Source organism: Mobula birostris, chromosome 11, assembly GCF_030028105.1.
Source record: "Mobula birostris isolate sMobBir1 chromosome 11, sMobBir1.hap1, whole genome shotgun sequence".
Classification (NCBI taxonomy): Eukaryota; Metazoa; Chordata; class Chondrichthyes; order Myliobatiformes; family Myliobatidae; genus Mobula; species Mobula birostris.
Genome location: NC_092380.1, coordinates 3547251 through 3691429, shown reverse-complemented (window position 1 = coordinate 3691429; position 144179 = coordinate 3547251). Strand labels below are relative to the sequence as shown.

The 144179-nt window shown below is 46.7% G+C and overlaps 2 protein-coding genes across 3 annotated transcripts in view; both read right to left on the bottom strand.

Moving 5' to 3' along the window:
* Positions 1-36236, bottom strand: part of tmprss6 (transmembrane serine protease 6) — a 92882-nt gene extending 56646 nt beyond the window's left edge. Inside the window, exons 1-4 of one of the 2 annotated variants that reach the window (XM_072271507.1) lie at positions 35859-36236; positions 21930-22044; positions 14096-14238; positions 4656-4723 (exon numbers count right to left, since the gene is read on the bottom strand). In XM_072271507.1, coding sequence (XP_072127608.1) covers positions 4656-4723; positions 14096-14238; positions 21930-22044; positions 35859-35942 — 410 coding nt within the window. In that variant the 5' untranslated portion in view covers positions 35943-36236. The remainder of the gene's footprint in view (positions 1-4655; positions 4724-14095; positions 14239-21929; positions 22045-35858) is intronic. The other variant, XM_072271506.1, reaches the window with a different exon arrangement.
* Positions 36237-53644: 17408 nt separating this feature from the next.
* LOC140204749 (interleukin-2 receptor subunit beta-like) lies at positions 53645-136026 on the bottom strand. The gene is made up of 10 exons (XM_072271505.1): positions 135946-136026; positions 99543-99734; positions 95266-95344; positions 94990-95110; positions 87582-87751; positions 77217-77362; positions 73240-73429; positions 71180-71273; positions 67028-67118; positions 53645-59310 (listed from the first exon to the last, which is right to left on the bottom strand). Exons 3-10 carry the CDS (start codon positions 95330-95332, stop codon positions 58498-58500), a joined length of 1692 nt encoding a protein of 563 aa, XP_072127606.1. The 5' UTR covers positions 95333-95344; positions 99543-99734; positions 135946-136026; the 3' UTR covers positions 53645-58497.
* Positions 136027-144179: the final 8153 nt, after the last annotated feature.

Genomic DNA, 144179 nt, shown 5'->3' with positions numbered 1-144179 from the left:
GCAAAGTACACTACCAACAGCACATGGCACAAATAGTATATATGATTACAATTTCAATAAACCATACACAAGTCCCCGAGTTGTCCTGGTCCAGATTATTCTCCCATTGGCGAACACTAGAGGGCCAGCCCCAATTTAGTACAGAATCGAGCTTAACGTGGATAGTGATATTAAAGATTAAAGGTTTCCTTTCCACATCCCATTGGCAATTCTCTGTCCATGACTGCAAGGAACCACAAATAATCGTAAACAGAAGAGATTCTGCAGATGCTGGAAATCCAGAGCACCAAACACAGAATGCCGGAGGAACACAGCAGGTCAGGCAGCGTCGACGTAAGTGAATAAACAGTCGATATTTTAGGCCGAGACCCTTCATCAGGAATGGAAAAGGAAGCGGGGGAGATGCCAGAATAAAAAGTTGGGGTTGGAGAAGGTGATGGGTGAAGCTAGGTGAGTGGGAAGGGTCCAGGGCTGGAGAAGAAGGAATCTAATAGGAGAGGAGAGTGGACCATGGGAGAAAGGGAAGAAGGAGGGGCACCAGGGGGAGGTGAAAAGCAGGAGAGAAGAGGTAAAAGGCCCAATCGGGGAATAGAAGAAGAGGGTAAAAAAAATTACCAGAAGGAGAAATCAATGTTCATGCCATCACCTTGGAAGCTACCTAGAGAGAATATGAGGTGTTGCTCCTCCACCCTGAGAGTGGCCTTATCGTGAGGCCACGGACTAACATGTCAGACCAGGAACAGTTGGGAATTAAAATGGTTGGCCAACAGGAATTCCTGCTCTTGGTGGAGGGAGCAGAAGTGCTCAACGACGGGGTCCCCCAATTTACACTGAGTCTCATCAACATAGAGGAGGTCACATTGGGAGCACCAGTCACAAAAGACGAGCCTAATAGATTAGCAGGTGAAGTGTTGCCTTACCTGGAAGGACTACTTGTGGCCTTGAACGGAGGTGAGGGAGGAGGTGAATGGGCAGGTGCAGCACTTAGGCTGCCTGCAGGGTAAGTGCCTGGAGGGAGATTAGTGGGGAAGGACGAAGGGAGAAGGGAACTGTGGAGGGAACAATCCTTGCAGAAACTGGGGTTGGGGGGTAGGGGAGAAAAAGATATGCTTGGTGGTAGGATCCCTTTGGAAATGGCAGACATTGTGGAGAATAACGTGTTGGATGTGGAGGCAAAATTGATGAAATTGACAAGCTCAGCATGGGTACAAGAAGCAGCTGTCAATGTGGCACAGGAAGAGTCGGGGAGCATTTCTATGGAAAGCTTGGAACATGGATTGTTCTACGTGGCCGAGGAAAAGGAAAGCATAGCTGGGGTCCATGCAGGTGCCTATGGCTACCCCTCGGGTCTGAAGAAAGGAGCTGAGGGTGAGGGCGAGGACCAGTCTGACAGATAGAGGAAGAAAGTAGTGGAGGGGAATAGTTGGGTCTTTTATTGACGAAGAAGTAGAGAGCTTTAAGGCCTTCTTCTTGGGTAATTAGAAGTGTATAGGAACTGATTCTTGAATCTCATATTCCGTCTTGGTAGCCTCCAACCTGAAAATCCACTTCTCCTTCCCTCCTTCTTCCCTCTTTTTCTATTCCCTCTTACCTCTTCTCCTCACCTGCCTATCCCCTCCCCCTGGGTCTACTCCTTCTTCCCTTTCTCCTATGGTCCACTCTCCTCTCCTATCAGTTTCCTTTTCCTTCCAGTCCTTTACCTGTCCCACCCACCTTTCTTCACCTATCATCTTCTAGGTAGCCACCCTCCCCTCTCCCCCCACCACCTTTTAATTATGGCATCTTCCTCCTTCCTTTCCAGTCCCAAAGAAGGGTCTCAGCCCGAAACGTCGACTGTTTATTCATTTTTATAGATGCTGCCTGACCTGCAGAGTTCCTCCAGCATCTTGCGTTTGTGCTGCTCTGGATTTCCAGCGTCTGCAGAATCTCCCGTGTTTATATTTGATGCATGTCACTGTATGCTTTGATGCGTATGTGACAAATAAAGCAAATCGCATCGAAATCTGGAAGGACACCATTAAGGACGCAGAAGAGATATACAAGGACGTTACTGAAACTGGAGGGTTTGAATAATAAGGAAAGGCTGAGTAGGCTGGGACCATTTTTCCCCAGGATGAGGGTGGGTGAGGGGTGACCCGATGGAGGTTTGTAAAATCAGGAGAAAGGCAAGGAGGAGCAGATTCGGGAGGAGGAGTAGGCAGGTAAGGGAGGCCAAGCCTAGAGGGCACAGGAACAGAAGGAAAGAAGCAGCACCACAACTCAAAGTCAAATGTATGCATCACCATATACCATCGTCAGATTCACTTTCCTCCAGGTACTTACAGGGAAATAAAGAAATACAATAGCATTTATTAAAAAAAACAATACATAAATAAAGACTGGCAAACAACCGATGTGAGAAAAATCTGTGCAAATAAAAATTAAATAATACTGAGAACAGGAATCGTGGAGTCCCTCGAAAGTGAGTGCATACGCTGTGGAATCAGTTCATTGTTGGGGTGAGTGAAGTTATCCACACTGGTTCAGGAGCCTGATGGTTGACGGGTAATAATTGTCCCTGAGCCTGGTGGTGTGGTACGCAAGGCATTTGTACCACCACCACCACCCCCCCCCCCACCGCCTAGTGAGAAGACAGCATGGTCTGGTTGGGGGGGGGGGGGAGTCTTTGATAATGGATGCTGCTTTCTTGTATTGAGGGATAGAGTTTAAGAGTCGCGAGGTAATGATGCAGCTCTATAAAACTCTGGTTAGGCCACACTTGGAGTACTGTGTCCAGTTCTGGTCGCCTCACTATAGGAAGGATGTGGAAGCTTTGGAAAGGGTACAGAGGAGATTTACCAGGATGCTGCCTGGTTTAGAGAGTATGCATTATGATCAGAGATTAAAGGAGCTAGGGCTTTACTCTTTGGAGAGAAGGAGGATGAGAGGAGACATGATAGAGGTGAACAAGATATTAAGAGGAATAGATAGAGTGGATAGCCAGCGCCTCTTCCCCAGGGCACCGCTGCTCAATACAAGAGGACATGGCTTTAAGGTAAGGGGTGGGAAGTTCAAGGGGGATATTAGAGGAAGGTTTTTTACTCAGAGAGTGGTTGGTGCGTGGAATGCACTGCCTGAGTCAGTGGTGGAGGCAGATACACTCGTGAAGTTTAAGAGACTACTAGACAGGTATATGGAGGAACTTAAGGTGGGGGCTTAATGGGAAGCAGGGTTTGAGGGTTGGCACAACATTGTGGGCCAAAGGGCCTGTACTGTGATGTACTATTCTATGTTCTATGTATGTAAATGTGGTGGGGAGGGCTTTGACTGTGATGGACTGGGCTGCCTCCACCACCCTCTGTAGAAGTGAAATCTCACCCAGTCCCTGTACAATTGTAGGAAGATACCCCCGTTGACATACTCCAACACCACTCTGTGACTCCTCTGCGGAATCCCAGCCTGAAAGCTGTGCAACTGACCTATCCCCTTTCCCGTGGGATATCCCTGACAACCAGACTGAGAGAGGTCCTGGGAGTTCACATCACAGATGACCTCACCTGGTCCCCCAAGAGTACCTCTTTGAATAAGAAGGCAGAGCAACGCCTCCGCTTCCTGAGGAGATTGAGACAAGTGAGGCTTCCCCCACTCTACCCACCTTGACTTAATTTTACAGGAGAGTCCTGACAAGCTGCCTCTCCATCTGGTATGGGGGCAGCTGAGCAACGGACTGGAAGTCCCTACAAAGGACTGAGAGAACAGCTGAGAGCATCATAGGGGTCTCCCTATCATCCATCGGGGAGGTTTATCAGGAGCGCTGGATACACAAGGGCCCTTAGTATTATCGAGGATCCCAACCATCCATCCAGCATCCTCTTTGACTTTCTACCCTCAGGCAGGAGACTCCGATGCATAAAGACAAGAATGGCCAGGATGGGAAACAGCTTCCTCCCTCAGGCCATTAGGCTTCTGAACTCCCTGCTGCATTGTACTTGAAGTCTCACTGGTTAATCTGTCATTACCCTACAATATCTAATTCATACACTTTATTTACTTCCTTATTTTCCTAAATTAATGCGTGTTATATGTGTGTTATGTGTACTGCTGTGCTCTACACCCCGGTCCGGAAAAACATTGTCTTGTTTGACAGTGAACATGTACAGTACATAGTTAAATGACAATAAACTTAAGTTAAGGTTGGATTTAGGGCCCACACCACCAGGTTCAGGAACAGTTATTACCCTTCAGCCATCAGGCTCCTGAACCAGTGTGGATAACTTCACTCACCTCAACTCTGAACTGATTCCACAACCTACAGACTTACTTTCGAGAAGTCTACAACTTTGATTCTCAATGTGATTATTTATCTGTTTGATGAGTTACTAATTTATTATATTTATATTTGCACAGTTTGTCTTCTTTTGGATCGTGTGCTTGTTAGTCTTTGTGTAGTTTTTCACTGATTCAATTGTATTTCTTTGCTTTGCCATGAATGCCCACATGAAAATGTATCTTACATTAGTAGATGGTGACATATACAGACTTTGATAATAAATTTACTTTGAACTTTGAGCTACTGAGCCACTCCGTTGAGTTGGGGGAGAAAGGGTGCTCTTTTGGTTCAAGGCAGGAACTCTCCCCCCACCCACTGGAAAGACAGAAAGACAGAGCATTCTCACCCAAAAGTGTAGACTACTGATTTATTGTAGTACGATCCAATGTCTGAAGACAACAATGCTTCCTTGATCTAAAGAAAAAAAAGATTTGCATTAATTTAACCAGCCTTTTTTATTACTGTGTGTTTCCATAAGAGGGGGCTGAATAATTGGGGGGGGATGCAGATATTGAAGGGTTGGAGAAGGAATGGAGGGGCATATTTTCCCTCATGGAGGAATTCAATTTGTGCTGCTATCCAAAAGGTCACAGAGTCATAGAAAAGTACAGCACAGAAACCAACCCTTCGCCCCATCTAGTCCATGCCGAACCATTTAAACTGCAATCGATCCGCACTATGTCCATCGCCCTCCGTATCCCTACCATCCATATACCTATCAGAACTTCTCTTAAACATTGAAACCAAGCTTGGATGCATCACCTGTGCCCGCAGCTCATTTCACACTCTCACAGCCCTCTGAGTGAAGAAGTTTCCCCTCATGTTCCCCTTAAACCTCTCACCTTTCACCCTTAACCTCGTTTTAGTCCCATCCAACCTCAGTGGAAAAAGCCTGCTTGCATTTACCCTATCTATATCTCACATAATTTTGTGTATCTCTATCAAATCTCCTCTGAAACTTCTATGTTCCAAGGGATGAAGTCCTAATCTATTCAATCTTCAATCATAAAATTCTGTTGCATTTTGTTTTATTTTCCTACAAGAGAATGAGTTGCAAGCTCAGGTCCTGTAGACCTGGCAACAGCCTTGTAAATTTTCTCTGTACTCTTTCAACCTTATTGACATCTTTCCTGTAGGTAGGTGACCAAAACTGCCCACAATACTTCAAATTAGACCTCATCAATGTCCTACACAACTTCAACATAACATCCCATCTCCTGTACTCAATACTTTGATTTATGAAGGCAATGAGCTAAAAAGCTTTCTTTACGACCGATCTACCTGTGATGTCACGTGAATTATGAATGTGTATTCCATGGTCCCTTTGTTCTGGCACACACCTCAGTGCCTTACCGTTCACTGTGCAAGACCTACCCTGTTTGATTGTACTCCCAGTGACCATGTGTGTTTCCTCTGGGTGCTCCAGTTTCCTCCCATAGTCCAGATGTATGGGCTTGGGTTACTAAGTTGTGGGCATGCCATGCTGGAGGATTAGAAGGACTACATACAAGTACAAGGAATTAGGTGTCTTTAGCTAATTAGTTTAGCGCAAGGTTGTTGACCGAAGGGGCTGTTCCTGTTCTACTGTATGTTCTATGTTTTACATTCCATGTTCTATTCATTGAGTTGGAGAGAATACATTTAGGCTGATTTAATATTGGAGAATGTATACAGTAAACAACCTGACATTCGTACTCTTCACAGACGTCCATGAAACAAGAAACCCTAGAGAATAAAGGATAGAACGTTGAAGGATTCTGAAGGAAGTAGCTGGAGAGATTGCAGCGGCATTAACGATGATCTTTCAAGAACCGATAGATTCTGGCATTGTACCGGGTGACTGGAAAATTGCAAGTGTTACTCCGCTATTTAAGAACGGTGGGAGGCAGCAGAAAGGAAACTATAGACCTGTTAGCCTGACATCAGTGGTTGGGATGTTGTTGGAATCACAGGAGCAACAGCAAAAGCATCATTAACCCCCCCCCCTCAACCACCCGTGCCAGCAGAAGCACTGAACCGCCACGTCCCTACCAAGCAAGTAACAGCACAGGCCCCCAGGGAGATTTTGATCCAGAGCATCAAAATGACAGCCCATAAACCAGCACTTTGGTATCTCAGACAGGTTCTCTCCGGGGGAGAGGGGGGAGAGAGCGGGGAAGGAGAGAGAGGAGGGGAAAGGAGGGGAGAGCGGGGGGGAGGAGGGGGGAGGAGGGGGGAGGAGGGGAGAGGAGGGGAGAGGAGGGGAGAGGAGGGGAGAGGAGGGGAGAGGGTTTGAGTATCTCAGAAACTACTGATTTCCTGGGAATTTCATGCACAACAGTCACTGGAGTCTACAGAGAATGGTGTGAGAAACAAAAAACATCCAGCGAGCAGCAGTTCTGAGGGCAAAGATGCCTCGTTCATGAGAGAGGTCAGAGGAGAATGGCCAAGCTGACAGGAAGGCAACAATAACTCAAAAAAAACCACACGTTACAACAGTGGTGTGCTAGAGTGTCTTGGAATGCACAACACGTCAAATCTTGAACTGGATGGGCTACAGCAGCAGAAAGACATGAACATATGCTCAGAGGCCACTTTGTTATGTGCAGGAGGTACGTGATAGAGTTGCCACAGTGTGTAGGCTAAAAGGAAATGTGGGCAAAGGGGTTGGTGCAATTGCTCAGAGTGCTGGAATGGACTTAATGGGAAGAATGCCATTCTGTTGTAAAGGGTTCAGAGGAAGTTCATGAGGATGATTCTGGGAATGAAAGGGTTATGGTATGAGGAGCTTTTGGTAGCACTGGGCATGTACCTGATGGAATTTAGAAGAACAAGGGGGGACCTCATTGAAATCTATAGAGTATTGAAAGACTTAGATAGAGCAGATGTGGAGAGGACGTTTCCTACAGTGGGAGAGCACAGCCTCAGAATTGAGGGACGTCCCTTTAGAACTGAGGCAATGAGGAATTTCTTTAGTCGGAGGGTGGTGAATCTGTGGAATTCATGGTCACAAATGAGGCCGAGTCATTGGGTTTATTTGAAGTGGAGTTTGATAGGTTCTCAATTGGTCAGGTTGTCAAATGTTACAGGGAGAAGGCAGGCGAATGGGGTGGAGTGGGATACTAAATCACGATGAAATGGCAGAGCAGACTCAATGGCTGACAAATGGCCTAATTCTGCTCCTATCTCTTATGGTTATGCAGATGTTATTTTTATCAAGAGGGAGGATCTCCCAGAGATAAGGAGGAATTTCTTTTGCCAGAGGGTGGTGAATCTGTGGAATTCATTGCCACAGACAGCTGTGGAGGCCAAGTCATTGAGTACATTTAAAACAGTGGTTGATAGATTCTTGATTAGTCAGGGCATCAAAGGTTACAGGGAGAAGGCAGGAGAATGGGGTTAAGAGGGAAAATGGATCAGCTATGAATGGTCTAATTGTGTTCCTATGTCTCATGGTCTTAAAAAAAAATGACAAAAATGTCTCAAGGTACTTTGCAGGTAGGCAGTAGAGACAAGTGACGGCAGATGCATGAATCTTAAGCAACAAATGATCTGCTGGAGGAACTCAGTGGGTCAAGTGGTGTCTGGAATTATTGACACTTCAGGTTAAAACTGGCCTCAGGACTGGGGTGGGTTGTCTGAGTGCTGAGGCGGGGTTTCGAACCAAAATGTCGACAGTTCCCTTCCCCCTGTGGATGCTGCTCTGGAAGATGTACGCCATGGTCGTGTGGCGGTTAGTGTGACGCTCTTTTACTGATTTAGCGACACAGCGTGCAGTCAGTCCTTCCGGCCGTACTGCCCCAGCAACCCCCGCCAAACCTGATTAACCCTAACCTATTCACGGGACAATGCACCTACCCAGTAGTCTTTGGCCTGTTGGAGGAACCTGGAGGAACTGGCAAAAATCCACACAGTCCATGGGGAGGACCTACAGGAACACCTTAGAGAACAGCGCTGGAATTGAACTCTGAACTCCGCAACGCCCCATGCCGTAATAGCATCGCGGTAACTGCTACACTACCGCGGCACTAATACAGCTTGGGGCGTCAGAATCTTGAGTTCATCCCAATGTTATCTGTGAGGAGTCTGTCCTTCCTCCCTGTGATGTGCATGGGTTTTCTCTGGGTCCTCGGTTTCATCCTAAATCTAAAGATTTACCAATTAGGAGGTCGTTGTAAATTGTCCTGTGATTAGGCCAAGGTTAAATCAAGGGTTGATGGGCGCTGCAGATTGAAATGCCATAATGCTGTGTTGTATCACTAAATAAGTAAATTGGTTGTTGTCGTAGATACTCAAATTCACTAGCCATGTTGGTACCTTTATAATGTCTCCAAAGGCAGGGGGCAAGAATTTAAGTTCAGCTACTTTTGCAAGGACACGCCATGTACACTCATGCTACTGTTGACTAGAAAGAACGACAATGAGTGATTAGGAATGGAGGTGGCCACTTTGTGAGACTGTCCTTGCAGCCACCATTTTGTGAACTGTTTGATGCACTGATTCTTGCTCTGGGATAAGTTAATCAGATCAATTGAGCAACCCACACGAAATGCTGGAGGAACTCAGCGGGTCAGACAGCATTCACGGATACAAATAAACAGTCGGCATTTTAGTCCAAGACTCTTCTTCAGGAATGCAGACACAAGGAGTTTCAGCTAATGACCTGCTAAACCTGAGACCATTCTCAGACAAGAATTATTATGTAAGGTGCAAGCTTGCAAGAGGGGCGATCTGTAATCTCATAGACTCAGTGTCCCGGTCACCTGGTTTGAACCAATCAGAGTTGAAAAGAACAAAGGTACGAGGGGAGGCTGGGGGCATAGGGCATAGGCCATAGAAGAATGCTGGTTGTAGCCCCGGACCAGAGCCAGTAAGAAGGTGACCCAGGTCGATCAAGTGACCTCAGGCTAATGAGAGGGAAATGCAATATTTGAATGATGCAAAGTGTTTTTTTTTTAAAATAAGGAACTTCGAATGCGAGGGAGCGACAACTCTCCAAAGACCAAACATTGTGGATGTGGAGGACCCCATGGACATTTGGAGGTTTGATCGGGACCATGAAGAATGCCTGGCCAGCGTAGACTCCTTTTCAGGTAACATCTTTTCTCTTCATTGATTGTTCGTAGGAGGTCAACGAGTCCTGGTGGGTGTGCACACAGTTACTTACATTGTGAACCCACGAGTCTTTTAGTTGAGACAATAAAGGGCCTCTCTGATTCCCTCTGGGCCTCTCTGATCATAGATACTAAGGGAATTGGAGACTAACAGAGTTAGATAGTTTTTTTTTATTTCAAAATATACTTTATTCAAAAATAAATATATACAATAAACCATTCAATAACTTTTCATCCTTTACATACGTTTCCATTATACTCAGTAAAATACCCGTGTTTATAGCCACCCACGTGGCACTCCAGTAGTTCAGCTTAGCATCTCATTGTTGAGGGGTATACTCCTCGCCCACCAACCCCTCCCACTCCCACGGGTGGAGAAACCTATACTGTGGTCCTTCCCCACCGGGCCCTTGCGGTGGCTGCACCAAGTTTCAGTGCGTCCCTCAGCACGTACTCCTGCAGCCGAGAGTGTGCCAGTCAGCAGCATTCTCCCACGGACATCTCCATGTGCTGGTAGATCATCAAGTTTCGGGCTGACCAAAGAGCGTCTTTCACCAAGTTGATGATCTGCCAGCAGCACCGGATGTTGGTCTCCATGTGCGTCCCCGGGAACAGCCCGTAGATCAGAGAGTCCTCTGTCACGCAGCTGCTGGGGATGAAACGTGACACTAGCCCGTCCATCCTCCTCCACACCCTCTTTGCGAACTGGCAGTGTGCAAAGAGGTGGATAGTTAGTTAGTTAGTTGGATACTAACAGAGTTGGAGTCCTGGGTAGGATGCGGGGTGCACACAGTTAGTTTGTGAACCCATGTGCTTTTTAGTTGAGATAGTGGAGGTATTTGACGAATAAACTCTTCTCAGGTTTCCAGCTGGTTACAGTTATTGATCATAACTGACGTTTTGATGACCAACTCTGCCATCTTTATCAGGCATGTCCAGTCTGGTGGTATTTATAGCCCGCAGTCCTTCCCTCCTGATTGGTTAGTCCTCATCCAATCATGTTCTTGCTGTTGCACCTTGTTTACATTCAAATTCCAGTTCTTACTTAGACTGGGACCTTTGTCTTTGTTAAAATTCTTTTCCTCTGGTTTGATTTCAATGACTTCCTTCACCAGGCAGTCCCAGCACCCCTTGGTGCTGCACAGTAATTTTGTGCCATCGAGGTCAACCCTATGGCCATTGTGAATACAACGTTCTGCTACCGCAGATTTCTCTGGGTAACCCAAAAAGATACACCTCCTGTGGTCCTTGATGCGAGTTTCCACAGTGTGTCCCATCTGACCGATATACACTGCTCTGAATTCACAGGGAATCTTGTAAATGCCAGCCATCCTGAGTCCCAGGTCATCTTTGACCTGCATAAGCTGTGATTTGAGCTTCCTTACGGATTTGTGGATGGTATTAATCTGGTATCGCTTAAGAAACCATGGAAATATAGGGAAGACAGGCAGTAGGGCTCCCCTCATTGTTAAGTTTCCTGTTTTTTCCATCAGCCTTTTCATGCGTAACAGTCTTATTTCCCCAGGAAGATTCTCCTGATCTGAAAAAGTTTTTGCATGGATAAGCAAAGTCGAAAGAGCTGCTCTGCATTGGGAGACATGACGGTGACTGATATTGTTGAGGTACAAGTCCGTGTGAGTGTGTTTCTGACTGACACCATGTCCGAGGCTACCATCCAGTTTCTGTTGTATTAGAATGTCCAGGAATGGGAGGCAACCATTCTTCTCCATCAGCGTCGTAAATCGAATGCTTGGATGTATGCTGTTCAGATGGTCGTGAACCGTTGAAGTGCCTGGAGTCCATGAGGCCACACTGCGAAGGTGTCTTCAACAGACATCCCACCTCTCCTGGAAGTTATGGGAGTCTCCCACATATTGATAGCGGCTCCCTGATGCTCACAAATTATATACCATATCCTGGAAATCGATTTTTTTGAGAGCGAGTGAGAGAGAGAGCAAGAGAGTGCCACAGCAGAGTGTTCCAAAAAAAGAAAATATAAAACGCACGTCACCCCAGACTACACTAAAGAGTACCCCTGCCTAATAGGGGTCAAAAATAATGACAGTGTTGCTCGCTGCACTGTTTGCAACAGTGACTTTTCTATTGCCCGTGGTGGGTTAAGACTGTTAAAGGCATGTTGAAGTGAGTTTAACAGGTGTCATTCATTCATTAGCATAGCTAACGTTATTTAAACTAGCTGGCTAGCTGCTCAGGAGCTACTCTATTGCAGACATCCCATCTGTCCCGGAAGTTCCGGGAGTCTCCCGCGAATTGATGGTGCTACCTCCCTGAAATGAGTTTTTGCAGGGTGGGATGCATCTGAAGCAGGATTTGGGGTGTAAGGGGAATGAACTCAGAACCCTCTCCACAAAGTCCTCCATGGAGAAATTATCAATAACGGGTGACAAGGGCGTTCCCCTGGCCTCTTGTTCATAGTAGTTCCCCTTACTGAGGAAGTTCATTGATGTAAGGATGTATTCAAAAAGGTCAGTGGTGGCCTTATGAAACCTTGACCGCAGGAGGACCAAGCTGTCCTTAATGGGAACTCTCATGAACAGGGACACCACGTTGAAACTGACCACTATGTCCTCTGGGTTCAGCTGGATGTTGGTGAATTGTTTTAATGAAGACAGTCGAATTCGTGATGTGATGCTCAGAGTCCCTAACAAAATCATTAAATACTTAGCAAGGTAGTAAGTTGGAGAATCTATTCCACTGACAAGGGGACTCGGGGGGGGGGGGTCCCTCCTTGTGTGTCTTAGGGAATCCATAAAGTCTTGGTGGTACTGGTGCCTGAGGCAGTCCAGCCTTGCATATGTCTGCTGGCAGTCCAGATTTCTCCAGTAAAGCGGAGGTCAACGTCAGAATCAAATCTGTGAGATCCTGCTGTAGAACTTCATAGGTGGGATCATCCAGAACCTGTTGGACTTTCCTGTGGAATTCCTCCGAGGACATCAAGAGCGTTGCATTTGCTTTGTCTGCTGGTAAAATCGTGATGGCTGGATTTCGCTGTAGTGCCTGGAAAGCCAGCTGCTCTCCTTTCATAAGGGTAATACAGATTCTCTCTGTGCCTCCCTGATCATTATTACTAAGGGGTACATCCATGTAATGCTACACGTACGAGTACACAGTCACACATCCCAAATGTGCTTAATGATTACTTAGTGAGGAATGGCCTAACCGCCTCTTTCCCTGTGCAAGGGAAGAGCGAAATGTGATTCCTCCTTGGTAATACTAAGGTAAAATGGCAGTCTGCAAGACAGAGTGGTGTTAGCTTAGAGTGGGACTGTTTTGAGAAAGTAAAAGCAGTACAAGACTACAGCCATGATAGTGGACAACACCTGGGGAGGGTGAGACCATGCTGCAGGTGCAGGTACCAAGTGCATGGGAAAGTACGAGTGTAAAGGGGCTTGAAGGGTAGAACAACGGGCAATTCCTTTGCATGAGGGAGGGAAGGAGGGTGATAGAAAAAGGGGAGAATCCTCTCTCAGGACTAGCGGTAGCACTAGGAGGTGGAGAAGATAGGGATAAGTATGTCGAGATGGTGAGAGTACGTTGGGGGGAGGGGGAGGGGAAGAGAGAGGGAGGGAGGGGAAGAGAGAGGGAAGGAGGGGAAGAGAGAGGGAGGGGAAGAGAGAGAGGGAGGGGAAGAGAGAGAGGGAGGGGAAGAGAGAGAGGGAGGGGAAGAGAGAGAGGGAGGGAGGGGGATAGAGAGGGGGGTGAGAGGGAGGAGGGGGTGAGAGGGAGGAGGGGGTGAGGCAGAGATGGTGAGGGGGAGGTGGTGAGAGGGGGAGGTGGTGAGAGGGGGGTGAGGGAGGGGGAGAGGGGGAGGGAGGGGTGAGAGGGGGTGAGGAAGGGGGCTAGAGGGAGGAAGGGGGTGAGAGGGGAGAGGGGTCTGTGGGAGAGAGGGGGTGTGAGGGAGAGAAGGGGGTGTGTGGGAGAGAGGGGGGTGTGAGGGAGAGAGGGGTGAGGGAGGGGGGAGAGAGGGGGGGGAGAGAGGGGGGAGGGAGAGAGGGGGGAGGGAGAGAGGGGGGAGGGAGAGAGGGGGGAGGGAGAGAGGGGGGAGGGAGAGAGGGGGGAGGGAGAGGGGGGAGGGAGAGGGGGGAGAGAGAGGGGGGAGAGAGAGGGGGGAGAGAGAGGGGGGGAGAGAGAGGGGGGGAGAGAGAGGGGGGAGAGAGAGGGGGGAGAGAGAGGGGGGAGAGAGGGGGAGGGAGAGGGGGAGGGAGAGGGGGGAGGGAGAGGGGGGAGGGAGAGGGGGGAGGGAGAGGGGGGAGGGAGGGGAGAGGCAGAGAGGGGGGAGGGAGACAGGGGGTGTGAGATAGAGCGTGGTAAAGAGAGTTATAGAGCAAGTGACAGAGAGGTAGAGCGAGTGACAGAGAGATGTAGAGAGGTAGAGAGATGTATGAAATGTTCCCTTCACCATTCTGCAGATCAGCTTATTCGGAGCTGCTGCTTCATAATCCATTTGTTTTCATTGTCGTACTGCATGCTCCAATAAGATTTCTTGTGGCTTAACATGTGTACCGTGACTCCTTTGTTTACAAATACATATGCAAGTGTCCCTTGCTGAACCAGGAAAGAACACGGAACAAACTTTACAGTATTTTCATTATACTCTGTGCCGACAACAGCACAGTGCCCTGTAAGGCAGAGAAGGTGATTTGTCCGACAGGAGGGGCTAGTTAATGCTCACCTGCTCATTGACATCCGCAGCTTTGCTTTCAAACTCTGGACTCTCGTTCTGCCCATATTCGCTGATGAATTCTTGATTGATCACGTGCAAACTTCCCACATAGTAGAGTCCGACCTTTTCACTGTTGTCTTTGGACTGGTTAGCTGAGGAGGAGATGAGAGAAATTTGGGTAGGCCGCTGTTGGACTGGGTCCATTGTCCCTGACCTGCTCAGGGCTGCCAATGATGTCAATGGACTTTGTCCCATGCCTGTCTCACTGACAAATGACAATAAATCTGATTCTGAATGTGGGGAGAAAGAAAAGGCGTCACAACCACAGACTCCGCTGTGGCATCTACGCAGCCGCACACGTGGACTGAGGAGCAGGTTTCGCAATTGCGTTCGTGAGCATGCACATTCCAGCTAAATACTGTCTCGTTATGCCATTTAACTCCCTTCTTTTCGTTCTAGTCTCGTCGAGACTTGACCAACAGCACAGCAACGTTTACGCTCCTCATCTTTGAAAGAAGACTACTGTTTTAACTGGTGCTCTCAAGGAGTGGTATCCGTTCAGTATTTAGTTATGGCTTCCGGCCACAGTGTTGGCGTTTTGAGAGTTTTAGTTAACGTGTTGAGTTCTGTTCATATGGGCTGTGCAAGCATTTAGTTGGGAATGTTTGCCTTCCCTGTTATGGGCACATGCATGAGGGGAGTTGAGGGGATGTTGGGTAAGAAAATAGCAGCCTTGTGTACTAAATGTGAACGGAGAAAGTAAATTTGTTAAAACCAAAAAAAATCGTCTGTTGTTTGAACATTAACAAATAGCCCCGTTGGCCTAGCGTTTATTGTTTTCATTTTCCTTTAAATTCTGCAAAGTTCTCATTAAGGCCAGTGAACTGTTGACCCACTCCAGCGTCAGTGTGTCTCTCTCTCTTCCTCTCCCTCCACTTGGGCCATATCTGAACAAAAGGGATTAGTGCAGGATTATTGTAAGTAGGTGTTTGAGAATTAGTCAGGACTCAGTGGCGGAAGGGCCTCTTTCCAAGATGTGTGAAACTCATTTAAGATTCCCCTGTGGCTGTACTCATAGAAACATTGGGTCCACAATATTTTGCTGACTGTTCAGCCAACTCTAAGATCAATCTAAACTCCGCCATGAACGGTCCCAAGCCTGGCTGCGGAAGGAGGCGGGTTGGGCATGGGGGCTGGCGACCCCACCCGCAGAAGTCTAGAGGTACGGAAACGCCAAAGACCTCATCCTTGGGAGACGGAGGACCTTCACCTAGATGGGCTTCACCTGGACTTGAAAGACTGGCCCAGGACAGACGACCCTGGCGAGCTGCCGTTGGTGGCCTATGCTCCAGTCGGAGTGATAGGCTGAAGAAGAAGTAGATCAATCTAATCCTTCCTTCCTGCATAGCCCTCCATTTTTCTGCCATCCATGAGTGTACCTCAGAGTTCCTTAATCGTTCCTAAAGTCCGTGCCTCTGCCACCACTCTAGACAGGGTGATCGACACACCTACCACTCTCTGTGTAAGAATTTACCTATGGCATTTCCCCCTCCTATACTTTCCTCTAATCACCTTAAAAATATGCTCCTGATGGTAGCCATTTCCTCCCTGGGAAGAAAGCATCTGGCTCGATCCGTTCCTCTTGTCGGAAGGTTTGTGAATGAAAAGTACGCTCAGTAATGCCTTTGCCTTCAGCGTCAGTGGTGCAGAGAGATTTCCCCTCGCCCTGAAGCCTCCTACGTCTCCATGGCCTACTGCCGATGGTCTTGCCCATCACACAGGGATCCTGCTTACCTTCTGCGGGATGTGGGAAGGTCTCTGGGGCTCACGGTTGCCGCGGCAACACAGCTCCAACCTGACGTTGGCAGGGCCTATTTCAGGCTCAGTGAATCACACCTGGCCCTCTGCTCCCCAAGGAGGCACAGAACCCTCAGCTGTGCAGCCTATCCCGGTAAACAAAGGCGTCAAAAACAAGTGCCCCAGCGCAAGCAGCAACGAGAACGTGGGTGACTGGCAGCTTAACACGAGAATATTTCCCGCGATCTTCACGCGACATGGAATGAATTCGCTTTACAGTTCAAGGGATTACCCTTCAGCTGGTGTCTGTACTCCGTAAAAACACAAGATATAGGCACAGAATTAGGACATTTGGCCCTTCAAATCTACTTCGCCATTTCATGATGGCTGATCTATTTCCCCCCTCCGCCCCAAATTCCTGCCTTCTTCCCATATCCTTTCACACCCTGACTCATCAAAAATCTATCAACCTCTGCCTTAAATATACCCAATGACATGGCCTCCACAGATTTCCACAACGAATTCTACAGATTCACCACTGTTTAGCTCAAGAAATTCCTCCTCATCTCCATTCTAAAAGGACGCCCCTTTATTCTGAGGCTGTGCTCTATGGTCTTAGACTCCTCCACATCCACTCTACTGAGGCTCTTCACAATTCGATAGGTTTCAATGAGGTCACCCCTCATTCTTCTCAATTCCAGTGAGTAAAGAGTTTGTATGATCTCCCCATGGATACATGGGTTTCATCCGCGTGCTCTGCTCTCCACCAACATTCTAAAGACATAGGGTTAGGGTTAGGCTGCACGGATGCTGCATTGGCGCTGACAGCATGGTGCCCCCTCCCCGTACATCCTCGGACTGTGTTGGTTGTTGATGCAAAACGATGCATCTTTCGCTGCATGCCTTGATGTACATTTGACAAGTAGAGCTAATATTTTAAAAATCGCTTCTCTTTTATCTGCTGGAGGAAGTCAGCAGATCGGGCAGCATCTGTGGGGAAGAGGGGCTGTCGGTGTTTGGTGACGAAAGCCTGCGTTTGGAACGAATCTTGCATCGCAGAACATACAGCGGGACAGCAAACTGCAGGTCCTTTGGCCCACTATGTTGAGACAACCTTCGAACCAAATTCAATCTAACCCTTCCCTACTCCACAGCCCTCGATTCTTCTAGCACCCACGAGCCTAATAAATACCCCTAATGTATCTACCACTACCACCACCCCTGGCAGTGTGTTCCACACACCCACCATCCTCTATGTAAAAAAATCTACCTCTAACATCCCCACTATACTTTCCTTCAATCAGCTTAAAATTATTCCCCATCGTATTATCTATTTCTGTCCTGGTCTCTGACTTGGCCTTTAATCATTGTGTACACCTCTATCGAGTTTCCTCTCATCCTCCGACTCTCCAAAGAGCAAAGCCCCAGCTCACTCAATCTAGCCTCATGCGACATGCTCTGTAGTCCAGGCAGCATCTTAGTGAATCCCCCCTACACCCTCTCTAAAGCTTCCACATCCTTCCTATAATAAGGTGACCAGGACTGAACACAATGTTCTAGGTGTGGTCTAACTAGTGATTTTCCACACTGAAACTTTGCTTCACAGTTTCTTGGAACATCTGTACATATGGCACAATGTTCTGAGATAAATTGAGACTTGAACGCAGGTACGCAGCATGACCTCTCAGCAAAGTGGCGGCCATTTTGTGTTGGCACTTGAGACCCCGCAACAGCAGGGCAACAGTGACCATCCATTGTGATGCTGCCTGAGGGATTAACGTCGGGAAGTCCACCTGCCGTGGCATTAACAAACTGTCCTCAGACCGGTTCCTGCACAGACTGAGATGAACTACTGACCCGTGGCTCAGTTACTGCTACTTTCCTTGCCTGCCCATTGCCTCAGAATCAAAATCGGTTTAATATCCCTGACATATGTTGTGAAATTTGTTAATTTAGCAGCAGCAGTACAATGAAATACATGATAAATAAACATAGAGAAAAAACTGAGTTACATTAAGTATATAAGTCTATTAAATAGTTAAAATAAGTAGTGCAAAAAAAAAAAAACAAATTAAAGAGTAGTGAGGTGGGTTCAAAGTCCATTTAGAAATCATTTGGCAGAGGGGAAGAAGCTGTTCCTGGATCACTGAGTGTGTGCCTTCAGGCTCCTCTCCTCCTTCCTGATGGTAACAGCGAGAAGAGGGCATGCCCTGGGTGCTGGGGGTCCTTAATAATGGACACCATTAGGTTCAGCCTTATTCCCTGAGCTGGCCTGTGCTATTTGCTGGTGGGACAAAGTTGCAGCCTTGCGTGTACCCCAGCCTCTTTGGAACGGTTGTACCCAACTCCCCTCCTGTGCAAGATCGTCCCTTCCTGCTCTGCCCGGACCTCTCTGTCTGTGGTTTCCTGTACTGTTGTAACAGGCTCGTGGAGCAACACTTCTGGCATCCATTTGCAAAGCAGTGACAACACCCAAGAGATAACGACAGTGGAGTACAGCACAGGAACAGGCCCTTCGGCCCACCATGTTTGTCCTAACCCTGATATCAATTTAAGCTGCACAAGATAGAAGGGTACAAGATGATAAGAGACATAAATCGAGTGGGTAGCTGGAGACCTTTTCTTGGGCGGCAATGGCTAATATGAGAGGGCATAATTTTAAGGTGATTGGAGGAAAGTATAGGAGGGATGTCAGAGGTAATTTTTTTTTTAAACAGAGAGTGGTTGGTGCATGGAACACACTACCAGGGTTCGGGTTTGGTGGTAGAGACAGACACATTAGGGACATTTAAGAAACTGATGTTGTGGTGTTCGCTGAGATTGGCAATTGGCTTGCAGACACCTCATCACCAGTCGAGGTGACATCTTCAGTGCGCAGTTGGTGGTGTTTCTCTTTGGGAGTGCTTGTGTTTATGTAGACCCCTGTTTGCTTGCCTCGCTCCTGATTGGCTACCCCTTCAGTTGACCTTTGAATTCTACTGGCTTGCGTTTCTTTGGCTCTTAGGGGTCCATAGATGGCGTCTATATCGATATGCTTGCTTACAGAGTTATCAGAAGAGAACCACACTTCTAAGAAGTCCTGTGCCTGCCTCGTGTTTGCCTGTGCCAGAATCTCCACAGTGTCCCAGTGTCCTTCCCGGTCTTCATGTACCCAGATCAGTGACAGTGGATGATGTCTCTGTACTGCCAGTTTGTGTTCCCGTAAACAGTCTGAGAGTTTATGTCCTGCCTGGCCTATGTAGCTCTAGATGCAGTCTCCACAGGTGATCCTGTACATCACATTGCTTGGATCAAATGCCTTAACCCGAACTACCAATACTTAATACCGTTTAAGAAATTCTTAGATAGGACACCTGGATGGAGGGCTGTGTAGGAGGGAAGGATTAGATTGATCCTGGAGTAGGTTAAACAGTCAGCACGACATTGTGGGCCGAAGGGCCTGTACTGTGCTGTAACGATCTATCTGCCTGCCAGCACGTGATCTAGTTCCCTCCATTCCCCACCTGTTCCTGTGTCTAAATTCCTCTTAACCCTGGTGTCCTATCTGCTTTCACCACTGCTGGCTCTGCATTCCAGCCACCTACTACCCTCGGTGTGAAAAGCTTAAACATTTAAATCCCCTTCTAAACTTTCTTCTTATTCCCTCAAAGAGGTGCCTCCAGTATTTGACATTTCTGTCTTGAGGAAATGACTGACTCTGTACATTCAATCGGACGGGCCTCTCAGCGGAGTAATTAATCCACTTGTCCAACCTCTCCTCATCTCCACCACGGACGGTGCCAAGCTGGGCAGTGAGAGGCGGAGCGCTGGGCACGGGGCTAGCAAGCCCACCCCGTACAAACACAGAGCTACGGAAAAGCCAACACCTCTCCAAGGCGCCAGCAGTCGCATAACCAGGACTGGCAATATGCACCAGCTGCTCATACGACCATCCACCACCTGCTCCCATGGTTTCATGTCACCCTGATCGGGGGCTGAAGAGGTTCTACAGCTTGTCTGAGGGTGATCTGCAGGCTAATGGAGGGAAAGAACACTTTACACCTCCTTTAGCAGAAATGCATCTCCACCCCACCACCCCAATGTTGACATATACTACTTGACAATACATTTACTTTGAACTTTCAACGATGTATACAAACTAATCTTATGTATATACGACCACGCTCAAACATTGCATTTTACAGGATTGCTTTAATATTTACAGTATTGTTTTTATTTTGCTCTTCATTGTGTTTTTTTATGCTTTCTGTATTCTGCATCGGATCCAGAGTAGATGCTCGTGTTTTGAAGAATGACGGGGAGCGATCTTGAATCTTGTACACACCACAGCTTCTATTCGCACTGCAGTTTAAGGTCCCTGTTCCCTGGGATTGTGCTTTTTAAAAGGCCAGAAGATGCAGGAGCAGAATTTGGCCATTTGGCCCATTGAGTCTGCTCTGCCATTCCATCATGACGGATTTATTAACCCTCTCAACCCCAGTCTCCTGCCTTCTCCCCGTATCCCTTCATGCCCTGACTAATCAAGAACCTATTAATCTCCGCATTAAATGTACCAGGTGACCTGGCCTCCATAGCCGCCTGTGGCAACAAATTCCACAGATTCACCACCATCAAAGGCTCTTCATCTGACAAGCCGTTCAGTCATGGAATCATTTTTGTGAACCTCCTTTGAACCCTCTCCAGCACATCCTTTCTAAGGTAAGGGGCCCAAAACTCCTTATAATACTCCAAGTGAGGCCTCACCAGTGCCTTATAAAACCTCAACATTATATCCTTGCTTTTGATCCAGTCCTCCTGAAATGAATGCCAACATTGCATTTGCCTTCCTCACCATCAACTCAACCTGCAAACTAATCTTCAGGGTGTTCCGCACAAGGAATCCCAAGTCCCTTTGCACCTCAGATTTTTGAATTTTCTCTCCATTGAGAAAATAATCCACACTTGTATCACTTAATGCCAGAGAGGAAAGTAATTGCCAGCAGGCGGAAGAATGTGGTTAAGCTAATCTACACGCATAGCACTGTTCTGGAGATGTGTGAATAAATCTAACGATGATGCGGAGAACAGTGAGATTCACAGGAAAATGTTGTTTCTTGCTTGGCATTGCTGCCTGCCGCACCTCCAACGTGGTTTCATGGACGCAGCATGTTCAGAGGAAGGGAGAGGAGAGATCCCGAGGATGCTGTTGGTGGTGGGTGAGGGGGTGGTTAGCTTGAGACCAACACGAGAGTCTCCTCATCCTGTCTGCACAAACCCAAATGTGCTGGCTGGAGTCAGGGCTTTGTGCCTTGGCTCTTGGGAGGGTCACCCATGCCAAACAGGTCAAAGGGTAGAGGCCAGACTAAGAGCGGTCCACAGGTCCTCCTGGTTCGGGGGTTCAGAATCAGCATCAGGTTTATTATCACTGGCATCTGCCTTGAAATTTGTTAACTTAGCAGCAGCAGTTCAATGCAATACATAATCTAGAATAATAATGATAATAATAAATAAATTACAGTGTACGTTTGGCTCAGAACTAACAACCCTGACTGGTCAAACAAAACTGTTACGGAAACAGCAATGAAGAATCCTTCTACATCTGAGTGTGACGGTATTGCTGAGTCTCCACCCGGGACTTGCATGACACGCTCTGCGTGTGCACGTGCGTACTACCCTTCCCTGTGTGCGCAGCAGCACGCGTGTGCGGTCCATCCCCGTGTCTACCTACTCCATGGGGTGTTAACGTACTTGAGCGCGAGTGTGCATGGCCAGTGGAAGTGTGTGCACGCCAGGGCTGGTTCGGGGGATTCTCTCTCTCACCACCATCACCAGGCGTTTATATCCCATTGCAGGGTGCCTGTGCAGGTGCTGGGGGAGAGGTGGGCTCGGGAAGTCTTGGGAGAACTGATAGACAGCATGGAACCACCAAATTACTCATTGAACATCTCCCCTCACAACAATTCCCAAGACATCTGTTGGCAGTTAGCAAGGTCAATTTGTACTGCAGACTGCGGCTAGATCACTTGCACAGGAAGTAGATCATTTGCACAGGAAGTAGGTCACTTACTCAGGAAGTACCAGGCAGCAACGGCAGCTCCGGCAACCATCAGTGCTCCCACCAGAACAGAAATAATCGCTATTATCCTGCAGTTCGCATGCGTAGACTTTGTGATAATTTCCCCCTAGAGGAAGATAGAATGCATTGTCATCCAGGTACTCAGGTATATACAATCTCCGGATGTGCAGTGACACATTCTGTGAAAAATGGACACCGGCTACACACCGACACCAGGTGGAGTCTGCAGGAAGGGTCATATTTGCTGCCCTGACCTGGTTGGTCTCCTGATGTGGTTAATTATACCTCTCACCCCCACCCCTCTGTTTGAGAGTAATTGTGGTATTAAGTGCCAGCGTGGGGGCCACATCCCGATCCTGAAATAAAAGCAAAGTAATACTTTACTTTGTTTTGTTACATTTCCTCCAACTGGTCTCACAGTCATGGTGAGGAGGGGTATCTCCGAGGCTGCGCTGGACAATCCAGGAATACAGTGAGGAACAACTCCTCCCAACCCTTCAAGCCTGGTTGTCAGAAACCCACTGATTTAACCCCAACCTAATCACAGGACAATTGACAATGGCCAATCAACCTACCAGCTGGTAGGTCTTCAGACTCTGGGAGGAAACCGGAGCACCCGGAGGAAACCCTTGTGCACACGGGAAGGAACGTACAAACTTTCTCATAGAGGATGTCAAAAGTGAACTCCAATATTAAATGACAACGATTTGGATGACAGAACTGATGGCTTTGTGGCCAAGTTTGCGAACGATCCATAGATAGGGTGGAGGGGTAGGTAGTGTTGAGGAATCAGGGAGTCAGCAGATTACAGAGATTAGGAGAATGGGCAAAGAAGTGGCAGATGGAATATAGTGTGGCGAAGTGTATGGCCATGCACTTTGGTAGAAGGAAAAAGACGTAGACTATTTTCTAAATGGGGAGAAAATTCAAAGATCAGAGCTGCAAAGGGATTTGAGAGTTCTTGTGCAGGATTCCTGAAAGGTTAACTTGCAGGTTGAGTCGGTGGTGAGGAAGGCAAATGCAATGTTCCCATTCATTTTGAGAGGACTAGAATACAAAAGCAAGGATGTCTGAATACTTGTGGAACACCACTCATCACCAGCATCCAAGCAGGAAAGGCTCCCTTTATTCCAAATCTTTGCCTCCTGCCAGTCAGACAATTTTCTATCCATATTTGTATCTTTCCCGTAATACGATGGGCTCTTATCTTGTTAGGCAGCCTCATGTGCAGGATCTTGTCAAAGCCTTTTGGAGGAATAGATTTTGGATGGAGTTGAGGAGAAACTGCTTTTCCCCAGAGAGTAGTGAAAGTGAACCCTGTGGAATTCTCTGCCCAGGGAAGCAGTCGAGGGTGCTTCAGACACAGGTAAGTAGATTTTTGCATAGCAGAGGTAGTCAGGGTTCTGGGGAAAACGCAGGTAGATGGTTCTGAGTCCACAGCCACATAAGCCATGATCTTCTTGAATAACGGAGCCTGCTTCTATTTCTTGTTCAAATGACCAGACATAAGAACAGCTTCTTCCCCACTCCTATCAGAAAACTGGATTGATCACCTTTCCCACTCCCTTTGTAATGGTGCTGCCACATTCCCTGACCCCAAATTTTATCCTCCTTCCCCTCCCCCACCTTTTTATTCTGGCGTCTTCCCCCCTTCCTTTCCAGTCCTCATGAAAGGTGTTGGCCCAAGATGTCAACTGTTTATTCATTTCTATAGATGCTGCCTGACCTGCTGATTTCCTCCAGAATATTGTGTGTGTTGTGTATTGCTCTGGATTTTCAGTATCTGTGGACTTTCTCGTGTTTATGTTCTACCTCTTCTGTAATTGCCACTCTAACATTTCATTTTGCACTACCCCAGACTGCGCTACGCCCAATGATCCTCCAAGTTCTTTTTACATGAAAGCTGCATGGGCAAACCATTGCTCTGAGCAGCAAATTCAGATGCAGCCTGAAAGCTGTGCAGCACTTGAAAAGTTTAAGTGTTAAGAAAATTCCATCTGCGAGGCAACAAAGGCTATGTGCACAGGGCATTTCAGTCACTGTCTGGCCACGCAGCTTATAGGGAACAGTGACGATAGTCTTTGTACCTCTGTGTTGTTTTGCAATCATTATTGTGTTTAATGTTGTATTTGTTATCACTAGTTAGAGTGTTTTGATCTGTGAGCTTCACTCAAGCATAGAATTGCACCCAAGTGTTTTATGACAATCTATTGACTTGTGATCGGCAATTAGAAAATTTTTGGGCCGATGGGGTTTGTCTGTCATGATGGCAACTCATCTAGAAGGAAAACTTCCATCTCCTTTCAGCTATACCCACTCATGGGGAAGGCTTCGGGAGTAAACCCAGAGGAAAAATCCAGAGCTGGAGTTCCTAAGGTAGTCCTGCACTGAGCTCAATGCTGACTGGCAACTCCTGGTGCCAAACTGTATCGGTCTCTACCGTTCATTTGGATTCATCAGCTGCATGGAGAGGGGTGGCCTGCTACATGTACAACAGCTTGCTCTCCATTTCATACTGCCCTGGCCTGCATTTTGACTTCAACAGCTAAGATGCAACATCCATGGTCAACCCCGTGACCAACAGGGGGGCCTTAATCAGGAATTTTAAATCTACATTTTCACCGGGCAAATCCGACATCAATTAGCCTAACGGAGGTGTTCATCGACCTTTTGGGAATGCACGTTCTCAAGCCATCCAGACAGCAGGGAGGACTGGAGCTTGCACTGTGCCAAGGAATGGCAAAATACAAGATCCAGTCTATGTGAGTGTGTGTTTGAAGACACCCAACATTTTAGGAATATTTTCTCCCATCAACCAGATTTCCAAATGGATAATGAACCCATAAACGTTACCTCACAGTCTTTTTTGCACTACTTATGGTATATTTCTGTATTGCACTGTAGTGCTGCTGTAAAATAACAGATCTCATGACACTGGGTTGGCACGGTAGTGTAGCAGTTGGCACAATGCTTTACAGTGGCAGTGACTTGGGTTGAACTCCCGCGGCTGCCTGTAAGGTGTTTGTGTGTTCTCCCCATGAACAGTGAGGTTTTTTTCTCCAGGTTTTCCGTTTTCCTCCCACAGTCTAAAGATGTAGCAGCTAGCAGGCTGACTGGTCACTATAAATTGTCCAGTGATTAGCTAGGATTTAATCGGTGGTTGCCGGGCGGCCTGGCTCAAAGGGCCGGAAGAGCCTATTCTACACTGTGTCTCAATAAATAAATCTGTCTGCCTAGGTACCATATCCAATGCGGACTTTGGTGACCATGGTTTTCCATATAGATCTATCCTTCGTTCTTTGGATGACCTCCATTTCCTCGATGGGTAACCACCTGGCTAGGCTTTTGATGTACATAAGCCAAGATCTTCCTTTAGTCTTGCTCCCCTCAATCTTTCCAGAGAGTATGAGTTTTTCTAGTTCATCTTTCCGCATGATGTGTCCTAGGAATCTGAGCTGTCTTTCTCTTATTGTTGGTATGAATGATCGAACTGCTTGGGCTCTTCTGAAAACTTCTTCATTTGATGTGTGTGTGGTCCATGATATTTTTAACATTCTCCTGTAGAACCATAATTCAGCTGCTTCTAGTCTCTTTTCCGTTGCTGGGGAAATGGTCCAGCATTCACTTCCATAAGTCAGGATAGAATAAATGTAGCACAGCAGTATTCTGTTTTTAGTGTACGTGCTCATCTCTCTGTCTGTCAATATGGTCTTCACTTTTTGGAGAGCTTCTTTCGCCATTGCTATTCTGTATTTGATATCTGTGTCGCACCTGCCATTACTTGTTATTAGGCTGCCAAGATATCTGAATTTGTTGACTTGTTTGATGTTTGTATAAACAAATAAGCAATAAATAAAATATTTCAGTGATAATAAACTTGATTGTGATTCTAAGTAGGGTTGTTGACCCTATGAGAAGTTGTGTCATAGATACAGCACAGAAACAGGCCATTCGGACCATCTGCTCCATGCGACTCAGGTGCCCATCCAAATTAGTCCCACTTGTCAGTATTTGGCCCATAAACTTCTAAACCTTTCCTATCCATGTACACTCGGTGGCCTCTTTATAAGGTTCACCTGTACACCTGCTCCTTACTGTGAATGTCTCAACAGCCAATCACGTGGTAGCAACTCAATGCGTAGAAGCACGCCAACATGGCCAAGAGGTTCTGTTGTTGTTCAGACCAAACATCAGAATGGGGAAGAAATGTGATCAAAGCGACTTTGACAGTAGAATGTTTGTTGGTGCCAGATGGGGTGGTTTGAGTATCTCAGAAACTGCTGATCTTCTGGAATTTTCACACACAACAACCCACCTAGAGTTTACAGAGAATGGTATGAATGAAAACCCAAAGAAAATCCAGTGAACAGCAGTTCTGTAGGTGAAAATGTCTTGTTAATGAGACAGTGGGTGGTGAAGTTGAGACACATCTCTACAAAAGGGGATCTTTCCCTCCGCTGGCCTGCAGGTCACCTTTGGGCAAGGTGAGCATCTGCTTAGCCCCCTGATCAGGGTGATATGAAGTCATGGGAGCAGGTGGTGGATGGATGTTTGAGCTGCCGGTGCATATCACAAGTCCTGGTTATGCGACCACTGATGCCAGGCAGACAACCTCTAACGAGTATTGATAATGGCTGGGGTCACCCGTCTTGTAATGATACTGCCCTGAAGAAGGCAATGGCAAACCACTTCTGAAGAAAGATTTACCAAGAATCATGGTCATGGATAGAGAAAAGATTAACAACAGTGTGAAGGGGGTCTTCCCCACAGGAAGATTATACATAGATGGAAGACCATTATAACGAACTCCCTAAAAAGGCATCCGTTAGTCTTGTAAGACCATGGATCTGCGCCTGGAAAATCTTCACTCTCCAGGGCGCAGGCCTGGGCAAGGTTGTATGGAAGACCAGCAGTTGCCCATGCTGCAAGTCTCCTCTCTCCACGACACCGATGTTGTCCAAGGGAAGGGCATTAGGACCCATACAGATACAGAACTCCCTACTGTATCTCATTTAAAGTGTCACCAGATAATTTGTTCTTTACTATACAATAGTTAATTTATGGACTGTGCTTTGTTTATCTATGCATAATTCACTTGTAGATTTCATATTTACTTGTCGAAGTTATTGTTAAATCTATGCCCTCTAGTTCTTGATTCTGCAGCCCTGGGTAAACGGCTGAGTGCACTCACTGTGATGGCAATACAAATGGCTTTTGCAACACACATCAAAGTTGCTGGTGAACGCAGCAGGCCAGGCAGCATCTCTAGGAAGAGGTACAGTCGACGTTTCGGGCTGAGACCCTTCGTCAGGACTAACTGAAGGAAGAGTGATTAAGGGATTTGAAAGTGGGAGGGGGAGAGGGAGATCCAAAATGATAGGAGAAGACAGGAGGGGGAGGGATGGAGCCAAGAGCTGGACAGGTGATTGGCAAAAGGGATATGAGAGGATCATGGGACAGGAGGTCCAGGGAGAAGGAAAAGGGGGAGGGGGGGAACCCAGAGGACGGGCAAGGGGTATAGTGAGAGGGACAGAGGGAGAAAAAGGAGAGAGAGAGAGAAAGAATGTGTGTATATAAATAAATAACAGATGGGGTATGAGGGGAGGTGGGGAATTAGCGGAAGTTAGAGAAGTCAATGTTCATGCCATCAGGTTGGAGGCTACCCAGATGGAATATAAGGTGTTGTTCCTCCAACCTGAGTGTGGCTTCATCTTTACAGTAGAGGAGGCCGTGGATAGACATGTCAGAATGGGAATGGGATGTGGAATTAAAATGTGTGGCCACTGGGAGATCCTGCTTTCTCTGGCGGACAGAGCGTAGGTGTTCAGCAAAACGATCTCCCAGTCTGCGTCCGGTCTCGCCAATATATAGAAGGCCACATCGGGAGCACCGGACGCAGTATATCACCCCAGCCGACTCACAGGTGAAGTGTCGCCTCACCTGGAAGGACTGCTTGGGGCCCTGAATGGTGGTAAGGGAGGAAGTGTAAGGGCATGTGTCGCACTTGTTCCACTTCCAAGAACAATTGCCAGGAGGGAGATCAGTGGGGAGGGATGGGGGGGGGGACGAATGGAAAAGGGAGTCGCGTAGGGAGTGATCCCTGCAGAAAGCAGAAATGGATGGATTTTGCAATCGTTTTGAGAGAGGAAAGGCTATGTATAATTCAGGGAGACACAAGAGAAACTTCAGATGTTGGAATCGGAAGTGAAAGAACCCACTGACGCTCAGTGGGTTGAAGAGCATCTGTGGAGTCAGAGGGACATTTGACACTTTGGGCTGGGACCCTGCTTCACCTTATCAGCAACAATAAAGAGTTGGAGGGCAGAGAGAAAGTGGAGCGGCTGGGGGACTGAATAAGAAGGCACATCAGCACCTTCACTCCCTGAGGAGATAGAGGCAATCAAGGCCCCCCACATCTTAAATGCATTTTATGAGGCAAAGGGCAAATTATGAGGCTATAAGGCTAGAACTGGCGGGTGTGAATTGGGATGATGTTTTTGCAGGGAAATGTACTCTGGACGTGTGGTCGATGTTTAGAGATCTCTTGCAGGACGTTAGGGATAAATTTGTCCCGGTGTGGAAGATAAAGAATGGTAGGGTGAAGGAACCATGGGTGACAAGTGAGGTGGAAAATCTAGTCAGGTGGAAGAAGGCAGCATACATGAGGTTTAGGAAGCAAGGATCAGATGGGTCTATTGAGGAATATAGGGAAGCAAGAAAGGAGCTTAAGAAGGGGCTGAGAAGAGCAAGAAGGGGGCATGAGAAGGCCTTGGTGAGTAGAGTAAAAGAAACCCCAAGGCATTCTTCAATTATGTGAAGAACAAAAGGATGACAGGAGTGAAGGCAGGACCGATTAGAGATAAAGGTGGGAAGATGTGCCTGGAGGCTGTGGAAGTGAGCGAGGTCCTCAGCGAATACTTCTCTTCAGTATTCACCAATGAGCAGGAACTTGATGATGGTGAGGACAATATGAGTGAGGTTGATGTTCTGGAGCATGTAGATATTAAGGGAGAGGAGGTGTTGGAGTTGTTAAAATACATTAAGACGGGTAAGATCCCGGGGCCTGACGGAATATTCCCCAGGCTGCTCCACGAGGCGAGGGAAGAGATTGCTGAGCCTCTGGCTAGGATCTTTTTTTTTTGTAATTCAATTTTTATTAAATTTCATCATCAAACATTTCCATAAGATGTATTTCAGATACTGTACATATATTATGTAATCATATTTGTCACAAATTGATCTTTATTTCCTCGTTGTCCCCGGGAATGGTACCGGAGGATTGGAGGGAGGCAAATGTTGTTCGCTTGTTCAGAAAAGGTAGTAGGGATAGTCCGGGTAATTATAGACCAGTGAGCCTTATGTCTGTGGTGGGAAAGCTGTTGGAAAAGATTCTTAGAGATGGGATCCATGGGCATTTAGAGAATCATGGTCTGATCAGGGACAGTCAGCATGGCTTTGTGAAGGGCAGATTGTGTCTAACAAGCCTGATAGAGTTCTTTGAGGAGGTGACCAGGCATATAGATGAGGGTAGTGCAGTGGATGTGATCTATATGGATTTTAGTAAGGCATTTGACAAGGTTCCACACGGTAGGCTTATTCAGAAAGTCGGAAGGCATGGGATCCAGGGATGTTGGATGTCCAGGGCCAGGTGGATTCAGAATTGGCTTGCCTGCAGAAGGCAGAGGGTCGTAGTGGAGGGAGTACATTCAGATTGGAGGGTTGTGACTAGTGGTGTCCCACAAGGATCTGTTCTGGGACCTCTACTCTTCGTGATTTTTATTAACGACCTGGATGTTGGGGTAGAAGGGTGGGTTGGCAAGTTTGCAGATGACACAAAGGTTGGTGGTGTAGATAGTGTAGAGGATTGTTGAAGATTTCAGAGAGACATTGATTGGATGCAGAAGTGGGCTGAGAAGTGGCAGATGGAGTTCAACCCGGAGAAGTGTAAGGTGGTGCACTTTGGAAGGACAAACTCCAAGGCAGAGTACAAAGTAAATGGCAGGATACTTGGTAGTGTGGAGGAGCAGAGGGATCTCGGGGTACATGTCCACAGATCCCTGAAAGTTGCCTCACAGGTGGATAGGGTAGTTAAGAAAGCTTATGGGGTGTTAGCTTTCATAAGTCAAGGGATAGAGATTAAGAGTTGTGATGTAATGATGCAGCTCTATAAAACTCTGGTTAGGCCACACTTGGAGTACTGTGTCCAGTTCTGGTTGCCTCACTATAGGAAGGATGTGGAAACATTGGAAAGGGTACAGAGGAGATTTACCAGGATGCTGCCTGGTTTAGAGAGTATGCATTATGATCAGAGATTAAGGGAGCTAGGGCTTTACTCTTTGGAGAGAAGGAGGATGAGAGGAGACATGATAGAGGTATACAAGATAATAAGAGGAATAGATAGAGTGGATAGCCAGTGCCTCTTCCCCAGGACACCACTGCTCAATACAAGGGGACATGGCTTTAAGGTAAGGGGTGGGAAGTTCAAGGGGGATATTAAAGGAAGGTTTTTTACTCAGAGAGTGGTTGGTGCGTGGAATGCACTGCCTGAGTCAGTGGTGGAGGCAGATACACTAGTGAAGTTTAAGAGACTACTAGACAGGTATATGGAGGAATTTAAGGTGGGGGGGGGCGGTTATATGGGAGGCAGGGTTTGAGAGTCAGCACATTGTGGGCCGAAGGGCCTGTACTGTGCTGTACTGTTCTGTGTTCTATGTTACAGGAGCACCAGTGAGAACGACCTGACAAGCTGCCTCTCCATCTGGTCTGGGAGTAGCCAAGCATCGGACCGGAATTCCCTACAAAGGACTGTGAGAACAGCCGAGAGGATCACAGGAGTCTCTCTACCATCCACTGGGGTTATTTATCAGGAGCACTGCGTATGCCGTGCCTTTACTATTATCAAGGATCCCACCCATCCATCCAGCATCCTCTTTGACTTTCTCCCATCAGGCAGGAGACTCCGATGCGTAAAGACAAGAACGGCCAGGATGGGAAACAGTTTCTTCCCTCAGGCCATTAGGCTTCTGAACTCCCCACCGCATCGTATTCGAAGTGTCTCCGGGTAATTTGTTCTGTACCCTACAATATTTAATGTATGCACTTTACTTTATCTATGTGTAATTCATTTGTAGATTTAATTCTTACTTTCCTAAGTTATTGTGTGTTGTATGAGTGTCATGTGTACTACTGCACTGTACTCCCTGGTCTGGAGAAACGTCGTCTCCTTTGGTGGTACACATGTATATAGTTAAATGACAACAAATTTGATGTGACAAATATGCAGAGTGGCCAGTTTATCAGCTAAATTAGCTACTGAGTGTCTGTCCGTGGTCTTCTGCTGCTGAAGCCCGCCCACTTCAGAGATGCTCTTCTGCCCATCACTGTTGTAACGTGTGGTTAGTTGAGTTACTGTCGCCTTCCTGTCAGCTTGAACCAGTCTGGCCATTCTCCTCAGACCTCTCTCATTAACAAGGGGTTTTCACCCACAGAACTGCTGCTCACTGGATTTTTTTTGTTTTTTCGTACCATTTTCTGTAAATTCCAGAGGCTGTTGTGCATGAAAATCCCAGGAGATCAGAGGATTCTGAGATACCCAAACACCCTGTCTGGCACCAACAATCATTCCACGGTCAAAGTCACTTAGATCACGTTTCTTCCCCATTCTGATGTTTGGTCTGAACAACAACTGAACCTCTGGACTGTGTCCTTTGATGCATTGGGTTGCTGCCCCACGAGCTGGGAGAAAGAGCTTGTTTCTGTGCTGCATGTGACCCCGTGATCCAAACAACCTCGTGCTTACATGAAGTTAGTTTTTCTTTAAACTATAAAAACAAAACTCGAACTAAAATCCCCCAGTTGCCATGGTGAGGTTTGAACTTAGCAATCCGAATCAATAGTCCACAATTCTGGCTCCTCGTTCAGTAACATAACCTTTATGATACTGAACACAGGCGCCAATCTTAACGATATAATCACAAGAGATACTGAATAGGGTTACAGATCACTACAGCACAGAAGCAGGCCTCTCGGCCCATCTAGTCCATGTTCTGCCCATCGACCTGCACCTGGCCCACAGCCCTCCATACTCCTCCCATCATTGTGAACATAGAATAGTACAACATAGGAACAGGCCCTTCGGCCCACACTTGAGGACCTCCATAGGTCAGGGTTGACTATCGATATTGTGTCCCAGCCCTCTACGTGATACACAAGCCAGGCCAGTACGATACGGAGAGCAAGCTGTTGCCCCGTGCAGCAGGCTCCCCCTCTCCACGTAGCCAACAAATCCAAAGGAACGGCAGAGGCTGATACAGTTTGGCACCGTCAGTGTCGCAGGAGCTGCCACTCACTCAGCGTCAAGCTCAACGTGGGACTGCTTTAGGGACTCCAGCTCTGGAACTTTTCTTCAGCGTTTGCTCCTGAAGCCTCCCCCGTGAGTGAGAATGGCTACAAGGCAGCGGAGGTTCGAGGGCAGAGCTTTCAGCCCACGATGCTGGGTCAAATCAATTAAATTAGTAATCAAATGGCCAACTAAACTAATCCTTTCTACCCACACAATGTCAATATCCTTCCATTTCCCACACATTCATGTGTCTATCTAAACATCTTTTAAGAGTATCTAATATATCTGCTTCTACCATACCCAAATTTCCTTAAAATGCCCACTTCCACGGGCAGCTCGTTCCACACTCTCACCACTCCCTGAGTGAAGAAGTTCCCCCTCAGGTTCCCTTTAAGCATTTCACCTTTCACTTGTAACCTCCAGTTCTAGTCTCACACAACCTTAAAGGAAAAAACATGCTTGCATTTACCCTGTCCAAACCCATCATAACTATCAGATCTCTCCTCACTCTCCTACGCGCCAGGGAATGAAGTCCAAACCTGTTCGAACTTTCCTGATAGCTCAGGTGCTCGAGGCCTGACAACGTCCTCGTAAGTCACGGTAACATAGTGGTCAGCACAACTCTGTGCAGTACCAGCAATCCTGGTTCAATTCCTGCCACTGCCTGCGAGGAATTTGCATGTTCCCCCAGAGTTGGGCATGTGGCTAAGTGGTTAAGGTGTTCATCTAGTGATCTGAAGGTCGCCAGTTCAAGCCTCAGCTGTGGCAGCGTGTTTGTGCCCTTGAGCAAGGCACTTAATCACACATTGCTCTAGTCTGTGCGAGGAGTGGCGCCCCACACAGACTTCCAATCTGCGCCTTGTAAGGCATGAAAATGCTCGACACAAGCCTCCCATGCTCTGAGTCGACGTTCCCCTCCCCCAGTGATCGTGTGGGTCTCCTCCAGGTGCTTGGGTTCAAATAAATACCGGTTGGTAGGTTAATTGGTCATTGTAAATTGTCCGTGATTAGGCTAGGATTAAATTGGGGGAGTACTGGGTGGCACGGCTTGATAAATTAATTAATTATTTTTCTCTGCACTCTTTCAATCTTATTGACATCCTTCCTGTAGGTAGATGACTAGAAATGCACGCAGTACTCTAAATTAGGCTGCAGATGCTGGTAATCCAGCGCAACACGTACACAAAATGCTGGAGGAACTCAGCAGGTCAGGCAGCATCTCAGGAGAGGAATGTTTCAGACTGAGACCCTTCACCAGGACTGAAACCTTGACTGTTTATTCTCCTCTACAGATGCTGTCTGACCTGCTGAAATCTGACGGCGAAAAGGAAGAAGCTGTTTCTAAAACACTGAGTGCGTGTCTTCATGCTCCTGTACCTCCTCCTTGATGAGAAGAGGCCACCTCCTGGCTAACGGAGGTAAACGCTCTCAAGACCAGCAAAACAGACTGACAGGTGATCTCACAGGGGTGTATAAAGTCAGGAGGAGTGTAGATGAGGTGAACACACTCAGTCTTTATCCCGGGGGCTGGGGCATCAAGAACTAGAGGACACAGCTTTAAAGTGGGGGGGGGGGGGGAGATTTCAAAAGGACCTGAGGGGCAACTTTTTCGACATAGAAGGTGGTGGGTGTACGGTTTGAGCTGCCAGACAAAGTGGTTGAAGCTGGTACAACTACGACATTTAAAAGATACACTATCCTGGTTGGGAAACATGAAACTTTCTCCCTGTGGCACCTCACTCACAGAGGGAATCATCCTGAGTGGATGCGATGGCAGAGAAACAACTCGCATTTATATCACATCTTGTCAGAATCAGAAATCACATTTACTTTCACCGACCAAAATTTGTTGTTTTGTGGACAGGCATAAAAAAATGACTATTTGTACAATAAGTACATAATGCAAAAGAGAAATAGTGAGGTGGTGTTCATGGGTTCAATGCCCATTCAGAAATCGGATGGCGGAGGGGAAGAAGCTGTTCCTGAATCGTTGAGTGTGTGCCTTCAGGCTCCTGTACCTCCTCCCTGATGGTAGCAATGAGAACGGGGCACAAACGGGTGGTGGGGGTCCTCAAAGATGGATGCCACCTTCTTGAGGCATCACTCCTTGAAGATGTCCTGGATAGTACAGAGGCTGGTGCCCATGATGGTGCTGACTGATCTTACAGCTCTCTGCAGCTTATTTTGATCTGGTGCAGGAGCCCCCCTATACCGGATGGTGATGCAGCCAGCTAGAATGCTCTCCACAGGATAGCTGTACAAATTTGCAAATGTCTTTGGTGACATACCAAATGTCCTCAAACTTCTAATGAAGTACAGCCTTCTTTGGAGTGGCATCGACACGTTGGGGCCAGGTTAGATCCTCAGAGATATTGACACCCTGGAACTTGAAATTGCTCACTCTCTCCACTTCTGATCCCTCTATGAGGACTGGTGTGTGTTCCCTCGTCTTGCCCTTTCTGAAGTACACAATCAGTTCCTTCATCTTACTGACACCCAGTGCAAGGTTGTTGTTGCGACACCACTCAACTAGCTGGTATATCTTGTTCCTGTACGGCCTCCTGTCACCATCCGAGATTCTGTCAACAATAGTTGTATTGGCCCCTTTTCCACTGATTAATCTTTTTAGGATGCCCTTACCAATTTAGACACTGCAAGGACAGATTCTTCCCCCTGCTGATGTAAGACAACTCAGTGGCCCCTAGTTCAATAAGTTCACCTCACAATTTCCCTCGTTATGCCTTTGCACCTTATTATTTGCCTATCGTGCACTTTTTTTCCGAAACTTTATTCCGCATTCTGTTATTGTCTTTCCTTTTTTCCAATCAATGACCCCATTGGATTGAAGAGATTTTATTTTAAGGATGGCGTGCAAAAAAAAGTTTTATCTTCCACTGTTCCTCGGTAGGGTTGACACTAATAAACCAATGTACTAATTTTATTCTATGTATTTATTGAGATACAGTGCAGAATAGGTCCTACCGGCCCCTCGATCTGTGCTGCCCAGCGACCCCCCAGTTTAATCACGGGGCAATTAACCGGTCGGAGGGAACTGGAGTGAGGAGAACGTGCAAACTCTTTACAGGCAGAGGCGGGAATCGAACCGGAATCGCCTGCGTTAAGCGCAGTGGTTAGCAGAAGGAAAAGGTCTGCCGATGCTGCAAATCCCAAAGCGACGCGCACAAAATGCCGGGGGAACTCAGCAAGTCAGGCAGTATCTGTGGAAATGAAGAGACAGTCGGCGTTTCGGGCCCAGACTCTTCGTCAGGGCTGACGGTTCTCGGCCCAAAACTCTTTGTTCATTTCCACAGTTGCCGCCTGACCGGCTGAGTTCCTCCAGCGTTTTGGGTGTGTTGGTTCAGAACCCTTCCTAGTTTACCTATTGATCAGGTTACAAACAGGGAATTTTAGTAACCAGCAGATAAACTGTTAGTGATGTTGCTTGGAGGTTTACCATAGGTGTCTCTCCTGCTTTCCAGGGACCCAACCAGGGTCTCAACCCCTCCATCTCCTGCCAAATCTGACCCAGAGACGGAGGAGCCCCAAAAACTCCGGCGGCTGACTGCGGTCTCACTTACCTTGTTGGCGCTGAGATCCAACTGGCCTCTCGGCTCCGCGCAGATTGTGGAAACTGGGAACTTGCCGGGGTCTTGGGCACTCATTGCTGGATCTCCCTTCCGCTACTGCCAGATCTATAGTGCGGGCCACTGGCTCTCCCACTCTGCTCACCCTGCCCCGCCGCCGGGGTTTATTTGAAGTGAGGCGGTATACCTTGTTAATCAGCACCGGGCGATTAGCAGAGCTCTGGGGGGGGGGGGCGGGGGGCGGAGACCGGGGCAAAGGTCCGCAAGCTGCTAGCCCCGACCGACCCCGACGGCAGCGGGTTGCCAGCTGTTCGGAACAAGCAGAAAATTTCCTTAAAAAGAGAAACCTCAGCGCACAGCTGACTGCCAAGCCATGCCAAGCCGCGCCGAGACAAGCCAGGACAAAAAGCGCAGCTGTGTTTGTATCCCTCTGGGTCCTCCTGGGTGTGACGAGTACAGCGTTGCATTATATTTACTAAACAGGTATCTTTGTTTTGTTTTTAAAAAAACTGCCCCTATATTCATTTGAAGTATATAAAAGCAGAGACTGGAAATTTGAAAATAAAACACTTAAAGTACTCCATAAGACTATGAGACGCAGGAACAGAATTAACTCATTCAGCCCACCGTCTCTGGAACACAATTACCATCAGACAACTAGAAAAGGCCGAAACAGGAGGAACCCTGAGTAGATTATGAAACCATTTCACCAAGTACCTTCACTCCACCCGCCCTAAAAAGCGGGTTTGACCAGTGGCAACCCATTTCGATTCTAGTTCCCATTCTGACATGTCAGTCCCTGGCTTCCTCTACTGCTGCGATGAGGCCACACTCAGGTTGGAGGAGCAACACCTTGTATCCCGTCTGGGTAGCCTCCAATCTGATGGCATGAACATTGATTCCTGGAATTTCCAGTAATTGCCTCCTCCCCTCCTCTCCCTCACCATTCCCCATTTCTGTTTCCCTCTCTCATCTTATCTCTTTACCTACCCATCACCTCCCTCTTTCCTTTCTTCCATGGTCTTCTACCCTCTCCTGTCAGATTCCCCCTCCTCCAGCCCTTTATCTCCCTCACCAATCAACTTCCCAGCTCTTTACTTCACCCTCTCCCCCTCTCCCGGTTCCACCTATCACCTACCACCTTGTACTTCTTCCCCCCCTCCTCCCCACATTCTTTACTCTGACCTCCCCACTTCGTCTCCAGTCTTGGCCAGAAACGTTGACTGCTTACTGTTTTCCATAGTTGCTGCTTGGCCTGCTGAGTTCCTCCAGCATTTCCTGTGTGTTGCTTTAGAAAATGTCCCCATTATACCTACTCCTTGGCTCCAGCCAATCAGCAATCTTCTAGCCATGTTAGTATCTTCCCCATAATTCCATGGGCACTTACCTTGTTTAGTAGCCTCATGTATGGCACCTTGTCAAAGGCCTTCTGAAGATCCAGGTAAATGACATCCACTGACTCTCCTTTGACTATCCTGCCTATTACTTCCTCAAAGAACTTCAATCGATTTGTCAGGCGAGATTTCCCCTTAAGGGAACCGTGCTGACTTTGGCCTGTTTATTGATTGATTGACTGACTGGTACAGGTCAGAATGGACCTTCCAGCCCACCGAACCACAGCTCTCAGCATCACTGATTCAACCCTCGCCGAATTTCGAGTGACCAATGACCTACTAACCAGTACGTTAACAAGTGTGAGAGGAAACTGGAGTACCCGGAGGAAACCCATGTGCTCACCGGGAGGACGTACGGACTCCTTAACAGAGGGCATCGGAATTGAACTCTGAACTTTGACGGTCCGAGCTGTAATGGCGTTGTGCTAACCGCTACGCTCCTGCGGTGCCCTATGCCTTGAACTCAATAGGCCAGGCAGCATCTTTGCAGAGAGAAAACGGGCATAATCGTTATCAAGCATCCCCTGACACAGGGAAAACAAAATGTGTACTTTGTGCCCATTTTGCAGAGCAGCCCTATTCCTTCAGATGAGTTACCCAAGCCTCTCTGAGACCTCCTCAGCCAGGGTCACTCATGGGTGTCACATGATTCACAAGCCAGGGCAGTACAGTATGGAGAGCAGGCTGTTGCCCAGACAGCAGGCTCCTCCTCTCCACACAGCTGATGAACCCAAAGGAACGGCAGAGACCGATACGGTTTGGTGCCAGCAGAATCGCAGGAGTTGCCAGTCAGCGTTGAGCTCGATGCAGGACTGTCTTAGGGGCTCCAGCTCTGGACTTCTCCCTCGGGGTTTACTCCCAAAGCCCTCCCCACGAGTGGGTCTAGCCGCAAGGCAGCGGAGGTTTGAGATCAGAGTTTCCCTTCTCCTAGATGAGCTGCCAACCACGGCTGACGAGCCCCATTTGCCCGAAGTGACTGGTTTTAAGGTGCTAGTCACCCGCCTATGCCCCTTCTGTCAGTAGAAATGGTTCCGTTTAGTAGCTAAGCCGCATGTGAAGGTCAGGAGCTGGACTTGATTATCAGAGGCTATTTGAGGCACACACCATTGCGAGCAGTTAATAGGTAGTGGGAGCTCATACCCAGCAACACCTGACAACCTTAAGGAAACAGAGCCTCGAGTTACTGTAATATTCAATTCCTCTCTGACCTCTCTGTCTTTGGTCTCCCACACTGCTCCACCATAAACATCAGCAACAATGTCTCATCCTGCTGTGGGCGATGTCCACCCAGGTCAGTCTCTGTCCACCCATCTCAGTCACTGCGAGCCTGCGTCAGTCACCGAGAGCCCACGTCAGTCTCTATTCACCCATGTCAGTCACCGCGAGCCCTGCGAACCCACATCAGTCACTGAGAGCCCTACTTTGAGTATTGAGTACAGTTCTCATTGCCCAGCTACTGGAAGGATGTCATTAAGTTGGAAATGGCTTTGAAGAGCTTCATAAGGATTTACCAGGGTGCGTGCTCCTGAGATAGAGAGAGGCTGAATAGGTCGGGGATTTTTCTTCTGAAGTGTGGGAGGCTAAGGGTGAAATTATAGAAAATCATATGGGGCATAGATAAGGAGAATAGACATAATCTTTTTCCCAGGGTGGGAGAGTCTAACATGGAAGGGTTCAAGCGGGCAACGTGTTCACACAGGTGTGGTGGGTATGTGAAGTGAGCTGCCGGAGGAAGTGGTTGAGGCTGATACTTCAACAATGTTTAAAAGACACTTGGACAGGTAGGTAGACAGGAAAGATTGCAGGGGACATGGGCCATATGCAGGCAAGTTAGGTGAGCGACCTGGTCAGCATGGATGTGTTGGGCTGAAGGGCCTCCATCCAGGTGGTATAACCCTTTGGCTCTGTGACATCAGTGTGCCCAACTCAGGACGATACTGTTTAAGCTCAGTTCTCGTTCAGGTGGGCTGCCTTGTAAGCTGCATTCTCCACCTCTCCCTCTCTCTGCACAGAGGTTCCTGAAGCCTCGGCTGGGCCCTCAAGGCCGTGATCCGCTCATGGTTGCCTTTCTCCCCCCAGCCACCTGTTTCCCTGACAACCACAACCTACCCTGACACCACAACCTACCCTGCCAACCACAATCTACCCTGACAACCACAACCTACCCTGACACCACAACCTACCCTGACAACCACAACCTACCCTGACGCCACTACCTACCCTGACAACCATAACCTACCCTGACAACCACAACCTACCCTGACAACCACAACCTACCCTGACGCCACTACCTACCCTGACAACCATAACCTACCCTGACAACCACAACCTACCCTGACACCACATCCTACCCTGACACCACATCCTACCCTGACACCACAACCTACCCTGACAACCACAACCTATCCTGACGCCACAACCTACCCTGACAACCACAACCTACCCTGATGCCACAACCTACCCTGACAACCACAACCTATCCTGACGCCACAACCTACCCTGACAACCACAACCTACCCTGATGCCACAACCTACCCTGACAACCACAACCTACCCTGACGCCACAACCTACCCTGACACCACAACCTACCCTGATGCCACAACCTACCCTGACAACCACAACCTACCCTGACACCATAACTTACCCTGCCAACCACAACCTACCCTGACACCACATCCTACCCTGACACCACATCCTACCCTGACAACCACAACCTACCCTGACACCACATCCTACCCTGACACCACAACCTACCCTGACAACCACAACCTACCCTGACACCACAACCTACCCTGACAACCACAACCTACCCTGACGCCACAACCTACCCCGACAACCACAACCTACGCTGCCACCACAACCTACCCTGACACCACAACCTGCCCTGACACCACAACCTACCCTGACACCACAACCTACCCTGACAACCACAACCTACCCTGCTTCACTCACTTCAACACTGGATTGATCCCTAAATCTATGGACTTTACAACTCACGTTCTCGGTATTATTTATTTACTTACTTTTGTACTTACACAATTTGTCTTCTTTTGCACATTGGTTGTCTATCTGTCCTTGTGTGTAGGTTTTCACTGATTCCATGGTATTTCTCTGTTCTACTGTAAATGCCCGCAAGAAAATGAATCTCATGATAGTAAATGGTGACATATACGTACTTCGATAATAAATTTACTTTGAACTTATTGTGAAGTGATATGGGGCAAGTGGCTGAAATGTCAGTGGAAGGTGTGGTGAACGATACAGGAACTTTGTGATCAGTGACCTTAATTCTGTTAGTTTGAAAATAGCTATGGTTAATTCTACTAGATTTATAGTAATTATTAGCTTTAAAAGAGATAGGACTGATCCATAAGACAAAGGAGCAGAAGTTGGCCTTTCGGCCCATGGAGTCTGCTCCACAATTTTATCATGAGCTGATCCATTCTCCCATTTAGTCCCACTCCCCTGCCTTCTCACCATAACCTTTGATGCCCTGGCTGCTCAGATACCAATCAATCTCTGCCTTCAATACACCCAATGACTTGGCATCTGCTGCCGCCTGCGGCAACAAATTCCATAGATTCACCACTCTCTGGCTAAAAAAATTTCTTCGCATCTCTGTTCTGAATGGGCGCCCTTCAATCCTTAAGTCATGCCCTCTCATACTAGACTCCCCCATCATGGGAAACAACTTTGCCACATCCACTCTGTCCATGCCTTTCAATATTAATCCACAAGTTAAAGTCCTAAATTGGGGCAAATCTACTTTTGATGGAAGTTGTGAAATTTGATGGGTAGAGGGATGTCTGATACACAACATCAGAGAACCATGATGTTGTGGCCATTACAAAGACTTGGCAGAGAGAGGGACCAGAATGGATGCTTAGTGTCCCAGGGTTTCGATGTTTTAGAACAGATATAGAAAGGAGGTAAAAGGGGGCATGGGGATGGAGAGAATTCTTAGGGATTAGGTTGATGAGCATTTGGAAAACATGGCCTAATTAAGAGAACCAGCATGGTCTTGTGTGGGACAAGTTCCGTGTCTTAGTAACTGGGTTGAGTTTTTTGACAAGGTGACAAGGGTGATTGATAGGTAGAGCTGAAGTAGAAAATGATTGATAAGGTCAAGTTTTTTTGACGAGGTGATGAGGGCAATTGGTAAGGTAGAGCTGCGGATGTTGTCTACATGGATTTTAGTAAGGCATTTGACAAGGTCCCTCATGCGAGGCGCATCCAGAAAATTAAGATGCATGGGATCAATGGTGAATTTGTATTCAGAACTGGCTTGCCCATACAAGACAAGGTAGTGATCAGAGGGACTTATTCTAGCTGAAGGTCTGTCATTAGTGGTGTTCCAAAGGATCTGCACTGGGACATCTGATGTTTGTGATATATATAAAGGACCTGGATGAAAATGTCGATGGGTGGGTAAGGAAGTTTGTAGCTGACGTGAAGATTGATGGTTTTGTGAGTAGCATAGAAGATTGGCAAAGAATAGAGTGGGAAACAGATCAGTAGCAGATATGGGCAGAGAAATGGCAGATGGAGTTTAACCCTGTCTTGATAGGTCAAGCGTAAAGAGACAGTGCTCTTTTAAGGGTAGTACAGTTCTGAATACAAACAGCCAATTCACCATTGATCCCATGCATCTTAATCTTCTGGATGAGCCTCGCATGAGGGACCTCGTCAAATGCCTTACTAAAATCCATGTAGACAACATCCGCAGATCTACCTTACCAATCGCCCTTGTCAATTTGTCAAAAAAACTTGACCTTCCACAGTGTTGATGAGCAGAGGGATCTATAGTCCAAATTCATAGTTCTCTGAAAGTGGCTACACAGGTTGATAGGGTGGTTAAGAAGGCTTATGGCATGCTTGCTTTTATTAGTTGAGGCACTGATTCAAAAGTCATGTTGCAGGTTTATAAAGCTCTAGTCCAACATTTTGGGAGTGCAGTGTTATGTGTTTTACTGAAACAAGGCTGCACGAGGACATACCTGATCAAACTTTTCCATGGACGGCTTCCAGACCGTTCGGGCTGATCGGAAGTGCACCGAGAGCGGTAAGCGTAAAGGAGTTGGGAGCTTGCTGTTCTGGTTAACAACAGATGGTGCAGTCCAGGTCATATTATGATCGAGGAACGTGTTTGTAGACTAGATATTGAACTTTTTGCTGTTGGACTCCGGCCATATTCCACCGAGATACAACACTGGGTGTCACGGGAGGTTGTTCCTGCCTGTGGCCATCGAACTTTGCAGCTCCTCCCGTGGAGGGTCAGACACCCTGAGCCAATAGGCTGGTCCTGGACTTATTTCCATCTGGCATAGTTTGCATATTGTTGTTTGATTGTTTGTGGCTTTTGTATTGCTATATTTATGCTCTATTCTTGGTTGGTGCGGCTGTAACAAAACCCAATTTCCGTCGGGATCAATAAAGTATATCTATCTATCTATCTATCTATCTATAGTCAAGCCACATACAGTTCTGGTAGGAAGGATGTTGAGGCTTCCTTCGAGGTTGACATTGCCTGGATTAGAAGGCACGTGCTATAACGAGAGGTTGAACAATCTTGGGTTGTTTTCGCTGGAGCAGGCTGCGGGGAGATCTGATAGAGGTTTATAAGATTATGGGAAGCATAGATAGAGTGGACGGGCGGTATCTTTTTCCCCAGAGTTGAAATCTCTAATACCAGAAGGCATGCACTGAAGACGAGAGGGAGTAATTTCAAAGGAGATGTGAGGGTCAAGTTCTTTATAGAGAGGGTGCGTGGAACGTGCTGCCTGGGGTGGTGGTAGAGGCAGATACATTAGAGGCTTTTACGAGACATTTGGATAGGCACACGGATGGGAGGAAAATGGAAGGATATGGACTTTATGTAGGCAGAGGGGATTAGTTTCATTGGCCATTTGATTAATTGGTTCGATATTGTGGGCAGTACTGTTCTATGTTTTAAGAGCTTCTCCAGATGCTGGAAATGCAGAGCAACACAGACAAACTGCTGGAGGAACTCAACTGTTCAGGTAGCCTCTTCAGCGGGGAATAAACTGTTGATGTTTTGGGAAGAGACTCTTCATTAGGACTGGCCATCACCTCACAGGCTCTGCCTATCACCTCCTTCACCTCCCTCTATCTTCCCTTTCTCTCATGGTCCACTCTCCTCTCCGATCAGATTCCCTATTCTCCAGTCCTTTCTAAGCAGGCTCATGGGATTAGCGTGGGTGGGCATTGTAGTCAGCATGGATGAAGTGGGTCGAGTGGCCCGTTTCTTTGCCGTGATTCACTCCCTCAACCAAGGTCACTCATTTTTCCTCAGAGGAAATTTTCCCCAGGAGCTGTTCTTCCCCTAGGCTGGGGTACACGTGGCTCCAGGCACACCCCATGGGGCAATGCGGGTGCTCGTCACTGCTACCTCTCTTCAGAGGCAAGGAAGGACTGAGACAGAATCAGGTTTATTATCACTGACATAGGTCATGAAAATTGTTGTTTTGCTTCAGCAGTACATTTCATTTGCACAGCTTGTTGTAAGACCATAAGACCATAAGATATAGGAGCAGAAGTAGCCATTTGGCTCATCGAGTCTGTTCCGCCATTCAATCATGGGCTGATCCAATTCTTCCAGTCATCTCCACTCCCCTGCCTTCACCCCATACCCTTTGATCCCTGGCTAATCAGGAACCTGTCTATCTCTGCCTTAAATGTACCCAATGACTTGGCCTCCACAGCTGTCTTTGGCAATGAATTCCAGAGTTTAACCACCCTCTGTCCAACTCATTCTGGAGGTTAATCTTTAGGTTATCTTGCACAAGAACTCTCAAGTCCCTTTGCATCTCTGCATTTTGAATTCTCTCCCCATCTAAATAATAGCCTGGCCGTTTATTTCTTCCACCAAAGTGCATGACCACACACTTTCCAACATTGTATCTCATTTGTCACTTCTTTGCCCATTCCACTAAACTACCTAAGTCTCTCTGCAGGCTCTCTGTTTCCTCAACACTACTCACTCCTCCACCTATCTTTGTATCATCAGCAAATTTAACCACAAATCCATTAATTCCATAGTCCATATCATTGACGTACATCGTAAAAAGCAGCGATCCCAACACCGACCCCTGTGGAACTCCACTGACAACCGGCAGCCAGCCAGAATAGGATCCTTTTATTCCAATTCTCTGTTTTCTGCCGACCAGCCAATGCTCCACCCATTCTGTTAACTCCCCTGTAATTCCATAGGCTCTTATCTTGCTAAGCAGCCTTGTCAAAGGCCTTCTGAAAATCCAAGCACACCACGTCTACTGCATCTCCTTTGTCTACCCTGCTCGTAATTTCCTCAAAGAATTGTAGTTGGTTTGTCAGGCAGGATTTTCCTTTCAGGAAACCATGCTGGCTTTGCCTATCTTGTCATGTGTCTCCAGGTATTCCGTAATCTCATCCCTAGCAGTCGATTCCAACTACATCCCAACCACTGAGGTCAGCCTAACAGGTCTATAGTTTCTGCTGCCTCCCACCCTTCTTAAATAGCGGAGTAATTGTCTTCTGCACTCTGGTTGATCTTTCATTGATCCTGTTATAGATACTATTCTATAGATTTGCTGAGTATGCCCACAGGAAAATGAATCTCAGGGTTGTATATGGTGACATATGTACTCTGATAATCAAGGTTACTTTGAACCTTGTGATGGGCAGGTGGAAAAGGAGAAAGAACTCTTGTGTTGGGGACTGGGGGGGGGTGCGGAAGCAGGGAGACATGGGAGGACTAGGAGGAGAGAGAAAGGGGAGAGAGGAGAAGCAGGAGAATTCAATGTTCATGCCGTTAAGTTGTAAAGCATGCAGGCAGAACATGAAGTACCATTCCTTTAGTTTGTGTCTGGCCTCACCCTAGGAGTGGAAGAAGCCAGGTTCAGGCAGGTCTGTGTAGGAATGTGAAAGGAGATTAAAATGGCTTCTAACCAAGAGGTCTAGACAGTCACAGCAGAAGGAGAACATGTCCTTGGCATCTTGGCAGGGTGTTCAGCCAGTGCTTGGTCTCACTGATGTAGCTGAGACCACATCGAGAGCACCGGATGCAGGAGATGAGGTTGGAGATGATGTGTGCGAATGTGTGCCTCACCCGGAGGGGCTGTTCAGGGCAGTGGATGCTGGTGAGGAATGAGGGACCGGGGACGTGAGCTACACCGGCTATAGTTGCAGGGGAAAGTGCCTGGGGAGGGGGACGAATGGGTGAACCAGCGAGGTATTGGGAGTGGTCCCTGTGGAAAGCAGAAAGGGTTGGTTGGGGAAGACGGGGCTGGTGGCAGGGTCAAATAGAAGCTGATGGGAGTGTCATAGAAAGACACATGGGTTGCCGGGTTGAGAGAAAGGATGAGGGAGATCTCTCCCTGTTCTGCCAGGGTGGGGTGGGGCGAAGAGCGGGAAACAGAGGACATGTGGGTGACGTCTCCATCAACCTCAGTGATGGGGAAGTCCCAGCCAAGATGGAGTTTCTGTTCTCGAGATGAGGCCTCCTGCTCCAGGACATTTGAGGTGTCCTCCTTTTCTCACAGAAGGGGACTTTCCCCTCACTGAGGTTGACGGAGCCCTCACCCTCCCCCAGCCTTCTTCTCTCTCCCCCGATCTACCCAATTCCTCCCACTTGTACCCCAGGCCCCATCACTCTGTTCCCCTGCCTCCTCCACTCACTCCACTTGCCCATCACCCTTGCCCCCCCCAACCTCCCACTGTTCCCACCACCACTCTTACTTGAGTCCATGGTCCATCTTCCTCTCCTTTTGGGTCCCACCATCTATAGCCCTTTGTTGCCTACCTCCCCCATCACCTCCCATCCTCTGTTGTTATTCCTACTCTTCCCTCCTCTATCTGCCTATCACCCCTCCTCAACTGGCTCCACCAATCACCTGCCAAGTTCTTGCTCCATCCCTTCTCAACTCATCTCATCTGCCCTCTACTCTCACTGCCCAGATGAAGGGTCTTGATCCGAAATGTAAGGGAAATGGCCCAGTCAGGAGTCAAACTCAGGCTGCTGGGTTGCACGTCCAGCACTCTGCCACTACGGGCTACGAGTGAACTCGATTGCAGAGACAGGGGTCAATGCGCAGATTCAAAAGGCAAGCTTCCCTTCCTTTTTAGCAAAGATAGGCAAAAGCAGGCACCCAGTCCAACTGAGAAACACAGCATAAATGTAGTAATCCAAGATCTTAATACACAAATAAAATCCAGAAATGGCAGGCAATAAGCAGACATCAGAAAACAATGTAAGGACTCGAAAAGGCCAAATAAACCTCTCTCTCTCTCTCTCTCTCCCTCCCTCTCTCCCTCTCTCTCTCAAGATAAATGCTAAGGGAACTATGTCTGCCCCTGCTGACCAACCCCGGAATAGACTAGAGTCTGAGCAGAAAACACAAGTGTTTATTTCCGTCTGCAGGTGCCGCTGGCTCACTGAGTTCCTCCAACAGTTCATGAAGATTATTCAGTTACAGAATAAACTCATCATTAGAAAGTCCAGCATTGATCACTCTTCTCTACCAGGCAGAGCAGCTTTCCTGGTCAGTTCAGAGGGCATTTGGAATTGTCCTTTGATCCAAGGGTCACATGTAGGCCAGTCCAGGGAGGAATGGCTCAACTCATTCCCCCGATAATATTTATTTATTATGATAGTTATTATTAATAATAACTTATTTATTAAGCATTTTTCATCCAGACGATATAGTTCAAAGTGCTTTACACCGGACCAGGTGCAAACATGAAAACAAAAGGCAAAAGGAGATAAAAACGTAAACACGAGGAATTCTGCAGATGCTGGAAATTCAAGCAACACACATCAAAGTTGCTGGTGAACGCAGCAGGCCAGGCAGCATCTGTAGGAAGAGGTACAGTCGACGTTTCGGGCCGAGACCCTTCGTCAGGACTAAAGAAGATGTTAGTTAAAAGCAAGGTTAAATAAATAGATTTTGTGCTGGCATTTAAAAGTGGCAGCTGAGTTTGCATCCCTTATAGTTTTAGATATTGAATTCCAAAGTTTAGGAGCATAGATCAAAAAAAGGTGACCTGCCAATTAACCTTGGAGGGAAATATTACATATTCCAGTTTTGAATGAGCATTTTATTTAATTGACTAATTTCAAATCCCAAACAGTTGTGGTGGGATTTGAGTTTGGGGGTCAAGGTCTAATCCTATGGATGTCAGTCCCTCCCCTTCATACCTTTAACTCGCATGGTATATCACTTCTCCAATACTGTCCCTCCCACAGTGTGACATTCCACATCTGGTACAGTGGGGGGGGGGGAATGAGGGATGAGAAGGTCTCGGCGAGGTTGCTCCTGAGATTGGCTAACACAGCTATCCGTGGGTATTGGAAGCGGCCGGTGGAGGGTTCTGCCCAGCTGGACAGTCTGCCAATGTTCTGGGCTAATGTCTGTGCTCAGCTGACCATGGAGAGTGAACAAGCAGTGTCCGTGGGCACCAGACAGGTGTTCCAGGATAGTTGGCACCAGAGAGAATAAATGCCATTTTTAACAGGGATGAATCATTTTAATTTAATGTAGTTTGAGTTAGTACTTCAGACAGTCACTGTTAATCGTTCTGTGCTGTAGTATTGCAGAATGTGATAAAAAATTAGTACTGACACTCCCTCAGTACCACCCTCCCACAGTGTGACCCTCCCTCAGTACCACCCTCCCACAGTGTGACCTCCCTCAGTACCACCCCTCCCACAGTGTGACCCTCCCTCAGTACCACCCTCCCACAGTGTGACCTCCCTCAGTACCACCCTCCCACAGTGTGACCCTCCCTCAGTACCACCCCTCCCACAGTGTGACTCTCCCTCAGTACCACCCTCCCACAGTGTGACCCTCCCTCAGTACCACCCCTCCCACAGTGTGACCCTCCCTCAGTACCTCCCTCCCACAGTGTGACCTCCCTCAGTACCACCCTCCCACAGTGTGACCCTCCTTCGGTACCAACCCCCCCACAGTGTGACCCTCCCTCAGTACCTCCCTCCCACAGTGTGACCTCCCTCAGTACCACCCTCCCACAGTGTGACCCTCCCTCAGTACCACCCCTCCCACAGTGTGACCTCCCTCAGTACCACCCTCCCACAGTGTGACCCTCCTTCGGTACCAACCCCCCCACAGTGTGACCCTCCCTCAGTACCACCCCTCCCACAGTGTGACCTCCCTCAGTACCACCCTCCCACAGTGTGACCCTCCCTCAGTACCACCCCTCCCACAGTGTGACCCTCCCTCAGTACCACCCTCCCACAGTGTGACCTCCCTCAGTACCACCCTCCCACAGTGTGACCCTCCCTCAGTACCACCCCTCCCACAGTGTGACCTCCCTCAGTACCACCCTCCCACAGTGTGACCCTCCCTCAGTACCACCCCTCCCACAGTGTGACCTCCCTCAGTACCACCCTCCCACAGTGTGACCCTCCTTCGGTACCAACCCCCCCACAGTGTGACCCTCCCTCAGTACCTCCCTCCCACAGTGTGACCTCCCTCAGTACCACCCTCCCACAGTGTGACCCTCCCTCAGTACCACCCCTCCCACAGTGTGACCTCGCTCAGTACCACCCTCCCACAGTGTGACCCTCCTTCGGTACCAACCCCCCCACAGTGTGAGCCTCCCTCAGTACCACCCCTCCCACAGTGTGACCGCCCTCAGTACCACCCTCCCACAGTGTGACCCTCCTTCGGTACCAACCCCCCCACAGTGTGACCCTCCCTCAGTACCTCCCTCCCACAGTGTGACCCTCCCTCAGTACCTCCCTCCCACAGTGTGACCCTCCCTCGGTACCAACCCCCCCACAGTGTGACCTTCCCTCAGTACCACCCCTCCTAGTGTGACCCTCCCTCAGTACCACCCCTCCCACAGTGTGACCTCCCTCAGTACCACCCTCCCACAGTGTGACCCTCCTTCGGTACCAACCCCCCCACAGTGTGACCCTCCCTCAGTACCTCCCTCCCACAGTGTGACCCTCCCTCGGTACCAACCCCCCCACAGTGTGACCTTCCCTCAGTACCACCCCTCCTAGTGTGACCCTCCCTCAGTACCACCCCTCCCGCAGTGCGACCCTCCCTCGGTACCATCCCTCCCACAGTGTGACCCTCCCTCAGTATGACCCGTCCCACAGTGTGACCCTCCCTCAGTACCTCCCTCCCACAGTGTGAACCTCCCTCAGTATCACCCCTCCCACAGTGTGACCCTCCCTCAGTACCGCCCCTCCCTTAGTGTGACCCTCCCTCAGTACCACCCCTCCCAGTGTGACCCTCCCTCAGTATGACCCCTCGCACAGTGTGACCCTCACTCAGTACCACCCCTCCCTCAGTGTGACCCTCCCTCAGTACCACCTCCCACAGTGTGACCCTCCCTCAGTATGACACCTCGCACAGTGTGACCCTCCCTCAGTACCACCCCTCCCACTGTGTGACCCTCCCACAGTGTGACCCTCCTTCAGTACCACCCCTCCCACAGTGTGAACCTCCCTCAATACCACCCCTCCCTTAGTGTGACCCTCACTCAGTACCACCCCTCCCACAGTGTGACCCTCACTCAGTACTGACCCCCTCACAGTGTGACCCTCCCTCAGTACCACCCTCCCACAGTGTGACCCTCCCTCAGTACTACCTCTCCCTCAGTACCACCCCTCCCACAGTGTGACCCTCCCACACTGTGACTCTCCCTCAGTACCACCCGTCCCACAGTGTGACTCTGCCCCAGTACCGCCCCTCCCACAATGTGACTCTCCCTCAGTACCACCCCTCCCACACTGTGACCCCCTCTCAGTACCATCCTTCCCACAGTGTGACTCTGCCCCAGTACCGCCCCTCCCACAGTGTGACCCTCTCTCAGTACCACCCTCCCACAGTGTGACCCTCCCTAAGTACCACCCCTGCCACAGTGTGACTCTCCCATAGTGTGACCCTCCCTCGGTACCACCCCCTCCCACAGTGTTTCCCCCCCTCAGTACCATCCCTCCCACAGTGTGACTCTGCCTCAGTACCACCCTCCCACAGTGTGACCCTCCCTCAGTACCACCCCTCCCACAGTGTGACTCTCCTTCAGTACCACCCCTCCCACGGTGTGACTCTCCCATAGTGTGACTCTCCCTCAGTACCACCCCTCCCACAGTGTGACTCTGCCTCAGTACCACCCTCCCACAGTGTGACCCTCCCTCAGTATGACCCCTCGCACAGTGTGACCCTCACTCAGTACCACCCACCCACAGTGACTCTCCCTCAGTACCACCCCTCCCACAGTGTGACCCCACCCTCAGTACTACCCCTCCCTCAGTACCACCACTCCCACAGTGTGACCCTCCCACACTGTGACTCTCCCTCAGTACCACCCCTCCCAGTCTGACTCTCCATCAGTACCACCCGTCCCACAGTGTGACCCTCCCCCAGTACCACCCCTCCCACAGTGTGACTCTCCCTCAGTACCACCCCTCCCACACTGTGACCCCCTCTCAGTACCATCCCTCCCACAGTGTGACTCTGCCCCAGTACCGCCCCTCCCACAGTGTGACCCTCTCTCAGTACCACCCTCCCACAGTGTGACCCTCCCTCAGTACCACCCCTGCCACAGTGTGACTCTCCCATAGTGTGACCCTCCCTCGGTACCACCCCCTCCCACAGTGTTTCCCCCCCTCAGTACCATCCCTCCCACGGTGTGACTCTGCCTCAGTACCACCCTCCCACAGTGTGACTCTCCCTCAGTACCACCCCTCCCACGGTGTGACTCTCCCATAGTGTGACTCTCCCTCAGTACCACCCCTCCCACAGTGTGACTCTCCCTCAGTACCACCCCTCCCACAGTGTGACTCTCCCATAGTGAGACTCTCCCTCAGTACCACCCCTCCCACGGTGTGACTCTCCCATAGTGTGACTCTCCCTCAGTACCACCCCTCCCACAGTGTGACTCTGCCTCAGTACCACCCTCCCACAGTGTGACCCTCCCTCAGTACCACCCCTCCCACAGTGTGACTCTCCCTCAGTACCACCCCTCCCACAGTGTGACTCTCCCATAGTGTGACTCTCCCTCAGTACCACCCCTCCCACAGTGTGACCCTCCCTTGGTACCACCATCTCCCACAGTGTTTCCCCCCCTCAGTACCATCCCTCCCACAGTGTGACTCTGCCTCAGTACCACCCCTCCCACAGTGTGACCCTCCCACAGTGTGACCCTCCCTCAGTACCAACCCTCCCACAGTGTGACCCTCCCTCAGTACCACTCCTCCCACAGTGTGACCCTCCCTCGGTACCACCCCTCCCACAGTGTGATCCTCCCTCGGTACCGCCCCTCCCACAGTGTGACCCTCCCTCAGTACGACCCCTCCCACAGTGTGACCCTCCTTCAGTACCACCCCTCCCACAGTGTGACCCTCCCTCGGTACCACCCCCTCCCACAGTGTGACCCTCCCTCGGTACCATCCCTCCCACAGTGTGACCCTCCCTCGGTACCATCCTCCCACAGTGTGACCCTCCCTCGGTACCACCCCCTCCCACAGTGTGACCCTCCCTCGGTACCATCCCTCCCACAGTGTGACCCTCCCTCGGTACCACCCCCTCCCACAGTGTGACCCCCCCTCGGTACCATCCTCCCACAGTGTGACCCTCCCTCGGTACCACCCCTCCCACAGTGTGATCCTCCCTCGGTACCGCCCCTCCCACAGTGTGACCCTCCCTCAGTACGACCCCTCCCACAGTGTGACCCTCCTTCAGTACCACCCCTCCCACAGTGTGACCCTCCCTCGGTACCACCCCCTCCCACAGTGTGACCCTCCCTCGGTACCATCCCTCCCACAGTGTGACCCTCCCTCGGTACCATCCTCCCACAGTGTGACCCTCCCTCGGTACCACCCCCTCCCACAGTGTGACCCTCCCTCGGTACCATCCCTCCCACAGTGTGACCCTCCCTGGTACCACCCCCTCCCACAGTGTGACCCTCCCTCGGTACCATCCTCCCACAGTGTGACCCTCCCTCGGTACCGCCCCTCCCACAGTGTGACCCTCCTTCAGTACCACCCCTCCCACAGTGTGACTCTCCCTCAGTACCACCTCTCCCATAGTTTGGCACTTGTTTGTTTTGGCTTCTCCCAGATGGGGGATGCTGAAGAAAGGGTTTGAGTGTGGTGTTCAGCATTGAGGGAGTTGCTCTGTCAAATATTCTCGGCAGGCTATGCTGGCACCAGTATGTGCGGTGACACTTGCAGTCTGGCCTCAGCGTGTCACTAGGGTGTGTTGGTTGTTAATGCAAACAATGCATTTCACTGTGCGTTTCGATGGGCATGTGATAAATAAACTTCAATCTGAGTCGTACCAGGAATCACCACTTGCAGATGGAGAGAAAAAGCCCTGGCCAGAAACTGCAGATGAGCACTTCCTCGAGCCTCCTCAGCTGTGAACCTGTGAACCCTGAGCTGTGGTAGAGTTGGCCAAGGATGCACAGAGTCACATGGCATGGTAATGTAATGGTTAACATAATACTTTACCGAGCCAATAATCCCCAATCAGGGTTCAATGTTTGCCACTGGCTGTAAGGACTTGGTGCGTTCTCCCAGTTTTCACGTGGATTTCACCTGGGTCCTTTGGTTTCTTCCTACATCAGTATCGTAGGAGTATTGTGTGCAAATTTAGTCACCTTCTACAGGAAAAATGTAAATAAGGTTGAAAGAGAACAGAGTAAATTTACAAGGCAGTTGCTGGGTCTAGAAGTCCTGAGTTATAAGGAAAGATTGAACAGGCTAGGAATTTATTCCTCGAAACATAGAATATTGAGAGGAGATTTGATAGAGTTATACAAAATTATGAGGGGTATAGATAAGGTAAATGCAAGCAGGCTTTTTCCATTGAGGCTGGGTGGGACTACAACTAGAGGTCATGGGTTAAGGGTGAAAGGTGAAAAGTTTAAGGGGAACGTGAGGGGAAACTTCACTCAGAGGGTTGTGAGGGTGTGGAATAAGCTGCTAGCACAAGTGGTTCAAGTAAGCTCAACGCTTAAGACAATTTTGGTTAGGTATCTGGATAGGAGTGGTATGGGGGTGCTGTGGTCCCAGTGCAGTCAATGGGAGTAGGTAGTTTAAATGGTTAGGCGCAGACTTGATGGGCCAAAGGGCCTGTTACTTTTCTATGACTCTACTCTAAGGCTATATGGGTAGTGCTACTGCAGGTGGGTTAGGGTTAGTGAGTGTTCGTACGCTGTGGGCACGCTGAGTTGGCGCCGGAACCACAGCGACACACGTGGGCTGCCCCCAGCACATCCTCGGACTGTGTTGGTCGTTGACTCAAAACTGAACATTTCACTGAATGTTTCGATGTTTCAATGTGCGTGTGAAAAACAAAGCTAATTTCAACTTCAAATCAAAACCCTTAAGGTTTATTGAAAATGAGTAATGATACAAACTTTACATGGTAAAACATGACAAACCAAATCCCATTAAAATATCATAAGGTTACATAGTTGACATGATAATACATGTGAAGAGATAAATTAACAGACACTGATGCAGATCTTGCATTTTAATAAACAAAACAACATTCACTCCTTTAATCTGAACCTCAGCTCCATCACTAGACACCTTCAAAGGCCAACACCTCAAGAGGGCCACGTCCATTATGAAGGAGCCTCACCATCAAGGACATAACACGCCCTCTTCTCATCACTATCACCAGAGAGGAGGTACAGGAGCCTGAAGGCACACTCAATGTTTTAGGAGTAACTTCTTCCCCTCCGCCATCAGTTTTCCCAACAGTCCCTGCACCCGTGAACTCTCCTTGCTCGCTTTTCCCTTTGCTTACTTGTTTTTTTTGTTTTTATATTTCTTAAACACAAGAAAGTCTGCAGGTGCTGTAAGTCCAGAGCAGCACACTCATAATGCTGCAGGAACGCAACAGGCCAGGCAGCATCTATGGAAATTAATAAACAGTTGAGGTTTCGAGCCGAAACCCTTCTTCAGGACTGAGAAGGAAGGGGGGAAGATTCCAGGATAAAAAGGTTGGGGGAGGAGAAGGAGGCTAACTGGGGGTGATAGGTGAAGACAGGTGGGTGAGGAAGGTAAAGGGCTGGAGAGGAAGGAATCTGATAGGAGAGGAGAGTGGACCATCAGAGAAAGGGAAGGAGGAGGGGACCCAGGGGGAAGTGATAGGCAGGTGAACAGAGGTAAAAGGCCAGAGTGGGGATTAGAAGAAGAGGGAAAAAGGAAAGAAAATATTTTTTTTACCAGTAGAAGAAATCAATATTCATTCCGTCAGGTTGAAATGGAATATAAGATGTTGCTCCTCCACCCTGAGGGTGGCCTCATCCCAGCACAATAGGAGGTCATGGACCGACATAGTGGAAGGGGAATGGGAATGGGAATGGGAATGTCTGGCCACTGGGAAGTCCCACTCGTGGCAGATGCAACGGGGGTGCTTGAGAAAGCGGGTCCCCAACTTACGATGGGTCTCACCATTCTTATTTATTTTCTTAATCTTCGTTGCTCTTTTTTTATTTCTCATTGTAACTTTATATGCATATCACAGCACACACTGCTGCCACAAACCAACAAATTTCACAAGTTATGTTCCCGATAATAAACCTGATTCTGATTCAAGACCTGTTGGATGAACCAAGTAGGTTGGCCACTTTGGGCTGGGTTAGAGGGACTTTTCATTCAATGTATCTGCTCATCTCAATCTGACTGTCACCTCACCCTCAATTCACTCCTTCACTTGCCTAGCCCTTACCTAACCTCGCACCACCTCACCCTCCTCAACAACTCCACCCTCAACACAATCCCACATTTCACCTGACCCCCACCCGTTCCCAACGCTTGATGATCTGGGCTTGACATAGTCCACTCAATCCCACATTTCACCTCACCCCACCCGTTCCCAATGCTTGACGATCTGGGCTTGACATAGTCCAAGAATTTTAGATAATGAATATTTTTAATTTTATTAGATTTTATTTTTATTTTATAATGATAGAAAAACAGAGAGCTACGTAGGAGGGAAGGATTAGTTTGATCTTGAAGTACGTTATAGGGTTGGCACAATATTGTGGGCTGAAGGGCCTCTACTATTCTATAGTATTCTACGTTCTATGAACAATAGTCCTTGTTGGTTCCTCCACTGAGGACCTCAAGGGCATGTATTTGGAAGAATCAGAGCACCAGCCAGGACTGAGATCAGATTTAGATGTGGTCCAGGCTTGGGGAGAGGGGAAGGCCACTAATCAGGGACCTGAGATCGGGGTAGGGTTGGAGACGAGCAAGGAAGAACATGCCAATGCCTGGCCCCAGGGGGGAAAATGGGGTGTGTGGCTATCCTCAGAACTGAGGAAGATTGGCACATTGTGGTTTAGGGGTGGGGAATTGGGAGGGGGGTGGTGGAAGACTGGAGGAGAGGAAACTGTGGTTGAGACCTGGTGGTATTGGGCGGGGGGGGGGGAAGAGTACAACTTGGGGATGGAGATCACAATCAAAGTTCAAGAAGATTCAGGGGGTCAGGAGTTGGGGAGTTTGGGGGAGGGAATGAGCCTGGGAACAGAGAACAACAATATAGGTGGGCAAGTAATGGAAGGCTATAGGGTGATGACAGGACTTACCATGAAAACCATGTTGATCCACAGTTCTCTGAGGTGGTATTCCCAATTCCCTGTAATCCAACAGATGGTACATTGAACGGGAATAAGATGCTGTGCACCCCAAAGCAGAGATCGCACCAGATGCACAAATTGACAAAGGAAACAATCATTATCACATTTCATTGCAGAAAAATGAGTTTTTCAATTGAATGATTTTAAAATACAATCAACATTATATGTACTTGTTCTCTGGAGGATATGAAATGTGCACACACTCCTTGACCACTTTATTAGGTATTTGTGCACAGCTGCTCATTAATACAATTATCTAATCAGCCAATCATGTGGCAGGAGCTCAACGCATAAAAAGCATGCAGACATGGTCAAGAGGTAGAGCAGCGGAAGATCATAGACATAAACCCAGTGGCCATTTCATTTGGTGCACCTGTACAGCTGCTTGTTAATGCAAATATCTCATCATCCAATCAACTCAATGCATAAAAGCATGCAGATATGGTCCAGAGGTTCAGCTGTCGTTCAGACCAAACACCAAATATCGCTGTGATGATTGTACGTTCGAGTACCAATTGTTTGGCGACAATAAGGTATAAAGTATAAGAATGGGGAAGAAATGCTAAGTGACTTTGACCATGGGTAGATTGTTGGTGCCAGACAGGGTGGTTTGAGTATCTCAGAAACTGCTGATCTCCTGGGATTTTCACACACAATAGTCTCTGAAGTTTACACGGAATGGTGTGAAAAAGCAAACAACACCCGGTGAGCAGCAGTTGTTTGGGCAAAAATGTCTTGTTAATGAGAGAGGTCAGAGGAGAATGACCAGACTGGTTCAAGCTGACATGAACTCAAATAACCACACAACAGTGGTGTGCAGAAGAGAACCTCTGAACACACAACATGTTGAACCTTGAAGCAGATGGGCTACAGCAGCAGAAGACCATGAACTTATGCTCAGTGGCCATTTTATTAGATACACACTGTACCTAATTTGTCAGTAATTTGTTGATGAGCAGGCTGAGAAAATAGCACAAATTTCAACTTGACTGAGGAATCACTAGATCTGATGAAGGAGGTCTGATGTCCTTTCTACCTCCCCACCCCCACCCCCTTCAGGATCTTGTACTGTTTCTCTCTGTCTTTCACTTTTCCGTTTGTGCTTTGAAGTCAGTTAGTGAAGTCACCTCATCACCCTCTGTTGAGAGAGGATGTGGCAGCAAGTCTTTTTTTTATCCTGAGCAGCAATCTAAAGAGAGGAGTTGGCCGATCTGCCTCTTGAGTTCGGCCCTTTTCTTACTGAAGCACAACTGATCAGACTGTCACCTCTCCTCATTATTCCTGGCTGAGCGTGAAAGTCAAAACTCTCTTCCATTTTCACTGCCAAATAGAAATCCACCATCACGTAATGCCCCCTGCTTCAAAATTGTCCCATTGCAATGAGCAAATAACGTAAAATATAACTGGTAAGAATAAGTTCAGTAATGACCCAACTCGTCCTTTCGATTCTATAGATGAGCTTTGAGGTGAACCTGTCTTCCGGTGACCGTCTCCTAATGACGGAGGGGGTGTTTCCGGGACTGTCTGACCTCTGCTCCTTACCACGAAGCCTAGTTGCTAAGCAGCCAACTATCCTCTGGGGATTCAGTCCCTTGTCAGAGGCCTGTAGGTCAGGATGAATGGCGTTTAAGGTCACCCTCTCACTCCTGGGCCGGTAGATCCTGGGTCAAATTCTGTTTTGGAAACTTGAGTGAAGTCCAGGATGATCCAGAGTTCGAGAGACAGTTGCAAGGCCTGAGACCCTCAGACAGACAAGGCATGTGGAATATGAAAAGTCCTGGGATTCCTCAAAAAGCATATTGAACAGGAATAAGGTTTTGTGGACCCCAATGCAGAGTTCGCATCAGATGCAAGATGCAATGCAGAAAAATGGTCATCATTGCATTTCATTGAAGAAAAAACAAGTTTTTCAACTGAATACTGTTAAAATACAATGTATTATAAATCAACATTTGAGGTACTTGTACTATGGAAAATATGACACATACATATTCATCAAAATTTAACCGTCAAGCTGTCAGTAGAAGTCACCTTGCCTCCTTTTCAGGAGCTTTGTGTTTGTAGGATGGTCCATTCATTGCCATATTCCCCTTGGAAAGCACTGACTACAGGTGGCAGAGGACCCTGAGGCTGGAGAAATTGCTACATTTACATCAGCTTTGTTTCCAATTTCAAACCGGCTTCTTTCTGGCAGTTATATCCTTCATCACTGAAGATCAGGTTTTGTATTGTCTGTCCAATTTCCTGTTGCTCTAATGGTCTCCAGAGAACTTCTCTAATTTTCCTGTCAGATTACATTAATAAGCAGTAACAAATAACCTGTCTTTTTTTTGGCTCCCTGCACCAGATTCTTCAGTGGGGATAAAGAAGATTAACATTGTCCACTTTAAATAAATCTTCTGCTGATTGACGTTCTGGTGGAGCCTGAATTGTCCTCTTCCACTCAGGTACAGGAACCAACACAAGAGGGAAGTTCAGAAGGAAACATGTTAAAAGACCTCTTTTCGAAAGTAGATGCAAGTCTTTTAAAAGGAGACCTGAAGTTGAAACTCCTTTGTTGATTGATCTTAACATCAGACTTACAGGAGCAGATGGCACGATTCCATCCCTATATTGACTGGTTACTGTATTTGCTTTGAACTTCTTTGAGGGAGAGGTACGCATCAGTAGGCTGCACCAGATTCAGAGACATAGTCTTAAAGACACTGGGGTTCTGCTGGTTAAAACCATGCTGAGAACAAGACACGTCTGGAGCCTTTTCAAACATTGACCCATTGGAGACAAACATGCTTGCTGCCTCGTCCTTCATATCTGCCAACAAATCGTGAGGCCCAAAGAAACAATCTGAGGACCCAAAGGCGGGGAATTGGGAGACAGCATTGGGAGAGATGTGGGACTCACTCGCTGAGTGTTCGTGGCTTGCCAGGTGATCAGGGTGTGGTAGACAAGTTGGGTCTCCATGTTCTCTTGGTGGCCTGTCTATTCCCTCCTCAGAGCTATCTCCGGTGACATGAGACGGGGACTCTCCACAATCCAGCTCCATCCTCTGCTTGTCTGTGGGAAAGGTGCAGGGGGAGTATTGCAGACTGCTGTCATAGAGGGAGTCATCGGAGGAGCTGAGGTAGAGGTATGATTCACTTTTCTCGCTCCCGGCTCCCAGCTCACCTCGGTCATAGCTGAAATAAACTTTGCAGGGATACGCTTCATACGAGCTGGGATAATTGCACCAGAAGTAGCCCTGGTTGGCAAAGCTGGATACGGAAGAGTCACTGATACTCTTGAAGCCGCTGCTGTCCGACGTGAGGTTGTGCTTGATGAACAACTGCGAGTCTTTCATTTCCGAAATTTCCACCGAGGAGATTTCTGTGCCCAACTCTTCCGTGCTGCTGAAGGAAGCTGGGAACTTAGTCCCAATCCATTTCTGAAGGGACAAAAAGAGAAAAAAGAGACAAATTTTAAACATCAAAAAGGTAAACTTCCCAACCAAGGAGAACATTTGGTTTGGTATAACTTCTAAACATCTTTACAATCAATGCACTGTATTTGAGTGATACGGTAGAAAGTACACTACCCCAGTCAGCACCGAGTAAGATCTCATAAACAGCAGTCTAATAGAGACTGGATTATTATGGTGACATAGGAGGCCATTTGGCCCATTGACTTTGCTGCTGCCTTTTAGATCAATCCTATCAAAGTTCAAAGTAAATGCATTATCAAGGTACATCTATGACACCATCTACAACTTTGAGATTTGTTTTCTTGCAAGCATTGTCAGAAAATCCAAGAACCATAATAGAATCAATGAAAGACTGCACCCAGAAAGGAGAACATGCACCAACGTGCGAAAGACAACAAATTGTACAAATACCGAAGAAGAAAGAAATCGTAGTAATAATAAATAAGCAATAAGGAGGAGAAGATGGTGGTGTGACGGCAGCGCGCGCGGCTTCTCCAGTGATGAATAGCTGTTATCTGTCAAGTAGGGGACCGTGCACAATTCTGATTTGATGGAGACGGACGTGAGAGTACGGAGGAACATCTGGAGAAACTTCTGAAATGCTCGCTTCGCTGCCGCTGTTACTGTGTGGTAACCGGAATCTCCGGAGCAGGAGGCCCCGAAATCCTCGGCTTTGCATGTTTCAGCGGCCGGGGCGAGGTCGAAGGCGCTCGGCAGAGGATGGCACTCGGGAGGCTGTATCGGAGAGGCTGGTTGGAAGCTCGAAGTTTTTGGATGGGTAGACTCCGGGTTGGCTGCTTCCAAGGCATCAGCAAGTTGACGGTGCCTGGAGGTTTATGGCAGAGAGTTTCTCCCTTTCGCCGCCTGCTGTCGGGGACTCGGGAGTCGATCGACTCGGGGACTTTTGAGACTTTTTTTACAGTGCCCGTAGTTTGTTCTTCATCAAATTACGGTATTGCTTTGCACTGCTGTAACTATATGTTATAATGATGTGGTTCTGTCAGTGTTAGTCTTTGGTCTGTCCTGTTTTCTGTGATATCACTCCGGAGAAACATTGTATCATTTCCTAATGCATGTATGCATTTCTAAATGACAATAAAAGAGGACTGAGTATTCTCATCATCTAAATACCAAGATAATGAGATGACAAGTCTTTGAAAGTGAGTTCAGAGGTTGTGGGAACAGTTCAGTGATGGGAGAGCCTGGTGGTTGAGGGGTAGTAACCATTCTTGAACCTGGTGGTGTCAGTCTGATGCTCCTGTACCTCCTTCCTGATGGCAGCAGCGAGAAGAGGGCATGGCCTCGATGCTGGGTGTCCTGATAATGGACGCTGCTTTCTGACAACAATGCTCCATGTAGATGTGCCCAACAGTGGGGAGGGATTTACCCATAGTGGGCATTCCCCCACTTTTGCCTGGAAGCTATTCTCTCTCGGAAGCCCATTCCACCACCCCTCCCCACCCAATCTTCCAGTATTGAAGATAATATTGTCTGAAACATTCTTCGGAAGTCAAGAATGAGGAATAAATCTTGTGGTTATGAGTTATTAGATGTTCAGAACAAAGAGATAAAAAAAGACAGTGCAGCCACAGGGAACTAGCTCCAACCATAACCAACACACTCCTCCGTAGCGAGGGATTTGCCTCGTGGTTGGTCTTTACACCGCAAGCATTCTGACCCGTTGGTACCGAGTCACCGACGTGCAGGGACAGGAAAAGCTGCGGAGGGTTGTAAACTCTGCCGGCTCCATCCTGGGCACGAGCCTCCAGATCACCGAGGAGATCTTCCAAAGGCAATGCTTGAAAAATGCAGCACCCACCATTACGTCCCCCATCACCCCAGGACACACCCTCTTCTCATTGCTACAACAGGAAGGAGGAACAGGTACATCTAATAACTCATAACTCAACGTCCTCTTTCCGCCTCTGTGGTCAGACTTCCGAACGGCCCGTGAACCCATGAACACTACCTCACTCTCTCGCTCTCTTTCTGCACGACTCCTTTGTTTTTTATATGTTCTTCTTGTAATTTATAGTGATGTTTATGTGTTGCACAGCAAATCGCATGACAGTGACGTAAAACCTGATTCTAAAAACTAGTTGAAGCTGGGTAGATAAGGGAATTCTCTGAGAAGAACAGACTATGAGATGATAAGAACAACTTTGATGAACATCACCGTGACACCTCAAGATTACGGTCAAAGAAGTTTGGAAAAAAACGGAACCAGCTATCTACAGTTCACTGAAAATCCACCGAATATTTACAAGTAGCTGATTATACAAATGTAGAAACAAGCGTACAGAAATTTAAGCTACAAGAAAAATGATAATTTTAGATTCAGATTTAGAGTTGTTTATCATATAGAACATAGAAGAGTATGGCACAAGCACAGGACCTTCGGCTCACAATGTTGTGCCAAACCAGCTGGAAAGTAATTCAGGCACTAATCCCTCCTACCTACACAATATCCATGTCCCTCCATCTTCCTCACATCCATGTGTCTGTCCAAACATCTTTTAAAAGCCTCTAATGTATTTGCCTCTCCCACCATGTCAGGCAGTTATTCCAGACATCCACCACTCTCTGAATAAAACACTTACCCCTCACATCCCCTTTGAAGCCACCCCCTCTCACCATCAATGCATGCCCTCTGGTATTAGACATTTCTAACCTGGGAAAAAGATACTCCCTGTCTACTTGATCTGTGCCTCTCATAATCTTATAAACCTCTATCGGATCTCCCCTCAGTCTCCGACACTCCGGAGAAAACAACCCAAGTTTGCCCAGCCTCTCATGATAGCACATCCCCTCTAAACCAGGCAGCATCCCGGTAAACCTCTTCTGCGCCCTCTCCAAAGCCTCAACGTCCTTCCCATATGTACACTGAAGCATACAGTGAAATGTCTCATTTGCATTAACAACCAACACATCCATGGATGTGCTGGGGGAAGCCAGTATATTTAAAGTGGAAGTTGATGGGTTCTTGATTAATAAGGGCATCAAAAGTTATGGGGCGGGAGGAAGGATTGAGAGGGATAATAAATCAGCCATGACGGAATGGTGGGGCAGACTCGATGGACCAAATGGTCTGATTCTGCTGCTATGCCACAAGTGTTGTCACACCTTCTGGTGCCAATGTAGAATGCCCACAATGTTGAGCAGGACAACACGGAACATGACAAGCAAAGAGCAGCGAAACAAGTCCTGTTCTTTCCTCCCACCCTCCCGTGCACACGCGCTGCCCTCTAACTGTAAGACAGGCCATCTCCTTCAGCCTCCAGTGGACCCGCGCATGGTCAGACGGTGCACCATGACCTCCCCAGCAGACAACAGAACATACCAAGCAATGGCAAACTGAGCCCTGATCCTCCCAATTTTCCCACCAACCCATTCAATCCTTATTTCATTCAGCCAGAGACTCATTCCACCGGGATGCAGCACTGAGCGTCATAGGAAGTCATTCCTGCCTGTGGCCATCAAACTTTACAACTCCTCCCTTGGAGGTTCAGACACCCTGAGCCAATAGGCTGGTCCTGGACTTATTTCTCTCTGGCATGGTTTACATATTATTATTTGATTGTTTGTGGTTTCGTATTGCTATGTTTGTACTCTGTTTTTGGTTGGTGCAGCTGTAACGAAACCCAATTTCCCTCAGGATCAATAAAATATGTCTATCTATCTATCCAACACAATCACCTGACATATATGGCAAGAGTAGGCTATTCAAACCCTTGTGCCTGTTCTGCTACTCCTGAATGGCCTATAAACTCTTCACCACTTTCCTGTCTTATGATTTCGTTAACATCCAAAAATCTATTGTGCTCTGCCTTGACCATGCACAGAAACTGAGCCACCTCTGCTCTCCAGTGAAATCGTAAGCACACGTGGTATTTGTGCTACGCGCTATGTGCTTTTGGTAACTTGAGAGGGCGTACAGGAGTGGAGAAGTGCCACAGCAACAACCTGGCACTCAACGCATTGTGGACTTCCGGCAGGGCAAGACGAAGGAACACATACTAATCCTCAGAGGGATCAGAAGCGGAGAGAGTGAGCAGCTTCAAGTTCCTGGGTGTCAGGATCTCTGAGGACCTAACCTGGTCCCAACATATTGATGCAGTTGTAAAGAAGGCAAGAGAGTGACTATACTGTCTATCTCCTCTGGGTGTAGAAATTTATTTTCAACTTAGTTCTGAATGGCTGACCCCTTGTATCCAGACTCGGAGAGGCCAGATTCCCCCATAATGGGCAGGGAAAGAGACAGGGAGTGGGGAGAGTGGTGGAGTGAGTGGGGGTGGCTGATGGTGGGGTGCGATGGGGTCATGTGGAGAGTGATTAAGGGAGGGAGGAGGGGGATGAGGGAAGGTGACTGCTGATAGAGGGAGCGAGGAGGGGATGAGGGAGGGAGGAGGGGGATGGAAGGATGAGGGGATGAGGGTGTGGAGAGAGTGAAAAAGGGAAGGAAGGGGGATTAGGATGTTAGGACAGATGTGGGGGAATAGGAAGAATGAGGGTGTGGGTAGGGGATGAGGGGTGATGGAGGGATGAGGGTGTGGAGAAGGTGATAGTGGGAGGGAGGAGGGAGATTACGGTGTTAGAAGGGATGAGAGAGGGAATGAGGGTGTGTGGAGGGGATGAGGGGTGATGGAGGGATGAGGGTGTGGAGAAGGTGATAGTGGGAGGGAGGAGGGAGATTAGGGTGTTAGGAGGGATGAGAGAGGGAATGAGGGTGTGCGGAGGGGATGGGGGTGGTGGAGGGATGAGGGTGTGGAGAAGTTGATAGTGGGAGGGAGGAGGAAGATTAGGGTGTTAGGAGGGATGAGAGAGGGAATGAGGGTGTGCGGAGGGGATGAGGGGTGATGGAGGGACGGGGGTGTGGAGAAGGTGATAGTGGGAGGGAGGAGGGAGATTAGGGTGTTAGGAGGGATGAGAGAGGGAATGAGGGTGTGTGGAGGGGATGAGGGGTGATGGAGGGATGAGGGTGTGGAGAAGGTGATAGTGGGAGGGAGGAGGGAGATTAGGGTGTTAGGAGGGATGAGAGAGGGAATGAGGGTGTGCGGAGGGGATGAGAGGTGTGAGAGGAGTGTTGGATGGAGGGTTGAGGGGACGTGGCTGTGGGGAAATGAAGAACAAGCTAGGACGGGGCTTGAAGTGGATGAGGAGGAGATGGTCCCCGCAGAGGAGAGAAACAACCAGCCTCCAGGAGAACAGTTGCTGGTCATTTCCCCCTGCTGGAGCCTGGACACTTTGGTTGAAATTCGCACGTGGTTGCACATTCTACAAGAACCCGTGGTTTCCAGGCCCCTCAGCACTGCAGATCGAGCCAGGGGCTTGTAGAGAAGACCCACGAGAGAAATACAGGCCTATGGTCTCAAAGAGCAAGAACATCTGACTGTTTCATTACTTCCCAGAAACAGACCCCAGGGTCACAACCTTCACGTGGATGGGAGTGAGACCAACAAATAGACCTCACTTATTTTAAAGTAGAACTCAGACAGGCACGCGCACACACAGGTGTACACACGCACACACACAGGTGTACACACGCACACACACAGGTGTACACACGCACACACTTATGGCGAGAGAGAGTTTGTGGCCTTATTCTCGAGTCGAAGAAACTCAGAATAAAAGAGTCACTGCAGACGGTAATATCGAAACAACAGCTTGTTTGTTGGTCTCCCCTCTCGCTGGGGGAGGGACGACACCTCTTTTTCCCTTGTTAGTTAGAGAGAGAGCCTGAGGCACGTCAAAGTGTTGGAATGGGCTGTAGTTTCTGATGGACTCTATGTTTTGGTCTCTTTGAGGCTTGAATGTGGTGGGGGAAGTGGCTGATGCTTCCTGCTGGAATAAGTGGGGGTAGTAAGAGGGGGGAAGGTTGATGCTTTTACTGCTGCTTGTGATTGGGAGGGGTGAGAGGGGGGACTTTGGGGTTCTGATGTTTCTGTCGTTTGTTCTTTGGGGATTTCCTCTGTTTCGTGGATGTCTGTGAAGATAAGGATTTCAGGTTGTGTACTGTATACATTGTCTGATATTGAACACATGCGCCCTTACACACTCAAAACATTCTGAGCACATGTACAGCACCACCACACATGTGTATACGCACACACACGCACACGCACACAAGTACGTTCACAGATAGACATGCACAGCTGTGACTTTACATAACTTTGACACGAAACCACAAATGGCAGAAAAAGAGAAAAAAAATACACTAATTAATATTTTGAAAGGAGACATCATATACTAGCTCATCAAAATGATATATCCTTTGTGAAACTGCTGTGGTTTAATCTTCTTAACGTTTCTCCCTCTACCAATGACTCAATGCACCTCTCGAACAGCAGCCCAGTTGCAAAGGTCAGATTTCAGTTACATTTTCTCAGTCTTTGTCAGCAGGCTTCTCGTGGTGGAGAATGTTAAGCAAAGGCAAACTTTAACTGAGATAGATGGTGCTCTCAGTGGCAACTGGTGATCAATTGATCTCTGATACCCAAAGGATGTAGGATTTGGGGCGCAGATTCTGGCCACAATCCTTTTGAGCTGTAAAACAGATTCAAGAGGGCCGTGACAAGACACTTCTCTGGGGATTGTTTGTGGCTACTGTGCAGGTTAGTGCCTGCTGGGAGTGTGGCTGACTTCAAACAGAGTGGGCAGAGGAGGGGAGAGATGGAATTGGGGACTAGGGGGTGAGGGTGGGAGGAACAGGAGGAGAGAGAAACTGAGCGGAGGGACACTAAATTCTGCTGTTGAAGTTCCAAAGGAGAAGTTATCTTGCGCATGGTTAAGAAAGTTATGAGGTGCGGGAGAAGGAGCCTGTGCTGAAGTGGGAGGGACTGGCCTTCATGAGATTGTAATCAACTTCATGGCAGCCATTAATCTAAATGCAAGTTACCCACAGAGAAGGCTGCATCTCCCGAGAAACGTACTGTGTCTGCCTCCTTGAACCTGACTTTCAAATTGAAAATTGTGGCCGATCTGTCTCAACTCTAATCCCACCAATAACAGATTGTTGAAGAAACTCAAACCAGCATTGCAGCTGAGGGTTATCAAAAGACGTGCAGAAGAACTCTCTGGAAGTTTATACAATGGAGAATGTTCCTCTACGGAAACTGGACTGCTGGATTATAAAAAGGGACGTGTGTAATGAAGTGATTGCAAAGGTTCAGGGATTCAGCACAAGGGGAGGGGGTGAAACATCATTAGGCCATATCACCATAAAAGCAGAACTAGACCATTCAGCCCATCAATTCTGCTCCACCATTCCATCACAGCTGATTTATTATCCCTCTCAACCCAAATCTCCAGCCTTCCCTCCATAACCTTTGATGCCTTGAGTAATTAATAACTTATTGTCCTCCTGTTTAAATATACCCAATAATTTGGACTCCATGGCCATCTATGGCAATGGATTCCACAGGTTCACCACCCAGGGTTGCCAACTTTTTTTTAATGCCATGGACCAATACCATTAAACGAGGAGTCCTAACCCTGAACCACCTTGTGGCTAAAATCCCTCATCCTTGTTCTAAAGGGACAGAATAGAATCGCTCTATTCTGAGGCTGTGCCCTTTGGTCCTAGACTCTCCCACGATAGGAAACATCCTCTCCACATCCACCCTACCTAGGCCTTTCAACATTCGGTATTGGTTGAGGCACTGGAGCAACAGTTCTGACTCACCTGGAAGTTACCGCCATAGGTAGAATTCAGCTCATAAAAGAATTTGCCAGGGTCGGGTACGGACAGCCAACGGGGAGTCTTCTTTCTGGATCTAAAGACAATCAAATTCCTCATTAGGACAATGGGTGAAAGGGATGAGCGACGGAGAAGGGTAGAGAGGTGGTGGAAAACAACATCGAGCACAAAGGAAAGGGGATGTGGAGGAAGAAGCAACACATATAGAATGCTGGAGGAACGCAGCTGGTCAGGAACCATCTATGGAAAGGAATAAACTGTTGACATTTTGGGCTGAGACCCTTCAGCTACTTCCTCCCTTCCATAGATGCTGCCTGACCTGCTGAGTTATAGAACATAGAACATCTCTGCAAAGTGCAGGCCATTCGGCTGTGATGTTGTGCTGACCCTTTAACCTACCACAAGGCCAATTTAACCCTTCCCTCCTACATAACCCTCCACTAGCCTAAAACTAGAGGGTATAGATTTAAGGTGAGAAGGGGAAGGGCCTGAAAAGGAGCTGAGGGACACAGAGGATGGTGGATATAAGGTAGAGGTTACCAGAGGAAGTGGTAAGGGTGGGTACAAGACTAATGTTTAAAAGACATTTCGACAGCTACACAGCTAGGAAAACGTCAGAGGGATATGAGCCACATACAGGCAACTGAAACCCGCTCAGATGGCTAACTTAATCAGCGTGATAAGTAGGGCCTGTTTTCGGGCAGTATAACTTGATGGGCTTGTTAAGAAAAGCTGAAGAACTTGCACGTTCTATCACAAGTGCTGACCGGTTTCATTTACTATGGTCAACACAACACAATCGCTCCCTCGAATCTAATCAACCAGCTCCAAAGCCTGGGCCTCTGTAGCTCCCTCTGCTACTGGGCCCTCAGCTTCCTCAGCGGGAGACCACAGTCTGGGTGGATTGGAAACAATGTCTCCTCCTTGCAGACGGTCAACACTGGCGCCTCATGGACGTGCGCTCAGCCCACTGCTCCACTCTGGGTGTGTGGCCGGGCACAGCTCAAGCAACATCTGTCGGTCTGCTGATGCCAAAACTGTCACTTGTCGCTGGCAGAATTTCAGATGGTGATGGGGAAGCATACAGAAGGGGTTAGATCAGCTGGCTGACTGGTGTCACAGCAACAACCTTACACACAGTGTCAGTGACACCAAGGAATCGATTGTGAACCTCAGCGTGGGGGAGGGAAGGGAACTAACACCAGTCCCCATCGAAGAACCTGTGGGGGCAGCAGTGAAGAGGATGAGCAGCTTCAAGTTCCAGGGTGCCAACACCTCTGAGTACCCTACATACTGACGCAATCACAGAGAAGGCACCACAGCAGCTATACTTCAGTAGGAATTTGAGGAGATTTGGTTTGTCACCAAAGGAGCTCACAGATTTCGACAGGTGCCCTGTGGAGAGCATTCTAGCTGGTCACAACACTCTCTGGTGTGGAGGGGCCTTCTGCACAGGATCAGAAAAAGTTGTAGAAAGCTGTAAACTCAGCCAGCCCCATCATGGGCATTAGCCTCCCCAGCATCCAGGACAACTTCAAAAAGTGGTATCCATCATTAAAGACCCCCATCACCCAGGACATGCCCTCTTCTCATTACTACCATCAAGGAGGAGGTACAGGTGCCTGAAGACACACACTTAATGTTTCAGGAACAGCTTCTTCCCCTCCATCATCAGATTTCTGAATAGACAATGAAACCATGAAAACTTCCTCAGTATTTTTCCTCTCTTTTTGTACTATTTATTGAATTTATTTTTTTTATATACAGTGGATTCCACTTAATTGGACCATTGGTTAATTGGGGCAGCACTTATTTGGAACAACTCTGAAAAGTCACGGTTAAATCAAGTCTGACAGGGGTTGCTGAGGGGTGCAACTCAAAGGGCCGGATTTCATGCTGCATCTCTAAATAAGTAAGTAAACTTTTAAAAACAGAACAAAAACGAATCGAGGAAATAGCTAGGATTTCCTTTGTTTATTTTGGACACTATGCTGTTTAATTGGGGCAGGAGACTGTTGCGGAAATGTTTCTAATTAGTGTCAGTTGTATGTGCTTGCGTAGCCATTATACAAACAACGTGCTTCGAGTGACCGGCTTTTAAATAGCATCGATTGCGTGTGTTTGTGTTCAAAAAGCAGCTATTTTTGTCACTGGTGAATGCAGCAGGCCAGGCAGCATCTCTAGGAAGAGGAACAGTCGACGTTTCGGGCCGAGACCCTTCGTCAGGACTAACTGAAAGAAGAGCTAGTAAGAGATTTGAAAATTTGAGATTCATTTTTTTTATCCCTTTCCCAAATCTTTCCCTTTACTTGTGTTAATTCTCTATTTTCCAAAAGAAAAAAAAAAAAAATTTAGACTAGGGGTGCTTACGTTAGCAATATTACTGTGTTGATGAGAAGAGCAGTATAAATCATTAGGAGAGTCATCTAAAGTCTGCTCGCATTGGGGTTATATATTCAATCCATTTATTCCAGATTTGATAAAATTTTTCTTTTTGAGTTCTCAGGGAGTAAGTCAACTTTTCCATTTTAAATATTTCCAAGATAATTTCGTGTATCATCTCAATGTGTACTTAAGAATGTATAAATAATTGTAGTTTTATACATATAAAAAAATGGAAAAGGTTATATGTGTGATAAAAGTACATGATATTTGTGAATTCCTTATCCAAATAAAAATAAAATTAAAAAAAAAGAAAATTTGAGATTCATATCTCTTACTAGCTCTTCTTTCAGTTAGTCCTGACGAAGGGTCTCAGCCCAAAACATCGACTGTACCTCTTCCTAGAGATGCTGCCTGGCCTGCTGCGTTCACCAGCAACTTTTATGTGTGTTGCTCGTAATTCCAGCATCTGCAGATTTCCTCATGTTTGTAATTTTGTCACTGATAGTTGGTGAGAAATCAGCAGGAAGACAATTCAGAACTGTTTTGCTCACTGGAGTTTCAAGCTTTCAGGCTATTTCACTACTTCAACAAGTAAGGAACGATGAAGAACTTGAAGATATCGACAATCATCTTGAATGTTGCAATGAAAATGAAGATTTGGTAGCTGCAAACGTCGAAAGGGTTGTATTACTGTCCATTATTTGCACTAGGTGTCTGCGTTGATTTTATTCATTTACAATCAAAAGAATGCAGCATAGATGAATTCCTCTGTCGATAACTATTAGGAACTAATACACAGTTTTATAGCACTGTAGTAGTATTGATAGTGCTCTAATTTGTTCTGTATTTCACTTAAATACATAATTTGTCTTTTTTATACCTTTTTAACTATTTCCATGAAACTTCAGCTAATTGGGGCGACCATTTAATTGGACCAAAATGTACTGGTCCGGATGTGCCCCAATTAATCGAATTCCACTCTATGTATTTATAGTTCATATTGTAGATTATAGTTTTTATTATTATCTATTGCAATGTACTGCTGCCACAAAACAACAAATTGCACAGCATGTGCTAGTGATATTGTGCACATTAACAGATCTCCTGACTGTGTGGGGTCGAAGCACCTTCCTCTCTACCTCCCCATTGTTACCACGAACAAAAGCATCTTACAAGTTGCACAGTTTGGGGTGACCTCATTGAAACCTATCCAATGGTGAAAGGCCTTGATAGAGGGGATGTGGAGAGGATGTTTCTTTCCCATGGTGGGAGTATTTATGACTGGAGGACACAGCCTCAGAATAAGGGGCCTCCTTTTAGAACGGAGATGAGGAGGAATTTATTTCGCCAGAGAGTGGAGAATCTGTGGAATTCATTGCCACAGACACAGCCAAGTCTTTACAAATATTTAAGGCAGAGGTTGATAGATTCTTGGTTAGTCAGGTCTTGAAGGGATACGGGCAGAAGGCAGGAGATTGGGGCTGAGAGGGAAATGGATCAGCCATGATGAAATGGCAGAGCAGACTCGATGGGCCAAATGGCCTAATTTTGCTCCTATGTCTTCTGGTCTTCTGGTCTAATTTTCACCTGGAGGTTAAACCAAATGGACATTTGTAAACGTAGACAACACGCCTCAGGCAGAGAGGGAGTTTCTCTTAGCATTTGAAATCCAGAAGTAAACAGAAAATCTCTTCAGTATCAAAACATCATCACCTAATTTCACTTCTACCAGGTGTTTTGGGGTCATCTTACCTTCTTATGACCAGCTGCCCAATGAGCAGAATGGCAACGGCAAACAGGATTCCACTCAGTAAGAGGGCGATCCACAGGTCTCCAGTGAATTTACCTGGAAGAAGGTAGCAAAAACAGTTCGGTGAAACAGCAGGTCGGTCTATGTGCCCAGGAGATAAACTAGCTTTAACTGAATACGCTAACAATGCTTTTCCAGTGAGCAAGCAAGTCTCAGGGTTGTATAATTTATACATTCTTTGATAATAACTGTACTTGGATCTTGAACCATCCAACCGAGACTGAAGTCCCACAAATGCAAGATGAGATTTTGCCTTCAAAAAGGCAGCATCCATCATTAAGCACTCTCACCACCCAGGACATGCCCTCTTCTCAATGCTACCATCAGGGAGGCCCCCTTCTCTGCCCCAGAGGAGCCTGAAGACATGCTCAACTATTGTGTATTTAATATTTCAATAATATTTGCGTAATCTTGAATAGTTTGATTAAGCATTCTTGTCCATTTGAATAATTCATTACGGTTTATAGGTAAAAATGCATTAACTGCATGCGCCATCACGCTTCTACGTGATACATGCTGAACTCACTTAAGGTAAACACGATCTACACCCATATCTCAGTCTCCCTGCATCTTCATTTGAATTAGTTTAATGTTTTGAAGTTACGACGTTTTAGGAACAGCTTCTTCCCCTGCGCTATCAGATTTCTGAGTGGACAACCCCTTGATCACTACCTCGGTGTAGTTTTTTGTTCTCTTTTCGCTTTGAACTTCGAACTTTGAAATGTTAACGCGGCTGACAATCTGCTGGAGGAGCTCAGACGCTAAACAGCGTCCGTGAGGGAAGGGAACTGTCGGTATTTCAAATTTCAAAGTAAATTTATCAACAAAGAACATGTGTGTCACCGTATACAACCCTGAGATACATTTTCTTGAGGGCATTCACAGTAGAACGATGAATCAATGAAAATAAAGAATCAATAAATACCGAGAACATGAGAAACCCTGCTTGGGGACTAAGAGTGGAAAAGGCGGTTGGCCTGCTATAACGAGCAGGAGGTGAAACGGGGCCAATGGCTGAATGGTGGTGAAGATGATAGACAGATCCAGGATCAAATTTATTCACCAGATGAGTTTACATGAAATAATAATTTGCTGTGGTGTGTTGACTCCACACGTAACAAAAAAGCACCATTATGAAGAAAAAAGAATGATTTAAAATTAAGTTAGAAGTATGGATTTGGAATAAAATGTGTATAATTACATTAAAATCAGCATGCATTTACAATGTGAACAACATTATAAAAATGGATCATAATGACTATAACATTGAATCATATTGATTATAACATCGCATTGGAATTCACGGCTGTAGAGCCCAAGTCATTGAGTATATTTAAAGCAGAGTTTGATGGTTTCTTGTGTTAGCGCGTGGCCAAGTGGTTAAGGCGTTCGTCTAGTGATTTGAAGGTCGCCAGTTCGAGCCTTGGCTGAGGCAGCGTGTTGTGTCTTTGAGCAAGGCACTTAACCACACAGTGCTCTGTGACGAAACCGGTGCCAAGCTGTATGGGTGCTAATGCCCTTCCCTTGGACAATGTTGGTGGCGTGGAGAGGGGAGACTGCTGGTCTTCCATACAACCTTGCCCAGGCCTGCGCCCTGGAAACTTTCCAAGGTGCAAATCCATGGTCTCATGAGACTAACGGATGTCTATATGATGGTTTCTTACTTAATCAGGGCATCAAAGGTTACAGGGAAAAGGCAGGATTGAGGTTGAGAAGGATGATAAATCAGCCTTCATGTAATGGTGGAGCAGACTCGATGGGCCAAATGGCCTGATTCTGCTCCTATGTCTTATGGACTTCTGGTCTTCAGTCCCACAATTTTTTTGAAATGTATATTTTGCTAGAGGTGACTTCGAACTCAGTGGCCAACTGCACGGTCACTAACTGTGTGTGTTGTGAGCTGGTTGTTCATTCCCTTGTAAGATCTGGGCTAATGCACTCGGGTAGCATGCTGTATGCCCACTCTATAGACTATCGCTGATTTAGGTAATTCCCACTTTACCAGTTGCAGTTTTGGATTTCTGAGTTTTCCATTTCAGTGCCTGGCTCCATTTGCTCCAGATGCTCTTGTAATTCTTACTGTCCAGAATTCTCACTCGAATCTGGGTCACGTAGGAGGAGTCGGCCTTCAAATTGGATAGGTCGATTTGTACTCTTCTTTCATTTTGCTGGATCAGATGCTTCTTGGCGTTCTGGAATCGGAACGCTTGACAGAGTCAGTAAAAGTGGAGACGATTTCAGGCAGAATGACAAGTGGTTACAGAATACAAGACAACCCCGCCCTCCCATTGGGCCGAAATGGCGGGTTCCAGCATTAGCGGGGTTGTGGAAGTGGTGGCAAAGAAAGGGTTTAGGCAATATCCAGGCAAGAAAGGTTTGCAGATAGTCTGCAGTCAATCCTGGCAAGAAAGATCTTTGAAGGGCCTCGCTTCCTTTTGTACAGCAGGGGACAGGAGCCACTGCTGTACAAAAGAGAGACAAGATGAGGAGTTAATGGAAGGATGCAAGGCATACACCAAAGAAGGGACAATTACTTTATTAACTTCAAAGTATCATCGGTTATCCTATAGTTTCTGTTGACTTTTAGCACTGCTATTGTGATCATGCAAATAAGGAATTCGAACATACACAAGATTGCCAAATGGTCAATATCCGTAACTGCATGTCACTTCTGTATAAAAATAGCACTAACCTACTCAGTGTGGTTACAGGGGCCGGGCTGTTCTCCTTGTATGCAATTAATAATGTGTGATCGAGGAATGAATGCAAGTTTTCAGGGTCCAGTTAATTGATGATGACAGGGTGACGAATGCATCGACAGGCTTGGAGTTCTCGCCTGAGACAGAGATGGTTTCTGAGGAGACACTGCAACAGATTTGGGGCACAGTACGTCAGGTATAGGTTCCTCCTCCCGAGATTGTGGGACAGGGACCTTGTGGGATGCTTTTATTTGCTCCTCACAGTTTTCTCCTCCAGTAGTTTCCTTCTCTCTCAGGAGACCACGTGAAGGAGTGGACGGTAAAGTTTGGCAAAAGAATAAATCAAGGAAGGTAGTGCACCCGTGGCTGACAAGAGAAATTAGGGATAGTATCAATTCCAAAGAAGAAGCATACAAATTAGCCAGAAAAAGTGGCTCACCTGAGGACTGGGAGAAATTCAGAGTTCAGCAGAGGAGGACAAAGGGCTTAATTAGCAAGGGGAAAAAAGATTATGAGAGAAAACTGGCAGGGAACATAAAAACTGACCGTAAAAGCTTTTATAGATATGTAAAAAGGAAAAGACTGGTAAAGACAAATGTAGGTCCCCTACAGATAGAAACAGGTGAATTGATTATGGGGAGCAAGGACATGGCAGACCAATTGAATAATTACTTTGGTTCTGTCTTCACTAAGGAGGACATAAATAATCTTCCAGAAATAGTAGGGGACAGAGGGTCCAGTGAGATGGAGGAACTGAGCGAAATACATGTTAGTAGGGAAGTGGTGTTAGGTAAATAGAAGGGATTAAAGGCAGATAAATCCCCAGGGCCAGATGATCTGCATCCCAGAGTGCTTAAGGAAGTAGCCCAAGAAATAGTGGATGCATTAGTGATAATTTTTCAAAACTCGTTAGATTCTGGACTAGTTCCTGAGGATTGGAGGGTGGCTAATGTAACCCCACTTTTTAAAAAAGGAGGGAGAGAGAAACCGGGGAATTATAGACCGGTTAGCCTAACGTCGGTGGTGGGGAAACTGCTGGAGTCAGTTATCAAAGATGTCATAACAGCACATTTGGAAAGCGGTGAAATCATCGGACAAAGTCAGCATGGATTTGTGAAAGGAAAATCATGTCTGACGAATCTCATAGAATTTTTTGAGGATGTAACTAGTAGAGTGGATAGGGAAGAACCAGTGGATGTTGTATATTTGGATTTTCAAAAGGCTTTTGACAATGTCCCACACAGGAGATTAGCGTGCAAACTTAAAGCACATGGTATTGGGGGTAAGGTATTGATGTGGATAGAGAGTTGGTTAGCAGACAGGAAGCAAAGAGTGGGAATGAACGGGACCTTTTCAGAATGGCAGGCAGTGACTAGTGGGGTACCGCAAAGCTCAGTGCTGGGACCCCAGTTGTTTACAATATATATTAATGACTTGGATGAGGGAATTAAATGCAGCATCTCCAAGTTTGCGGATGACACGAAGCTGGGTGGCAGTGTTAGCTGTGAGGAGGATGCTAAGAGGATGCAGAGTGACTTGGATAGGTTGGGTGAGTGGGCAAATTCATGGCAGATGCAATTTAATGTGGATAAATGTGAAGTTATCCACTTTGGTGACAAAAATAGGAAAACAGATTATTATCTGAATGGTGGCCGATTAGGAAAAGGGGAGGTGCAATGAGATCTGGGTGTCATTATACACCAGTCATTGAGAGTGGGCATGCAGGTACAGCAGGCGGTGAAAAAGGCGAATGGTATGCTGGCATTTATAGCGAGAGGATTCGAGTACAGGAGCAGGGAGGTACTACTGCAGTTGTACAAGGCCTTGGTGAGACCACACCTGGAGTATTCTGTGCAGTTTTGGTCCCCTAATCTGAGGAAAGACATCCTTGCCATAGAGAGAGTACAAAGAAGGTTCACCAGATTGATTCCTGGGATGGCAGGACTTTCATATGAAGAAAGACTGGATGAACTGGGCTTGTACTCGTTGGAATTTAGAAGATTGAGGGGGGATCTGATTGAAACGTATAAAATCCTAAAGGGATTGGACAGGCTAGATGCAGGAAGATTGTTCCCGATGTTGGGGAAGTCCAGAACAAGGGGTCACAGTTTGAGGATAAAGGGGAAGCCTTTTAGGACCGAGATGAGGAAAAACTTCTTCACACAGAGAGTGGTGAATCTGTGGAATTCTCTGCCACAGGAAACAGTTGAGGCCAGTTCATTGGCTATATTTAAGAGGGAGTTAGATATGGCCCTTGTGGCTACGGGGATCAGGGGGTATGGAGGGAAGGCTGGTGCAGGGTTCTGAGTTGGATGATCAGCCATGATCATAATAAATGGTGGTGCAGGCTCGAAGGGCCGAATGGCCTACTCCTGCACCTATTTTCTATGTTTTCTATGTTTCTATGTTTTCTATGACTTCTGATGAGAGTGAGTGGCGGAAGAATGGAGTCTGAGAGCGAGAGAAAGAAAGAGAGAGTGTGTGACTGGAAGGGCTACTGGGAATTAGGACCAATGGGAACTCTACTGGAAATTAGGACCAATTGAACTCTGCTGGGAATTAGGACCAATGGGAACTCTACTAGGAATTAGGACCAATGGAAACTCTACTGGGAGCAGACATGGCCTCCTTTTCTCAGTCATCAAAGTATGTCAGTACATCCAACTCTCACCTCCCCATCCTTAACCAGGTTGCAACCATATCAGCAAGGTCACCTTGATCATTAACTCAAACTGCTTATAGTCATCCCCCCAACCTCTCCAACTTCTCACCCCAGAATGACCCAACGTCAGAAGTTTGAATTCACCACCCCCCCATCCCAATTCCACCTGCTGTTACCACCCCCCCCCCCCGCCACCCCAGACTCAATCTTTCCTCATAAGACATGTTCCCTAATTCAGATGGGCATCTTGGAATCTGGGTGCTACAGAATTCTGGGCCCAGATTTTTAATACAATAGAACAAAGATATTTATTTATTTAGAGATATCGTGCAGAAGTAGGCCTTCCAGCCCTTTGAGCTGCACCCCCCAGCATCTAGAATTAACCCTAGCCTAACCATGAAGAAACTTACCATGACCAAGTAACCTACTAAATGGTACAGCTTTGGACTGTGGGAGGAAACCAGAGGACCTGGAGAAAACCAACACATTCCACAGGGAGGATGTACAGAGACTCCTTACAGAGGTCACCGGGATTGAACTCCAAAGTCTGACACCCCAAGCATCTAACCGCTAGGTTACCATGGCGCCAGTGAGATACAGTGCATCAGTCGAACTTACTTTCCAGGGCTCAGTCTCGAGCTTGTATCGAATCTCGAATTCCATTTTATCGGCGAAAAGAAGTTCGTGTTTAGTCTGCCAGGACAGTTCAATCATGGTGTCAGTGTTATTGACCACGTTCAAGTTGGACGGAGGCTGGAGCTGGACTATGAACAACAAAAAGTGTGACAAAAAACCAAGTTATCAGAAGATTGATGCTAATGAGAGAGATAAGTGAGACAATGGTGCAGCATTCAAAAATGTTAATGAGAGAGGAGAAAGAGATAACAGAAAGAGACACCAGTCCGAGTATTGACAGACCGATTGCTTTGAACCTGAACTGTTTGAAGTTTGATGGACAGGCGATAACCCAGCAGGGGGATAAAAAGAACAGGTTCGCTAAGGCAAGACAGACACCATGAGATCACGAGATAACGAGACCCTGGAAGTGCGATGTGCCCCCCCCCCCCCACAAGTTGGTGGGAGTTTGGAGGTCTGGTCGCGGGACCGACCATAGACGCACAGGGTGAAAAGGTACGATCAGCGGGAACCTGGTGTGTGTGTCCGCCCTTGCCTGGGTGCCGGGTTCACCGCGGAAGAATGATCATATCCAGAACGGAGGGGTCACAGTCAGTGACCTCAGAAGACATTAAAAAGGGCTCGCCCGAAAGCTAACTGCAAGGAACATCAAAGGTCTGTTTGAATCGAAATTTGCATTCGCTCTCTCTCTCTCTCCAACGGCACAACAGCGATTACTGCGAACTGTGCTCAGCTGAACTGAACTCTGCGTCCCTTGATACTGATCATTTTACCCCTAGACTGCAATAGAGCTTGATTGATTCCTATTATCCTAGTTCTGTGTACATGTGTGTTTTATCATTGCTAACCTGTTGCATTTATATCCTTACGATTAGAGTACTGTGTTACTTATTTCTTTAATAAAACTTTCTTAGTTCCAGTAATCCAGACTCCAACTAAGTGGTCCATTTCTGCTGGTAAAGAAACATCAAAAATTACCTTCCTGAAATGCCTGCTCTCAGATTACCAAAGCAAACATCACAGGCACTGCTTCATCATTTACACTTTACTCATGACGTACAGTGCAGAGCATTCAATAAGACCATAAGATATAGGAGCAGAATTAGGCCATTCAGCCCATTGAGTCTGCTCTGCCATTCAATTATGGCTTAATTCCCTCTCAACCTCATTTTCTGACTTCTCCTGTAACCTCTGACTCCCTCACTAACCAAGAACCTATCATCCTCCGCTTTAAATATATCCAATGATTTGGCCTCCACAGTCGTCCGTAGCAACAAATTCCACAGATTCACCACCCTCTGGCTAAAGAAATTCCTCTGCATCTCTGTTCTAAAGAGAGGTCCTTCTATTCAGAGGCTGAGCCCTCTGGTCCTAGACTCTCATACTAAAGGAAACATCCTTTCCACGTCCACCCTGTTTAGACTTTTCAATAGTCAATAGGTTTCAATGAGGTCCCCCCACAATTCCCATTACATTGGAAAATGAGGATTAAGGCAGCTAATCAAATCTCAAAACCTCCTCCGTCAATTAGAACATATAACATACACTTAGTGGCCACTTTATTAGGTACACCTGTTCACCTGCTCGTTATTGCCGATATCTAATCAGCCAATCATGTGGCAGCAACTCAATGCATAAAAGAATGCAGACATGGTCAGGAGGTTCAGTTGTTGTTCAGACCAAACATCAGAATGGGGAAGAAATGTGCCAGATGGGAGGTTCGGGTATCTCAGAAAATGCGGATCTCCTGGGGTTTTTATGCACAACGTGCCCAGCTGGGTTTCTCAACCGGCCTTCTGTGAGAGATTGTGCTTTTAAAAAAAAAAAGTCATTTTTTGAATAGTGCAACGCACAATATTAGCGCCTGGAGTGTTGGGCAGTGACAGAACAGCCCTGTTAGCAATCTCATTAAAAGTCTCTCAGACCAGTACGGCAGTGTGCAGTAGGACTGTGGTTATTTGGTTGAGTCGTCTCCCTCCCGAATTACCTCCCCCAACTTCCCCTTACCAACTGACAAACAAACTTTACTGGTGTAGTAGAAAATTGGAAGGAAATTTTCATTCTAAAGACAGTCGAATATGATGATTTTTGAAGAGGAGGTGTGAGATAAAAGAGAAGGATTCTAGGCCTGGCCTATGGACAATTCTGATAAGATTAATGGTGAAGAATTACAATCATTTCACTGCACTAGTGCAAAAACAGACACAAAAAGGTCCATCTTTGCAGTGAAAGCTACTTAGCCATGAGTTTTACATGGACTGGTGATCCTATTTCTCCTATTCCATGGTGTCTAGTCTGTGGCAAACAACTTACAAATGTAGCAATGACTCCAGCAAAATTGAAAGGACACTTAACTAGAAATCACAGCCATATGACATGTAAAAGTCCTGATTATTTTAAACAGCTATTGGAATCTCAAAACAAACAGAGTAAAGCTTTTGTTAATAAAGTCACAGTTAGTAGAAGAAATCAAGAAGCAAGTTATTTTGTAGCAGAACTTAGTCATAGTCATAGTCATACTTTATTGATCCCGAGGGAAATTGGGTTTCATTACAGTTGCACCAACCAAGAATAGAGTATAGATATAGCAATATAAAACCATAAATAATTAAATAATAATATGTAAATTATGTCAGGAAATAAGTCCAGGACCAGCCTATTGGCTCAGGGTGTCTGACCCTCCAAGGGAGGAGTTGTAAAGTTTGATGGTCACAGGCAGGAATGACTTCCTATGATGCTCTGTGTTGCATCTCGGTGGAATGAGTGTCTGGTTGAATGTACTCCTGTGCCCACCCAGTACATTATGTAGTGGATGGGAGACATTGTCCAAGATTGCATGCAACTTGGACAGCATCCTCTTTTCAGACACCACTGTCAGAGGGGTCCAGTTCCATCCCCACAACATCACTGGCCTTATGAATGAGTTTGTTGATTCTGTTGGTGTCTGCTACCCTCAGCCTGCTGCCCCAGCGCACAACAGCAAACATGATCGCACTGGCCACCACAGACTCGTAGAACATCCTCAGCATTGTCCAACAGATGTTAAAGGACCTCAGTCTCCTCAGGAAATAGAGACGGCTCTGACCCAGAACAACAAAAGTCACACAGTTGGTGAGAACCTAATAACACTAGCAGGTAAAATTATAGTGGGTAAAATACTAGGACAAGATGTAGTACGTGAAATTGAAAAGCTTTCGCTCTCAAACAGAATGATAAGTCGACGTTTTGATGATATGTCACATGATGCTGAAGAGGTTTTGTGTGATAAACTGGAAAACAACATCTTCTCCATCTAGGTTGATGAGTCAACAGATTTCTCCAATAAATGTCATGTTGTAGCATTTGTAAGATTTGTAACTGATGGTGAAATTCAAAGAAAGCTTTTTTTTCTGTTGCAGAGAGCTGCCTGAAACAAGCAAAGGCTGAGATATATTTAATGTTTCCTCTTCATATCTGGAAGCAAAAGGTCTGTCTTGGATGAACTGTGTTGGCATGTGTACTGATGGCGCCCCGTCAATGGTTGGCTCCACGAGAGGTTTTATTCCTCTTGTAAAAAAAAGAAAACCCTGATGTTGTCACAACACACATAGAAGTTGCTGGTGAACGCAGCAGGCCGGGCAGCACCTCTAGGAAGAGGTACCATCGACGTTTCGGGCCGAGACCCTTCATCAGGACCAACTGAAGGAAGAGCTAGTAACAGACTGCTTCCTTTACAGAGGGGTGCTGATGTGTAAAACTCTTGGAGATGAAATAAAAAAAGTTCTGGACGATGCTACAAAAATGTTTAACTTCATTAAACAAAGACCAGTTCACTCGGAACTACTGTGAAAACCTGGACAAAGAGCACACCAATCTCATGCTACATACAGAAATCCAGCAGCTTAGCAGAGGAAGAATTCTCAACAGGGTGTTTAAGCTGAAAGGTAAATTGCAGGGGTACTTGCAAGAAAATAGCAGGCCAGATTTTGCTGAGTGCTTTGAAGATGACAAATGGCTACAGAAACTAGACTACTTCGCAGACAGTTTTCATTATATGAACCAGTTGAACAAGTGTCTGCAAGACCCCAGAGAAAATGCTTTGACTTCAAGTGACAAGATTCTTGGATTTAAAAGGAAACTGAATCTTTGGAAAAATCACGTTGCAAAAGGAAATCCGGAGATGTTTCTGCTGTTGTTTGGGCTTGAGAGTGAGGAAATTTATCAATGTTGTATCTATATCTATATCAGGTTCTATCTTGTCATTTAAGTTAAATTGGATAGATATATGGACAGGAAAGGAATGGAGGGTTATGGGCTGAGTCCAGGTCTCAGTGGGAATAGGATAGGGTAAGAGTTTGGCATGGACTAGAAGGGCCAAGATGGCCTGTTTCTGTGCTGTAATTGTTATATGGTTATATCAGAAAGTCTCCAGTCTTATTGAAAACAAAACTGAACAGTATTTTCCTCCCTTTCAACACAAATGTATGACTGGGTGAGGAACGCTTTCTCTGAATCTTCTGCCCTGCTGGAGAACTTGACTTTGAGATAAGAGGAAGAACTTTGTGAGCTGCAGTCTGATCCTGTGCTCAAGATGAGATTTAATGACCTGCCCCCGGACAAGTTCTGGGTTTTTGTGAAACAAGAGTATCTTGTCATTCACAGGAAAACAATGAATACTTTGCTGCAGTTTTCAACTTCTTACATGTGTGAGCAAGCTTTTCTTGTTTAACAAGCATCAAGAGTAAGGCTAGAAATAGCCTCATTTCAGCTGAAGGTGAAATCCGTGTGCACTTACCTCAGGTTTGACTCAGAATTGAGTATCGGTGCAGCAAAAAACAAGCAAAGGTTTCACATGCTAGGCCTATATTTGGGCCTGATCATGTCACTTAGTAAGAAAACCTTTTTTCAAAGTCTTGTATAAAATTGTGTCTTAGGTTATATTTTTATTCATATTGCTTTGGCCTGTGGTTTTTAGAAACTTTACTATTTAACATCAACAATTAATCTTCACATTGTAAATAGCATTAATTAAAATCAATTTATATTAAATCTGCTGAGCCCACCTTTAGAAAAAATAAATCCCATTTTGGCTTGACCCAGTTATTTAACAGAAATTTATTATGTTTGCCTTATGAGTTTATAAAGTTTATGAAAGGGAAAGAAAGTGAGCAATTTTAAGAAAGGTAAGCTAAGCTTAACTACCTTTTATTTTCAAGGAAGATTGGCTAAAAATTCATACTCTACTCAAAAGAGCATTGACAATTATTGTTGGATTATTATATCTACAGCTTATAGATCATGCTAAAGTACTGTGTGCTGTAGATATAATATCAGACAGTTGTAAAGCAAGGCAGCTGGACTTGCTGTGCTGTCTAGAAGACGTTTCGCCACCCATCCGAGAGGCCTCTTCTGTTCTGATACATGGTGGGTAGTCTTCCGGCTTATAAACTCTGAGTTGTTTAAAGGTACAGCCATCACATGAGGGTCATTAAGAGTCACAGAGGCATGAGAGGGAGGGAGGAGAAGATGGTGGCACGACGCAGCGCGCGGCTGCTCCGAATGATATCGTATGTGTTAACTAGGGGGCCGTGCACAATCCTGATTTGATGGAGACAGCCGTGAGAAGCACGGAGGAGCACCTGGAGAAACTTCTGAAATGCCCGCTTCGCTGCTGCTGCTACTGTGCGATTGAGAATCTCTGGAGGGGAAGGCCCTAAATCCTCGGCTTTGCCTATTGCCTGTTGCCGGGGCCGTGGTCGAAACGCTCAGCAGAGATGGTGCTCGGTGTCGGAGAGCTGGTCGGAGGCTCGGAGTTTTCGGACGGACTCGGAGTCGGTCTGTGGTCGGATGCTTCCAGGATGCTGCATCGGCAAGTTTGCAGCACTGGAGGTTCACCGTCTGTGTGAGATGATGGGACTTTCGAGAGACTTTGAGACTTTTACTGTGCCATGGTCTGTTCTTATCAAATTACGGTATTGCTTTGCACTGTTGTAACTATATGTTATAATTATGTGGTTTTTGTTAGTTTTTAAGTCGGTTTGTTATGTGTTTCCGTGATATCATTCTGGAAAAACATTGTATCATTTCTTAATGCATGCATTACTAAATGACAATAAAAGAGGACTGCGTGTCCTCATACTCTAATCAGTTTTATCTTTGCATGAATGGTGGTGTGACACGTCAAGGAAACGCCGGGGTGGAGGTGTTAGGACTGCTCTGTACGTAGCTGACAGGAGGTGTCGTATCCCACCCCTCTGTTCAGGGATGCGTTTTCCAGTTTGACCAAGATGGCTTCTTTAACCTGTCTTTCCAATTGCCTGCCCTCCCTGTCCAAAATGTGCACATTGTTATCATCAAAGGAGTGTCCCTTGTCCTTTAGGAGTAGAGTCTTGATCTGAGGTATTAGCCCTATGTTGGGCCATCCGTTTGTGAAATGGTTGTTTTGTCTCACCGATATAAAGATCTGCACAGTTCCCATTGCATTGGATAGCACATACAATATTGCTCTGTTTAAGTTTTGGTGTAGTATCTTTAGATTTACTACTGCTTGATATACAATAACCTGGATGACTGAGAACCTTCATAGACATGTAGATACAATAATTTTTACGCAGGGGTTCCTTAAGACCTGAAAATTATTTCAAGAGCAAAAAGGGTTGAAAAAGGTTGAAAGAAGCTGCTCTAGCGTTTACGGAGAATGGTGTGATAAACGAGAAAAATAATCCGGTGAGCAACAGTCTGGGCAAAAACCCCTTGCTAATGAGAGAGGTCAGAGGAGAATGGTCAGACTGGTTCAAGCTGACAGGAAGGCAACAGTAACTCAAATAACCACACGTTACAACAGTGGTGTGCAAAAGAGCATCTCTGAACACACATCACGTCGAACCTTGAAGAGGACAGACTACAGCAGCAGAAGACCACGAACATACACTCAGTGGCCACTTTATTAGGTCCAGGAGGCTGCAAATAGACTGGCGTCTGAGGGCAGATGACGTGGAATTTGCTGCAGAGGTACAGTGCAAGAATACAACATTAACGTAGATTTCACAAATAAATAAATAATGCAGAAGACAATAACTGGGTAGTGTTCATGGGTTCACAGACCATTCAGAAACCTGATGGCGGAGGGGAAGAAGCTGTTTCTGAATTATTGAGTGTGGGTATTCAGGTCCCTGATGGTAGCAATGACATTTATATTATGTAACAAAATTTATTTGGAATTTGCGTACAGATTTTCTTAAATTTGATGGTATTTTCTTTATTTTCCTGTAAATGCTGCCAGAAATTGAATCTCAAGGCAGGACTATATATGGTAACATAGACACACCCCTTGATAATAACTTTACTTTGAACTTTGAAAAGAGGGCATGACCCATATAGTGAGGTCCTTAGTGATGGGTGCCGTGCTCTTGAGTCACCACCCCCTGAAGACGTCCTTGATGGCAGGGATGGATGGGAGCTGGGAGAGTCTACAACCCTCTGCCATCTCTTACGATCCCCCTTCCCCGTTCCATGCATGGCAGCCTCCAGACCAGGGGGTGGTGCAGCCCCTCCGATCTATCGCAGCTGGTATCAGAGGGTGGGGATGATCTAATTTACAGTGGCATACAATGCTTTACAGAGCCAGTGACCCAGGTTCGATTCTGACCACTGCCTAAATAAAGACGCCTAAATAAATTAATGTGCTTCGCCCTTTAACTGTGGAGCAAAAGACTGAAAAGGTCGTGAAAGTCAGAGCCATTTCTATTTTTTTCTTTACACAGATCTACTGAATATAAAAGCAAGGAAGTGAAGTTAAAGCTGTGGCAGATGGTGTTTGAGCCACAGTTAGAACATCACACGCCACTCTGAAAATCAGGGCTTTTCCCCCACGGGAAATAAAAGGTTAAATGAATCGTACTAGACTTTCGAAAGAGTTTTAGATGGTAAACAGTTACGCCCATCGAAGATCGAGACAAGGAGGGGAATTAGCAGCAGGCCAGTGAAGGGTTGAGCTTGTTTCTCCCCAGACAGCAATCAGAAGATGCCATTACAAAGAAGGCACGACAGTGGCTATACTTCATTAGGAGTTTGAGCAGATTTGGTTTGTCACCAAAAGGCACTTGCAAATTTCTACAGGTGTACCCTTGAGAGCTTTCTAATTGTTTTCATCGCCGTCTGGTACGGAGGGGCCACTAGGCAGGATCAGAAAAAGCAGCAGGAAGTTGTAAGCTCAGCCAACGTTGAAGACACCATCAAAAGGTGACTCCTCAGAAAGATGGCATCCATCACATGCCCTCTTCCCAGTGCTGCCATCTCTTTCTGCACCACTTACATATATACTTATTGCAGTTTATCATTTTTAATTATTTTGTATTGCATTGTACTGTTGCCATAAGCAACAAATTTCATGACATGCCGGTGACGTTAAACCTGATTATGATTCTGAAAATTTCTCAGTGGAAAGCAAGACCTGCGACTGTTGGAATATTCAATGCTTTCTCTACCTTCCCACCCCACTTTCCACTGGAATCTGTGGATTGGGAAAAGAAGGAATCCAGGCCTGTTCATAGCTGCTGCCCATTTAGTCTTAATCCCGATAACTACAGTACTGTGCAAAAGTCTTAGCCACCTGTAAAGCTAGGGTATCTACGGCTTTTGTACTGTAGTAATTTTATGTATTACACTGTACTGCTGCAAGTAAAACCAATTTCAAGACATATGTGAGTGATGATAAACCTGATTCTGATATGGGTCTCTATTGTGGACTAAGGGTGGGAAGGAGGTGGGGGAGGGGAATCATGGTTAAGGAAAAGGGGAGAGAGTGGGAAGCACCAGAGAGACATTCTGTAATGATCAATAAACCAATTGTTTGGAATCAAATGACCTTGGCTGGTGTCTCAGGGCTGAGTGTGACTGCACCCATGCCACCCAATGTCCCTGGCACTCCTTCTCTGCCACCTGTCCCAACTGTCCCACACCCCTCCCGTGGCACTCCACCCTTGCTATTCTCAACCCTTTGCTACTGCCAGATTTACAAACGTCACGTTGACAAATACTGTACTGTGCAAAAGTCTTAGGCAGCCAAGCCATATATATGTTCTGCAGACTTTTGCAAGGCACTATATCTGCAGCACCACGAGCAGTTTTGGGCCCTTTATCAATGGAGAGGATCCAGGGGAGATTCCTGAGAATGACTCCAGCAATGAAAGGGTGCCAACCGCCGTAAACCAAGACGGGGAAGAGAAGAATGAGAGGATTAACACATGAGGAGCATTTGATGGTTTTGGGCCTGTACTCACTGAAGTTTAGAAGAATGGCGGGGGGGTGGGGGTGGGGGAAAGTCTCATTGAAACCTGTCGAATATTGAAGGACCTACATAGAGTGGATGTGAAGAGGATGTTTCCTATAGTGGGGGGAGTCTAGGACCAGAGGACACAGATAGAGTGGATGTGAAGAGGATGTTTCCTCTAGTGGGGGAGTCTAGGACCAGAGGACACAGATAGAGTGTGTGTGGAGAGGATGTTTCCTGTAGTGGGGGTGTCTAGGACCAGAGGGCACAGACAGAATGGATGCGGAGAGGATGTTTCCTATAGTGGGGGTGTCTAGGACCAGAGGGCACAGATAGACTGGATGTGGAGAGGATGTTTCCTATAGTGGGGGTGTCTAGGACCAGAGGGCACAGATAGACTGGATGTGGAGAGGATGTTTCCTATAGTGGGGGTGTCTAGGACCAGAGGGCACAGATAGAGTGGATGTGGAGAGGATGTTTCCTCTGGTGGGGGAGTCTAGGACCAGAGGATGCAGATACGAGTGGATGTGGAGAGGATGTTTCCTGTAGTGGGGGGAGTCTAGGACCAGAGGACACAGATAGAGTGGATGTGGAGAGGATGTTTCCTATAATGGGGCAGTCTAGGACCAGAGGACACAGATAGAGTGGATGTGGAGAGGATGTTTCCTATAATGGGGTAGTCTAGGACCAGCGGGCACAGCCTCAAAATACAAAGATGCCCCTTTAGAACAGAGATGAGGTAGGATTTCTTTAGCTGGACGGCTGTGGAGGCCAAGTTATTTGGATATATTTAAAACAGAGGTTGATAGGTTCTTAGTTAGTCAGGGTGTCAAAGGTTACGAGGAGAAGATAGAAGAATGGGGTTGAGAGGGATAATAAATCAGCCATGATGGAATGGCAGAAATGACAAAGCAGACTCGATGGGCTGAATGGCCTAATTTGGTTGCTATGTATTATAGTCTTATATTTCTTATTGTAACCTATAGTCATTTTTAAATACATTGTGCTGTACTGTTGCCACAAAGCAAGTTTCACACCATACGTCAGTGATAATGAACCTGATTCTGATGCTGCTCAGTTGGCTGCCTTCCACTTACTATTATACTTCGGAACGAAGGCGTGAATCTTCGCAGCTTCGATCTTCCATCCGTCTCTGTTACACAGCAGTGTGATGTTGAATTTCTGAGCCGCAGCGAAGTACTTAAAGGTAATCGTGCAGCTCCTCTCCTGCGCATTTTCCGGGTTGCAGTTTTTCGGGAAACCTTTCCTTTAAGACACAGAAAGCAGAAGAGCATGAGAATCAGGAGCTAAAAGAGCCCTCTTGACATGAGTCATGCCTTTAGATTATCATAAGATCATATGACATTGGAGTGGAATTAGGCCAATGACCTGGCCTCCACAACCGTCTGTGGCAATGAATTCCACAGATTCACCACTCTCTGGCTAAATACATTTCTCCTCATTTCTATTATAAAAGGACATTCCCCTATTGAGAGGCTGTGTGCTCTAGCCCAAGGCTTCCCCACTATAGGAAACATCCTCTCTACATCCATTCTGGCTAGGCCTTTCAATATTCAATAGGACTCAGTGAGATGCCCCCCTCATTCTTCTAAACTCCAGCAAGTACAGGCCCAGAGCCATCATATACTCCTAATATGTCAACCCTTATAAACCATATAATGATATAAACCATATAACAATTACAGCACGGAAACAGGCCATGTCGGCCCTTCTAGTCCATGCCGAACTCTTACTCTCACCTAGTCCCACTGACCTGCACTCGATCCATAACCCTCCATTCCCTTCCTGTCCATATATCTATCCAATTTAACTTTAAACGACAACATCGTTTAAAGTGCCTCAACCACTTCTGCTGGAAGCTCGTTCCACACAGCTACCACTCCCTGAGTAAAGAAGTTCCCCCTCATGTTACCCCTAAACATAGAACATAGAACATAGAACATAGAATAGTACAGCACAGTACAGGCCCTTCAGTGCCAACCCTCAAACCTAAACTTTTGCCCTTTAACTCTCAACTCATGTCCTCTTGTTTGAATCTCCCCCACTCTCAATGGAAAAAGCCTATCCACGTCAATTCTATCTATCCCCCTCATAATTTTAAATACCTCTATCAAGTCCCCTCTCAACCTTCTACGCTCCAAAGAATAAAGACCTAACTTGTTCAACCTTTCTCTGTAACTTAGGAGATGAAACCCAGGCAACATTTTAGTAAACCTCCTCTGTACTCTCTCAATTTCATTGACATCTTTCCTATAATTCGGAAACCCTTTCATTCCCAGAATCATTCTCATGAATCTCCTCTGGACCCTGTCCAATGCAAGCACATTTTTTTCTTAGGTAAGGGGCCTAAAAGGGCTACAATTTTATAGGTGTAGAAATTTGTGAGTGTCTTTGGTGGCAGACTAATTCTCCTCAAACTCATATTGAAGTTGACACTTTGGGCCAAGACCCTTCATTCCCCTCCACAGACGCTGCCTGACCTGCTGAGTTCCTCCAGCACTTTGTGTGTGTGTGTTGCTCTAGATTTCCAAGCATCTGCAGCAGCTCTTGTGCTTGGTGTAAACAGGAACGCTCTTCCCTCCTCCATCTGCCTATCACCCCTCGTCTTCGGATTGTGGGAGGAAACCAGAGCACGCACACAGTCACAGGGAGGACGTACAAACTCTTTATAGATAGCAGAGGGAATTGAACCCCGATCTCATGGTTGGCACTATATCCCCGTTAGGCTGACTGCTTCACTGCCAGTTGGTAAGCGCCTTGAGAAGGTGGCGGTGATCAGCCTTTTTGAACGGCAGCAGTCCTGCTGTGGGAGGTGCCCCCCGCGGTGCTGGGGAGCCGTTCCAGGAGACAGACCCTGTGATAGTGCAGGGTGAGGAGAAATCTGGTGGGGTTTCTCCTGTTACTGAATTAATAATCAGGAGGCATGGGTTAAATGATCAAGGCAACAGGTCTGAGCATCTCTTAACACGACTACTTAATTCTTAGATTAGACTGTTTAATTATTATTTCCTTTGCAGTTTAACAATTAATTATGTTTGTATTTTAAATAGTTCTTATACGTAGTTAGGGTAGTTAAGAAAGTTTATGGGGTGTTAGCTTTTATAAGTCGAGGGATAGAGTTTAAGAGTCGCGATGTAGTGATGCAGCTCTATAAAACTCTGGTTAGACCACACTTGGAGTACTTGTCCATTTCTGGTCACCTCACTATAGGAAGGATGTGGAAGCGTTGGAAACGGTACAGAGGAGATTTGCCAGGATGCTGCCTGGTTTAGAAAGTATGCATTATGATCAGAGATTAAGGGAGCTAGGGCTTTACCCTTTGGAGAGAAGGAGGATGAGAGGAGACATGATAGAGGTGTACAAGATAATAAGAGGAATAGATAGAGTGGACAGCCAGAGCCTCTTCCCCAGGGCACCACTGCTCAATACAAGAGGACATGGCTTTAAGGTAAGGGGTGGGAAGTTCAAGGGGGATATTAGAGGAAGGTTTTTTACTCAGAGAGTGGTTGGTGCGTGGAATGCACTGCCTGAGTCAGTGGTGGAGGCAGATACACTAGTGAAGTTTAAGAGACTACTAGACAGGTATGTGGAGGAATTTAAGGTGGGGGGTTATATGGGAGGCAGGGTTTGAGGGTTGGCACAACATTGTGGGCCAAAGGGCCTATACTGTGCTGTACTGTTCTATGTTCTATGTTCTATGTATAACAGTTTAATATGCCTCTAGTACAGGGCTCCCACTTTTTTTTATGCCATGGAGCCTTACCATTAACCGAGGGGCCTGAGTACCCCAGGCTGGGAACCCCTGTTCTAAAGGCTATACAAAGTATAAAACTGGAAATCTCTACAAGTTTCTTTGATGGATTATTTAAATAAGTGCTTTCTCATTGGTTAACTTTCACTGCAGTATTGAATAAGTGCTTTCCTATTGGTTAGTTCTTATCTATAGATTTGAATGGAATTTTTCCTTAACTCGGCAGTATGAAAGTAACTGTTTTATGCTAGGCACTATCTTTAGTTTCTCTCTCTTCTCCATACCATGTTCTCGATATTTATTGCTTCCTTACTGATTTTTTTCTCTTTTGTATTTACACATTTGTTGTCATTTGCAATTGGTTGTTTGTCTGTCTTGTTGGGTGTGGTCTTTCATTGATTCTGTTATGATTCTTAGATTTACTGAGAATGCCCACAAGAAAACGAATCTCAGGGTTGTATATGGTGACGTGTATGTACTTTGATAATAAATTTACTTTGAACGCTGAACTAGTAGACTCCTATTATTTTCCTCTGTTCCATCAACTCTTAATAAAATAGTCGTGAAACAACAGCTTTTGTGCCTCGTTTCTGATTTATAAAAGCACCAGAATCTAACAACACCCAGTTTAAATTGTGAATGAACTATTAGATTGAAAAGCCGACGTTAGCACGAGTCTTGCAATTTGAATGGATTGGGAATTAGTTTATCAGTGTCAAGTGTATTGAGATAATGTGAAAAGCTTTTCACACAGATGAGATTAGATTAGTTTATGAGGACATGCAGTCCTCTTTTATTGTCATTTAGTAATGCATGCATTAAGAAATGATACAATGTTTTGAGATCATAAGACAAAGGAGCAGAAGTCGGCCATTCGGCCCATCGAGTCTGTTCCGCCATTTTATCATGAGCTGATCCATTCTCCCATTTACTCCCACTCCCCCGCCTTCTCACCATAACCTTTGATGCCCTGGCTACTCAGATACCTATCAATCTCTGTCTTAAACACACCCAATGACTTGGCCTCCACTGCCGCCCATGGCAACAACTTCCATAGATTCACCACGCTCTGACTAAAAAAATTTCTTCACATTTCTGTTCTGAAAGGGCGCCCTTCAATCCTGAAGTCATGCCCTCTCGTACTAGACTCCCCTATCATGGGAAGCAACTTTGCCACATCCACTCTGTCCATGCCTGTACGATGGATTGAGGTAGCACAAGAAAGACAACAACAGAATATAGAATAAAGTGTAGCAATTACAGAGAAAGTGCAGAACAAGTAAGCAATAAGGTGCAAGATAAGATAACATACTTTATTTATCCTGAAGGAAATTATTGTTGCAAGGTTGCTCAGTCAGAAATCTATACTTTAAAATACAAAATATAAGCATTGATCATAAGATCAAAACGAGGTAGATTGTGAAAGGTTTAGAGTCCAATTTATCTTCCTAGGGATCGATTTAATAGTCTTGCAACAGTAGAAGCTACCCTTGAGCCTGGTGGGATGTGCATTCAGACTTTTTTATCTTCTGCCTGAAGGGAGAGGGTAGAAGAGAGAATGCCTGGGGTGGATTTGTTCATTTTTTCTTGTGTGCTGTGTCTTATGATATGGACAATCATTGCTCTTTCCAAGACTATGGTTATTCTTGGCAGATTTTTCTACAGAAGTAGTTTGCCATTGCCTTCTTCTGGACGGTGCCTTTACAAGACAGAAGACCCCGGCCATTATCAATACTCTTTAGAGGGCCTGTTGGCCTGGTGTCAGTGGTCCCATAACCAGGATCTGTGATATGCACCAACTGCTCCCATGGTTTCTTGTGACCCTGATCGGGGTGGGGGGCTACATCTTCCCAAAGGTGACCTGCAGGCTAGCGGAGAGAAGGAGCGCGTCTGCACACTGCAACCCACTAGGTGGGGGGGGGGCGCGGATTTTGATTTTGCTAGCTGCTTTATTGAGGCAGTTAAATAGCATTGCTAAAGTCCTGTATGGAAGGAAATCTGCATTTCCCCAGCTGCTCTGACCTTTACCCCACTTCGGGTCAGTAGCACAGTGGCAAAGCCTTGTCCTGTTATTTTACACTATGGTCTACTGAATGCACATGACCATTAGACACCCTGTTACAGTAATCCCACTTTATTCTTTCCACCATTCCCCTCAGCTCAGCTGGGAATCTCCCATTCACCCACTCACTCAGATCAAAGTTCAAAGTTCAAAGTACATTTATTATCAAAGTATGTATAAATTATACAACCTTGACATTTGTTTGCTTACAGACAGCCACAGAACAAGAAGCACACTCAGTAGCAAATTAACCTACTATAAGAAACAGAGCAGAATTAGGCCATTCGGCCCATCCAATCTGCCCCGCCATTTCATCATGGCTCTCAATCCCATTCTCCTGCCTTCTCCCCATAACCTTTCTCCCCCTAAATAACCAAGAACCTATCTACCTTCGCTTTAAATATACCCAATGACTTGGCCTCCACAGCCGTCTGTGCCAATGAATTCCACAAATTCACCACCCTCTGGCTAAAGAACTTCCTCCTCATCTCTGTCCTAAAGGGGATGTCCTTGTATTCTGAGGCTGTGTCCTCTGGTCCTAGACTCTCCCACTATTGGAAGCTGCCTCCAAGTCCACCATAGGCCTTTCAGTATTTGATAAGTTTCAATGAGGTTCCCCCCCTCATCTTTCTGAGCACCTACAGACCTCAATACCCCTCATTTGTTAACACTTTTAGCCTCAGGATTATTCTTGTAAACCTCCTCTGGACACCCTCCAATACCAGCACAACCTTCCTTAGATATGGGGCCCGAATGCCTTGTGCTCCAGATTCCTCGCAAGTGTTCAGCGGGTGTAGAGGAAATCTGTATGGCCATTGGGAGAAGCCTGCCATTACCCACATCCCCTCAAAAGTGGTTTCAATTGGCCCATGTGCCAATCCTATTGAACTTTCTCCAACACGAGGAATTCTGCAGATGCTGGAAATTCAAGCAACACACATCAAGGTTGCTGGTGAACGCAGCAGGCCAGGCAGCATCTCTAGGAAGAGGTACAGTTGACGTACCTCTTCAGTCCTGACAAAGGGTCTCGGCCTGAAACGTTGACTGTACCTCTTCCTAGAGATGCTGCCTGGCCTGCTGCGTTCACCAGCAACTTTGATGAACTTTCTCCAGTTGGGAAGGGCTGAGAGCATCTCCTGAAGGTGTTAATGATGTCATAGGCCAGTCTCTGTACCCCAATGATAACTTCATGTCTCTCAGATATCTTCCACTCTATCTGCCTATTCCTCACACCCTGCAAGACAGATTCAATGTTGTCCTCCTCCCCCCCCCACACACATACACACACACACAATCTGGATACATTTAAAGCAGAATCAATGACTAAACCTGAGGTTGCCTGGGAAATGGTGGTGGGAGAGTGGAAGTTGGGTATTGCAGCTGATGCTGGTAGGAACAGGGGAGCAGACATTTACATTTACTGGCCAGTGAACAACACAAACAGCTCTGCGGATAGACTGACCAACGCTGTTGAATTTTTTTTATATAGCTGCATAGACCAATCATTGCTCTGAGCAGGAAATGTTTACGTGGCCTGAAAACTGTGCGACATGAAAATCTTTCATGTTTTCACGGCCTGAAAATCTCTCACGCTTTGTAAACTTTTTCTTGTCTGTCTTTTTCCAAGCTGTGGGGCAACAAAGGCTATGTGCGTGGGCACATTTCAGTTACAGAGAAACCATGCACCCATGCAGTGTAGAGGGAACAGTGACTGGATCCGTAAGAACAACAGACATAGGATCAGAAATGGACCATTAAACCATCAGACCATAAGACTATTAGACCATCAGGCAATCAGACCATCAGACCATTAAACCATCAGACCATCAGACCATCAGACCACCAGACCATAAAACCATTCAACCATCAGACCATAACACCATAAGACTATCAGACCATCAGACCATCAGATCATTAGACCATTAAACCATCAGACCATCAGACCACCAGACCATAAAACCATTCAACCATCAGACCATAAGACTATTAGACCATCAGGCAATCAGACCATCAGACCATTAAACCATCAGACCATCAGACCATCAGACCACCAGACCATAAAACCATTCAACCATCAGACCATAACACCATAAGACTATCAGACCATCAGATCATTAGACCATTAAAACCATCAGACCATAAGACCATAAGACTATCAGACCATCAGACCATCAGATCATTAGACCATTAAACCATCAGACCATCAGACCATCAGACCACCAGACCATAAAACCATTCAACCATCAGACCATAAGACCATAAGACTATTAGACCATCAGACCATCAGATCATTAGACCATTAAACCATCAGACCATCAGACCATCAGACCACCAGACCATAAAACCATTCAACCATCAGACCATAAGACCATTAGCCATTAGACGATAAGACCGTAAGACCATAAGACATAAGACCATGAGACATAAATCCACAAGAACATTAGAGCATAAGACCATGGCATGTACATTAAACTGTAAGACCATAAGACCATTAGATCATAAAACCATAAGACAATAAGACATAAGAGAAGAGTTAGACCATTTGGGCCATCGACTCTGCCCTACCATTCTGTCATGATTGATTTACTATCCTTTTCAGCCCCTTCTCCCTGAAACCCTTGATGCCCTGACTAGCCATGTGAGCTACAACCATTTTACAAACCAGACATACTCATTCTGCTTGAATTCATCCACTCGCACTTCACACTGAGAACTGCCTTGGGAAACATTCTGTGACCAGCAGCAGGTCATCAGGTTGTTGTAATCCACCAGGCACTTCAAATCTTTGTTTTCTGATGAAAAGAAAAAATGGAGACCAGTTATGTGAGATCCGTCAATACAACTTAGAATCCCAAAGCCCTTCTCCCACATCATGAAGTGACCCCAACAACGACATTTCCTGGTGGAATTAATTGACCAATCTGACAATTAAAAAATGGATACATACCGCATTTATATCCAAGGTTCAAGGACCAGAAGGAGACAGCAAAGATAATTAGGCTGGTTCTTTTCATCTTCTGGTACTTCTGGAAAACATGAAGGAAAGAGACTCATTATCACTCCCTTGAACTTGAACCACATTTCCTCCTTGGGTGTTAGGTACTCAAAGCTGGACCAGACAGAGACTGAAAAAACCTTGACCAGGCAAACAGTGATGAGAGGGAAAACAGAGTGACAATTCACCTCCACGTCTTGCAAATGGGAATATGTGGAGACCTTGTTATTATGATGGAAATAAGTCATTGAGCTGAGATAATGAGCAGTGAAGTCTTAAAGAGGCGTGAGGTCTATAACCGTACATCATTACAATGACTTGGAGAGATGAAACTTTGACAAACTTCTATAGATGTGTGGTGGAGAGTATCCTCAATGACCTGGTATGGAAACACCAATACCCAACAATGGAAAGGTCTACAGAAAGTGGTGAATACAGCCCAGTCCATCCCAAGCAGAGCCCTCCCCACCGTTGAGCACATCCACAAGGAGTGTTTCCTCAAGAAAGCAGCATCCATAATCAAGACCATGTTTTTCTGTCGCTGCGGGACAGCTTCCTCAACCAGACCGATCAACTCACGCTGACTTGAGTGTATTTCTATGTTACATTGACTGTTCTATTTATTATAAATTATTATACATTACTATGATTGCACATTGCACATTTAGACGGAGACATAACGTAAAGATTTTCACTCCTCATGCATGTGAAGGATGTAAGAAATAAAGTCAATTCAACTTCAATTCAGTTCAATTTAATTCAATTCAATTCAATTTCTCTATTCTACTGTGACTGCCTGTAAGGAAATGAACCTCAAAGTAGTACATGCTGACATATACGTACAGCACCTTCATAATAAATTTACTTCGAGCTTTTGAACTTTGAATTTTCTCGGTATCCAGTGGAATGGAGAACAAGGGGTTTGGGGTTATTCCCTGGCAATATAAAGCTCAAGAGCGGGGATTCGGAACCTGGGGTTCATGGACCCCTTGCTTAATGGTGTTAGCCCGTGGCAGGAGAAAGGAAAACCCCTGCTCCAGAGGGAATTGTGAGTGGATGTGAGGTTGCACTTGGAACACTGTTAGCCTTGCAGCGAGAAGTGTGTAGGTTTACCATGTGCCTAAGTTATGAGGGAAGATCAGATAAAGTAGAGGATTATTGCACGGAATTTAGAAGAACAGCTTTTTGATCTAGCAGAAGTTTTGAAGATAAAATAGAAAGAACAGCTTTTTTATCTAGTAGAAGTTTTAAAGCTAAAATAGAAAATCTGTGAGCACAAGACAAAATGGACGCCTCAAAGTCGCTGCACCAGTTTTGAAGGGTGCTGAAGAAGGAAGATGGCCTTCATTAGTCGGTGGATTGAGTTAAGAGTCAGGAAGTAATATTGCAGCTCTATAAAACTCTGGTTAGGCCACACTTGGAATATACGTAGATGAAAGAAACGTGGAGAATTATGCAGGAGGGAAGGGTTAGATCGATGATGAAGTAGATTAAAAGGTTGGTACAACAGCATGTACCAAGGGACCCGTCCTGTGCTGTAACTGTTCTGTGTTCCTTATTAAAATGCATGATGGCTTTTACTTGGCCACAGGTCACCATTATTGAATAGGAATGGCCTTGCGAGGTAACTGACTTCCTCCTGTAACATCCTAGTCCCTGTTGTCTTCTTTAGGACCTTAACCTGCCTGTCCCACCCATCCCGAACCACACGTAGTCCTCTGCCTCCATCTTCCAGCCCCACCCTCAGCTTCTTTCCTCCAAGACTGGCATCCAAGTGACATGCACTGAAACTTCATCTTGCTCCCTATCTTCCCCTTTTCCTAAATTCCTCATCTGATTTTTGTCTCCTCTCTGCTCCCCCAACTCTGAGAATTCTCCACAAATGTCTGTAGCCTCCTCAGGAGTGAAGACCCGGGGCTAAACAGAACGGTGGCCCACTCTTCCTCCTGCTTCTTGTTGGAGCTCTTCCGAATCCCGTCATCCACCTCACCACGGTGGTCCCACCATCAGGGGCATCCCTGCAACTTAGAATCACTCAGCCTCCTCTACCCTGGCCTTCCTTGTCGATCCTCCAGCCCTCGTCCCAGCTGAATGTCATTGCTTGAGATCAGCTTCTGACGTGCAGTAAATGAAAACTGTTGGCCCCTATCCAGAACCGCTGAAGTCCCATCAGTCATTTTGCACCATGCTTTCATGGTACAAGCTTGAGGAGAACAAAGAATAAAATGATAAACAGGAACTATTTATCAAAATAGACTGGCCATTGACTTCTAAGTGTGGCATTTCATCAAAGCATCTAACAGCACAGGAAGCTGAACACTGACTCCTGTGCGATGTGTAAACACCACTGTGAGGTGTTGACACAGCTTAGACAAACCTAGGTTTCAACGGTCTTTATGTTCTATGATAAAAGGCGTAGTTCGAGTGGACAGCCAGAGGCTTTTGCCCCTGGGTGGAAATGGCTAATACAAGGGGGCATAATCTGAAGGTGTTTGGAGGGTAGTGTAGGGGGGAGGTGTGATATCAGAGGTAATTTTATTTTAAACAGAGAGACGTGGGTGTGTGGAAAACCCTGCCAGGGATGGTAGAGGCAGATACATTAAGGATAGTTCAGATAGACACATGGATGAGTGAAAATGGAGGGTTATGTGGGAGGGGAGGGTGAGGTTGATTTTGGAGTCGGTTAAAAGGTCTGCACAACATTCTGGGCTGAAGGGCCTGTACTGAGCAGTACTGTTGTAGTTTCCATGTTCTAAAGCCTCCAGTAGTTCTCAGATCATTCCAAATGAAGGACCAGTCATCGCCGCACCCGAGAATATCATAGCTGTGATGATAGTTATTGGTGTGGGACAGAACTAATAGAGTGGTAGTGTTAGTGGAGTGGTAGTTATTGGTGTGATATGGTACCAGTAGAGTGGTAGTTACTGCAGTCAGGCAGTATTAGTGGAGTAGTAGTTATTGGTGTTTGTTAGAACACCAGTGTAGAAGTGCCCCTGACTTAATAGTTTGGCCTGTTATTTTGTGAAAGGGGATTTGCTCACATGTGGCACCAGCGTTATCATTTCCCAGTTAGCTTGTCAAAGCACCACATTCCCTGCCTGACAGAGCCTGCTAGACAGCCCATAAACACAAGAGATTCTGCGGATGCTGGAAACCCAGAATAACACAAACACAAAATGCTGGAGGAACTCAGCAGGCCAGGCAGTGTCCGCGGCCCCTACCGTTAACCGAGGGGTCTGTGAACCCCAGGTTAGGAGCTCCTGGCCTATGGAGTGGAGAAAGAAGTCAGCATTTCAGGCCGAAATCCTTCATCGGGACTCATGAAGGTCTCGGCCCAAGGTGTCGATCACTTATTCCCTTCCACAGATTGTGCCCCACTTGCTGAATTCCCTCAAACATTTGGTGTGCCTTCCACTGAAGTGCTCAGTAGTTTATCAACCAGACAGCAGAGATGCCATCTCTTGCCATTTGTTTACAAAATAGAGAAAGTGAAAGGCACCACACGACCTTTGTCTCCCAGCATTGATGTCATGCGCCCTCCTACACTGCCGCGCTCTTGCAAAGAACCAGTTGAGCGCGAAGCTTCACTCGGGCTCTGCCATTGCAGTGACTAAAGCTGATATCGACCTTTAGCTGCCTTGGTGTGTGATGGTGAGGTGCTTTGCTGAATGTGAGGCTGAAATATATTTTCGTACGGCTGCAAAGGAAATGTGTCTCACCACATCTGACCAAGAGCTGTTGGGCAAACTCTTGCAAAATAAAAACTGGATTAAGGTTAGAAAACAAAATGTGATCTTCTTGTGCAGTTAGGAAGAAAGATCAGGGCTTTGTTTTTTAAGGGTATGAGTTAGAAATGGGATCTGGAATAGGACATTCGGCCCTGTGCTCCCTGCTACACCATTAAATGGCTGATCATTTAGTTCAGTATCACGTTCCCCATTATTAACCCCATTTTGCCCCCCCCCACCCCCCAACCACCCAGCTTCTGAACCGGTGTGGATAACTTCACTCACCTCAAATCCGAACCGTTCCACAATCCACAGACTCACTTTCAGGGATTCTAGAATTAATCTCAGTATTTTTTTTTATTTGCAAAGTTTGACTTCTTTTGCACATTGGTTGTTTGTCAGTCTTTGTTTAGGTACAGATTTTCATAAATTCTGTCGCATTTCTTTATTTACCTGTAAACAGCAGCAAGGGAGTGAACCTCAGGGGCAGCATATACGTACTTGCTTAATAAATAGGGCGCCGCGGATAACGTCGTGGTTAGCGCCACTCTATCACAGTCGGTGTTTGGCGTTCAGTTCTGGTGTCACCTGGCGCGTCGGTGTTCAGAGTTCAATTCCAGCGTCATCTGTAAGCAAGTTTGTACGTTCCTTCCTGAAAGCATGTGGGTTTCCTCTGGGTGCTCTGGTTTCCTCCTATAGTACAAAGACACACCGGTTAGTAGGTTAATAGTCACTGTAAGTTGTCCTGTGATTAGGTTAGGAACAAGTATCAAGAAGGAGAGATGACCGGATCAGTGATTCTCCCTCAGCACTTGGGCACGAGCACAGTCCTCTGTCAGCTACATAGAACAGTACAACCCATTCAGACCACAGTGTTGTGTTGTCCATTTAGCCCACTCCAAAATCAATCTAACCCTCCCCTCCTACATAGCCCTCCATTTCTCTATTATCCATGTGCATATCTCTCTTAAACGTCCTTAATGTATCTGCCTCTACCCCCTCCCCTGGCAGGGTGTTCCATGCACCCACCACTCTCTGTGCAAAAAAAAAACTACCTCTGATATCCCCACTGTATTTACCTCCAATCACACTAAAATTGTGCCCCCTTGTATTAGCCATTTTGGCCCCGGCGGGGGGGGAATCTCTGGCTGTCCACTCTACCTATGCCCCTTATCACCTTGTACAGCTCTACCTAGTCACCTTTCATCTTCCGCTGCTCCAAAAAGAAAAGCCTAGCTCTCGCTCCTCATAAGACATGCTTTCTTCATAAGAACAGAAAAGGTCCCCTTTATCCCCACTCTTTGCCTCCTGCCAGTCAGCCAATCTTCTATCCATGCTAGTATCTTTCCTGTAATACCATGGGCTCTTATCGTTGTTTAGCAGTCTCACGTGCGGTACCTTGTCAAAAGCCTTCTGGAAATCCAAGTAAACGACATCCACCAACTCTCCTATGTCTACCCTATCTGTTATTTCCTCATCCTTCCTATAATGAGGTGTCAGAACGGAACATAATATTCCAAGTGTGGTCTAACCAGACATTTATAGTTGCAACCTTACCTCGTGGCTCTTGAACTCAGTTCCCTGACTGATCAGGGCTCTACAAAGGGTAGTCAGACTGCCCAGTGCATCACCCCACTAGTCTACCACCTCCCCCACCTCCCATCGACATACAGTATATAGAGAAAGGAGCTGGAAAAGGGGCCAGTAACATCATGAAGGGGCCCACCCACCCTGCTCATGGACTGTCTGTCCCACTCCCATCAGGGAGGAGGCTATGTAGCACCCATGTCAGGACCACCAGACTCAAAACCAGTCCCTTTCCCCAAGCAGTAAGGCTGATCAACACCTCCACCCACTGACTCCACCACCACTTTATTATTTCCCATCAGTCACCTTATGTACAGCCCAGTGTCACTTTATGGACAATCTATGCATAGAAGCGATCTTATTTATATTAATCGTGTGTTTTTTGTTATTATTATTATTGTGTTCTTTTTCTTTTGTGTTTTTTTGTGTTGCATCAGGTCCAGAGTAACACTCTCCTTACACTTGTGTGCAGGAAATATCATTAAACAAGCAACACGCTGTACGCCTTCGTAACTTGTGCGGCAAGTTGATTGGACGTCATCCAAGTTTTGGGCAAAGTGGGAGAGTCTCCATCGGTGCAAGGACTCAGAAGGTGGAGGTTGCTGGTGAAGGAAGTGGAGGAAGGGAAGTGAAAAAACAGTGTGGGCTTTCAATCTGCAATTTATTAGAGGGCGAAGAGAGCAGGGAAGGACTGGGATAGGATCTTGATCGGGTAAGAGCTGAAGTGTTGGGAAATGGGACTGAGTGGTTACTCCCACAGAGAGGTCTCCAAATTTGAGGAAGGACATTCTTGCTATTGAGGGAGTGCAGCGTAGGTTCACGAGGTTAATTCCCGGGATGGCGGGACTGTCATATGTTGAAAGGTTGGAGCGACTGGGCTTGTATACTCTGGAATTTAGAAGGCTGAGATGGGATCTTATTGAAACATATAAGATTATTAAGGGATTGGACACGCTGGAGGCAGGAAGCATGTTCCCGCTGATGGGTGAGTCCAGAACCAGAGGCCACAGTTTAAGAATTAGGGGTAGGCCATTTAGAACAGAGTTGAGGAAAAACTTTTTCACCCAGAGAGTGGTGGATATATGGAATGCTCTGCTCCAGAAGGCTGTGGAGGCCAAGTCTCTGGATGCTTTCAAGAAAGAGATGGATAGAGCTCTTAAAGATAGCAGAATCAAAGGTTATGGGGATAAGGCAGGAAATGGATACTGATTGTGGATGATCAGCCATGATCACAGTGAATGGCGGTGCTGACTCGAAGGGCCGAATGGCCTACTCCTGCACCTATTGTCTATTGTCTACTGTCTATTGTCACTAGAGTGCTGATGGACTGAATGGCCAGCTGCTCTATGGTGCTATCACCCGGAGAATGAAACTAGCTGTCTACTCAGTCTCTGGGGTCAGAGTAGAGCTATCCTTGCTGCTCATCCTGTGTTAGGCTGACAAAGCAAGAACTGGCATTACTTCACTTTATTGTCGCCAAACAATTGATACTAGAGCGTACAATCATCACAGTGATATTTGATTCTGTGCTTCGTGCTCCCTGGATTACAAATCGATAGTAAATATTAAAAATTTAAATTATAAATCATAAATAGAAAATAGAATTGGTTTATTATTGTTGCGTGTACTGGGATACAGTGAAAAGCTTGCATACCGTTCATCCAGATCAGATCATTATTTCTTATTTATTTATTTATTTGGTGATACAGCATGGCACTCCAACGACCCCTGACAACTCCGATTTAACCCTAACCTGATCATGGGACAATTTACAATGACCAATTAGCCAATCCGGTACCTCTTAGGAACACGGAAGGAAACTGGGGCAACTGGGAAAAGCCATGCATTCCATAGGAGGGACGTTCGGAGAATCCTCACAGAGGACCCCAGAATCGAACTCCTAACTCCGATACCCCAAGTAGTTACAGGGCTATGCTAACCACTATGCTACCGTGGTGATGTAACTCAGTGCATTGAGGTAACACAATAACAACGCAGAATAGAGTTTGAGAGTAAGTGCAGTGCCGGTAAACAATAAGGTGCAAGAACATAGTCAGGTAGATCATGAGGTCAAGAGTCCATCTTATCATGCTAGGGAACCAATTAATAGTCTATAATCTGGAGATTTCAATCAAACTCTATGAAGGAAACCCAGGATGCGTCCAACCAATCAGGATGGAAAGGGATGACAATTTGGGGGGTGGAGGGGGAGACCAGAATCTCAGAGGGTGAGAGCCAGGGTGTGGTCCGGGATCTCAGAGGGGAGACCCAGGATGCGTCCAGCCAATCAGGGTGGAAAGGTGAGGGTTGAGAGTTCTGGGGCGTGACCCAGGATCTCAGGGGGTGAGACCCAGGATCTCAGGGGGCAAGACCCAGGATATGACCCGGGATCTCAGGGGGTGAGACCCACGATGTGACCCAGGATCTCAGGGGGGCGAGACCCACGATGTGACCCAGGATCTCGGGGGGTCAGACCCACGATGTGACCCAGGATCTCAGGGGGTCAGACCCACAATGTGACCCAGGATCTCAGGGGGTGAGACCCAGGATTTGACCCAGGATCTCAGGGGGTGAGACCCAGGATCTCAGGGGGCAAGACCCAGGATATGACCCGAGATCTCAGGGGGTGAGACCCACGATGTGACCCAGGATCTCAGGGGGGCGAAACCCACGATGTGACCCAGGATCTCGGGGGTGAGACCCACGATGTGACCCAGGACCTCAGGGGGTCAGACCCACAATGTGACCCAGGATCTCAGGGGGTCAGACCCACGATGTGACCCAGGATCTCAGGGGGTGAGACCCAGGATGTGACCCAGGATCTCAGGGGGTGAGAGCCAGGATCTCAGGGGACAAGACCCAGGATATGACCCGGGATCTCGGGGTGAGACCCACGATGTGACCCAGGATCTCAGGGGGGCGAGACCCACGATGTGACCCAGGATCTTGGGGGTGAGACCCACGATGTGACCCAGGATCTCAGGGGGTCAGAGCCAGGATGTGACCCAGGATCTCAGGGGGTGAGACCCACGATGTGACCCAGGATCTCAGAGGGTGAGACCCAGGATGTGACCCAGGATCTCAGGGGGTGAGACCCAGGATGTGACCCAGGATCTCAGGAGGTGAGACCCACGATGCGTCCAGCCCATGAGGGTAAAAAGGGGGGTGAGAATTCTCAAGTGCACTGTTGCATTCATGGGTGTGGAATTAATTTCTGTTGCTTCATGCTGAGGATTATGAGCCAAAAAGAAGATTTAAGAGAGGAGGGAACTGCAAAGGAAAGGCGAGGCACTAGTTAACTTTCTTATGCCACTTCCAATCAACACTTATTATTTCCTGTTTTCTTACCAGCAGGCTACCGCAGACCACAAACTATTTAATTCACCCCCATTAAAGGATCACATTTTTATCAAGTTCTCCCTCTGCAGAGTGATTAACTCTTCCAATGCACCAGGCACCCAAGGGGAATTCAATTGCAAAATTCGGTGGTGGAGCTGGTACTTATTGTTAATTTCTCTGGCCCCCAGACCAGCAACACCTTAAGATTTTTACCCTTGTTTTCAAGCCTTTCTCTGATCTAGTCCTGCTGGGTTACAACCATTACATTTCAGAGGCATTTAAATAGACATTTAAATATAAAAGCCGTAAAGAAATGCTGTTGAAATGTGGGCAAATGTAGAAGAACAAAAGGGCTTAGCATGAATGTGATGGGCTGAATGGTTCATTTCTGTGCTATACAGCTCTATGTACAACCTCCTTTATGTCACAAATAACCTTGGTTCTTGTGCCTCCAATTCTCTCCTCTGCATCCTCTCCTCACCCCCCGCCCATGTTAACCTTTCCTCCAAGGTGGGTCAATTTAGAATTTCCAGACTTGCCGAGTTCCTCTTCCACTTTGTGTGTGATGCTGAAGAATTTTTGTTTATGGAAAAAAAAATTCGTGAGCGTTTGTTAATGATGCTACAATTTCTCCCCCCTGGACAAGGCATGTGGAGGTGATCCAGCGATTAATTCCCAGAGAATCAGGGGCAAATCCACGGGGCCAGCTCGACAGTCTCTTTCTGCCGCGATTGTAAGGAATGAGTTAAAAGGACAAGTGTGTGCCTGACAACTCAAAAACAGGACTGTGGCTTGTCTGGTGGCTAGCCTGGTGAAGCTCACACGTACGCCTACACACAACAAGATGGACAAGTGGACAACACATTGCGATAGGCCACAAGCTAAAAGCAAGGTGCTAAACCCAGCCTCGCCATCCCAGCCAAACCCCAACAGCGAGCTCTTTTGGATTTGCACAATGCAAATCTCCTTCTCTGATCACAAAATGTGTGAATCAGCTCTGGCCGACTGAGTTTATTTCTGTTGTGCGTAACCACACAATACAAACCAGCAGTATGACTAATAACACGCACTGCTAAATACGCTAACGCCACCTCATTCGTCACACACATTAACTATATCTCCCTTTAACTAACTCTGAATGTCACACAAATTCAGCAACACACACAAATAATCTAATCTAAATTCAAGTTCCGGGGTATCAACGTCGCTGAGGATCCCCCCCCCTCCCCCCCCCGGGCTCAACACGTTGATGCAACTACAAAGAAGGCACGGCAGCAATTTTATTTCATTAGACGTTTGAGGAGATTTGGTTTGTCACCAAAATCGCTCACAAATTTCTACAGATGTACCTTGGAGAACATTCTAACTAGTTGCATCACCATCTGGTATGGTGGGGGGTGGGTGGTGGGCTAGGGGCACTACACAGGATCAGAAAAAGCTGCAGAAAGTTTTAAACTCAGCCAACTCCATCATGGGTACTAGCCTCACCTCACCAGGTCCCCTTCAAAGGGCAATGTCTCAAAAAGGCAGCATCTATGATGAAGGATGCCTATCACATGCTCTCATCTGGTATTTAATGCTGCATCCTCTCTTCTCATTGCTACCATCAGGGAGGAGGTACAGGAGCCTGAAGACACACACTCAACATTTCAGGAACAGTTTCTTCCCCCTCTGCCATCAGATTACTGACTGGACATCGACTCCATGAACACTTCCTCAGTATTCATGGTCTGGATTGAGTTTAGGAATGTGCAGAAAGGCATTTCACAACTTGACCTGTACTAGCTGTGACAAGTCTTGGTGCACTTTCCTACATTCAAGGATCATTGTACATGCCTGCAAGAGGATAAAAGTTAATAGCCGACGCGAGAGACAACAGATGCTGTAATTGGAGCAAGGCAACAAGTCGAGGAAATGGAAGGGCTCGAGGCCTGGTGCCAGGCAAATAACCTCTTCCTCAACGTCAGCAAGATAAAGGAGATGGTTACAAGCATGAGAGGATTTGCAGATGCTGGAAATCCAAGCAATGCACACAAAATGCTAGAGGAACTCAGCAGGCCGGGCAGCATCTCTGGAAAAGGGTAAACAGTTGGCATTTCAGGCCAAGATCCTTCATCAGGACTCAGAGGAGATGGTTATTGGCCAGGAGAACTTGCGCCACTCAACATCCCTCTTCACATCGGAAAGGAGTGGAAACTGAGAGCAGTTTCAAAGTCCCAGGAGTGTGCATCTCGCGCAACCTCTCATGGTCCCAGGTCACATCCCCCACAGTCAGGAAAGTTCAGCAATGCCTCTGCTTTCAGGGGAGGCTGAAGAGAGCTGGACTATGCACACCGATACGACCTTTTACAGATGGGAAGTATCACAGCATCACAGTGTGGCACGAAAAATGCACTGCAGCGGACAAGAAGGCTCTACAGCAGGTAGCTAGAACTGCCCAACACATCATGGGCACCAGCCTACCCACCATCAGGGACGTGTGTACAGAAAGGTGCCAGAGGAAGGCCAGTAACATCATGAAGGATCCCACCCACCCTGCTCATGGACTGTTTGTCCCACTCCCATCAATAGCTGCTTCCCACAAGCTGTTCAACATCTCAGCACCACTACATACACATCATCTAGCATCATTTTATGTATATACAATATGCCTATGTATATCACAGGTTCCTAAAGTTGTCATAGCTGGGGTTAGTAGTGGGAATAAGCTATATTCCCACTATCCAATATAACCCAATAGGTATAAAGTTCTCCAGATGGTGTGCAACTCTAACAGCCTCTGACAACCAAGTCCAAATCTTGGCCTTCACGTGTGGCTTAGCTACTGGGCGTTGATGGAACTTTTCAAGTGCCTTCGAAACATCTTAAATATCAGCTGGGAAGATAGAAGAACCAACGTCAGTGTGCTAAATGAAGCAAAAACAACAAGCATTGAAGCCTACATCATCAAGAACCAACTAAGATGGAGCGGTCATGTTGTTCAGATGAAAGACATACGTCTGCCGAAACAAATCTTCTACTCCCACCTTAAAGAAGGCAAATGTAAAAGAGGCAGACAACAGAAGAGGTACAAAGATGTCTTAAAAGCCAACATGAAGAAATGTAACATCGACATCAACAATTGGGAAACCAATGCCAAGGACAGGAAACTTTGGCAAGCCATCATCCGAGAAGGAACAGCAACTTTCGAAGCCAACAGATGTGCAGAATTAGAAGAAAAGAGAAGAAAATGGAAAGAGAGGCAGCAACAACCAAAGCCCAATCTGCCATCTTGAACTACCTGTCCTGAATGCGGAAGAACTTCCAAAGCCAAAATTGGACTCATAAGCCACTTGAGAGTCCATAAGTAGATCAACAGAATGAAGACCATCATCCTCAACCTCGAGGGATAGACACGACAACGAGCTACTGGGCCCGGCGGAACTGTTTCTACTGACAAGAGAAGGGGTAAAGGCGGACCACTGGTGCCTCAAAATCATTTGCTTCAGGCAGGTAGGGCTCATTGGCCTCGGACAGCAGCCCGCCTAGGAGAAGGAAAACTCTGATTTTAAACCTCTGCTGCTTTGCGGCCATACCCTCCCATGGGAAAGGCTTCGGAGGAAACCCCAAGGAAGAAGTCCGGAGCCAGGGTCCCTAAGGCAATTTGATGTTGTTTACAGCTTCACTCTGGCAACCTCTGCAATGACACTGGTGCCAAGCTATATCGGCGTTTGCCCTTCCCTTGGACAACATCAGTGACGTGGAGAGGGGGAACCCGCTGCACGGGCAACAGCCTGTTCTTCAAATCTTCCCTCCCAGACTTGCGTCCTGGAGAGGACACAGTCCACCAGAGGCGCACCCCATGATCCCCAGGATCAATAGCTGCCTACTGTATATCACAGTTACTTATATATTGTGCTTTATAAAATTACTCTTATATTTATATTTATTGTTTTTTAAATTGTGTTTTTATGGGGGATTGGATCTGGCGTGACAATCATTTTGTTCTCCTTTCCGCCTGTGTACTGAAAAATGACGATAAATAACCTAAATCTCGAACCAAAGGGGATAACTTCACTTACCTTCACTCGCCCCGTCACTGAACTCTTCCCACAGCCTATGGGCTCACTTTCGAGGACTCTTCACCTCATGTTCTAGATAGTTATTGCTTACTTACTATTATTATTATTATTTCCTTTTTTCATCTTTTTGTATTTGCACAGTTTCTTGTCTTACGCACGTCGGCTGTCTGTCCTGTTGGGTGCGGTCTTTCACTGATTCTTGCATCTGCTGTGTTTGCCCGCAAGGAAATAAACCTCAAGGTTGTATGTGGTGACATGTATGTAGTTTGAGAATAAACTTACTTTGAACTTTGAATCTTGAAACAAAATGCTGGAGGAGCTCAGTGGGCCGGGCAGCACCTACACATGGAAATGTACCTCTGCTGATCTGGAATAAGATAAAGGGTTTCATCTCCCTCCACCTGACCTGCCAAGTTCCTCCAGCTGTCTGCTTTGTTCTGCAGTTTCTCTTGTGTCTCCTGGACATAAGAGAGGGTGATTAATCATTCAAAGATGCTATTTAGAGGAGCAAATGGGACAAAAATGTGAAGGGAAGGAATTCCAAAGTTCAATGTAAATTTATAATCAAATCAAGTTTGTTTATCATTCCTCCATACTTAGATACAGTTGAACAATTCAGCCTTTCTCTCCGGCCAAGGTGCAAACATTCAAAATAGCAAGTAACATAATTCAAATTAGTGAGCAAAGATGCATACTCAACTTGAAAAAAAAGGTATGTATCAAAATACATATATGTCACCATATACAACCACGAGATTCATTCTCACATTAAAATTGTGAAAATGAGCATTCTCAGTAAATACAAGAAACACAATAGAATCAATGAAAGACCACACCCAACAGGACAGACGGAAAACAAGTTGCAAAAGACAGCAAAATGAGAAAAAAATTATCAAAATAATAAAAATAAAATAAATTTTAAAACAACAACAAATACTGAGAACATGAGATGAAGGGTCCTTGAAAGTGAGTCCATAGGTTGTGGGAACAGTTCGGTGATGGGGTGAGTGAAGTTGAGTAAAGTTATCCCATCTGATGAGGGGAGATAACCACTCAAGAGCCTAATGTTTGAGGGGTAACAGGTTGTTCCTGAACCTGGTGGTGTGGGTCTTGAGACTCCCGGACCTTCTTCCCAATGGCAGCAGCAAGAAGAGAGCATAACCTGGGTGATGGGGTTGGAGTCATCAAGTTAAACTCTTCTTTACCGTTCTGCTTAATTCTGATGAAATGACGTCAGTGTGAAACGTTTACTCTCCTTAGTAACACACATGAGATGCTGGAGGAACTCAGGAGTTCAGACAGCACCTGTGGAAATGAATGGACAGTCAACGTTTGGCACCAAGATCCTTCTTCAAGACTCTCCTCCCTCCTCAGGTGTTGCCCGACATGAGGGATCGCGATGTTTCGGGTCGGGACACTTTAACAGGATGATAGACAGTCTTGATGAAGGGTCTTGGCCGGAAGTGACGATGTTCCAGTTCCCTCCATAGACACCGCCTGACCGGCTGAATTCCTCCGCTGATTTCTGCACTGCTTATTCAGTGTGGACTGATCAGGGCTCATTTGGGCATTACCACTCTGCTGCTTTCTGTCAACTCACGACACGTTGGCTGCTGTCATCAGTAATTGGATTATTATGGTCATGTGAACTGTGATACAGCGGTTAAAAAAAAAACTTTCGTTACAACAGCACTTCGGAAGAACTTAATTGGCTGAAAATCACTTTTGGACTAAAGATACGAAGAGCAGCAGAAGACTGAACGGCTGTGAATAAGAAAAATGAGAGCGCTGTTTTTATCTCGGTCTTTTGGTTAGTCATGAATTGGAATCAATTTATGATCTAAAGCCTCAGAAACTGATAATGTCATCCATGTACACTGGTTTATTTATCAACTCTGGTATCTTATCTATTACCAGTCATTCTCAGAATGAAAACAATAAACCATCATTAGTAGACAAAACTGAGTAGCAACATTAGAGATTTTCATCTGAAAGGTATAGGAGGGGACCCAGGGGTGGAGTGAAACCAAAGTGAGGTACCCAGAAATTACCTACTCCATGGCTGTTATTCAAGTGCACCAACTCAGTTAGCAAATGATTTCGCAAAAGCACAGAGTGTGAGATTATTATGAGATCTTGAAGGCACATCTTATGAGGATAGGTTGAGCAAGCTGGGGTTTTTCTCTTTGGAGTAAAGGAGTATGAGAGGAGACTTGATAGAGGTGTACAGGATGATAAGAAGAATAGACCGAGTTGACAGCTGGAGACCTTTTCCCAGGGTGGAAATGGCTAATACCAGGGGACATAATTTTAAGGTGACTGCAGGAAAGTAGAGGAGGGTATGTCAGAGGTGGGTTTTTTACACAGCAAGTAGTGGGTGTGTGGGTCAGGGAGTGCAGGTAGAAGCAGATACATTAGGGACATTTAAGAAACACATTAATGAACGATAAGTGGAGGATATGTGAGAAGGAAGTGTTAGATTGATCTTAGAGTTGATTAAAAGGTTGGGACAACATCATGGGCTGAAGGGACTGTTCTGTGCTGCAATGATCTATGTTCTATACTCCTCTGGGGGGGTGTTAAAATCCAGCTGAAATTTCCAGGATTTTTATGGATTTCTCCAAGGACATTAATGTCACCTAAAATCACTGGAAGAGCACTGCGAGTGCCATTGCTGATCCTGCTAAACATCAGCCAGAGAGGTTGACCTGGAATCACAGACTGTCCACACCCGATTGGTCTCGTATTCTTGGTTGCTCTCATGGCTGCCGTCACTGAGAGCATGTTCTCCTTGCAAGCCCATTTGAATGCACGTTTCTCAGCTGGAGTAGAAATCCACAGGCCGGGCCTGGGAGAGCTCCACCAGGAACCAAGTCAACAATCAAAATGCTGCAACATCTTGCTTGTTGCTTTGGAATCCAGTAGCTGCAGTCTCTTGTGTCTCCGGCAGTTGGGTAATTCCTATGTCCGTTCCCATTCCAATATGTCTATCCTCTGCCAAGCTGAGGCCAGTCTCAGGATGGAGGAGCAACATCTCATATTCTGTCTACGTGGCCTCCAATCTGATGGCATGCCTGTTGATTTTTCCATCCAGTAATTTCTATCTCTCTTTTTCTCCTTTTTCCTTTTCCTTTCCCCCTTATAATACCATAAGAAAAAGGAGCACAATTAGGCCATTTGGCCCATCGAGCCTGCTCTGCCATTTCATCTCAGTTCCAATCACCTGCCTTCTTCCCTATCCCTTCATGCCTGACTAATTAAGAATCTATCAACCCCTGCCTTAAATTTACTCAATGACTTAGCCTCCACAACTGCCTCTTCTTCTATTCCCCGCGCTGGCCTCTTACCTCTTCATCTCACCTGCCTATCACCTCCCCCTGCGCCCCCTCCTCCTTCCCTTTCTCCTGTGGTCCACCCTCCTCCCCTATCAACTCCCTCCTTCTCCAGCCCTTGAGCTTTCCCACCCACCTGGCTTCACCTATCGCCTTGCAGCTTGTCACCCTTCCTTTTCCCCCCATGTTTTTTTATTCTGGAATCTTCCCCCTTCCTTTCCAGTGCTGATGAAGGATCTCAGCCTGAAATGTCAACTGTTGACCATGGATGCTTCATTCTTCTCCACAGATGCTGCCTGGCCTTCTCAGTTCCTCCAGCATTCTGTGTGAGTTACGTCGGATTTCCAGCACCTGCAGGTTTCTCACGTATTTGACATTGCTTCACCACTTTTTCTTTTGCTCTACTTATTTAATTTAACTATTGCTGTAACTGACAGTATTTTCTCTATAATTATGTATTGCACTGTACTGCTGCCACAAAACAACGAATGTCATAACATATGCCAGTGACATCCAACCTGATTCTGAATCGATTCATCATTTCCATATTTGCTGCCTGATCTGCCGAGTTCCTTCAGAATCTTGTGTGCGTTGCTCAAGATCTCCAGCATCTACAGCGTCTCTTGTGCTCACTATTTGGTAATCAATCTGCTGCACTCAGTCAAATCTTGATGAAATCAGTGGTCTTGGAACTCTACTCTCAAAGTTACTTCTGAGAAATTTTGAACCATTTTCCTCCGTTTTTTTCTTTCAGAAACATTGGGTGTTTCCAAACACCAGCCATTACTATTAACTCTGGTTCTAAGCACAGATCCAGAAGAGATAAAGCGATTCACAAGAATGCAGAAGATTAAGCTGCGATTTGCCTGATGCAGTTAAGCTGATCAAAGAACTGGATAGGATAAATGAAAATAAAGAACTTCATCTGGTGGGAAGTTTCATGAAAGATCTTCAATGATAGCCCAGATTCTGGTTAATAGGGTTGTATTAATAATTAACAGGACACAACAGTAGTGTGGCGGTTAACATAGAACATAGCAATTTACAGCACATTACAGGCCCTTCAGCCCATAATGTTCTGCCGACCATGTAACCTACTCTAGAAACTGCCTAGAATTTCCCTCTATTTTTCTAAGCTCCATTTACTTATCACGTGTGGGCACGTGGCCAAGTGGTTAAGGCATTCGACTAGCCTTCGTGAGTTCGAGCCCCAGCGGAGGCAGCGTGTTGTGTCCTTGAGCATGGAACTTAACCACACAGTGCTCTGCGACGACACTGGTGCCAAGCTGTATCGGCCCTTGCCCTTCCCTTGGACAACATCGGTGTTGTGGAGAGGGGAGATTTGCAGCATGGGCACCTGCTGGTCTTCCATACAACCTTGCCCAGGCCTGCGCCCTAGAGAGTGAAGACTTTCCAGGTGCAGATCCATGGTCTTGCAAGACTAATGGATGCCTAAAAAATGAACCTATCTAAGAGGCTGTTAAAAGACCCTGTTGTATCCGCTTCCACGACCGCCGCTGGCAGTGCATTCCACACACCCACCACTCTCTGTGTGGAAAACTTAACCCTGATATCCCCTCGGTACCTATTTCCAGGCACCTTAAAACTATGCTCCCTCCTGTTAGCCACAGCTTGGCGTGTTCCAGCGTTCAGAGTTCAGTCCCGGTGCCGTACTGTGAGTTGTCGCTCTCCGTCTTCCCCGTGGAACGCGTCGATTTTCTCCAGGTTCCCCCACAACCCCCACCCCGAATTCCTCCCACAGTCCAAAGATATACCGGGCAGGTTCATCGGTGATTGTAAATTGCCCCGGGATGAGGTTAGGGTTAGCTGGGTTTGTCAGAGGTTGCTGGGGCGGTGGAGTTCAAAGGGCTGGGAGCACCCACCACCCTCTGCGTGTAACAACTTGCCTCATAGAGCACCTTTAAACCTTCCCCCCTCTCACCTTGCAGCTATTTGACATTTCCACCCTGGAAATGCACCCCTGAGTACCCATCCTCTTGAATGATCAAACGGGGCAGGGGACCGAATGACGTTCTACGATCCCCTGAACACAACTGAATAGCGGAAAGCCGGCCCAGCCACAGAAAGAAACTACTTGAACAGGACGGTAAAGAGAGGACAGCTGTAAATTCAGACTGCTGAGAGACGTTTGAAGCTGCTTGCCTGAATCAGTCATCTCGTGAATTTCAACAGATCCTAAAGTTATAGGTTTTTATTTATTTATTGGAAGAGAGTGCGGAATAAGCTCTTCTGGCCCTTCGAGCCCAGCAAACCCCGATTTAACTCTCCTCTAATTACAGTGACCAATGGACCCACCAACCCCGAAGTCTTTGGACTGTGGGAGGAAACGGGAGCACCCGGAGGAAACCCACGCGGTCACAGGGAGAACGTACAAGCTCCTCATAGACGGCAGTGGGCTCCCACTCTCTCAGTAAACAGAAAACCTTATTCACTGTTTATCCTCCGCATCACCCCTGTTTTTGCACGATGAGAGACACACGCCCTGTTCACACACACACCCAACCTCAAACTTAACACATTTCCAAGGGATTCTGCAGATGCCAGAAATCCAGAGCAACGCACACAAAGTGCTGGAGGAACTCAGCAGGTCAGGCAGCGTTGATGGAAATGAGTAAGAAGTCAATGATTTGGGCCGAGACCCTTCATTGGGACTTGAAAGGAAGGGGGAAGATGTGGGGAGAGGGGAAGGAGGGTAGCTAGAAGATGATAGAATCATGGAGTCATGGAAAAGTACAGCACAGAAACAGGCCCTTTGGCCCATCTAGCCCATTCTGAACCATTTAAACAGCTTAGTCCCATTGACCTGCACCAGGACCATAGCCATGCATACCCTTCCATCCACATACCTACCTAAACTTCTCTCAACGTTGAAATCGAGCTCACATGCACCACTTGCACTGCCAGCTCGTTCCACACTCTCACCACCCTCTGGGTGAAGAAGTTTCCCCTCATGTTCTTTCACCTTTCACCCTTAACCCGTGACTTTATCGTAGTCCCACTCAACCTCATGGAAAAAAAGCCTGCTTGCATTTACCCTATCTATACCCCTCATAATTTTCAATGCCTCTATCAAATCTCCCCTCAATCTTCCACATCAAATAGGCTGAATTTGGAGTATCATGTGCAGTTCTGTTCACCTACCTGCAGGAAAGATGTAAATAAAGTTGAAAGAGTGCAGAGAAAATTTACAAGGGTGCTGCTGGCACTTGAGGAGTTCAATTACAGGGAAAGGTTGAATAGGTCAGGACTTTATTACCTGGGGTGCAGGAGAACGAGAAGAGATCTTGATAGCATTTGTGACCTGTTTCTCTCTCTGCCTCTCTATGGAGGCCTACAAAATTACCAGGACTATCAATAAGGAGAACACATACAGGTCTTTTCCCTTCAGGTTGGGTGAGACTAGAAATCAAGGCCATAGGCTTGGGGTGAAAGGTGAGGTATTGAAGGGGAATCCGAGGGGAAACGTCTCCACTCAGAGGGAAACAAGCTGCCGGCAAAAGCCGCAGATGCAAGACCAATCGTACCCATTTAAGAGGAGTCTGGATAGGAGGGGTATGGAGGGATATGGAATATGAGATGAACAGTCCTTGAAAGTGAGACTATAGGTTGTGGGAACAGTTGAATGATGGGGTGAGTGACGTTATCCCCTCTGGTTCAGGAACCTGATGGTTGAGGGGTAATAACTGTTCCTGAGCCTGGTGGTGTGGTGTCCACTGGGTCCACTGTTCTGGTAGGTTTGGATTTCATTTGCCTCCTTCCACCTTCACTACCCCTTACACACCTCTTACTATTATTTCCTATCCTTCGACTGCTCCTGCATCAATTGGTCTACAGAATCCCATCAGAGACCTTCCTTTCCCTTGGGTACCACAGTAGCATAGCGGTTAGTGCGACGTCATTACAGCTCGGGGCGTTACAGTTAAATCGGGGGATTGATGGGCAACGAGGCTTGAAGGGCCGGAAAGGTCTACTGCACGCTGTATGTCAATAAATATTCAGGGAATCAAGGAATATGGGTCCCTACAGGCAGTGGTGCTGAGATAGAAAATCAGCCATAATCCGATCGAATCAGTGAGCAGGTAGACAGCTGCTCCTTTACCTTATGTATTCACACCCCTCTTTGTTTTTATTCTCTGTGGGGTGGCAGTGCCTTACCTTTCCAAGGTCAGGTTGAACAAGTCCTGCCCACAAAACAATCAGAAAGCTCCTCTGACGGCCGCTCCTGCTTAACTGACTGTCGAACCATTCTAATGATTTGAATGCTACTGATATATCCCGAGCACCTCTACATATTAAAAAAAACTATGAGGGAGGGGGATAGTGGGAAGGTTCTCAGAAGCGGGAGGTGATAGATGACGGTGATAAAGAGTTGAAGATGGTGTTATCAGATAGACACATGGACTAAAAGGAAGGAGGTGGGGAGGGGCAGCCAGTGGGAGGAGTAAGTGGATGGAGAGGCTGGGGGGTGGGTGGGGGAGAATAGAAAGGGTGATGTGGAGGAGAGAGAGATGAGAGAAGGGGCTGAGGGGGATCAGAGAAGAGAGGAAAGAAAGAAGAGAGGGGAGATCAGGAGGAGAGAGAAGAGAGAGAAAGGACAGAGGGAAATAGGTCACTCTTTGTGTAGCCCCACTAGTGCGGACCCAGGCTGAATGTGGGTACAGTAGTGGGGTCCCATCTAGCTGTTGCTAGGGCACACTGCACGCCTGCCTCCTATGTGTACCGCCTGGAACTCAGCGTATGATTATTCTGAAGTGTGAAGATGAAAATGTTCGGCCCCTGCTTGCATTTGGTGCTCACTTGGGCTATGTTTAGACCTAGAGTCAAAGATGAAAGAGCACACTTATATGGGTAAGCTGATATAAATATGAAACATTATCTGATATCTCCATGTTGAGGTGCAGGTTCTTCTACACACGGATAGAAAGATTTGTAACCCAAATACAGTACTACTAAACAAGCAGGAAGTGGTTGGTCTTTATCAGCTTTTCACTCAATTGCAGTTCAGAGAAGCCACAGACTAAAGGCTCATATTTCTACACCAACAACTCAGCCTCAAGAAAAGCCAGAGAACTTTGTAACTAATTAAATACTTCTGGAGATTGGGAAACACGGAAGCAAATTCTCAGGCACAGTCACTGAGGACAAGGTGGGGACGGTATAGACATGAGGATGGTGTAGGCGGTGGGGACGGTGTAGGCGGTGAGGATGGTGTAGGCGGTGAGGACGGTGTAGGCGGTGGGGATGGTGTAGATGGTAAGGGCGGTGTAGACAGAGGGAACGAGATTGGATAGGTCCATCATGGTGTTGAAGAATCTTGCAGTAGGCATTTTTTGAATTTGCTCACTGAAAATTCCTTCAATAAAATGTCAACGTTCCTTCAATAAATGTTAAATGGAATGTGTGCTGATAATTTGTGGACTTGCTGTAGGATTGGTGTAACTGGATGCTTGAAGATTGGCGCAGACTCAATGGGCTGAATGGCCTGTTTCTTTACCCTATCCCCCTCTATGAATGGCTCTGTGTGATAATCTGGTCATTTTCATATAATTTGGAACTGTGTCACTGGCCATTATTGCAATGTTATGGAATCCCTATATACGTGAAACCAGCTGTCAGTGGAAACGGTGGAGGCTGGTCCATAAGACACATTGAAGAGGCATGTGGACAGATATACGGATGAGATGAGATTCAAGCAGGGAATCCCAACCTGGGGTCCATGGACCCCTTTACTTAACCTACTTACTGCCTGTTACGCCACTGGCTTATAGGCCAGCAATGTAGGCCCCCCAGCTCCGTCTGTCAACATCGTCACACACATATACGGAAGGATTCTTCTTTGCCGTTTCCTTAACAATTTTGTTCAGCCAGTCAGGGTTGTTAACCCCGAGCTGAACCCCTGAACCTGGAGGACTGGTGGACCGCTCTTAGTCTGGCCTCTACCCTTTGACCTGCTTGGCATGGGTGACCCCACCAAGAGCCAAAGCACAAAGCCCTGACTCCAGCCAACATTGTTCTCCGGGTCATTGAGACGTGCAAGCCTTCAAACCCGGCGACAAGGCTGTGATCCTCTCGGAGGCAAGGACCCTCAGCATTGTAGAGTTGGGAATCCCTGGATTAGAGGGACGTGGGCCAAGTGTTGGGACGTGGAATTAGCTTGATGGACTATCTTGGTCAGCATGCATATGTATGGGCTGAAGGTCCTTTCCCTGTTGGATGAATCTATATTAAAGTCAGACAAAATAAGAAGACACAGATTTAGGATGGAGGAAGAGGGGATAGGAGGCCGACCTTTTCCCACTCAGAGTAGCTGGAACACACTGCCCAAGAGAACAGGTGAGCAGAGTCATTAACTTTAAAATGTCTTCCAATGCACAGTTCTATCACTTCTGTGTAGAAGGGTAAAGGCCAAGTGCTGGGGGATGTAGTTTATGCAGAAGGGGACCCACTGGTCAGTATATCCATGGAGGACAGAGTGGCCTGTTTCCAAGCTGTACATCTCTGCAGCATCACTCACTGATTAAGAGAAACAGAGCCAACAATCCTGAGACAAAAGAAGCTTGTAAACCCTCCGCCCCATCCGCCAGAAGTGGGACTTCCTGGTGGTCAAGTGTTTTAATTCCGATTCCCGTTCTTGTTCCGACATGTCGGTCTATGGCCTCCTCTTCTGCCAAGATGAGCCCACCCTCTGGGTGGAGGAGCAACACTGTATATTTTGTCTGGGTAGCTTCCAACTTGATGGCATGAATATGGATCTCTCCATCCTATTAAAAAACTTCTCCTCCACTTCCCCACTCTGGCCTCTCACACCTACTCTACTGTCTATCACTTACTCAGGGGTTCCCTTCCCCTTCCCTTTCTCCTATGGTCCATTCTCTGCTCTTATCAGATCCCTTTTTCTCCAGCCCTCTCTCTATCTTTCCAACCCGCCCGGTTTCACCTATCACCTTCTAACTATCCTCCTTGCCCTCCTCCCGCCTTCCTATTCAGACGTCTTACCCTTTCCTTTCCAGTTCTGATGAGGGGTCTCGGCATGAAAGATCGACTGAGTATTCATTTCCACAGAAGCTGCCTGACCTGCCGAGCTCCTCCAGTGTTTCGCGTGTGTTGCTCTGGATTTCCGGCATCTGCAGAATCCTTTGTGTTTAGAAGCCTGTTAAGCCTGAGGTGGGGTGTGTGTGAAGAAGGCATATGCCTCTCATCGTGTAAAAGCAGAGGTGTTGATGGGGATGAGCTGTAAGCAAGGCTATCTGGTTAGCGAGTGAGTGGGAACAGTCAGAGAGCAAAAGCTCCCTGGTTCCTGTAAGGAGTTTGTGTCTTCTCCCTGTGACCAGGTGAGTTTCCTCCAGGCTCTCTGATTTCCAGAGACGTTCCAGTTAGAAGGCTAATTGATCATTGTAAATTGTCCCACGATTAGGCTAGGGCTAAATCGGAGGTTTCTGGCCTGTGCGCTGGTCCCGCACTGTATCTCAATAAATAGATAAGCAACGAAGGTGCAAAAAGAAGAGGCAAGAGAAACAGCAGTAACATTTCACTCTGTAATCCAGGTTGCTCAGGGAAAATTATCTGAAGGAAGGGTAAATTTGAAGGCAGAATACAGGGTCAATAGCAGAATGCTCTGCTGTGTGCAGGAACAGACAGATCTTGGGGTCCACGTCAATAGTTCCCTCGGAGTTGCGGCACAAATTGACAGGGCGGCGAAGAAGGCATATGGTGTGTTGGCCTTATTATTCGGGGAATTGAGTTCAAGAACCGTGTGGTAATGTTGCATTCTATAAAACTGTGGTTAGACCACTTTTGGAGTACTGTGTTCATTTCTGGTCACCCCGTTATCGGAAAGATGCAGAAGCTTCAGGGGAGGTGAAGAGAAGATTCACCAGGATGCTGCCTGGATTAGAGAGAGGGTGCAGAGGAGATTTACCAGGATGCTGCCTGGATTAGAGAGGGTGCAGAGGAGATTCACCAGGATGCTGTCTGGATTAGACAGAGGGTGCAGAGGAGATTTAACAGGATCCTGCCTGGATTAGAGCGGGTGCAGAGGAGATTCACCAGGATGCTGCCTGGATTAGAGAGAGGGTACAGAGGAGATTCACCAGGATGCTGCCTGGATTAGAAAGGGTGCAGAGGAGATTCACCAGGATGCTGCCTGGATTAGAGAGGGTGCAGAGGAGATTTACCAGGATGCTGCCTGGATTAGAGAGTGTGCAGAGGAGATTCACCAGGATGCTGCCTGGATTACAGAGTATGCCTTATTTATTTATTGCAATACAGTGTGGAATAGGCCCTTCTGGCCCTTCAAACTGCACCACGCAGAAATCTCCGGGAACATTTACAATGACCAATTAAGCTACTAACCAGTATGTCCTTTGACTGTGGGAGGAAATGGATCACCCGTGGACACGGGGAGGATGTACAGACTCCTTGCGAAGGACACAGGAGTTGAACTCCGAACTCTGATGCCCTGGGTTGTAGTCGCGTTGCACTAGCTGCCAGGCTAGCAAGGCACCCTGTTTACATCCCATTGACGGGTTTGCTACTTGCTGACTCCTGTTACACTCTCCACAAAAGCTTGGTCCAGCTTCGAGCTTTGTTGGGGAGTGGGGTGAAGATGAAGTAGGAAGCGCATTGGAGCAGGAAGTAAGATGCAGACTAGAAACATAGAAATATAGAAAATCTACAACACAATACGGGCCCTTCGACCCACAAAGTTGTGCCAAACATGTCCCTACTTTAGAAATTACTAGTGTTACCCCTAGCCCTCTAGTTTTCTAAGCTCCATGTACCTATCCAAAAGTCTCTTAAAAGACCCTATCGTATCCGCCTCCACCACCGTCACTGGCAGCTCATTCTACTCACTAGAGGAACACCTCGTACTCTGCTTGGGTGATTACAACCCGACAGCGTGAACACTACATTGTCTAGCTTCAGGTAATTGCTCCCCCTCTGGTCCTTTACTCTCTCCTCCAGATCGACCCTGTTCCTCCTACAGACCCCCTCACCCCGTTTCTTCCCCCACTTCACCTGCCTATCACCCAGAGACTCCTCCTACTTGGCCCCCCCTCCTCCCACTGTTCTCATCTACCTCCCTCCCTCCCTTATTTGATTCCGTGCTCCGTTGCCCTCTCCAACGAGACTTCACCTCCACCTAACACCTGCCAGCCCCACCTCGAGAGAGGCAGGAAATGTTGAGCAACACTCGAAAACTTCTGCACACGTACCATGGAGAGCATTCTGACTGGCTGCCTCACCAGCAGAGATGGCGGGGGGTGGGGGGAGCTACTGCACAGGATGAAGGAGCTGACAAGGTAATTAGTCTGCCCCATCATGGGCACCAGCCCCCATTCCTTCAAGGAGCAGTGCCTCCGGAAGGTGGCGTCTGTCATTAACGACCCCCAACACCCAGCACGTGTCCTCTTCTCATTGCCACCATCAGGGAGGAGGCACAGACGCCTGAACACACACACATGCACAACGATTCAGGAACAGTTTCTTCCCCTCTGCCATCCAATTTCTGAATGGACATTGAACCCATGGACACTACCTCACTACTTTTTTGTATTTCTGTTTGTTTACAGTACTTATTTTAACTTAACTACTTCATAGACATGCTATATATAATTACAGTAATTCATTTTTTTTTCCTATGTTTATCACCATTGCATTGTACTGCTGCTGTAAACTTCACAAATCTCACGACATATGCCAGTGATATTAAACCCGATTCTCGTTCTGATTCTGATAAAATGCTGGAGGAACTCAGGGTCAGGCAGCATCTATGGAGGGAAATAAACAGTCGGGACCCTTCATGAGGACTTCTGAAGAAACATAAATCAGAATTATGAAGACCCTGTTGAAAAGGGTCTCAGCCTGAAACGTCGACTGACTATTCCTCTCCACAGATGCTGCCTGACCTGCTGAGCTCCTCCATCCGTCAGTCACCCGGATAACCACCTCTTGGTCCTCCACTATGCCTCCACCTCCATCTATCAGTCCTGATGAAGGATCTTGGCCCAAAATGTTGACTGTCCATTTCTCTTCACAGTTGCTGCCTGTCCCACTGAGTTTCTCCGGCATATTGCAGCAAGTTCCCTTCCTCTTATTGATAAGCCAACAAACCGTCATGGAAAATGTATTGTCTAAGCGTATGGCATCACAAGCCAGTGAGGTTGTGGAACACTGACGCTTCCCACCTTCTGTGGGTAGCTGACCTTTACGTTTCTCAGTTGTGCTTGCCCTAGGGGTACGAATGTGGCTTCTATTTTTACCGGTGACCCATGTCCTGCACACACTCCACTTGCTAAGCGTTCGTATCTATCTGCAAGACCACGCTGATGGCCGGGGTTTCTAGGAGATCAGGCTGCAGATTGGACAGTGGTCACCTCTTCCTCTCCCCAGCCCAAGACTGCTAAAGCTAAAAGGACTTGTTTCGGCTTGTGGGACCTTTGCATGCATACAAACTGGCTGCCCCACCCCTCCCTTCCCTCTCCTTCAATGGTTCCATTTAATATCAGAGAGAGGATACAGTGTACAACCTTTCACAGCCATCCATGCAAACAGAAGAGTACCCCCTAAGAGTGAATGAATGTGAAACTTCAGAACCCCAAAGCCCCCCCTCCTCCCATGCAGAAACTGCAGCAAAGGATCTGCCTTCCCCCCTCCCCTGTCATTTACTTCAGCAAGAAGCATCAGTATTCCCACCACCCACCAAGCAAGCAAGCAATAACAAAGCCCCCAGAGAGAGACTACCATCTGCAGTGCAACAAAAACTAATTGTTCGCCAACAATTTGACAAGTGCGGTCTGACCAACGCCTTATAAAGCTTTCATCCTTGCTCTTCAAAGATTCAAAGTACATTTATTATCAATGTATACAGAATACAACTCTAAGGTTCTAGTCCTCTCAAAATGAATGCCAACATTGCATTAACCTCTCTTACCACTGACTCAACTACAAATTAACCTCTAGGGAATTCCCTAAATTTTCTCCCCGTTCAGAAAATAGTCTATGCCTTTATTCCTTCTACCAATGTGCATGACCATACACTTCCCTACACTATATTCCATCTGTCACTTCTTTGTCCATTGCCCCAATTTGTCTTTCTGAAGTCTCCATGCTTCCTCAATACGATTCGTCCCTCCACTTACCTTCGCATCATCCGCAAATATGGCCACAAAGCCATTATTCCGTCATTCAAATAATTGACATACTGTATAACCCAACACAGACCCCTGCGGAACACCACTAGTCACCATCAGCCAACCAGAAAAGGCTCAATTTATTCCCACTCTTTGCCTCTGCCAGTCAGCCAATCCTCTATCCATGCTGGATTTGTTCCTGTAATACAATGGGCTCTTATCTTGTTAAGCAGCCTCATGTGCAGTACCTCATCAAAGATCTTATGTGCAGGTAACACACATAATCTGCACTCAGTGGCCACTTTATTAGGTACACCTGTATGCCAGCTCATTACTGAAAATACCTAATCAGCCAATCATGTGCCAGCAACTCAATGCATAAAGGCAATCAGAAATGGTGAAGAGGTTCAGTTGTTGTTCAGGCCAAACATCAGAATGGGAAAGAAATGTTATCTAAATGATTTTGACCGTGGAATGATTGTTGGTGCCAGATGGGGTGGTTTGAGTATCTCAGAAACTGCTGATCTCCTGGGATTTTCATGCACAGCAGCCTCTAGAGTTTACAGAGAATGGTGTGAGAAACAAAAAAAAAATCCAGTGAGCGGCAGTTCTGTGGGTGAAAACCCCTTGTTAATGAGGGAGGTCAGAGGAGAATGGCCAGACTGGTTCAAGCTGACAGGAAGGCGACAGTAACTCAAATAACCACACGTTACAACAGTGGTGTGCAGAAGAGCACCTCTGAATGCACAACACGCCGAATCGAATCTTGGTGGACAGGCTACAGCAGGAAAAGACCACAAACATACACTTAATGGCCACTTTATTAGTTACAGGAGGTTCCTCATAATAAGGGCACTGAGTATAAACGGTACATTGATAATACAAGACATGGAAGAGGAAAAAAAGACAGAAAAAATATAATCACTAATATTGATCAGAAAAGTACCCTTATCTCTAAAGAATACCACTTTCCCCGTTCTAAACTTGACTACTTAACTTGACTCCATATTGTCTGTCATTTGGTACTCATGTGTTTGATGTTCCTAGAACATTGAACATTGCAGAACAATACAGGCCCTTTGGCCCACAAAGTTGTGCTGAATATTTAGCCTACTAACCCTTTCCTCCCCCATAGCCCTCAATTTTTTCTTCATCCATATGCTGTGTCATATGATGTAGGTAATCATGGTCTTTCCCTGACCATAAGTTTTCTACAGAAGTGCCTTGCCATTGCCTTCTTCTGGGCAGTGTCTTAACAAGATGGGTGACCCGAGCCATTATCAATACTCTTCAGAGATTGTCTGATTGGTGTCAGTGGTTGCATAGCCAGGACTTGCGATCTGCACCAGCTGCTCATACGGCCATCCACCACCTTCTCCCAAAAGTATCAGACTCCACCACCACACCTGGGAGTGCATTCTAAGCATTTACCACTGTCTGTGTTAAAAACCCGCCTCTGACATCTCCCCTAAATTTTCCTCCGCTCACCTTAAAAGGATGTCCTCTGGTATTAGGCATTACCACCCTGGGAAAAAGTCTCTGGCTGTCCACTTTTTCTGTGCCTCCTAGCATCTTGCACACCTCTAACAAGACACCTCTCATCCTCCTTTGCTCCAAACAGAACAGCCCTAGCTCACGCAGCCTTCCCGTAGAACAGAAAGTTTCTAATCCAGGGAGAATCCTGGTAAATCTCCTCTGCACCATCTTTAAATCTCCCACATCTTTCCTATAATGAGGTGACTGGAACTGTACACAAAGTTCCAGGTGTGCTCTAACCAGGGTTTTATAGAGCTGTAGCATTACCTTGGGGCTCTTGCACTCAGTCCCCCAACTAATGAAGGCCAGCACACCACGTACCACAAGCCACCTCTCATCTTCCTTCACTCCAAAGACAACAGCCCTTGCTTGCTCAAACTATCTTCTGTTAACATTGCTGATTTTGTGGCATCTTATCAGCAGTTGGTGAGGCCTGGTGTGAAGATCAGCTGGAGATTTGGTTGGATGACAGAATGGGTATAAGGGCTGTAGGTTCACCTCCTATGCTTGGTCACCACTGTTCCCTCTGAGCTGCCTAGTAGCTGAAATGCTCCCGCACACATAGCATATGCTGCCACACAGCTAAAATTTTCTTTCATATGTTAATTGTGAAATACCCTCTAATTGATTATGAATTAATGAATATAATCCATAAATTGTATAGATAATAAACATACCATAACCTTTACTTTCAAAAATTTTAGAGCTTCAACATACTTACATTGTCAGAGTTTCAATTTACAGCACTGTTAAAAATTTCAACAATAAACACAGAATGGAATTCGGTAGCTCATTGTTAATAGACTGCCAGTCTGCTGACTGCCAATACTAAGTTTAAAAGTTTATGAAACATGAAAGATTTTTGTAATGTATTTCATTTTAGCCTTCAATTAATCATTATAATCAAAAGTGTGTTCATACTATGCATATTACAAAAAAAAAACATTTAAGGTGTCACACAGTTTTCAGGCTGTGTGAGTATTTCCTGCTCAGAACAGTGTTCAGTCTGCACAGCTGACCAATGGACATAGCTGGAAGGTGGGGAGTTGGTGAAGGTGGGATGTACTCTCTGCTCCATTAGACTGTGAGTTACACCTGGTGTTGTGGGGGAGTTGACACAGGTCTTAAATTGGGAATGGCATAGCCTCACATTTCTTTGAGACCTGGAAGAGGCCATTCGGTCTTTCAAATCTATACCGGCTCACTGAGGATTCTCATCATCCTACTCCCCTGCACCCTATTCTGTCTCACACACACACACCCATCACAACAGGCTCTGCTGCCTCCAACCTAATTTATAACCTACACAACATGCAAAATGGAGGAGGAACCCAGCAGGTCAGGTGGCATCTATGGAGATGAAAACATGGAATAAACAGCTGACTTTTTGGGCTGAGATGACCTGATGTTTCTCAGCCTGAAACTTTAACTGTTTATTCCTTTCCATAGGCACTGCCTGAGCTGCAGAGTTCCTTCAGCATTGTGTGTGTGCGTGTGCGTGTTGCCCTGGATTTTCAGCACCCGCAGAGTTCCTGGTGTTTATGAGGGAAATAAACAGTCAATGTGTCAGGCCGAGGCGTTGCAGAAGCTCGTGTTATGACTTCACAGTGGTCGATTATTTTGGGCTGTGGGGGGAAACCAGAGCATCTGACACACAGACACACTCTCACTCACACACACACTCACTCACACATGCACACACACACACAAACACACACACACTCACACACTCACAGACAGACACACAAACACACACACACACACTCACACTCACTCACACACAGACACACACACTCACTCTAATACGCACAGCCACACACACAGACACACTCACTCACACACAGACACACACACACTCACTCACACACGCACAGCCACACAAACACAGACACACACTCACACTCACAGACACACAAACACACAGACACACACTCACTCACACACACAGACAGACACACAAACACACACACACACACTCACACTCACTCACTCACACACGCACAGCCACACAAACACAGACACACACTCACACTCACACGCACAGACACACAAACACACAGACACACACTCACTCACATACACAGACACACAAACACACACACACACTCACTCACTCACACACACAGACACACACACTCACTCACACACGCACAGCCACACACAGACACACACTCACTCACACACGCACAGACAGACACACAAACACACACTCACTCACACACACACTGACACACTCACTCACTCACACACGCACAGCCACACAAACACAGACACACACTCACACTCACAGACAGACAGACACACACACACAAATGCTGGGGGAAATCAGCAGGCCAGGCATCATCAATAAACAGTCCATATGCACGTCCCCCTTGTGGAATGCGCGGATTTCCTCCGGATACTCCGTTTTCCTCCCACACTCCAAAGCTGTACTGCTTAATAGGGTAATTGGTCATTGTAAAGTGTCCCGTGATTAGGTTGGGGCCAAATTGGGGTTGTTGGGGGTTGCTGGGCGTCTCGGCTTAAAGGGCTTATTCGGTGCTGTACCGGCTAAGTAAAACTAAACTAAAAGATTTTGGAGCCGAGACCGGGGAATTGTGTTTCTGATGCTCTGAATCAGTGCAGAGAAGTTCGGAATGGGGAAAGAGTCTCGGGGGGGGGGGGGGGGTCCTGGTCTAGTCCTCACCCTAATTCTTACGTTGGGTGCACGTCTTCGATTGGACTAACTCTGACCCAGGAGACTGGACCAGTGCAGGATAGCATCTCACCAACCCCTTCTCGTGACTACGGTGGGCAGCAACATGGGACAATTATTGGCAGATCATAAACACAGGAAAAGCCTGCAGACGCTGGAAATCCAGAGCAACACGGGCAAAATGCTGGAGGAACTCAGCAGGCCAGGTGAAGGGGGGTCTCCGCAGGCAACGAGTTAAACGCGAAAGGGAGAGAAATTGCGGAATGACATTGTCAGGATCTCGAGTGCCATCTAAATCCCGCAGGCTGCCACCTGATCGCTAACCTGGTTTTTCAGTGAAATCTGCGGTCGGAACTATGAGTGACAAATTCCATGTCCATCGTTACCGCGGAGTTAATATTCACAGCTTTTAGGGAACCAGGTACCGATTGCGTCAGAATTTACGCAATTCAAGGGGAAGGATGTGGCTAACGCTATTAGAATCACCGAGTAATTTCCACTCAGAAAGGTCAGAAAAAAAAACCCGATCATTACAGAGGATTCAGTCTCGCCAGAAGGCCTGCAGGAACAGACGTTCGGTATCTCGACTCTGCTCCGAATCGGGGTACCGAGAGCGGGGTCTCACATCCGCGTGGAAAAGGGTCCGATGAGATACTGTGATTCGGGGTAACAGGGGCAGGTCAGTGCAAGGACTGGCTCCCCGGCTCTCTGCACCCCCCCCCCAACCCCATCCTCCCCACCCCTCACAGAATGCTTCTGTGTCCCAGAAACGAACCGGCCCGTCCGCTTCCCCCTCCACAGACGCTGACTGACCCTTCAGCAGAGGACTCTTTTGCCCCATCCCAGAGCGAGTACCACGCCAGAACCAGCTCCACCCTCCTGCCCTAGGAGCAGAACCATGGTTGAGTACCATAAGAGCAATATCGGGTGGAGATGGGCTCTTCGGCCCATCTCAACCATGCCAAACCTTCGTGTTTGCTTATTTATTTCTTGAGATACGGTGCAGTCCTTCAAGCCAAACAACCTGGCAGCCCTTTCTTTAATCCTAGCCTAATCATCGACAATTTAGAATGACCAATTAGCCTGCTAACTGTCTTTGGACCGTGGGAGGAGATGGGAACACCCGGAGGAGGCCCAGACATTCCATACAGTTAATCTCAGGACTGAACTCCGAACTGCAATGCCCAGAGCTGTAGTAACGTCACATTGACCACTACACTACTGTGGCCTCCCAGCAACCATCTCCGACCTCCAACCTCCCCTCCTCGGCTAGTTCCCCTCGCCCGCATTTGGCCGAGGTTCCTCCAAACATCATAGCAGTCAGTGCAACGCATTACAGCCCCAGCGGCTCGGGTTCAATTCCCGCTGCTGCCTGCGAGGAGTTTGTACGTTCTCCCCGTGACCGCGTGGGGCTCCTGTGGGTGCTCCGGTTTCCTGCCACAGTCCAAAGACGTAGCGGTTGGTAGATTAGTTGGTCACATGGGTGTGATCGGTCAGCACGGGCTTGTCGGGCCAGAAGGGCCTGTAACCATGTTGTACCTCTAATCAAAGTGTCTTTTAAATGTTGTTGTTATCTCTACTTCAGCCACATTCTCCGGCCGCCAGCTCTGTTTACCCACCACCCTGTATGTGAACAAATTCCTCCTCAGGTCTCCCCTCTCTCACCTTCAACCTCTACCCTCCAGTTCTTGCTTAGGGAAAACGACTCTGTATTGAAGTCAAAGATTCATAGACCACCACAGCACAGAAACAGGCCCTTCAGCCCATCTAGTCCGTGCCAAGCTTGTTACTCGGCCTAGTCCTGTTGATCCGCACGCAGTCCATAGCCCTCCATGCCCTTCCCATCCATGTAGCTATCCAAATCTTTCCTAAATATGGAAATGGAACCCGCATCCATCACTGCCACTGGCAGCTCGTTCCACACTCGCACCACCCTCTGAGAAAAGTTCCTCCTCAGGTTCCCCTTAAACATTTCACCTTTCACACATAACCTATGACCTCTAGCTCTCGTCTCATCCAACCTCAGTTTAAAAAAAAAGCTGCTAGCATTTACCCTGTCTATACCCCTCATAATTTTGTATGCCTCTATCAGATCTCCCCTCACTCTCCTACACTCCGGGAAATAAAACTCTTACCTATACAACCTTTCTCTATAACTCAGACCCTCAAGTCCCGGCATCATCTTTGTAAATTTTCTCTGTACTCCTTCAATCTTACTGATATCTCTGTTGTATTCTACTGTCTTCAGTTATAAAATGTCACCCTTGCTTTCTGGTTGCTCCATGGATGTCCTCTCCCACCATCCCAGCCTCTGGGATCTCCCCCAGCATTAGACCCTTGGAGATCTTAGCATTTTGGTAGTTCTTTCTCCCTACCACTTCTGCTCTATCCTGGCTAGATTATGCTTTATTGGCATCCAACTCTGGTAGGTCCTGGTATTCCTGCTTCTCCCACCATCCAGGCCGTGCTCTCTTCTCACAGTTGCCATCAGCAAGGAGGTACAGGAGCCTCAGGGTCAAGAACAGTTATTACGCCTCAACCATCAGGCTCCTTCCTGAACCAGAGGGGATAACTTCCCTCACCTCAACTCTGAACTGTTCTCACAACCTTAAGGCAACTGTTAGTCTTGCGAGACCATGGATCTGTGCCTGGAAAGTCTTCACTCTCCAGGGCACAGGCCTGGGCAAGGTTGTATGGAAGACTTGCATTTGGCCCCTACTGCAAGTCTCCCCTCTCCACGACACCGACGTTGTCCAAGGGAAGGGCAAAGGCCAATTCAGCTTGGCACCAGTGTCGTCGCAGAGCACTGTGTGATTAATTGCCTTGCTCAAGGACACAACACACTGCCTTGGCTGGGGATCGAACTCATGACCTTCAGATCGCGAGTCCAATGCCTTAACCACTTGGCCACGTGCCCACAACCTAGAGGCTTATCATCATCAGAGACCCCCACCACCCAGGCCATGCTCTCTCCTCACTGCTATCATCAGGACAAAGGTGCAGGACCCAAAAGTCCCAACACCACCAGGTTCAGGAACAGTTATTACCCTTCAACCATCCGGCTCCTGAACCAGAGGAGATAACCTCACTCAGCTACATTTGTCACATCACTGAAGATGGTAAGACCACAAGACATAGGAACAGCCTATCAAGTCTGCTCTGCCATTCCATCATGGCTGATTTACTATCCCTCTCAATCCCATTCTCCTGCCTTCTTGCCATAACCTTTGATGCCCTGACTAATTGAGAATCCATCAACTTCCACTTTACATACACTCAATGACTTGGCCTTCACAGCCGCTGAACTGTTCCCACAAGCAATAGGCAAATTTTCAAGGACTCGTAAACACATTTGCCTATTACATATTGATTATTATTATTTGTTTTTATTTTGAGTTTTTCTAGCTTTGTATTTGCACGGTTTGTTGTATTTTACACGCGGGTTGTTTGTCCATCCTGATGGGTGCAGTGTTTTGTTGATTCTGCTGTGTTTCTTGTATGTATTGTGAACACCTGCAAGGAAAGGAATCTCAGGATTGTGTATGGAGATATACACTATATCTACTTTGATAATAAACTTACTTTGCATTTTGAACTTCTCTCCCCCTCCCCCAGCAGTTGTCTCCAACCTCCGTCCTGCCCCCTCCATTCCAACTTGCTCCATCTGCCTCCCATGTTCCTTTCTGTCTGCTGACTCACTGCTCTCCCTTCCTCGACCTGCCCAACACCTTTCACCCCTCCTCAGTCCACCAATCACCTCCTGCCTCATCACAGCCCCCTCTTCCTCTTCATACTGATCGTCACCCATCTCCACTCTTGGTGCTCATGCAGGGTTTCGACCCAAAATGTTGGCAATTAGAGTGCTAGAACTAGAGCCTTGTAGCACAAGAACAGGCTATTCGGCCCAACTCACCCATGCTGGCCAAGATGACCGCCAAAGCTGGTCCTATTTGCCTGTCTTTGATCCATAATCTTTTTTTGCTCTTTCCTATCATGTAGCTCTCCAAATGTCTTTTAAGTGTTGTTAACGTACCTGCCTCAACATCTTCCTCGTTTCATCTGCAGACCACCCTTTGTATGAAAATTGCCCCTCTGGTCTTTTCCCCCTCATTTCAAACCCTCTGGTTCTGGATTCCCCAACCCTTGGAAAATGACAGTGTGTTTTCAACCTGTCTACGCCCCTTATAATTTTACACACCTGTCAATCCTGCACAGGTAGGCATCTCCCAGTCTCCGCCCAGCTAACTGGAGCTACCTGCCACTCGTTTCCAGCTCATCACCTGCAGCCTATTTAAACCCAGCTGTCATCCATAACCCATTTTCCCTCATTGAACCAGCCAGTCTTACTCCTAGCCTTCAGTTACCTTGTTGCTTTGGCACGTTTAAGATTAGTTCTCTTTTGCTTAGTGGCCTCCTCATGGCTGGGATGGAAACACCCGTGCTTTTCAACGAAAAATCCTACAAAAGGTAGTGGATTCAGCCCAGTATATCATGGGTAAAGCCCTTCCAACCATTGAGCACATCTACATGAAACGCTGTCATAGGAAAGCAGCATCCATCATCAGAGATTCCCACACCCAGGTCATGCTCTTTTCTCACTGCTGCCATTGGGTAGAAGGTACAGGAGTCTCAGGACTCACACCACCAGGTTCAAGAACAGTTACTACCCCTCAACCATCAGGCTCTTGAACAAAAGGGGATAACTACACTCACTTGCCCATCCATTGAGATGTTCCCACAACCAGTGATCTCACTTTAGGGACTCTTTATCTCATTATCTCGTTCTCATTATTTATTTCTATTTATTTCTATTTGCATTTGCACAGTTTGTTGTCTTCTGCGCTCTGGTTGATCTTTCATTGATCCTGTTACAGTTAATATTGTACAGATTTGCTGAGTAAGCCCACAGGAAAATGAGTCTCAGGGTTGTATATGGTGACATGAATGTATTTTTGGTGACATGAATAAAATTTACTTTGAACTCTGAACTTTGAAAAACCTGCCTCTCAGGTCTCCTTGAAATCTTTCTTTCCCTTCTCACCTTATACCAGTGTCTTCTAGTTTTAGACTCCCACCCCTCCCCCGCCCTGGGTTAAAGACTGTGATTATCTATGCCCTCCCCTATGAATTTATACACCTCTATATGTTCATCCCTCAGCCTCCTACACTCCGACCTATCCAGGTTTTCATTCAAACTCAAGATCTCTACTGCCAGTAACAGCTCGAGAATCTTTTGTGTGACTCTTCAGTTTAGTGACATCCTGGCTTTTCCCGGGTCACCGGAGTTGCTCACAAAGTGCTGTCTTACCATGACTGGAGAACCTGTAACATGACTTCTTCACCCTCTATATACCTGAGTCTCCACTTTCAGGGAATTGGGTAGCTGTGCCTTTGGGCCTCTAAGTAAGGAAGGGCACTTTAACAAACGTCTATACATGTGTACTGGAGAGTATATTGACTGCCTGCACCACAGTCTGGCTTGGAAATAACGATGTCCTTGAACAGAATATCCCGCAAAAAAAATAGTAGATATGGCCTAGCCATCATTGTAAAGCCCTCCTCACCATTCAGCACATCTACATGAAACGCTGTCACAGGAAAGCTGCGTCTATCATCAGAGACCCCCACCACCCAGGCCGTGCTCTCTTCTCGCTGCTGCCATCAGGAAGAAGGTACAGGAGCCTCAGGACTCGCACCACCAGCTTCAGGAACAGTTATTACCCGTCAACCATCAGGCTCTTGAACCAAAGGGGATAACTTCACTCACTTGCCCCATCATTGAAATGTTCCCACAACCAATGGACTCACTTTCAAGGACTCTTCATCTCATACTAATAATAAATAAATAAGCAATATATATTTGTTTTTGCGCAGTTTGTTGTCTTTTGCACTCTAGTTCAGCGATCAATTTTCATCGATTCTGTTATGGTTATTATTCAATAGAGCTACTGCGTATTGAACAAGAAAATAAATCTCAGGGTTGTATATGGTGACATATATTCACTTTGATTTTAAAATTACTTTGAACTTTGAATGAATATCGAGTATTTGAGGCCAGAAGTGCAAAGCGTAAATCTGAGACTCTCTCCCAGCTCCTTTCCAATGAATTACCCCCTAGAGAAGCCCAGGCTGTGATGGCTTTCTGGATCTCATTATCACAAGAGATTCTGAAAATCCAGAGCTACACACAACATGGAGGAACTCAACATGTCAAGCAGAATATGAAAATGCAAACATGATGAAGTCTGCAGGTGCTGGAATTTCAAGCAACACACATAAAAGTTGCTGGTGAACGCAGCAGGCCAGGCAGCATCTCTAGGAAGAAGTACAGTGGACGTTTCGGGCTGAGACCCTTCATCAGAATACCTCATATTCCATCTAGTTAGCCTCCTTGTATTCTCACCTGCTATCATCTCCCTCTGGTTCCTGTCCTCCTTCCCTTTCTCCCGTAATCCACGCTCCTCTCCAATCGGATTCCTCGTCCTCCAGCCCTTTGCCTTTCCCACACACCTGGCTTCACCTATCACCTTAAAGGTAGCCTCCTCCCCCACCCCCCCCACCTTATTTTATTCAGGTATCTTCCTCCCTTCCCTTTCAGTCTCAGTGAAGGTCTCGACCTGAAAGTGTATATTCATTTCCATAGATGCTGCCTGACCTGCTGAGTTCCTTGAGTATTTTGTGTGTGTTGCTCAGGATGTTCAATCAGATGGATGAAAGAAAAATGGAGGGTTATGTAGCAGGGAAGGGTTCGACTGGTCTTGGAGTAGGTTATAAGGCTGGCACAACACGATGGGCTGAAGGGCCTGCACTTTGCTGTAGTAGGCTCTGTTCTATGCTCTAGTTTGGCCTCAGGTTAAAGTCAGGATCCAGGCAGCCGAGACAAGAAGCTAAATCTGGGTCAGAATTACATCCAGCCAACAAGCTGTTAAAAAGTTATAACCCCTTTCATTCAATTTAGAAGAAAAATTACTAATTTACCGGATCTTCTGGTGTGCACTGTGGTTCGTCAGGACATTGTTGTGGTTGCATTTGCTTCCAACGGGGTTTTTTTATAACTATGTTTTAATATTTCACAACACTGCAAACTCCTGTGTCAGTTTCAGTTTGCGTAGTCAGCTGAAATACGTCCAGAAAATGCGGCGCGCTGATTGATTGGAAGTTTCCCTCGGAAGACCAATCAGTACTGGGATGGATTGATAAGGGACAGCTTCTCCCTGATTGCTATTGGGCTCCTGAACCATTTGCCTTTTCCACGTCCCCTTCCCAGTGGCCCTTGGTCTCGTCAATCTACTCCTTCTTGTCTTTCCACTACTGTCATGTTTCCATTTTGACTCTGCAACTCGTCGGTCTTTAGTACAATTTTCACACGATTCTGCTCTTCTGCACTTGTCACCATATTTACTATCACCGTGCACACAGCGCACTCTGCGAGTTTCATGCGAGCAAGGAATTTCACCGCACCGCGGTGTACCGGACACTAAACTGGTCCGGATCTGAATCTGATTGCCCTTCGAGGATAAGCTTGTCAGCCTGTCCCCAGCTGGAAGTCAAAGGGGATTTGGGACAAGGTCAAATGATCCAGGAGATGCTGGGAACAAACGCCTGAAGAACCAGTGTTTTAGGAATAGCTTCTTACCCTCTGCCATCAGATTTCTGAACAGCCCATGAACACTATCTCTCTATTCCTCTATCGCACCAGATACTTACAGTACCTCTCTGTCTCTATGTCTGCCTGCATGCCCGTCTCTCTGTCTGTCTATCCATGTAAAACAGGGGTTCCCAACCTTCTTTATGCTTTGAACCAATACCATTAAGCAAGGGACCAGTGGACCACAGGTTGGGAACCCCTGGTCTAAAGAAACACACGCAAAAATGCTGGAGGAACTCAGCAGGTCAGGCAGCATCTTTGGAGAGGAATAAACTGTTGATATTTCAGCAGAGACCCTTCATCAGCTCCTGACCTGTTGAGTTCCTCCAGCATTTTGTGGGTGCTTCTCTGGATTCCCAGCATCTGCAGAAACGCTTGTGTCTGTCTGTCTGTCTCTATCTATCTATCTATCTATCCATCCATCCGTCTGTCTGTCTGTCTTCATGTCTATATGCCTGCCTGTCTGTTTATCTAAACACAAAATACTTTGTCCTGACGAAGGGTTCCGGCCTGAAACGTCGACCGATCTTTTCCACAGATGCTGCCCGACCTGCTGAGTTCCTCCAGCGTGTTGTGAGTGTGGTCTGTTTATCTATCTATCCAGCTAAAGGAGCATACACAAAATGGTGGAGGGACTGAGCAGGTCAGGCAGGATCTATGGAGAGAACTAACGAGTCGACATTTTACCTGAGACCCTTCATCAGGACTGACCTGCTGAGTACCTCCAGTGTTTTTTGCATGTTTCTCTTTCTCTGCATCTGCATCTGCAGAATCTCGCATCTGTCTATCTATCTATCTATCTTTATACCTGCCTGCCAGTCTGTCTATCTATCCAAAGGGACACATAAAATGTTGGAGGAAATCAACAAGTCAGGCAGCATCTATGGGGAGTGTCTCCAGCATTTTCTGATTTTACTTCAGATCTTTGGCATCACCCCCACCATCAACGTTGGGCGCCCAGAGGAGGCACTCTACCGCAGATGCCCAGATACTCCTGGTCGAGGACTGAGCAAAGGCATCTGGAGAAGGAGCCCCTTCCAACAGTGTACGAGGGCACTGTGCTACGTGAATGCGGGCAGGAGCACACCAGCTCAGCAATGATGTGCTAGATCAGTTGTCAGACACATCCTTCTCCAGTCCTGGGACAGTCTGTGCATCCCACACCTCAGACCTGCCCGTGTGTGTGTACAGGTGCACCTAATAATCAACGATTAATCAATTGTAAGTGTCTGATGTGCTGCAGTAACAGTGCAGGACAGGACATAAATGATGCTATAAGTTAAAAAAAAATTAACAGTATATGAGAGGAATAACATAAACATCTGATAGGTCTTGAGCATGTAGCTGAGGACCAACTGTAACCGCTACCTTCATTAGAAACACATCTACAAATTATACCCACGCAGTTATTAATGACCCACACCGACAAGCAAGCAAGCTTCAGTGGCTGTCAGCTCGGCATCTGACTCTCCAGCTACACCTCTGCGACACGGCAAGCAGCTTTCAGAAATGCAGCCTGTGTTAAGCAAACAAAAGGAGAAATGCATAGTCACCTCCTGGAACTCGTCAGCGGACCCAGCAGCAAGGCGTGTGACAGGAGGCAGAGGATGAACTGAGTACTGCCTGAGACCTGAGGCAACTCAGACAGAAGCCTCACAGGATGTCAGGCAGAGAGCGCATAACCTCAGTCTGTGGTGTCTCTCAGAGAAGCCACCTCCCGTATGACAGAGATGTGTAGTAAAAGCATTGTGGATGGAGTGGCTAAAAATCGTTTGTAGGTGGTACTGCGCTGATCAGGGAGGTGAAAGGTAGCATTTCCTTTTGACAGAACACACACTAGAAAATGGAGGAACTCAGCAGGTCAGGCAGTGTCTATGGGGGAGACTAAACAGTCAATGGGCTGAAAAGGAAAGAGGCAGAAGCCAGTATAACAAGATAGGCTTCTTCTCCCCTTCCTCTCCAGTCCTTATGAGGACTGTGTTGCTATCATATGGTATACAGGGTGATATTCTCTCTCCACAGAAGCTGCCAGAACAACTGAGTATTTCCAGCAATTTGTTAGATTCACAGCATCTGTTAGATCTTCATCATAGGCACACAGAACCTGTTAGAAGGACACAAGAAATAGGAGCGGGTGTCGGCCATCTTGCCCGTTGAGCCTGGTCCACCATTCAATAAGATCATGGCTGATCAGGGCATGTACCTGCTTTTTCCTATAATCCATAAATCCCCCTGCTATGTAAAAACCTAACTGTGTCTTAAATATAATAATGAGTTACTTCTCCTCAACCATCAGGCTCTTGAACAAAAGGGATAATTACACTCACTTGCCCATCATTGAAGTGTTTCCACAACCAATGATCTCACTTTAAGGACACTTTATCTCATTAGCTCATATTCTCGTTATTTATTGCTATTTACTTATATTTGCATTTGCACAGTTTGTTGTCTTCTGCACTCTGGTTGATCTTTCATTGATCCTGTTATTCTATAGTCTTGCTGAGTATGCCCACAGGAAAATGAAACTCGGGGTTGTATGTGGTGACATATATGTACCTTGGTAATAAAATTCACTTTGAACTTTTGAAACATATCTGATCAGGCAGCCTCTACCCTTTCCTGGGCAGAGAATTCCACAGTTTAACTATTCTCTGGAAAAACATCCTTCTCATTTCCATCCTAAATCTATTCCCCCAAATCCTGAGGCTGTGTCCCCTAATTTCGTCTCACCAATCAGTAAAAAAAAACCTTGCTGCCTCCATTCTCTTCCATAATTTTATACATTTCTATAAGATCCACTCTCATTTTTCATCTCCCGCGTTAGGAACATCAAAAAAGCGATGGCACAATTAGCGTAATGCTAATACGGTGCCATTGACCGGGCTTCAATTCCAGGGAGCGACTCAATAGAAACTCTGGGGACAAATATTTTTTACACACTATGGGTGGTGTCAATGTGCAATGAGCTGCCAGAGGAAGTGGTTGAGGTAGGTACAATAACAACCTATAAAAGACTGCTGGACAGAGATGTATGTCGGAAAGGTTTACAAGAAGGGTTCCCAACCTTTTTTATGCCATGGACCAATGCCAGTAAGCAAGGGATCCAGGTTGGGAACTCCTGACTTGGAAGGTTATGGGCCAAATTTTGGCAAGTTGAGTCATAGTGAAGTACAGCACAGAATCAGGCCCTTTGGCCTATCTAATCCATGCCTAAACCATTTAAACTTCCTATTCCCATTAACCTGCACTGAGACCATAGCCCTCCATATCCCCACAATCCAAGTCTCTATCCAAACTTCACTAAAATGTTGAAATCGAGCTTGCATGCACCATTTGTGTTGGCATCTCATTCCACAGTATCATGACCCTCTGGGTGAAGAAGTTTTCCCTCATGTTCCCCTTAAATTTCTCACCTTTCACCCTTAACTCATGACCTCTGGTTGTAGCCCCACCCAAACACAACGGGAAAAGCCTGCTTGAAGTTTAGCCAAACTATACCCCTCATAATTTTGTATACCTCTATCAGAATTCCCCTCAATCTTCTACATTCCAAGGAATACAGTCCTAACCTATTCAATCTTACCTTATAACTCAGGTCCTCCAGATCCAGCAACATCCTTGTGAATTTTCTCTGTACTCTTTCAACCTTGTTTACATCTTTCCTGTAGGTAGGTGACCAAACCTGCACACAAGAATCCAAATGAGGCCTCACCAATGCCTTATACAACTTCAATAAGATCCCATCTCCTGTACTCAATAAACAACACACATCAAAGTTGTTGGTGAACGCAGCAGGCCAGGCAGTATCTCTAGGAAGAGGTACAGTTGACGTTTCAGGCCAAGACACTTCGTCAGGACTAGTCGAAGGGTCTCGGCCTGAAACGTCGACTGTACCTCTTCCTAGAGATGCTGCCTGGCCTGCTGTGTTCACCAGCAACTTTGATGTGTGTTGCTTGAATTTCTAGCATCTGCAGAATTCCTGTTGTTTCCTGTACTCAATACATTGATTTATGAAGACCAATGTGCCAAAAGCTTTCTTTACCTGTGACGTCAATTTCAACGAATTATGTACCAGTATTCCCAGATACCTTTGTTCTACCACACTTCTCAGTGCCTTTCTGTTCACTGTGTAAGACCTACCCTGGTTGGTCCTATCAAAGTACAAAACCTTCCACTTGTCTGCCTTAAATCCATCTGCCATTCCTTCTGCAAACCACAATAATCTTCCTCACTGTCCCCAATCTTGATGTCACCTACAATCATTCAGATTGTTGATATGGATGACAAATAACATCGGACCCAGCGCTGATCCCTGCGGCACTTCACTAGTCACAGGCCTCTAGTCAGAGAGGCAACCCCCCACTACCACTCTCTGGCTTCTCCCACAAAGCCAATGTCTAATCCAATTTACTCCCTCATCCTGAAACTTCCTGACCAGCCTCCCACGCAGCAGGGACCATATTGATGTCCGTGTAGACAACATACACTGCCTTGCCTCCATCTACTTCCCTGATAACGTCCCTGAGAAACTCCATAAGATTGATTAGACATGAGCTATCGTGCACAAAGTCAAGCTGACTACCTGTAATCGGTCCATGTCTGTCCAGGAACCTTCCCACCACTGACGTCAGCCTCACCAGCCTATAATTTCCAGGTTCATGTTTAAAGCCTTTTTAAGCTGCAGGACAACTTGGTTATCCTCCAGTCCTCTGGTACCTCTCCTGTCGCTAAGGATGTTTTACATATCTCTGCTGAGGCCCTGGCAATTTCAGCAGTTGCCTCCAGTAGGGTCCAAAAGACTAGATTGATTGAGGCATCTTGTTCGGCATGGACTTGTTGGGTCGAATGGTCTGTTTCTAGGCTGTAGGACTCTATGACTCTATAATCTAAATTATGCCTAAATTATTTTTCCATTTTTTGAGCAATGTAGCACAAAGTAAAACCTCTGGACCCTTCAAGCTGCACCACCCCAGCAAGCCCACAGCCCTGATTTTATCCCACCCGGATCACGGGACAATTTACAATAACTAGCTAACCTGCCCGGGATGTGTTTGAACTGAGGGAGGAAACTCGCGCATTCCACGGGGAGGACATAAAGACTTCTTATAGAGGACGCTGGAATTGAACTCTGAACTCTGAACTCTGGAACATCCCAAGCTGTAATAGCATCGCGCTAACTGCCACACTTCCATGGGGCCCTAACAAGACAATGAAGAGAAAAAGAAGACGGCTAAAACCAGACATTAATGCAAAAATAAAGAGCCAATCAGAGACAAGTCCATGATGGTGGAAGAGATGGTCTGTAGTATTGCTTTACTGTGGTAGGCTCATGTTTGCGCATGCCATTTCAGGAAGCTGATGATTGCAGGAAGGTAGCTGTTACTGAACCTGTTGGTGAGGGACTTCTGGCTTCTATACCTCCACCTGATGGTAATGGGTGATGATCATTCAGAGTCCACCCACTTCAATTCGACTTCCCATTCCCATTCTGACATGTCTGTCCATGGCCTCCTCTACTATCATGATGAGGCTAAACTCAAGTTGGAGGAACAACACCTTATATTCAGTCTGGGTAGCCTCCAACCTGATGGCATGAACATCAATTACTCCAACTTCCAATAATGGCTGCCCCTCCCTCTGCCTTTTTTTTCCCATTCCCCATTCTGGTTACCTCTCACCTCTTCTCTTCTTCTCACTAGCCCACCACTTCCCTCTGGTTCCTCTTCTCCTTCCTTTCTTCCATGGTCCATTGTCCTCTCCCTTTCTCTTCACCATTTACACCTCGGACTTCAACTACTGCACAGAGTCTTGTCATCTTCAGAAGTTTTCGGATGACTCTGCCATAGTTGGATGCATCAGCAAGGGAGATGAGGCTGAGTACAGGGCTACGGTAGGAAACTTTGTCACATGATGTGAGCAGAATTATCTGCAGCTTAATGTGAAAAAGACTAAGGAGCTGGTGGTAGACCTGAGGAGAGCTAAGGTACTGGGTGACCCCTGTTTCCATCCAGGGAGTCAGTCTGGACATGGTGGAGGATTACAAATACCTGGGGATACGAATTGACAATAAACTGGACTGGTCAAGGAACACTGAGGCTGTCTACAAGAAGGGTCAGAGCCGCCTCTATTTCCTAAGGAGACTGAGGTCCTTTAACATCTGCCGGACGATGCTGAGGATGTTCTACGAGTCTGTGGTGGCCAGTGCTATCATGTTTGCTGTTGCGTGCTGGGGCAGCAGGCTGAGGGTAGCAGACACCAACAGAATCAACAAACTTATTCGTAAGGCCAGTGATGTTGTGGGGATGGAACTGGACTCTCTGACGGTGGTGTCTGAAAAGAGGATGCTGTCTAAGTTGCATGCCATCTTGGTCAATGTCTCCCATCCACTACATAATGTACTGGGTGGGCACAGGAGTACATTCAGCCAGAGACTCATTCCACTGAGATGCAACACAGAGCGTCATAGGAAGTCATTCCTGCCTGTGGCCATCAAACTTTACAACTCCTCCCTTGGAGGGTCAGACACCCTGAGCCAATAGGCTGGTCCTGGACTTATTTCCTGGCATAATTTACATTTAACTATTTAATTATTTATGGTTTTATTACTGTTTAAATATTTATGGTGCAACTGTAATGAAAACCAATTTCCCTCGGGATCAATAAAGTATGACTATCTATCTATCTATCCAATTCCTTCTTCTTCAGCCCTTTACATCTTCCACCTATCTCCTCCCAGCTTACTCTATCCCCTCTCCCCCATCCACTTACCTTCCCCCTCACCTGTTTCACCTATCACCCACCAACCTGCACACTTCCCCTCCCTCCATTCCGACTTCTTCATCCTTCCTTTCCAATCCTGACGAAGGGTCTTGGCCCAGAACATCAACTGTTCATTCATTTGCATAGATCAGGGGTTCCCAATCTTTTTTATGCTAAGCACTCCTACCATTAACTGAGGGGTCCACGGACCCCAGGTTAGGAACCTCTACCATACATGCCACCTGACCTGCTGAGTTCCTCCAGCATTTTGTCTGTGTTACTCAAGAATTCCAGGGTCTGCAGAATCCCTTGTGATTATAATCCGGTGGAGGAACTTAGCAGGTTGAGCAGCATCTGTGAGGGGAAAGGAATCTTGGCGGGTTGGCGCGTGCGCAGCTCTCCGGTGAAAAATGATATCGTATCCATTAAATAGGGGCCGTGGACAATTCTGATTTGATGGAGACGGACGTGAAAGCACAGAGGAACATCTGGAGAAATTTCTGAAATGTCGGTTCGCTGCTGTTGTTACTGCGCGGTCGGGAATCTTCCAGAGGGAAGGCCTCAAAATCCCGGGCTTTGCCTGGGGTTGGCGACCGAGATTGAGGTCGAATCGTTCAGACAGAGATGGCGCTCAGTACTCGGTGTCGGAGAGCTGATCAGAGGCTCGAAGTTTTCGGATGACTTAGAGTCGGACCGTGGTCGGGTATGGCAGGGAGAGATTTCTTCCTTCTCCTGTCTGCATGAGATGTGGGACATTTGAGGGACTTTAAACTTTTTACTGTGCTCATGGACTTCTTCACCAAGTTATGGTATTGTTGCACTGTTGTAACTATATGTTATAATTATGTGGTTTTGTTAGTTTTTTCAGTCTTGGTCTGTCCTGTGTTTTGTGATATCACACCGGAGGAAATATTGTATCATTTCTTAATGCATGCATTACTAAATGACAATAAAAGAGGACTACGTGTCCTCATAATCTAATCTAATTGTTGATGTTTTGGGTTGAAACTCTGCATTGACCTGAAATATCAACAATCCCTGTTCTCCCACAAATGCTGTTGCCCTGGCTGAGTTCCTCAGGCAGATTGTTTGTTGCTTTAACAGCTCAACACCACCACTGTCAGGAAAGATGTGGAAGTACAACCAGTCATCAGCCTTCTTAACTGATGAAATAGCAAACTGTCTAGAATCATAGAAAAGTACAGGACAGAAACATGCCCTTTGGCCCATCAAATCCACACTGATCCATTTAAACTGCCCACTCCCACTGACCTGCACTGGGATCAGAGCCCTCCACACCCCTACCATCCATGTACCTATCCAAACTTCTCTTAAACATTGAAATCGAGCTCGCATCCACCACTTGTGCTGGCAGCTCATTCCACATTCTCATGAACCTCCGAGTGAAGAAGTTTCCCTCATATTCCCCTTAAACTTCTCACCTTTCACTCTTAACCCATAACCTCTAGTTGTAGACTCACCCAACCGCAGTGAAAATCTCATTTACCTTATCTAGATTTGCCCCTCATAATCTTGTCTATCTCTATCAAATCTCCTCTCCATCTTCTACATTCCAAAGAATAAAGTCCGAACCTGTTCAGTCTTTCCTTATAACTCGGGTCCTCCAGACCCAGCAACATCCTTGTAACTTTCGATGTACTCTTTCAACCTTGTTTACATCTTTCCTGTAGGTAGGTGACCAAAACCGTATACAATACCCCAAATTAGGCTTCACCAATGTCTTGTACAACTTCAGCATAACATCCCATCTCCAGTTTCGAACATTTCCTCTCTCCCAGCTCAGAACACTGACCCCAACATCCCGCACCGCCATGCCACACCCTACAAGAATTTAGTTACAATAATACAATATCTTCATGAAATAATTATAAAGGACAACTTAGTTCAAAGTGTTATATAGAAACAATAAATGGCCTAGTGTGGGGGTTAATACCAAAAATCAAAGCCCGAAATTTGATCAGAGGTGACGGGTGCTACACTAGTGTAGTGTGTTTACAGCTCGGGGCATTAGAGTTCAGAGTTCAGTTCTGGTGCCAGAGCAAGAGTTAATTGAAGTACATTGTAGATTTGGACTCTAATTCAGATTTATGATGTGTTCTAGTTCTGGTCTCTCTTTCTTGTTACTACCTTTGGGTGATTTTTGAATCGAGGCAGCCTGCAGATAATGAACACTGAGCTGAACTACGCCTCCGCAAACAAGAGAAAATCTGCAGATGCTGGAAGTCCCAGCGACACACACAAAATGCTGGAGGAACTCAGCAGGCCAGACAGCATCTGGCAAGAGCACAGTCGACATTTTAGGCTGAAACCCTTCCATGGGGCTCTTTGCCTTTTGATTTTGTGTTTTATATTCTGTGTTTTTGCTCTTTTTCGTCGCAATTTGCTCGTGATGGGGAGGAGGAGGTTTTGGTGGTTGATGTTTTTCTTTGGGCAGGTTCCATGGTTCTTATTTTCTGACTGTCTGTGAGGACGACAAATCTCAGGGTTGTATACTACATACATACTTCGATAAGAAATGTACTTCAAATCTTTGAATCTATAAGGAGTCTCTGTACGTCCTCCCTGTGGAATGCGTGCGTTTCCTCCTACAGTCCAAAGACGTAGGTTAACAGGTCATTGTAACTTGTCCCATTGTTAGGTTAGGGTAAAATCAGGGTAGTTGGGATTTGCTGGGCGGCACGGTTTATAGGGCCAGAAGGGCCTGTTCTGTATCTCTAAATAAATGAAATAAAAAGACCAGAAGGTGAAGCCTGCTGACCGAGGCCTTGGGTCTATGAGTCCAATGTCCACTGGAGACTCGAGGATCTGCGGCCTGTCGTGGGGCTGAAGGACTGTGTGGGTGGTTGGGAGGGAGGAAGGGGAGTTTTGTTCTGTGAACATGGTGAACATGCTATGTTGGCACCAGAATCTGTCACCACATTTGTGTGCTGGTTTTTCAAAGGTTCAAAGATTCAAAGTACATTTATTGACAAAGTATGTATGCAGTATACAATCCCGAGATTTGTCT

What these genes read in the sequence shown, in the direction of transcription:
- LOC140204749 (XM_072271505.1), bottom strand. Translation starts at nt 95,332, where the DNA reads ATGAAAAGAACCAGCCTAATTATCTTTGCTGTCTCCTTCTGGTCCTTG. An exon ending in GAACCTTGGATATAAATGCG is followed by an intron (nt 95,111 to 95,265) that starts GTATGTATCCAT and finishes TCTTTTCATCAG; the next exon opens with AAAACAAAGATTTGAAGTGC. An exon ending in TCGAGACTGAGCCCTGGAAA is followed by an intron (nt 73,430 to 77,216) that starts GTAAGTTCGACT and finishes TTCCGATTCCAG; the next exon opens with AACGCCAAGAAGCATCTGAT.